This window comes from Colletotrichum gloeosporioides, assembly GCF_011800055.1.
Source record: "Colletotrichum gloeosporioides strain Lc1 chromosome Unknown consensus_50, whole genome shotgun sequence".
Taxonomy (NCBI): Eukaryota; Fungi; Ascomycota; class Sordariomycetes; order Glomerellales; family Glomerellaceae; genus Colletotrichum; species Colletotrichum gloeosporioides.
In genome coordinates this window covers 1,103,995-1,238,652 of record NW_025544695.1, presented here as the reverse complement: position 1 = coordinate 1,238,652, position 134,658 = coordinate 1,103,995, and the positions used below count along the sequence as shown (strand labels likewise).

At 55.3% G+C, this 134,658-nt stretch overlaps 37 protein-coding genes across 37 annotated transcripts; 21 read left to right on the top strand and 16 right to left on the bottom strand.

Moving 5' to 3' along the window:
• Positions 1-11,477: 11,477 nt before the first annotated feature.
• GCG54_00000841 (NADP-dependent malic enzyme) lies at positions 11,478-14,004 on the top strand (the record flags this gene model as incomplete). The annotated part of the gene is made up of 3 exons (XM_045400973.1): positions 11,478-11,817; positions 12,168-12,724; positions 12,778-14,004. The coding sequence occupies 3 exons, from the start codon at positions 11,478-11,480 to the stop codon at positions 14,002-14,004; spliced, it is 2,124 nt and encodes a 707-aa protein (XP_045263646.1).
• Positions 14,005-16,720: 2,716 nt separating this feature from the next.
• On the bottom strand, positions 16,721-19,711 carry GCG54_00000840 (uncharacterized protein; the record flags this gene model as incomplete). The annotated part of the gene is made up of 1 exon (XM_045400972.1): positions 16,721-19,711. One exon carries the CDS (start codon positions 19,709-19,711, stop codon positions 16,721-16,723), a length of 2,991 nt encoding a protein of 996 aa, XP_045263645.1.
• A 2,980-nt stretch (positions 19,712-22,691) lies between these two features.
• GCG54_00000839 (Thiol-specific monooxygenase) lies at positions 22,692-24,107 on the bottom strand (the record flags this gene model as incomplete). Its single annotated transcript, XM_045400971.1, has 1 exon — positions 22,692-24,107. The coding sequence occupies one exon, from the start codon at positions 24,105-24,107 to the stop codon at positions 22,692-22,694; it is 1,416 nt and encodes a 471-aa protein (XP_045263644.1).
• Positions 24,108-24,868: 761 nt separating this feature from the next.
• On the top strand, positions 24,869-29,510 carry GCG54_00000838 (uncharacterized protein; the record flags this gene model as incomplete). The annotated part of the gene is made up of 2 exons (XM_045400970.1): positions 24,869-25,249; positions 25,302-29,510. 2 exons carry the CDS (start codon positions 24,869-24,871, stop codon positions 29,508-29,510), a joined length of 4,590 nt encoding a protein of 1,529 aa, XP_045263643.1.
• Positions 29,511-37,365: 7,855 nt separating this feature from the next.
• Positions 37,366-41,347, top strand: GCG54_00000837 (Cutinase transcription factor 1 beta; the record flags this gene model as incomplete). The annotated part of the gene is made up of 4 exons (XM_045400969.1): positions 37,366-37,739; positions 38,055-38,410; positions 39,068-39,636; positions 39,743-41,347. The coding sequence occupies 4 exons, from the start codon at positions 37,366-37,368 to the stop codon at positions 41,345-41,347; spliced, it is 2,904 nt and encodes a 967-aa protein (XP_045263642.1).
• A 1,407-nt stretch (positions 41,348-42,754) lies between these two features.
• GCG54_00000836 (uncharacterized protein) lies at positions 42,755-45,211 on the top strand (the record flags this gene model as incomplete). Its single annotated transcript, XM_045400968.1, has 1 exon — positions 42,755-45,211. The coding sequence occupies one exon, from the start codon at positions 42,755-42,757 to the stop codon at positions 45,209-45,211; it is 2,457 nt and encodes an 818-aa protein (XP_045263641.1).
• A 1,415-nt stretch (positions 45,212-46,626) lies between these two features.
• Positions 46,627-47,980, top strand: GCG54_00000835 (L-saccharopine oxidase; the record flags this gene model as incomplete). The annotated part of the gene is made up of 2 exons (XM_045400967.1): positions 46,627-46,830; positions 46,886-47,980. 2 exons carry the CDS (start codon positions 46,627-46,629, stop codon positions 47,978-47,980), a joined length of 1,299 nt encoding a protein of 432 aa, XP_045263640.1.
• A 48-nt stretch (positions 47,981-48,028) lies between these two features.
• On the bottom strand, positions 48,029-49,614 carry GCG54_00000834 (uncharacterized protein; the record flags this gene model as incomplete). The annotated part of the gene is made up of 2 exons (XM_045400966.1): positions 48,029-49,140; positions 49,188-49,614. The coding sequence occupies 2 exons, from the start codon at positions 49,612-49,614 to the stop codon at positions 48,029-48,031; spliced, it is 1,539 nt and encodes a 512-aa protein (XP_045263639.1).
• Positions 49,615-50,312: 698 nt separating this feature from the next.
• On the top strand, positions 50,313-51,703 carry GCG54_00000833 (uncharacterized protein; the record flags this gene model as incomplete). The annotated part of the gene is made up of 7 exons (XM_045400965.1): positions 50,313-50,363; positions 50,447-50,473; positions 50,546-50,636; positions 50,711-50,942; positions 51,001-51,138; positions 51,192-51,608; positions 51,670-51,703. The coding sequence occupies 7 exons, from the start codon at positions 50,313-50,315 to the stop codon at positions 51,701-51,703; spliced, it is 990 nt and encodes a 329-aa protein (XP_045263638.1).
• A 762-nt stretch (positions 51,704-52,465) lies between these two features.
• GCG54_00000832 (uncharacterized protein) lies at positions 52,466-54,862 on the top strand (the record flags this gene model as incomplete). The annotated part of the gene is made up of 1 exon (XM_045400964.1): positions 52,466-54,862. One exon carries the CDS (start codon positions 52,466-52,468, stop codon positions 54,860-54,862), a length of 2,397 nt encoding a protein of 798 aa, XP_045263637.1.
• A 419-nt stretch (positions 54,863-55,281) lies between these two features.
• Positions 55,282-55,974, top strand: GCG54_00000831 (uncharacterized protein; the record flags this gene model as incomplete). The annotated part of the gene is made up of 1 exon (XM_045400963.1): positions 55,282-55,974. The coding sequence occupies one exon, from the start codon at positions 55,282-55,284 to the stop codon at positions 55,972-55,974; it is 693 nt and encodes a 230-aa protein (XP_045263636.1).
• Positions 55,975-56,865: 891 nt separating this feature from the next.
• Positions 56,866-59,202, top strand: GCG54_00000830 (Acetoacetyl-CoA synthetase; the record flags this gene model as incomplete). Its single annotated transcript, XM_045400962.1, has 5 exons — positions 56,866-56,976; positions 57,030-57,545; positions 57,655-58,311; positions 58,361-58,987; positions 59,044-59,202. The coding sequence occupies 5 exons, from the start codon at positions 56,866-56,868 to the stop codon at positions 59,200-59,202; spliced, it is 2,070 nt and encodes a 689-aa protein (XP_045263635.1).
• A 121-nt stretch (positions 59,203-59,323) lies between these two features.
• GCG54_00000829 (uncharacterized protein) lies at positions 59,324-59,926 on the bottom strand (the record flags this gene model as incomplete). Its single annotated transcript, XM_045400961.1, has 1 exon — positions 59,324-59,926. The coding sequence occupies one exon, from the start codon at positions 59,924-59,926 to the stop codon at positions 59,324-59,326; it is 603 nt and encodes a 200-aa protein (XP_045263634.1).
• A 608-nt stretch (positions 59,927-60,534) lies between these two features.
• On the bottom strand, positions 60,535-62,526 carry GCG54_00000828 (Anaphase-promoting complex subunit cut9; the record flags this gene model as incomplete). The annotated part of the gene is made up of 2 exons (XM_045400960.1): positions 60,535-62,306; positions 62,376-62,526. Coding segments are annotated over 2 exons (1,923 nt in total), but the record flags the coding sequence as incomplete, so codon positions are not given.
• A 1,984-nt stretch (positions 62,527-64,510) lies between these two features.
• On the top strand, positions 64,511-65,754 carry GCG54_00000827 (Eukaryotic translation initiation factor 4E type 2; the record flags this gene model as incomplete). The annotated part of the gene is made up of 3 exons (XM_045400959.1): positions 64,511-64,542; positions 64,681-65,523; positions 65,577-65,754. 3 exons carry the CDS (start codon positions 64,511-64,513, stop codon positions 65,752-65,754), a joined length of 1,053 nt encoding a protein of 350 aa, XP_045263632.1.
• Positions 65,755-66,533: 779 nt separating this feature from the next.
• Positions 66,534-68,189, bottom strand: GCG54_00000826 (putative mRNA-splicing protein ubp10; the record flags this gene model as incomplete). The annotated part of the gene is made up of 1 exon (XM_045400958.1): positions 66,534-68,189. The coding sequence occupies one exon, from the start codon at positions 68,187-68,189 to the stop codon at positions 66,534-66,536; it is 1,656 nt and encodes a 551-aa protein (XP_045263631.1).
• A 610-nt stretch (positions 68,190-68,799) lies between these two features.
• GCG54_00000825 (uncharacterized protein) lies at positions 68,800-72,073 on the top strand (the record flags this gene model as incomplete). The annotated part of the gene is made up of 5 exons (XM_045400957.1): positions 68,800-69,913; positions 69,963-70,113; positions 70,164-71,107; positions 71,699-71,845; positions 71,937-72,073. 5 exons carry the CDS (start codon positions 68,800-68,802, stop codon positions 72,071-72,073), a joined length of 2,493 nt encoding a protein of 830 aa, XP_045263630.1.
• A 517-nt stretch (positions 72,074-72,590) lies between these two features.
• GCG54_00000824 (putative U3 small nucleolar RNA-associated protein 13) lies at positions 72,591-75,404 on the bottom strand (the record flags this gene model as incomplete). Its single annotated transcript, XM_045400956.1, has 3 exons — positions 72,591-75,097; positions 75,147-75,174; positions 75,228-75,404. The coding sequence occupies 3 exons, from the start codon at positions 75,402-75,404 to the stop codon at positions 72,591-72,593; spliced, it is 2,712 nt and encodes a 903-aa protein (XP_045263629.1).
• Positions 75,405-75,777: 373 nt separating this feature from the next.
• On the top strand, positions 75,778-77,401 carry GCG54_00000823 (uncharacterized protein; the record flags this gene model as incomplete). The annotated part of the gene is made up of 2 exons (XM_045400955.1): positions 75,778-75,813; positions 75,866-77,401. 2 exons carry the CDS (start codon positions 75,778-75,780, stop codon positions 77,399-77,401), a joined length of 1,572 nt encoding a protein of 523 aa, XP_045263628.1.
• A 214-nt stretch (positions 77,402-77,615) lies between these two features.
• GCG54_00000822 (Centromere protein S) lies at positions 77,616-78,057 on the bottom strand (the record flags this gene model as incomplete). The annotated part of the gene is made up of 3 exons (XM_045400954.1): positions 77,616-77,794; positions 77,849-77,972; positions 78,025-78,057. 3 exons carry the CDS (start codon positions 78,055-78,057, stop codon positions 77,616-77,618), a joined length of 336 nt encoding a protein of 111 aa, XP_045263627.1.
• Positions 78,058-78,930: 873 nt separating this feature from the next.
• Positions 78,931-79,374, top strand: GCG54_00000821 (uncharacterized protein; the record flags this gene model as incomplete). The annotated part of the gene is made up of 1 exon (XM_045400953.1): positions 78,931-79,374. One exon carries the CDS (start codon positions 78,931-78,933, stop codon positions 79,372-79,374), a length of 444 nt encoding a protein of 147 aa, XP_045263626.1.
• Positions 79,375-80,330: 956 nt separating this feature from the next.
• GCG54_00000820 (uncharacterized protein) lies at positions 80,331-82,614 on the top strand (the record flags this gene model as incomplete). Its single annotated transcript, XM_045400952.1, has 5 exons — positions 80,331-80,555; positions 80,609-81,611; positions 81,667-81,919; positions 82,207-82,491; positions 82,554-82,614. 5 exons carry the CDS (start codon positions 80,331-80,333, stop codon positions 82,612-82,614), a joined length of 1,827 nt encoding a protein of 608 aa, XP_045263625.1.
• Positions 82,615-84,299: 1,685 nt separating this feature from the next.
• GCG54_00000819 (uncharacterized protein) lies at positions 84,300-85,468 on the bottom strand (the record flags this gene model as incomplete). The annotated part of the gene is made up of 2 exons (XM_045400951.1): positions 84,300-84,453; positions 84,510-85,468. The coding sequence occupies 2 exons, from the start codon at positions 85,466-85,468 to the stop codon at positions 84,300-84,302; spliced, it is 1,113 nt and encodes a 370-aa protein (XP_045263624.1).
• A 2,933-nt stretch (positions 85,469-88,401) lies between these two features.
• Positions 88,402-89,808, top strand: GCG54_00000818 (putative sugar phosphate/phosphate translocator; the record flags this gene model as incomplete). Its single annotated transcript, XM_045400950.1, has 4 exons — positions 88,402-88,469; positions 88,539-88,606; positions 88,744-89,375; positions 89,431-89,808. 4 exons carry the CDS (start codon positions 88,402-88,404, stop codon positions 89,806-89,808), a joined length of 1,146 nt encoding a protein of 381 aa, XP_045263623.1.
• Positions 89,809-90,439: 631 nt separating this feature from the next.
• On the top strand, positions 90,440-91,216 carry GCG54_00000817 (uncharacterized protein; the record flags this gene model as incomplete). Its single annotated transcript, XM_045400949.1, has 1 exon — positions 90,440-91,216. The coding sequence occupies one exon, from the start codon at positions 90,440-90,442 to the stop codon at positions 91,214-91,216; it is 777 nt and encodes a 258-aa protein (XP_045263622.1).
• A 203-nt stretch (positions 91,217-91,419) lies between these two features.
• Positions 91,420-93,612, bottom strand: GCG54_00000816 (Ubiquitin carboxyl-terminal hydrolase 1; the record flags this gene model as incomplete). Its single annotated transcript, XM_045400948.1, has 1 exon — positions 91,420-93,612. One exon carries the CDS (start codon positions 93,610-93,612, stop codon positions 91,420-91,422), a length of 2,193 nt encoding a protein of 730 aa, XP_045263621.1.
• Positions 93,613-94,150: 538 nt separating this feature from the next.
• On the top strand, positions 94,151-94,755 carry GCG54_00000815 (uncharacterized protein; the record flags this gene model as incomplete). Its single annotated transcript, XM_045400947.1, has 2 exons — positions 94,151-94,184; positions 94,235-94,755. 2 exons carry the CDS (start codon positions 94,151-94,153, stop codon positions 94,753-94,755), a joined length of 555 nt encoding a protein of 184 aa, XP_045263620.1.
• A 465-nt stretch (positions 94,756-95,220) lies between these two features.
• Positions 95,221-96,663, top strand: GCG54_00000814 (uncharacterized protein; the record flags this gene model as incomplete). Its single annotated transcript, XM_045400946.1, has 1 exon — positions 95,221-96,663. One exon carries the CDS (start codon positions 95,221-95,223, stop codon positions 96,661-96,663), a length of 1,443 nt encoding a protein of 480 aa, XP_045263619.1.
• A 127-nt stretch (positions 96,664-96,790) lies between these two features.
• Positions 96,791-100,615, bottom strand: GCG54_00000813 (DNA polymerase alpha subunit B; the record flags this gene model as incomplete). Its single annotated transcript, XM_045400945.1, has 6 exons — positions 96,791-96,958; positions 97,008-98,331; positions 98,387-98,886; positions 99,309-99,657; positions 99,711-100,249; positions 100,367-100,615. 6 exons carry the CDS (start codon positions 100,613-100,615, stop codon positions 96,791-96,793), a joined length of 3,129 nt encoding a protein of 1,042 aa, XP_045263618.1.
• Positions 100,616-104,281: 3,666 nt separating this feature from the next.
• On the bottom strand, positions 104,282-105,337 carry GCG54_00000812 (putative monooxygenase; the record flags this gene model as incomplete). Its single annotated transcript, XM_045400944.1, has 1 exon — positions 104,282-105,337. The coding sequence occupies one exon, from the start codon at positions 105,335-105,337 to the stop codon at positions 104,282-104,284; it is 1,056 nt and encodes a 351-aa protein (XP_045263617.1).
• A 718-nt stretch (positions 105,338-106,055) lies between these two features.
• On the bottom strand, positions 106,056-107,366 carry GCG54_00000811 (uncharacterized protein; the record flags this gene model as incomplete). Its single annotated transcript, XM_045400943.1, has 1 exon — positions 106,056-107,366. One exon carries the CDS (start codon positions 107,364-107,366, stop codon positions 106,056-106,058), a length of 1,311 nt encoding a protein of 436 aa, XP_045263616.1.
• Positions 107,367-108,522: 1,156 nt separating this feature from the next.
• Positions 108,523-110,469, bottom strand: GCG54_00000810 (uncharacterized protein; the record flags this gene model as incomplete). Its single annotated transcript, XM_045400942.1, has 6 exons — positions 108,523-108,717; positions 108,748-109,194; positions 109,251-109,494; positions 109,548-109,696; positions 109,753-110,024; positions 110,280-110,469. The coding sequence occupies 6 exons, from the start codon at positions 110,467-110,469 to the stop codon at positions 108,523-108,525; spliced, it is 1,497 nt and encodes a 498-aa protein (XP_045263615.1).
• Positions 110,470-111,268: 799 nt separating this feature from the next.
• GCG54_00000809 (Mitochondrial presequence protease) lies at positions 111,269-114,499 on the top strand (the record flags this gene model as incomplete). Its single annotated transcript, XM_045400941.1, has 2 exons — positions 111,269-111,723; positions 111,769-114,499. The coding sequence occupies 2 exons, from the start codon at positions 111,269-111,271 to the stop codon at positions 114,497-114,499; spliced, it is 3,186 nt and encodes a 1,061-aa protein (XP_045263614.1).
• A 3,782-nt stretch (positions 114,500-118,281) lies between these two features.
• Positions 118,282-119,655, top strand: GCG54_00000808 (Ornithine decarboxylase; the record flags this gene model as incomplete). Its single annotated transcript, XM_045400940.1, has 1 exon — positions 118,282-119,655. One exon carries the CDS (start codon positions 118,282-118,284, stop codon positions 119,653-119,655), a length of 1,374 nt encoding a protein of 457 aa, XP_045263613.1.
• A 1,139-nt stretch (positions 119,656-120,794) lies between these two features.
• GCG54_00000807 (putative inositol polyphosphate 5-phosphatase C9G1.10c) lies at positions 120,795-124,546 on the bottom strand (the record flags this gene model as incomplete). The annotated part of the gene is made up of 4 exons (XM_045400939.1): positions 120,795-120,873; positions 120,924-121,848; positions 121,897-124,447; positions 124,505-124,546. 4 exons carry the CDS (start codon positions 124,544-124,546, stop codon positions 120,795-120,797), a joined length of 3,597 nt encoding a protein of 1,198 aa, XP_045263612.1.
• A 1,926-nt stretch (positions 124,547-126,472) lies between these two features.
• Positions 126,473-129,791, top strand: GCG54_00000806 (uncharacterized protein; the record flags this gene model as incomplete). The annotated part of the gene is made up of 6 exons (XM_045400938.1): positions 126,473-126,481; positions 126,547-126,560; positions 126,631-126,656; positions 126,719-127,031; positions 127,734-127,983; positions 128,118-129,791. The coding sequence occupies 6 exons, from the start codon at positions 126,473-126,475 to the stop codon at positions 129,789-129,791; spliced, it is 2,286 nt and encodes a 761-aa protein (XP_045263611.1).
• A 933-nt stretch (positions 129,792-130,724) lies between these two features.
• GCG54_00000805 (Serine/threonine-protein phosphatase 2A) lies at positions 130,725-132,949 on the bottom strand (the record flags this gene model as incomplete). Its single annotated transcript, XM_045400937.1, is given in 5 exon segments — positions 130,725-131,085; positions 131,138-131,436; positions 131,453-132,442; positions 132,496-132,858; positions 132,926-132,949. 5 exon segments carry the CDS (start codon positions 132,947-132,949, stop codon positions 130,725-130,727), a joined length of 2,037 nt encoding a protein of 678 aa, XP_045263610.1.
• Between the last annotated feature and the right edge of the window lie 1,709 nt (positions 132,950-134,658).

The following is a 134,658-nucleotide window of genomic DNA, read 5'->3' as shown; positions in this document are numbered from 1 at the left end:
CGCAGGAATACAGACGCGCCACATGGTTAACCATCAGCCGCAAAGCTCTGACAGACGCCGACAGAACTCTCACAGTCGCCAGCTACGATGTCTGAACGCTCAAGGGCGCCGACCAGTAAAGGGACGAGTCATTTTAACCAGACAAAGCGGCAGTTCCTGCTCAACGCGCCCGACACATCGTTGGTGTCACGCAACCGGCCTCAAACCATCATCCGCCGACGCAGAGCTCGAGTGAGTGACGGTTTTCAATCGACCAAGCGCACATCAAGTCCCTATACAGGGCAGACCAAGGAGGCAAATTTATATCCTCACACAATGCACTTCTCACAGATTTGCTTGAAAGCATCTAAGAGAAGACACAGCAGGTCGTCATCACGACTTAAAAAATGTCAAAACATAGATATAAATGAAATCTAATAATAATTCATGAGAATCAAGACAGTCCCAATCCAGCTCTCAGGTCCCAAGGCTACCGCCGCTCACAACCTTGGGCCTGGCCGTATGATTTTGCGTGCCGTGTACCTTGTCGTCTCACAGCTTTGGGAACATGAGAACGTAGTCTTCTACTCTAGCAAGGCGCACATGTCACCGTTCTGTGCCAAACCATGGCATTCCGTTAAACTTATGAGCGTCTTCAAACGAGTTCAACCTCCATCAGGCGCGTCTCATTCAGTTCTGCGGGCATTCATTGAGTTTGTAGTTACGACGCAGCCCCCCCGCAAAAAGACTACGGCAAAATTCACCCCATACGCGGGCACAATTCTGGAAAGACTATACGGGCACTTTGACCTGTGCCCTCTACCGATTAAGGAAAACAGTACAGAAACCCCAAACGTTCCTGTTGGCAGGCAAACCCTAAAGTCGAACGCGCGCCCTGGCCGATCACATCGGGGCCGAACAGGTCACTGAGGCTCTCATGGCCTGGCGACAGCTTCGCTGAACCTTCCAGCGAGGTGAACGCCACCACACGAGAGATGACTCCTCAACCAAACTGCGGGCATTCATATCACACGTCACTTCAACTCATCCGTCCATAAGCCGACCTTCTGGATACCTGTCTGAGCTTAGATGATGTTTACTGAGGGTTCGCCCAGCCTTGTAACTGGAGGCGACGGTGCCTTGGTGAGTTTCAGTGTCAACGACTGTTATTAAATAGTCATCAGACTATACGCATCGACTGATGTGCCGTATGTTGATAAAAGGCGCGAACATTGGTGTTAATTCGGATTGGTGTTCGGATTCTGCTTCGCATAACAAGTCACTTTATCTGCACTATTCTTGGAAGGTTTAGTGAAACACGTTTTTGATACTGCTCGTGGGCAGATGTATTCTTCAAGTGGTTGGAAGCAATTTCGCGATGGTTCGTAACAGATCATGCCGCCCGTCATCACCTTGAGTAAGCATGTGTGATGGTTGTCTGTCAAGGTGTTCGTGAGGCCGGTTGCACATCAGATCTAGCTGTGGTTCTCTGGGTCTGAGACACGCCTCGATCGGAACGGAATAAGAGAGAGAACGCTCGCCGAAGAATTAATGGCCAGGCAGAGCAGTTTACTGTCCCATCTCACGGCGTCGGGTTTCTGTTTCAAAACCCCGTGCCAACAAGCTCAGATGTTATGAGATCGTCTTGTTAGCCAGACGAGTCGTGGTTGCTAGGCAAATACTGAGAGTATCTACTTCAAACCCTGCGTAGATGGACAGACTGGTCGTTTGCCGTCGTGATGGGCCATGTAATGATCGAGACTGACAGGACTCAAAGCCATCCCGGATCCAGAATGCCTCTCGTAGCAGAAGAGGCCTACGCCGAAATATTCAAGCTTTCAGGGAGAGTAATGATTTTCCCTCGGATGCACGAAGCTTCCAGAATGAAAGAAAATGACAAGTAGGATGCGACCAAAGCATGCCGGTGTCTGGATCTTCCTCTGCAGGATATGTGCCATTGGTCTCTTCTATCCTCGACAGACCAGTTCTTTACGGATAACGCTTTATTGAGCTGACCATTTGTGCTTGTCGATATTTCGTCATTGCTTCTCGAGAGTCGAGGCATGGGCAAGGGGTTTATCCCAATGACTTTTAGAAGAAGAAAAAGAACAACAGTCGTCGCTCGTACCTGGTTCATAGGATACCGACACAGCCAAGCAGGAGCTGTGGAGTTATCGCAAGATAGACATGACGAGAAACAGAACGTCTGTTCATGTTTGTCCAACTGGGAAACTGCAAAAATGTCTGGGAATCGTGAATTGGCGTACTGAACGATGGCGAGACGATGATAGGACGTGCTACCATTTCCAGGCTCTCGGACAGAGGCAGAAACGAGGGCGAGATAGATCATGCCACATTGTCCACGTTTAAGAAATATAAGATGGAGTCGTCATCATTGCGTGTTTGGCCTCTCACTACACAACCAACCGGCGAAGATCGAGCTGGATCGAACCACATACAAAACCAAAGCACCAGTCTTCTGATAAGATGGCCCCTAGGCGAACCACTGTTCTCTTCAAGATCTGCTACCCTCGATAGGTCCCCACGGTCATCCTGGGCGTCCAGCACCACGAAGTAGGCGATATAGACATTGACGGACTTTACCTTGGTGCGTGGACAGGGCGCGGCCTTGAGAAGCAGCTAAAAGATGTCCACGTGTAAAGTGGAACACCGCATATGAGAAACGACATGACCGGCTCATCCAACATTGAGGGACTCGTACGTGTATGGAAGCACGTCACCTAGCTTGCTCCTAGGAACGAAGCAGACCAACTTGGTGATCTCTCTGAACTGCAGCAAGTCTTCCAAGGCTCCATCTCATTCGTGCCAAATATCTCGGCAAACACAGATATGAAGGCCAGTCAATGTCAGAGGACAAGAGAACACCCGGAGGCAATGATACACGGTCCATGTGACTATCACAGCTCCCGCGCGGTCAGGTACGAGGTGGATGGCTTGACTACACCTATTGCGTTGTCACGTAGACTGCGAGGTTCGTGGGTGGAAATCCGTCCAAGTCAAAAGATACCGTTGTGGTCTTCACCGATCCCCAGAACACACCTGATTTCCGGACTTGTCCACGGGGGCAAGCCGAGTGGGAACCGGGTCATCGGAGGGGGAAACCGGCCCCAATGTACAGTTCAACCTCAGCCGGTAGAGGTTCCACCCGGCGCCGAGCACCGATTTACACCGGCAGCATCCGGGGTCTCACGGACTAAGACGCGTGGTCGCCGCGAGAACCAACGTGAGTTCAGGACCAAGTTTCCTGCCCGCGTCGAGCGTCGTCAGCTCAACCTTCTTCACATGGAGCCTGAAGGTCAAAGGAGGCATGATACACCGAAGACGACCGACAACAGCGAAAGTCGACGAAAGACTCCCGAGGCATCTCCCTTCCGAGCCCCTCATCTCGTCGGTCGGGAGACCCTCGGCAAGTTTCGATGTTGATACCCCCCCAAAAACTTCTCCAACCGCGAACCCGATCCCTGTCCTTGCAGCTGAGATGGTGTTGAGCTGGACCTCTCTCTTTCTCCAGCATTTGTTTGACTTCAAACTTGTGAGATGGGGAGGGGGATGTTCGGTTGTAGACGGTGATGCCAATAGTTTGATATTGGTACGCCGAACTTGATGTTCGTACCCCGGATGTTTCTTCTGGCCTGAAGGAGGGGGCGTGGCTTCATCGACAAGTCCAACCTCTTCCCCGCGAAAGCATGTTGGAGATATCTCCTCCAGGAGGGCAGTGGTGCTATCCCGCAGCACTCACCATGCCGTTCCAACCATGCGACTCGCATGATTGAACATAGCATGTGATGAGAGAACCTGAAGAAGAAGAAGCTCTCCGGCCCTGTCTGCAGAAACGGAAGGACCAATAGAGGCATATGCCGGAACGCGAAACAAAATACGAGGGAGCACTGGCTCGCTCGTGATGGGCTGATATCACAAGTTTCTTTAGTGACGACGGGCGCTTCGAACACAAACGGATGAGTTGTTCATCAGAAACATGGTGACTTCTTCACCTCGGGATGGCACCTCAACCTCCAGCGGCGTGTACGCCTCGGTTGTGCAAAGAAACGCCACATTTGCGAGCAGCACATGTAAGTCACTTTTGGGGTAAGCAAAGAGCTAAGCTGCAAAGCGAGGCAGTTGCAGCAAAGGCTGTCTTTTTTGCTCACTCTCTGGCGTCTTCTTGTCAGCAGGGCCGATATCGCTACAGCTTTCGGAGAGGGTTGACATCAGCTTCCGTGATATCAAATCATTCTCGATAGAAAGACATGCTGGATGGAACCCCAGACCTGCAATTCTCGGACTCGACTGCCAATTTTAGAATTGCAGACTCTGTGAGCCATGTGCAGGGTTTGCGAATTACTTGCCCTCAGGGTAGAACGGCTCGCAACTGAGGGGTCGAGAGGCCCTCGACACGCGGGCGTCTGTCAACCTCGATGCTCTCCGTCAAGACAAAAAAAAAACTACTCGTGAGGAGCTCCTCTTGCGAACCCGGGAAGAGTCGGGGAGACCGAGGAGGGGGCTCCGGGTCTACCCTACAGTTCGTGGGGCACATCGTCGTGGTGGTCAGGGTGCGGTGTGGGGGAACTGGAGTCTTGGACGAGGCTGTGGACGCACAAAACTCTAACCGTCACGATGGCGGACGACCTAGCATAGGAATCGACAATTTTCAATGGAGGTGCGGACTCGGGCAATGTCCGAAGTTCTTCCCCAGAGAAAGAGCTTGTCAGAGGCGCGGCCCAATCAGGAGCAGCAATCTGGACTTGATCTTGCATCTGGCAGTCTCTCGTTGGTGCCCGAGGATCGAAACTGGGGTAGCCGTAGGGAGGACACGCGGAGAGTGGTGGTGAAAAAATGGTTGGCGCGCGCCAGAGGGGGGGACCGGTTCCGAGTTACGGAGACCAACGGAGGTATACGGAAGACGTGACAGCTCCAGGGTTGCATCGTGCGGGGAGCGACGCCCCCGTCGTTAGCTCCATGCGGGGCCGGGGAGGGGCGGTTTGACGCTCTAGCTCCAAGCACCAGAGAGCCGCTGGTGGAGCGAGCTAGCGATACCGGTCTGGGTCGCGTTCCCACGCACTTGATGAGGAGGGTGAGGAGGCGGAGGAGCTGGAGGAGAAGGTGCGGGATGGCTGACCATTTGGCAACACGATATGCGTCCCGGCGTTTAACCGCTCCCGCTAGGACTCTGACCTCACGACGGCGAGACATGTTGGCTGAGTTTCTCCTGCAAGAGAAGAGGTGAAACACTCGGATTTTGTAAGCAATGTGTTTGCAAGCACCGAAATGTGCAGACGCTGAGAGCTATTAGGTAATGTTAGGTAATATATATTGAGTGCAAGACTCATGTGCTCAACCAGCTGAGCTGAACGGACAAACCTCAGAGGCATGGCCAGAGCGGTGAGTGAGAGCACGGTAGTCGACACAAAGTGTTGAGTCCCTGGTGGGAGGGGTTAAGGTTGACGCGTCTGATCGTTGCTGACAAGAAGCTTGGCGGTGGTATCCAGACGCCAAGTTTGCCAAGGCGAGGGCAGGATCGCGGACGTGAAGAAGGTTGTCTCAGCACGTGCGATAGTCTGGGGTGAATCAAGATAAGCCCAGGCGATTGCGACCGCAGTGTCTCGGAATCGTCTGAACCTCGCAATTGCTGCTTGGTAGTAGTTGAACTGATTTTTCTGACTTCTTGCGGGCCAAACTCGGGCTGTTTGTTGACGTGCACGGCGAAGTGAGGGCCAGAAGCTTTCATGGGAGTCGGAGCTGCCTGTACATGCGATGACAGAATTGCGCAAAAATCATATTGGCTTTCCTGGGGGAAGGGATCTGCTTGATTGCGTCTTTCAAGTTACGCCATCGGCGATCCAGCACCGATCAGAGACATGGAGATAAGAGGCGTTGGGAAGTCGGTATGGACCGTCGCCAGCAGGGAGAGAGCTTCAGATGGGTTCGAGATGGAAGCGCAAGGACTGGAGGGCGACCAGGGCGGGCACTTGAACGCCATGAACTGCGAAAAGTACCGTGGACATTTGGACGTTGGCGGCAGGCGCGTGCAACAAGGACGTTCATTTAACGTGGTTTCGTCTGAAGTTTCGATCTCAAGCCCCGTCAACGGCGAGCACCCGTATCGTCCAGTGAGATCCAGAGCGACAAGTGAGCATAACGTCTTCTGGGTGCTTCAAACCTTTCGAAACCGTGATTTTCCCAGCGGGTTCGTGTTTGAGACGGGTGGAGAGCGGGCGGGCGTTGTGTGTGAGTGTGTGCGAGTGTGTGAGGGTGAGGATGCTAGTGAGTGATGAGCATTGGACGCGTGGAAGTCCATGTTTCAATTGGCAGAGGATCCTCATCCGGACTGCGATGGGCGGGCTGGAAAACGGGGTGACAGATGGAGGTGAAGTCGGGAGGCAAGGAGGGAGCCCGGTCGGAGCAAGGCAGAGAGCCAGGCGGGCGAGCAGGGGTCGGGACCAGGGGGTCGGGGGTGACAGGGGGCTGAAAATTTTGGAGCCAGGCCTGGCAGTCGGTACCGGTGGGGTCCGCCGTCAGCGCGCGTGCGTTGTGGATCCGAATCGCTGTGGCTTGCCGCTAAGCGGGAATCCCTGTGGAGGCATCGGGCAAAGTCGGGAGGGCCTCAAGTTTGAGGCTTGTAGGGAGAGTCATGTTGCAGTCATGCTGCCCATGCAAATGTCTCGTGTGTCTTTCTCAGTGTATCCTCCGTACTTTGCAGTACCTGCTCACCTGCTGTTGTTTGCTGTTTCTGTCCCTTTCTTTTCCTTATCTTGATGAAGAGAGGGGGAGCTCGAGATTTGGGGGTTACGGTCCACCTCGCCCACGGGACAGTGGCAAGATGGTGGGCAGCAAACGCCGCCAAATCGGGTGTTCAACATGAGTTCCCCGAGGAATAAGCCCGAGAGGTATCGATATCCCATCTTCACCGTGACGTATCCTGGGCTTCCAGCAGGGCTGGGAAATCGTCTGACGAGCCGTTATCCCGTTATCCCGCAGGCAACGATGGGGGTCACAGTCGCAGTCGCAGTCGCATTTGTCGGTGGATGCTTTGGGTATCCGCCGCGAGGGCTTGGATTTCGCGAGCGTCGTCTATATTCTGGCTGGGCTTCTCCAAATTGTTCAGTCAAAAATTCCAGAAGACGTCCAAGAACATGCCAAGGGGGGGAAGTATCTGCAGGCACCACACACCGTCGCATTAGTGAGTAATACGCCATGCCCCAAGCAAACAGGGATCCCGATTCCGACGGCCGACCCGGGCCCAACAGGCCGCCGTGGACGTGGACGTGGACGGTGTGCAGCCCAGTCCTGAGTCTCCAACATTTGTTGCCCACAGACGACGGCTGGCCTTTGGAGGACAACGGTTCGGGACGCTGTGACAGAAACTAGCCTGAAGAGGGCAGCAGCCAACAGATCCCAACATCGTCATTGGCTGGGACTTGAAGGTTTGCGCTGCCTGCCCGGTATTGCCGTTTCAATAGCAGCCTTTGGGGATTGTTAAACTCTTGTTGCCGCTGGCTCTGCTGGGCTCGGACGTGTTGCTTTTTCCCTTGCAATAGTGCGACACACAAGATGAAAAGACCGGCGGCACGCAGAGATGCGGTGTTCGGGTGTGTCAGCCACGGACGAGGCTTCGTTCATCTGGTGTTTTGTGCCGAGAGTGGCATATTGCCAGATGTGGAATGCGACGTGCAAGGCATTGGTCAGGCAAGGCAGCTGCGAGTGTCGTGTGCGCACGGAGGTGAGGTGGGTGAGTGCGAGAGTGGTTCAGCCAAGTTGGGCTCCGACCCGGGGACCGTCGGACGGCGGATTCAAGAATCGAGGTTGAAGGAGTCCCGGACGGGGCTGCGCCAGGAACAGCTAGCGTCGGCGAGTTGTCCGGCCGGCGATGGAGAATGTACGAATATTCACGGTTGACGGAGTCACGAGTGAGTGGACTGTGGAACGCCTCACGAGGAAGACAAGAGTGGATTTGGAGCATGTCGTTTGTGGTGGAGAGAGAGAGGGAGAGCGAGAGTGGATGGTGAAGGTGTGAAGTGCAAAGTACCTTTTTTTTTTTCGGGGCCCGGATGCGGATGCAGATGCAGGTCGAGACAGGGTCGAGGGTGTCGAGGGCTGGAGGGACAGGACAGCGCAGGACATGCGCCTGCGAGATGCATGGCTGACGACTTTGGGAAGTGAAAGTGCCGACAGTCGACACATTTGGATGTTGCCTCCTGTCACTGCCCAAAGTTTGGGCCGACATCGCGCACTTCTCACCGGTTGGAGAAGGTGAGGGATCGGACGTCCCAACAAAACGCGGACCTACCTCCAGCACGGGGACTTGCTACTTAGTACTTACACAATGCATCGTAAGTAAACAAACGTTGACTACTAGTTGACCAACTGCCTTATGTCAGTTATGACCACCTGCATCTGTGTCTCCAAGGCAGAGAACGAACGAAGCTTGGTTGCAGCTGCCGTTGCCGTAAGTACGTAATGGAGACAGTTCAGCAGCTCGGGAGCTCAGGAGTCAGGACTGGAGCTATCCGTCCAGCGTCCGAGGCCGTTCCGACTTTTGCAAGAGTTGCAGCTTTTTTTCTTCGACTTGCTGCGCGGGATCTCACCGTGGCAGGAGAAATCGGTGGGACAGCAGGGGATCTGCAGGGGTCGAATAAAAGCGAGAAGGGGACAAAAAGAGAGAAAAAGATACGTACTCCACGGACTCTGAGCGACGAGTGGAAAGAATGTGGAGTGAGTCAAGCAGCAGGCAAACAATTGACGGGGCCAAGGGCCGATTAGCAGTCACGATGCCTCCTTTTTTTGTGCTGCTTCTTTCTTTTGATTCGTAGACAACCCGCGCAATTTACACAAACGGCGGCGGCCACCAGCGGCGCCGATCCGATGGCCGGAGCTGAGTCCCGACGATTATGACTCTTGAGTCTTTTTTTCTCGCTGGTGACTCTCTAGAAATAGCAAGGCCTCGTCTTCTAGTGGTGGTGGTGGTGGTGATGATGGTACATGGCATGGTCTTGGTTTTTGGTTTTATTTGCCGCCATCGTTTACCTGACGGGATATCATCAATCACAAACCCCGAATCAATTGAATCAACTTTCGATCAAACACGGAAACAAGCAAAACCCCATCAGGAGTCATTGCTCCACCGAAACAAGTATACGAACGCCAACGTCCAGGTACTGCGGTCTGGTCTGGTCTGGTCTGGTCTGCATCATCTGCATCTGGCATCTGCTCACGCACGCCGCATCGTATCGAATCGCCTCGCCTCGCCTCGCCTAGCCTGTCATCTGTACCAATACCCGCCGCGTCTTACGGACTTCCATCTCCATTCCACGGCCTGATTCCAGCTCCACCGGCCGGCGGCCAGTCTGCGAATCCGATCCCTTCCCCTTTCCCAGGTAGGCAGTCCCCCTTTTCACTTTTTCGCCTTCAATCTCACCTTGGTCACCGTGACCCCCAACAACCCCAACCTGCCCTGTGTTATGGCTTGCAAGTTGCACTTGGCTTAGCGCACCGCCACGTTGCATTTCGGTCTTCTGTCCAGCCTCCGGCCGGGCTCGTCAGCCTACTGGATAGTAATTGGCCTCCACTGGTTTCTATTCTGGCTTTGCTGTCGGTCCCCGTTGCTTCGTTAAATGGCATTCGTCGATGGACAACGCATCATCTACGCCATTGTGAGCTGAGGAAACGGGCCGCCCATCTATCCCAACACGCAAGCAAGCAAGCTAGCAAGCTTCGAGCTACGGGCACCTACAAACATCATCACCTGTGCTCTGCTACCAGCCTGACCATCAATGCAAACTCTCTGGGACTAAACGAAACTAATGGCCCGTTGACTAGTGGGTTGGAATCGCCTCCTTGCCGTCCACGGATACTATCCGTAGTTTCTGGACTAAACGTCGGCACCGGGAACACCGTCCCGGCGTCACCACATTCTCACATCGACCGTATCCCGTCACCTCACCGACGCCCCTCAGCATCACATCACCCCTGATCCACGCCCGGGCATCAACAATACGTATTCGACTGGAAGTACACGTACGAAGTACAAGCTCCAAAGTACCTCCGTGTTGAAGTTACCTTACCCCAAAAACTTTTCGCAAAATTATCCTTCTCCAAATTCAGCCAGAATTGGGCACCAAAGAAAACGGGAAAAAAAACACGACCAGCCATCAACCAGCGAGAAAAAAGAAATTGCCAATTCCTGGAATCGGGTCTGGCTTCCGTCTTCTCCCACCCTCCTCCACACCTTCTAAGTCTCCAGGGCTCCAACACCCCCCGTTCAAGACCACACCCACTCTAAAGGACTGGACCCCGGTCGGCCAGGACCCTCGTCACATCCCCCGTTCTTCCACCCCCTGGTCTCCCGGCCCCACGCCCACACACCCACGTCCCAAGCTGCATTGCTCTCCCGCGCTGCACAATCCGACGTCCGTCGCACACCACCCACACTTTCTTTGCGCTTACCTTAGCTTTCGAGACCCTGGGCCTGCTGCCTCTGTGTTCCCGAAGCTCACTCACTGTTAGTCTTCGTTCGTTTGCCTTGAGCAGCGGCGGGCTGTCTTGTCTCTCGGGGCTTGGGTAGCTTTTCCTGCTGCTGGAACAAGAAACCTTGGAAGCACATCATACTCTGCCGAGTAATTACCTCTGTACGGATTCCGTGCCTCCAACAGGTTCCTCGATTCGAGATCCCCAAGAGACACACCCCCTGTTGTCACTCCCTGCTTCTTCCGCCATCCCATCTCGTCAACACACGCCTGTCGCTTGTGCGTGCGACGTGCGCCCTCCCCCATCCCAATCCCGTCCATCCCATCACTTCCCAATTCTCGTTCCTCCTCCGCCCGTTTCCCGTCTATTACCTGGTATCCCGTACTAAGGCCCTCTCGGTCACCCTCAAAAGTACCCGGTACTTGTGGCTCTCTGCCGGCGGCGCCCCTCGCTGCCCGCCCTCGTCCCTGAAACTGCCTTGAAACCCCCTTCTCCCTCTCATTCTCAGATCCTTCATACACATGGGTCTAAGTCGAGGTACCTGGCTGGGCAAGCCTCCATCTAGAACCCGACCAGTTCACAAGGTTTTAAACCGACTTTTCCTCGTCGACGGCCCAGTTGCAGGGAACACGACGCCCTCCCCCTCTGTTGGTCCATCCAATGCGACTCTCGATTCTCCACGCTCTCACCATACTCTAAATTACTCTCCTGCGCCTTGCCCGAAGCCAGCAGCAACAACCGCCCTCTCTCCAACGCCTGCACCTGCACCTGCACCTGCTGCGATTCGTCGTCGCCATACCTCTTCTCCGAGAATTTGTCTGCCTCGTCAGATTCCTCCCACCTCCTCCCCTTCCGGCCGGTCCCATTACACCACTATCCATACTCCTCCTCATCCCTCCCGCCTGCTGCTTCGCCGCACTCTTCCAACAACTACTAATTGCCTCGTCCCGTCGCCCACTTCCGCCTCCTCTTTCTTCTCCGCATCACTCACTCCGACACATGCGCCGGTAATGTCAATGGCGTCGTATCCTTTCAGCTCATCTAGCTCATCAGACATCTCTACGCCCCGGTCCGCTTCGCCCTCGCCATCGTCCGTCGCCTCTGCCCGCTCTTCCCGCTCGTCTATATCTAACAAGCGCATGTCCATTTCCAGTCGCAGGATGACGGACTTCAACCCAATGTCTTCTGTTGACATCAACGCTATCGAGGAGAAGATGAGAATGGCTTCCCTTGACCAACACCGCGGTTACGCCCAGAACACCTTTGGCGAAGTCCAGCAATACCGCAACAACGAGCCTCTCCCCAGATCTCAGGCTGTTGGCTACCAGGTTCTCAAGGAGCCTCTCTGGAACAAAGGTGAGTTGGACTCGGAGAAGAAGAAGAAAATAAACAGCACACGATTCATCCATACCCTACCCTAGGGCAATGGGCAATCACTTCCTTCCCTCGCACCACACCTCCACTTACACCGTCATGCACGGGAGCTTCAACATACCACTCACTCACTGCCCGCACTGAACCTACTGCATCCGCGCACCTGCACCTCACTGCACCGCACTGGCTTCCCCAACATGCCGTATCCCTTCACTCTGCACTGCTGCTCTATATAGCTGCTCCCTTCATTTACCCTTCCCACTTTCTGCCCCTCTTCCTCTTGCCATTCACACCCTCGCAATAGCTCCCCCGCATGGCTTCCTCACTTTCAGGACGCTCTTGTCGTCTCCCCATCTCCTCTCTCCAATATCTTAAACCCCGCCGCCCTCTGCTCAACCCCAGGATATCTTCGTCCTCTATCCACAACTCCTCCAAGCTAACCGCCATGGTCGAATCAGGACTCGCCTTCACTCCCGAGGAGCGCATCAACAAGAACCTCACCGGTCTCATCCCTCACACCATGGAGAGCCTCCAGACGCAATGCGCGCGTGCGATGAAGATGATCAACACCCGATCCACGCCCGTTGACAAGTACCTTTACCTGTCATCTCTCAAGGCCCAGAACTTTGACCTGTTCTACCGCCTCCTCATGGACAACATTCGCGACCTCATGCCCTTGGTCTACACCCCCACCATTGGCGATGTCTGCCTGCAGTACTCCACCCTCTACACCCGCCCCGAGGCTCTGTACATCTCCATCAAGCAGCGCAAGTCCATTCGCACCATGCTCCGCAATTGGCCCTACCCCAACCCCGAGATTTGCGTCGTCACTGACGGCTCTCGTATCCTGGGTCTTGGTGACTTGGGTGTCAACGGCGTTGGTATTTCTGTAAGTTACAGCCAAACATTGAGCCAAGTGACAAACAACTAACAGTCTTCAAGATTGGAAAGCTCGCCCTCTACACCGGTGCCGCCGGTATCCACCCCGAGAACACCCTCCCCATTGTCCTCGACACCGGAACCAACAACGAGAACAACCTGAAGGACCCCTTCTACCTTGGCATCCGCTCCAAGCGTGTCTCCGTTGCCGAGCAGCAGGCCTTCATGGACGAGTTCATGGAGGCTGTCGCCGAAGTCTACCCCAACATGACCGTCCAGTTCGAGGACTTCGAGTCCGAGAAGGCCTTCAACTACCTTGACCGCTACCGCAACAAGTACCGCTGCTTCAACGACGACATCCAGGGAACTGGTGCCGTCGTCCTGGCCGGTTACATCAACGCCGTCGAGCTCTCTGGTGTCCCTCTTGAGGAGCAGCGCCTGGTCTTCATGGGAGCTGGCTCCGCCGGTGTCGGTGTTGCCAAGCAGCTTGTCGAGTACTACACCAAGCGTGGTCTCAGCGAGCAGGCCGCCAAGGACAAGTTCTGGCTGGTCGACACCAAGGGTCTCGTCACCAAGGACCGTGGTGACAAGCTTGCCGAGCACAAGAAATACTTTGCTCGTACCGACAACAACGGCCACCAGTTCCGCACTCTCGAGGAGGTCATCGCCTACGTCAAGCCCAGCGCCTTGGTCGGTCTCACTGCCACCTTCGGTGTTTTCACCGAGTCCGTTGTCCGCGCCCTCAAGGCTTCCGTCGATGCCGGAGGCCTCGGCCGCCGTCCCGTCCTCTTCCCCCTCAGCAACCCTCTCACCAAGGCCGAGTGCACTTTCGAGCAGGCCATCCAGTGGACCGACGGCACCGTCCTCTTCGCCTCTGGATCCCCCTTCAACCCCGTCACCGTCAAGTCCAAGGAGGGCGAGTCCATCACCTACCACCCCAACCAGGGCAACAACGTCTACGTCTTCCCCGGTCTTGGTCTCGGTGCCATTCTCGCCAAGGCCACCAAGGTCACTGACGACATGGTTTACACCTCTGCTGCCTCTCTTGCCGCCTCTCTGAACGCCGACGAGATCCACAAGGGTCTCATCTACCCCCGCATTGAGCGCGTGCGTGACGCCAGCTTGATCGTCGCCCGCGAGGTCATGAAGGCCGCCCGCAGAGCCGGTGTCTCCCAGCTCCCCGAGTCCCAGTGGGTCGAGTGGGAGGAGTGGGGTGATGTCGCCCTCAACGCCTGGATCAAGGAGCGCGTCTACGACCCCGTCAGCTTCTCCGAGAGGAGCCGTATCTAAACCGGAACCCAAACACTGCATCCAAGCAGAAACCGCGTGCGCTGATGGAAAACATTTTGAGTTGCATTTACGGACCGTAAAAGAGGGCTAGGACAGGATATCTGAGATGCTTTTCTCAGCGAGTTGAATTTTTGATTCCGGCGTTGGGGTAGGCATTTGGGGCCTTGCTTTCACCATCCCCCAAAATTGAGCGAAGGGATACACAACCATTTTCGTCGTCGTCACCGAAAAGGACGACAATGCTTTCTTCAGAAGAACGCCCCCTGCATGCCACCAGATACACCGAGCGCGTGGTCGCTTCGGACTTTTTTGATTCCCGGCATTTTTAGTTGAGCTGCCCCGTAGAGAGGGGAGAGGTGGTCAGGTCTCGCGTTAATACTTCCTAATGAGTCTCCGAGGCTGAATGGAAACGCGACATAGAAAATAGATTTCAATACCTCTGTCAATGTTTTGTCCGCGATGTGCCCCTATGTGATTACCAGTTTCACTAAGCTACAGAATTGTCAAACCAAGGGACAGCTTCAACACAGCTACAGCCAATACCTAGATGACCAGCTTGCACAGCTTTGTGAAGAAACCCAGACGACGTCAACCTGACCCCAAATCCTCGGGATGTCGTCCAGATCCCCAAAAGCGAGCTCTCCCCGCATGCAATGGGACCCCACATGAGCCAAAAGTCTCCCCCGTCCCCAAACGAATGGGCTCGCCCCAATAATTCCCAAAGCTGCCGTCTCCAACTTGGGGACAGCTGAACTGTGTTGGGGAAGCTCGGAACCTGTTGAGGAGGAAGGGAAACACCAAACACCAACCAACCGTGCTGCTTCTCCCATCCCAGCGACTAGACCGGACTAGGCAGAAGAGCGCATGCCACATTTCGTTTGCTTCTAGCAGCCGGCCGGGACCCCAAACTTACGCCGAACAAGTCGTAATCACCGACAATGGAAGAGAATTCGCTTTCACCCGCCCGCCCGCCTGACACCCCCCGAGACAACTTACGAGCAAAACCCGGGAGAGGCGGCATGCGCTAGAGAACCGGCGGCGGCGGCGTCTCAGAGACGCAACGTCTAGATGGGATAGAACATGCATAACACCGTGATGCAAAGTGAACAAGCTCGGGATAGATGTTTGCCAATCCAATCAACGTCATACGCCCAACGAACGTGGGCGTGAGCTGGATTGCTTGTTCCCTCGGCACCCCGGACTTTGGCTCCATAAGGTTGTCACTCGGCACCTCGGTAAGTCGGACGGAGCTCCAGCGGCGTTTCTCAGGTATCCATCCGGGATGCGACGTTCGTCTATTGTCCAGCTCAACAGCTCTCTCTATCTGTTTGTGACTGTAGAACGTGCAATGCCAATCAAGCCGGCACAGAAGGTTCATCGAGAAAGCATCGGATGAAGGAAAATCACAACAGTGAGAAGAAGCTTATAGTGACTTGACTGACTAGACAAAATGTTGAAAAATCCGGGAAACCGACCTCCACACCCGTGTCGGCGCCGGCTCGGGATTTCATCCACGGACGCCCTGTGCTGCAATGTCGAGTCCCCAGCGCCTCGGCATCGGTTCGTCCAACGCGCTCACGACGTTAGGTATCCGTAGGCAACACAAGCAAACTCCATCCCGTCTCAACACCACACCGCACCCCCCACCATCTCCATCGGCGCAACGCGGGGAAGAGTGGTACGCAGTATCCGTACCTTGACAGGGCCAGATAAGCTCCGGATCCGTAATGAACCAGAAACAGAAGCGACATGTGGATTGTGTGGGTGGTACGGGAGAAGAGCAGACGCAGACGCAGGATGCAAATCTCACAGGGATGAGATTCCCAAGGCTGCAGATGCTCATGCCCGTTTTCCTCCGCATGTTGGGGGCTGGGTTGGGGTGGGAGGGGGAGGGGGTGTGTGTACGGCAGAATTGGGGGCCAGGGGGGGAGGGACGGGAAGAGGGGGGGGGGGGGACCAACGTTCTCCCGCTGCACCCTCCTGTGTCTCTACCTCCTCGAGATAGGGGTCCCGGGCTGACTCCCCGCGCCGTCGGGGTACGGCGCCCGGTTGGCCGTCGGGGGGATGCGGATGTGGCTGCCGGCGCGTGGAGGCCGCTGTCCGGGGAATGATGTAGTCATACTCCAAAATCTGAGCTTCGTCGGTCTGCAGGACCTCATAGTCGTCTTCAATCTTCGTCATATTCACCGGAACATCGAAAGACCGCGGCACCCATGCCTGCGGCTTTTTATAGAAACAGCTATAAATATCACTTCCCGCTCTTCATCACCGGGGGCCATCATCGCTTTCATCGTAGGACTTGGTATGATTTGTTTTTGAACTGTCTGGCTCGCTCGGTTTGGCAATATGCACCGAGAATGCGAGGGGGTATTTTGTATGAATGACAAAGCAAGAAAACAGCGTGCTTTGAAGAGCAGGTAGGTGATGAGCGAGGGAAAGAAAAAGAAAAAAGCCAGGCTATGCCGTTGCAGTGAGGTTCCAACTTCGATATGATGTAATGAAATGTTCCGTCATGGTACGATTTGCCTCGTGAGGATGAACAACACGCTCCCAGAACTCCCTTTGCTCATGCGTAATGCATCTTAACCCCAAGTCTCTCTCCTGTTCCATCCTGTAACGAAATGATCCTGTCGACGGCCTCGCTCCAGCGGTAGTGTCGCCCATGCCCATACGCCTGTTCGTGTTTGATTGTTTGCACCGGTTGCAAAGACTGGACTCAGCCTTTACGGAAAAGCCGTTTCGTTCCCCCAACCTTGCCCATGTCGCCAAACTCGGAGGTCTTGCGCATCTCGCCGCTAGCGAGGCGAACCTTCTCCTTGACGCTCTCAACCCAGGCGCGATTTTCCTCACTCATCTCGACTCTCCGACCAGTCGGACCGGCAAGGCCCAGGAAGGAGCTGTCCTCTTCGGCCCAAGCGTGCGAGCTAGCCCTTGACCGATTGGAGTCTTCTGAAGACGGCGTGTATTTGTCTGGAATGGGCGGCACCGCTGGAGTCTGGGGGAGGTACATTGGGACAGATGTACTTGATGGGAGATCCGCCGCACCGAAAGATTTCCTAGCCTTTCGCACATGCAGCGGAGTCATCGGAGACATGTCCAAAGCGGAAGCCGGCCGGCTCGGAGGACTTGATGTTGGTCCCCGGCTGTGGCTCGTAGGCGGGCGGGGAATATCTCGAACCTCGACCTTGGCCTTGTCCGCACCTGTAGAACGACGACCATGGTGCGCCGCATACTCCTTCAGATACTCTCCAAGGTCAGCCCATCCACCACCAACACGGACCATGACACGCTCTCCATTCTCACCGACACAGCGAATGAACAACTTGATAGGAGCCTCTCCGGTAGATCGGGAAAGGTGGTAAACCTTGATGTCCTGTTGGCCCTGAGGGCGTCTCGGTCTGGGGTTCTTGGCGTAGGCAGGTGCAAGTGTCAAATACGGCGTGGGGGCTCGCGAAGAGGTCCGTGATGTCACGGACATGGCGGAAGCGGATCTTCTCATTGTTTCCCTGGATGGCTTCTTAAGCCGTCTCGCAGGCAAATCCGGTGGCGGAGGGTTCAGATTCACTTTTGGAGGACCCGAGGCCAGCTTGATGTTGGCCGGAATCGAGTCAAGAATGTCGCTGATTTGCTGCCGAAGATGATCGTCTGACCTGATATCTGACGGTGCTCTGGGCGGAGGGACGGTTGTAAAAGACGTGTCGAACTCGTCATCCAAGAAGGAAGACTCGAGAGGGAGCGCCGGCAGCAAGCCATCTCCATGTGGACCAACCATTGGGCTGGCGCTGTCCTCTCTGAAGCTGGGCCGGAACGGGGGTGAGCTGGGCGGACTGATGCTCATGAAACGTGTGGTGGCAGCTTGTTGACGGGCAGTCTCGACAGCCTTCTGACGCGGCTGACGCGGCAGAGGCGGCGAAGCTGAGACTTCAGGGGCGTCACTCGTGGCATCTGCCAGCAGACTGGTGTGACCATGAAGGACGGTGGATGATTGCGATGCATTGCTGCCGCGCCGACCAGGACGGATCAGTGGCGGCAGCTCCAGCTCATCTTCGCTCTCGGGTGTGTCTGACAGAATCTCGACACCCTCGTCATCGACCGAGGTCGGGTGCACGCCAGTGTTGTCCTCGTGGCTAGCTCTGATGATTGGCACGACTACTTCCTCCTTCGTCTTGCCTTCCCGAGAGCTGGATGTGTCACTCTTCTTGGTGTGCTCTTCATTGCGCATCTCGGTCAGAGGCATTCGCTTGGCTTTGGAGGCCTCAGCGGAGCCGTCAAGGCCAATCGTCGTTGTCGTTGAGTGCGCCTTCTTGTGTGCTTGTAGCTGGGAAGGAGACACCTCGGGGGCTTCTTCGTCGGAGCCCTCTGATTGTTCGGGGGTGGCATCAGCGTGGAATATGATGGATTTGCTCTCGCTCTTGTCGGTGACTGGTTCTGTCTTTGAAGGCTCACTCTTGATGGGGACAGGCAGAGTAACCGTCCTCGGGTCGTCTGCAACAACTGGCAGAGAGCTAGCATTGACTTGGGGTTTGCTTGCGGTCTTCTCAACAGTGTCTTCGGTGGATGTTTTCTGACCTCGCTTTTCAGATCCATTCGTGGATACCTCCGGCGGCTCTTTAATTGAGACCCTCGCCGGCTCAGTTAACGCGGTTGAGATAGAATCCTTCTGGCGCATGAGCTTGGCCCATTCTCCTTCCCGAATCTTTTGTTCGCCGACGGCAACCCATTCCGCGTAGTTCCGCTCAATTCTCTCCATCCGATCAAGCCAGTCATCTGGCAGGGTATCTTGCAATCCCTCCAAGCTGTCGAGCATGTAATCAAGGCTGCGCCCTGACTTTGTGATTTGCTTCTCCAGCACTGCTTTCACAACGGTGTAAGCTTGCTTGAGCTGAGACAATTCGTCGTTTTCAGACGCCTCTTCCACCGGTGGTGTGTTTGCTGGCGATGACAACACATCCCACGCGGATTCGAGGGCGAACTCTGCCTCTGCAATGCCAGCTAGCAAAGCAGGTATGCGACGAAGGACGGACAGTCTGATGTGCCAAACCTTCAGCAGGCGACAGAGTTTGGAAAGATTCGGCAGCGATTGGATGATGATTGCTGTAAGAAGAGCCGTCAAGTCATCCATGCGGTTGTACGAGAGCAAAGAAACAGAACGGGAATCTGTCGAGACTGGCGTTCCGGGTCTCGATAAAGGAATGATGTGGCTGTGCATGACGTGACTTTTGATATCCTCGATACGCAACTCGTCCATGTCGTGGGAAATGCCATCCACCCTGTCCTCGAAGCGTAGGACGTCGTCGGCAGGTAAGCTCCCCATATATTCGGCATCATCTCGGGAGGTCGTGGCGTTTCCTTGGTCTGAAGATTGCCGCCTCTGAGGGTCTGGCATCTCGAAGCCTGCGGAGCCGGAGGCTTCGGGCCAGGGCCAGTCGGACAGCTCCTCGAGCCATTCGTATATCTTGCGGCTCGCAACGGCAGCGCGCATAGCGAATTCCTGCTCGCTAACGGTGCAGTTGTCAAGGCACTGTTTCAATTCGGTGCTTGGTGATTGAAGCATCTCGACGGCGGTCATGGGGGTTAGGCGGTTCAACAATTCGTCGTTGGGTCGGTTTCGTGTGGGCGATTGCTCGTCGGAGAGGCGGTACTGGCGCCTCGGGGGGCGCAGCTGGTGGCCATGGCTAGGCGTGACGGGCTGGGGATGGTCGGTCATTGTGTTTGTTAGTATGAATTTGTTGTCGAACGTGCGATTGCGAGGTCGAGGGGAGCGGGCATGGCTCGCTTCTATGAGCCTGGGACGAAGAGTGCGTCGGTGAATATGGCCATATCGCGGATCATGGGCGGTGTTTGTAGACGGTTCTCATAATCGAGGAAGCCGAAATGACCAGGCCTTTCTTTCCCTTGCTTTCGAGCTCTGTTGTCCGGCGCACTTGGTCTCAGACGATCCGCGGCTTCGTAGGAGACAGGTTGTCGCACACACAAGGTGGGTTCTGGTTCCTTCGGGAGTACCTGTCGTTCGTTCGGGTAGTCGCAGGGTGTTTCCGACTGGCAGCCGTGTTGCTGGTGTGGCTTCGGTTGGAAAAAGGAACGGGAGTCGCGGCGCAGTGTCCGGGGGATGCAAGGGCGCGCAAGGTTGAGTAGGGTTGGTTGTTGCTGCTGAAGAATAAGAAATGGTGGGATGGATAAGGGTACTGCAGTAGGGACGGACAAGAGAGGCAGGCAACGTCGGATTGGTGAGGTAAAGAAAGAATGAGGGACTGGTGAGATTCGTATGGGATGGGTAGGTAGGATAGGGTCGGTAAGGTAGGTTATGAAAGAAGGAGTGAATGAAGTCGGGCAAGACGGATGTTTCGCGCCGGGTGAAGGAGAGCAAGCCAATGCACCCGCGACACGGCCTGGGACGGGGGGTTAAAGGGAAGAGGGAAATGTGAAGCAGGTGAAAGGGGAACAGAAAGAGGGTTTCGTGTTCCAGACAGAAAGAGGAGATTTATTAATTGGTATGGATTAATAGAAATGGAATATTGGGTGCTGGCGCATGTGAGGTGCGTTAGCTGGATGGGGACCAGGGACGTGGACGGACGCTGCATCCAAGAAGATGGATGCCCGGTCCAAGATGTGAAGGAGGATGGGGACGTGGACGGGGGTTGGAATGGGCTGCGAAAGTGCAAGTCAGGTACCCGAGGCAGGGAATGAATGGCCTTACCTACCTTGCCTTACCTAGGCGCAGCACCTTACGGATACGCACCCAGCAAGTGTCCCAGATCAGTGTGTGATGTGGTGTGGGTGACGCCTGGATTTGATCGGTTCGTGTGGAGATGCCCTCGGAATTAGCAGGCCTCCCAGCCCCCCGTCATGCAAGCGCTTGCGCCAGTCCGTCCCCGTTTTGCAGGCGTGGAAGAAGACCACTGGCCGCAGCTGTTCTGCAGTGATCCTCACTTGCCAGCGAAACCAACAAGGCTAAGAATACCACCACGACGGCGACTATCGAATCCGGGCCAAGGCAATTACGTGAGGCGAGAAAAGAGGCGAGGCGAGGTGCAGCGCATGCAATTCTGCAGCAGCAAAAGAGTCGGTCTGCCCTCAGTGCCCCGATGCCCTGATGCCCTGATGCCGGCTGCAGCGCATTCTGCATTCTGCATGGCCACTTATTACTTGGTTAATGCAGACGGTGACCGCATTTCGACGTCCTCTCCGTCCTCATCGCCCGCCCGCCCGCTGGGAATGTGATTATGTGATGGGTTGTCCCTGTCTGAGCTTGATGCAGTCCGTCTGCCAGCCTCCCACAGCCTAGACCAGCAAGAGGCCAATGTCTGGGATCCCTAGACAGCTGTCTTGGTATCACGGCCTTCTTAATTCAGTCAATGCCGCGCGCACATTGAAGTCGATGCATTGAGGTCGATGCTCATCCGCAGTCGCCCTTTTCCTTGACGCGCTTCCCCTGACCGCGTTCTCTCCACTGCACCAGGAAGAAGAGATGAGATGGCATGCACGACATTCGACGCTCGGATGTTGACACTGATCCTGTGGTCTTTTGACCTGCCAGACATGCGTGTTTGACACCGTGACATGGGCCAACGCTACCGCCCACCTTCACAGGCAAACAAGACGTCAAACCAAACATGGAGCTCTGATAGCTGTCAGGTAGCTTTGCAGCTAGTGCCGGTAGCTCAGCTCGTGGCGGCATGAGCTGGTTGGCTGGCGCAGAGAGACGACAACGCCAAAACTCAAGGCACCTCAGTTAGAGTCAGAGTCAGAGGGTGACGCCAACCAAAGACAAGAAGAAAAAAAAAAGAGGATCAGCCACTACGAACAAACCTAGCCCAACGCGCGCCAGCACCAGCCAATCCTCGCCCGCTTCCATCGCTTCCGGCGATCCTCATCCCCCCACTGCGGCGACCTTAGCTGCCCTGCTATTGCTCGCCCAGCAAAGGAGCTCAGAGCTCCCATGTCATTGGCCGTGCCGTGCAGCTCAACCCCGGAAGCCCTTCAAAACAATTGCAGCCCATCCCAGCAGCCTTGGAGCTTGCCCTGCTCGTCCTGTCTGAGCTCTGTGTGACGACCGACGACGAACGCATCGCTGCGTGCTTGACCTGCTTGCTGCTGAGTCGGACAATCACACACCATCCGACAAAGAACGGCGTCCGCGTTTGGCTCCCCGTCTCGTTCGTTGGTTCTGCTCATTTCCCTATGAAATATGTCCCCCCGCTGTTATTAAACATTCCTCGTCGCCTGCCGTTGGCTGGCCCGGAAACGCGCTCGGGACCATCTCGCCTGAGAGCTCCCTTGTCCCACTACCACAGATTCGGTTACCTCAACCCTGCTGCTTTTTAGATTGGAACACGAGGGGCCGCCCAGGGCCCTCTCGGCAAGCTCCAGTCTCGGCTTCTAAAAACGACTGCTGTCTTGTCATGGGTTTGACACCCATCCCATCATCCATCGTGGGGACGAGAGCTTGTCTCTTCCTTCCATACTGCGTATCGTCACTACAGTTACAGGCCATGTCCCGGAGGTGCCACCGTCTCACCATCAAGATCCGAAAGCTCCTCTTGCGCCACTTGTCTCGTGGGGGGATTCTCGAAATATCTCATTTTGTGAGAACAAACTAGTTCAACTTATGTTGGATATCGCGTGCTGAATCTAGATCTATCCACGATGCTTATGCACGATATGAAACCTACCTTGCACAAACAAATCTACAGCTTGGACGGCAGGAACTTCCACTTTCCCTTGCCCGGGTACACGAACCCAAGCTCTCCCAGTGTGGTTGCTGTTCCTCCTCGCTTTTCAAACTCTTGCTTTGCATAGTAGTAGATGCTCCGCTCCCAGAATTGTTCGTCTTCCCAATGTGGCGGCTCTTTGCCCAGGTTTATCGACTCTATCGCCCAATCGTGCAGCGAATTCAGAAAACGACCGTCGTCTCCATCATCGACGAGAACGTGAATGTTCTTGTCCCCGCGTTTCTTAAACAGCGCAAGTTCCCAGGCCACTTGATCTTCGACCGGCGGCATGCTCAGGTTATTTGACCAAACTGCCCCCAGCACAGCGGCTTGTGTTTCCGTGAGTGGCCACGGAACCGTCTTGACCAGCAGGCCGGCAAATGCCAGGGTCGGGTGGTCGATGAGGAAGAGGTGTTGGTAGAGACCTCTGACACCTTTGCCGGTTGACAAAAGATGCGGCTTCAGAATCTCAGGCAGGAATGGAAAGCTGAAGAAAAACCCAGTGCAGTAGATGACGGTGGAAATGTCTTCCTCCACTGTCCCGTCTTCGAAACGGACCGCCTTCTTCTCCGGTAGATATTCTGCTATCGCAGGCACTTCGACCACCCCGATATGGTCCACCTTGTCTGGTGGGGTCGGATGGTGTACTGACAAAAAGACCTTGTCGGCAAGCGGGCTGATTTGGCGGGCGATGTCGAGACCCGAGGGTCCGTTGCCGACTACGATGACCCTCTGGCCCGCAAACTGCTCCGGCACCCGGTAATTCTTGGAGTGCAGGATGGCTCGGGGATGAGCCTCGTGATAGGCTTTGATGCCCTTCACGTCCGGGATGTAGGGTACATCGTAGTGTCCGTTGGCTATGACCACGGCGTCGTACGTGTCGCTGAAAGTCCGGCCGGTGACGGTGCATGCCGCTTCCAGGTCCCACTTATCCCGGCCGTTCTCCTCCCGGAGGTCGAGTGCCTTGACCTGGTGAGAGAACCTGATGAGATGGCGGACGTCTTCGGCGTACTTTACGAGGTACTGGTAGATGGCCTGCCTGGACGGGAAGATCCATGCATCGTCCGGGAACGGCGTGTCCATGTATAGCATCGTCGTCTTGACGGTGTTGGCGTGGAGCGTCCCGTACATGGGCGTGGGGAACACGGGCGGCTCATCGGGATTGGGCCGGATCGGGGGGTCCTGGGGACAAAACGGATCCGTCTGGGGGACGTGGAGAGACGTCGTCGGATGCTCGCTGTAGTTCCAGACGCCGCCAACCTCGGCCTGCTGCTCAAAGACGACAATAGACTCAAAGCTTCCTTGCGCCTCGAGGTACCGGGCGGCAGCCAGGCCGGTGGGCCCGGCGCCGATGATGGCGATCTTCTTGACGTCGAACGGAACGGCGCTCATGTTTTGACGGTTTGCAAGGGGGCACAGACCTTGCCTGTCTTACAATAAAGCGATCACAATGGTCAGCGGCGTGTTTAAAAGCAACGCGACGACATATCATGCCCCACGAGGTCGGAGTGCGTTATATCGGCGGAGAATCACACAATCGGCTGGAATCGGACAGAGTGGTGGACCCCGGCGGATACGGAGATGCCCCTCGCTTGATATCGCATCCGGGTCGCGAAATACGCCTGTGCTCGTTGCAATTGGATGCTTTGACGTGTAGACACATTGCATGTATTCGTTCTTGCAAAACATGCCTATTCTGGCCCGGAAGAACGCTTCAGAAGTCAGATGTCAGCCATTGACAAGGTCCATCCAAGAGAGTCACATGACTCGCAGGGGGCACGGAAGCCAGCCCGGCGCCGCCGCTTGCGCTCCTCTTATCGATAAGAAACTCCCTGTTTGCCCGGCAAGTTCGCGACACCGCCTTCCCCTTCCGCCACGTGCCTGCTTGTGGGTCCTGACGCAGCGCTGGTGCAGCTCCTCCAACCGGGAGCTTCCCTTGTTGCTTTCTTCCACGGAGGTTCACGAAGCGATGCTGCACCACGAGGCCGACCTCAGTAACCAACTTCACCCACCTTCTTTCTGGCCTCGATAAACTGCAGATTCTTTTCGCAACCATTTCTTGTTGATGATTCCGTCTTCATTACTTCTTGTCTTGTTTTGACTCGCGCGTCACCCCGCGTCGCATATCCAGGTTTGACGAGCCTCATGACGCGATGTCTGAGGATCAGCTACCCTCGCAGCTCCAAGCTGCCGAGGGCACTCCCATCGCGCAATTGAGCCCCGAAATTCAGGATACCAAATCGCGCGTCGTCCGTGGCGTTGTGACAATCACCTGGCCGTACAGTATTATCAACCAAACAGTCGCTTTCCTCCTCGCCGAACCCGACTTCCGATTGCGCCGCGCCAAGGGACAGGTGCGCGTCGAATTCAGTGGATCAAGCGCAAAGTCCGTACAAGATGCTGGACTGGGTAGCGGTGATGAGGTGACGCTCAGCTTGGATGGTGTTGAGTTGGTTGTGGATGATTCCAAAACGCGCGTACCCGGTACAAGCCTAGGATGGCAATTGAAGTTCAAAGAGCGGCTTCTGCTCCAGGTACGCAGTGACGGTATTGCGCAGGCCTTCGCGTTACTCTAACGACTACCAGGCGAAAATCAGCGACTCGGAAGAAGTAAAACTCATCGACATCGATCATCCTGTCGCCCCCGAGCCAGCCGCCGAGCCCGAACCCGAACCCGATTCTGAACAGTTGCCCGCGTCGGTCCTCGATTCGTTCAAAGAACCCTCCAAGAGCCCAGAACCTCTTATTTCAACGCCTGTGCGGAGTGTTTCTGCGAAGCGATCGGCCGACCAGAGCCTAGGCATGGACGAGTATGCTTCGCCCGCATTCCTGAAGCGCGCGAGGATGTCGTACGGATCCCTGTTTGCAGACAGCCAGGACATATTCGAAGAAGATATCTCAGCGAAGGCTCGGGCAAAGAAACGGACCAAGACGGGTAGATACAGCGGAGTCTGGAGATATGCAAGTCAATCCCCAAGCCCTGAGCCGGAAGCCCGCGAAGACGACGGGGACGAGGAGGATGACACACCAATGGCGGACGAACAACCAGCAGCAGTCACGCCAGCAGCCACGCCCTCCCGACCGAAGATGGTTGACGGAGCTTGTCAAACCATGGAGCTGGACGCGAGTCCTCCCAGAGACGTCCAAGTCGCCGCAGAGGCTCGGCATGACCCTTCACAATTCTGGCAGACACCTTCTAAGTCCACTATGATTGACTCAGGCGTACAGTCAGATCTGAATCTGGGTATGCCATCGGATCTGCATGACAGCTTTGTGCAGACTGCACCAATACCGATGTTTACTTCCGCGCACGAGCACTACCCGCAGGCTTTTGATCAGCCACCTCTTGGTCCAGTGTTTAGCCACGAAATCCATCCATCAGGCATGGAGCCGCAGTACCATGCCGAAGAGTCATTTCACGAGCACTCGGACTCGTATCCGGAAGCAGGACTTGAGCACGGCGTTGAATCTCATGGGCAATATCCCACGTCGTTCCTCGAGGCGCACCATTTCGATCCACACCTCGCTGCCACAACTCAGCCTGCTTCAGAGACGATGCCAGCTTATGAGGAGCATCATACGTCACAGGGACATGTGGCTGAGCCTGAGCATCACACCGACTTTATTGACGGGATTACCGAACCGCAACAGGTGCCTTGGGGTATGACATCGGTGCAGCGCTCTAGGTCGCCGGCAAGGCCAGTAGACGGAGCTACACCAGGCTTCAAATCGGTCAATGCCGAGGCGAAGCCCGAAATTTCTACAGAAGAACAAGTTGGAACACAAGCCATCCCCAGCGATAGCTGGCGTGAGGACCACGAGCGCCAGACCGCCGAGCATCATGAAGATCCGGAAGGCAAGCAGGCCGCCCTTAGAGTCGAAGAAGATCAGGTTTCGGAGGATCACCACGGACCTGAGGAAGAGGTGGGCTCCAAGACAAATGCTGAGAGGCACTGGGAGGCAGTCGAACAGAAGGCGGAGGAAAAAGCAGCCGCTGCATTGGAGGACCCTCAAGAAAGCAGTGAGGGCAGCGACAGTGGCAGTAGTGACAGCGATGCCGAAGCTGAAAACGAAGAGGATGACGCCGGCGGGGACTACGACATTACCAACTACCGCAATCTCAGCAACAATCAAGATGATGACGATGGGTCAGATCTTGAGTCTGATTATGGCCGAGAAGACGAGGAAGAGATGTACGACAGCGATGTTCAGGCCAACGAAGACGATGAGGTGGATGAAGACGCTGAAGACGCCGAAAACGTCGGAGAGTACGACGAGTACGAAGAGGAAGATTATGACGAAGAGCAGGATGAGGAGAATCAACCTCCCGCCTCAAGGGCGGCCCCCCAAGTGATCAGCTTGTTGTCAGACTCAGAAGATGATGACGATGAGCCTCCACCTGCGGCTCCAGCAGCACACCCACAACAAGTGCCACAATATGATGGATCATCTGACCAGGAGGACGCGCCTGAGGACGAAGAGGAGAGCGACAAAGAGAATCTTCGTCAGAATCACCAAATTTCATCACCCGTGATATCCGACGAAGAGAGTGAAGGGGAGGACGAATCAGACCAAGAGCCGCATGTCGGTACTCCAACACCCAGGCCTCGCGAATCCAGAGGCGCACCCGAAATTTTGTCAGAAGTCAACACGTCTTCACCTCAAGCTGCCGTTAGCGACTCTGCAGACATGACGACGGCCACCGTCGGCGAGGACTTCGAGACCATGAGCCCTATTAAAATACCGCATATAGCAGAACATGCTAAGGATAGCAGTCCTCGACCGGTCTCCCGAGACGATTCCGAGATGCTGGAGGCGGAGCTTGAGCACGAGTTAGAGGAGGAAATTGCGGCCGAAGAAGCGCGCCACGACCAAGAGATAACGAATGAGCCAGTGGTCAAGACAGATGCAGCCGGCGAGACCCGAAGCGAAGAAACAACGGATCCCGCAGCCGTGAGCGAACCTACGAACGTCGAAGTGATCGAAGTCCAGGTGGAAACCACTGTTCAGACGGAAGAGGTCAGGGATGCACCCGAAGAAACGGGTGCTGCTGAGGTAGATCTGGAACCTGCCGACAGGGGTGCTGCTGAAGCGATGGACATTAACATGGCGGACGCAGACGAAAAGCCTGTCGACGAGGTCGCTAGAGGAGGACCTGAAGAGTCCGAGATGGACGTCGCAGAGGCCGATGAGTCTCTGCTAGACGAGGAGATGGACCAAGAGCAGCTCATCCAAAGTCAGCTCGAGGACGAGACCATGGCAGAAATCCACTCGCAGACGATCATCACACTAGAGGCCGAAGCAACTGAGCTCAACGAGACCTCGCGAATTGACGATGAGATGGACGAAGACGCTTCACACAGAGGCTCGCCGGAGTTGCAGGTGAAGGAGAAACTACAGGTCGAGGTCTCCACCGAGGTTCTTGTCGCTGCGTCGCCAAAAGATCAAGAATCACGCCAGCAACAGTCCGAAGACGCGATGGACGTAGACGAGGCCCGAACCGGGCAAGCTGAGATGGCCTCCCCACCTCCAACTCAGGCTCAATCGCAACTTGAGGAGGTTGTATCTGCCGAGACGCAAGATCCTCGAGCCAGTGAAGACCACGATGAGGATAATGATGTCTCGCTGGTTCAACTGCCAACACCCAGAGAAACGCAAGTGACGGGGTCATTTGTCTCCCAATCAGTGGTCGATACTCACGATACGGAAGAAATTGTGGCCGACAGACCTTCCCCAGATTCCACCAGCAAGAGGCGGGTAGAAGAGGAGACTCTAACGGCGACTGTGGAAAATCCGGAGAACCCTGGCGACGCAGCTTCACCTATCAACGAAGACGCATCTCAAATCCGAGACTCCTCGGCGCAACCGTCGGAAGCGCATTCATCTCTTATCGCCGAGGATCTCGCGGAGGAGATCAACACCGCCCAGCCAAATCCGAGGCGCGGGCGCGGACACCGAAGAAACAAGTCAGACAACAAGGATCTTGATCCTAGCGTCAAGCTGGCCCGTGCATCAATCGCATCGCGACGTTCGACGCGCCTATCAGATCGCACCACCCCTGACAGCACCCGTGTTACCTCCCGAGCGAGGTCGAATAGCCTCGCACTCAGAAGTGACTCGCCAGAAGATGAAGACGACGAAGGCGTGCAGCTCGCCAGGGCCGCGATCAAGTCACCATCGCGAGCAGCAGCGAAAGAGAAAGAGGCACCCGCAACCCCGGCAGGTGACGCCACCACCACCACCACCGCCTCGTTGAAGTCGCAGCTTACAAAGTCGCTACAAGACGTGCCCGACTGCATATCACTAAAGGTGCTCCGCAACCACCCGGGTAGGGCGGTGGATGTGCTGGCGATTGCGACGACAGAGCCCCCCGAGGCTAAGCGGGCCAAGGGTGGACCACGAGGCATCATGCTGGCGTTCAACATCACGGATCACTCCGTCGCGCCCACGCAGACGGTGCCTGTGCACATCTTCCGCCCGCACAGGGCGGCGCTGCCCGTCGTGCACCCGGGCGACGCGGTCCTCCTCCGGCACTTTAGCATCACGTCGATGACGGGCCGGGGGTTCGGGCTCCGGGCCAACGACGGCTCAAGCTGGGCGGTGTTTGAGCGCGACAGTCAGGATGACCTACCGCAGATCCGCGGGCCGCCGGTGGAGCTCTCGAAGCAGGAGACGTCGCATGCGGCTCTGCTCAAGCAATGGTACGGCGGGTTGGATGCGAAGGCGTTGGCCAAGTTGGACAAGGCCAACGACGCGACTCCCGCGGCAGACACGGGCAAGGAGGACGGCAAGTGAGATGATTCAGAAGGGGCGTGTGTTTACTCAAATGCGAGGAGGCCCCGTACGCAGTGAAGTAACCTACCTATCTTGGTTGATATGGCATGAACGGAATGGAGAGATATCACGATAGTGTAAATGCAAAAGTTGTTAAGCGTCGATTGGCTGTCTGTCTATCATGGGCTATGCGGGCGGGTTTCATGCAAAGTTGTACAATACTACTACACAACGCAGTACACGGAAGACAGGCAACAAAAAAAAACTGGCGACCGTACAACGGTCGAGCTAGTGTGTCATCGGGAGCCAAGCAAAGACGATCGTGGAGAAATCCCCATGGAGAAAAGGGTTAGGCAGTGGCAAAGCGGGCGGGCAGCAATCACTGACGGCGGGGAGGGGGGAGGAATAATAAAAAAGAGGCCACCCACAGGGAAAAAACCCCTCCTCCTGCTCCCCGTCCATTTGGCGCGCGTTTGTACTATGCAGTATGTGCGTGTGGATATATGTGTGCGAGAGGATGTGTTCGCGTCCGCTACAGTCTTGGTCCGCCCGTCTAAAGGTTCACACGCCCCCCCTTTGCAGAACGAGGGGAGCCATTGGAGATGCAGGCATTTTGTTGATTGTAAGCAGCGAGCGGAGACAGTCCGGCATCAAGCAGCGAGCGGGAAAGTCCCGTTATCTGGATGCTGCTGTTTTTTGACTTGTCAAACAGTAGCTGCTGCTAGCTAGAGTAAGGTAGCCCGCCCCCCCTCCACCCCCGCTCTCGCTCGCTCTCCCCCTCCCCCTCCCCCTGACTGGCACAACGATTTGCCTTGGTTTGGCGATGGGGAGGAGCCCCGTGGAGTTCGTGCCGGGGTGGATTGCAGCGTGTCGTCGCACCGGTTTGTTGGTGGAGTCGAGCTGCACAGCTTTGGTTAGGTAACAAAAGAGGGAGGTGGGTTCTTTTCCGTTCTGGTCTAATCTACTCCGCAGCAGTTTGGTTTGGTCTGGGACGGACAGCGCCGGCGTGCCAGACACGGATCAAACTCGTGAGTACACTTTGTACTGCTGCCGCTGGACTCGACTCTGCGGGCTGAAGGAGCTGCAAGCAAGGGCGAATTCGGCATGAGAATCGGAGAAGGTCGGCGACCCCACCACGCGGCGGACGGCGCAGCGTGTGGGGTTCACTTGCCTTCTCTTTTCGGAGCCGACTCCACATCGGCTGGCCTCGTCGTCATTGGACGGAAGGCTGCTTCGTTTCCCAATGGCGTTCTCCACTTGTGTGGGGGTGGTCGGTCCCACGGGAAAGCGATGGAAAGCGGAGACCCCTGGAGCCTGTCTTTGCCCTCTTTTTATTTACAACCCAACGTCTTCGTGTGCGTGTGCGTGTGCCTGCGCGCCAGGGCAAGCTTCTACGGGCGCAGGTTTTCTTTAGCGAGCAATGGTGAGGAAGCCTGCGGAGCCCAGATCTTAGGCCCGGTTGGTCTCCTTCGCCATGATGACCGTTGGAGGCACACGAAACTTTACGAGCGGCTCGCGAACAGGCAAAGCAAAAGAAGTTGATCGAAGACAATGATCTGGCTTAGTGCCGTTCGAATTCTTCACGATGCCCAGTCTTGGAGTTTGTCGTCTCAAGGGCTGTGAAGTCAAGGATTCAGGACTGACCGGCAATATTACCTATTTTAAGAGCGGTGAGTGAGGCTTAAAAGCAGGGCCGTAACTTCAGGCGGTGCGCCGTGGGCGGGCGACCAGTCGGGATGGACTGCCCGGCTGGGACGGAGGCGCTGTCTGGAACTCTATGGGATGGGAGAGCGGCATTCGTCATACCAAGGGCAGGCGCAGGCACGGCATGTTGTATCGGAGCAAAGGGAGTGCGTTTCGTTGGGTGTGGGTTGGCCGGGGCTCGGCTTCTGGGTCCCAGACTTCCCAGCTGAACCTGCGTATATTGGGACCTGCGACAAAGTGATTAATAGGGCCCGGCAAGGACACGACAACGCACAAGGCCGCCTGGTCACCAAGTACTTGGAAGTTAGACTCCGTTGAAGTCTTGAGTCGTCAAGGGTGCAACACGATGCCGATCTTGTTCTGATTGTGACGGGTGGTTTGGGCCTCTTCTTTTTGGGTTTGATGTTGATGCGTTACATCTGTTGGTCCCTTTTTTGCCCTCAAGGTTTGGACGAAGTCAGGATATGGCTTATTGAGATGGGTGGGCCGGGATGGAGGGACGGGAATTGCACGGTTGTACGTACTTCTCCCACCCGTCTGTTGTGGCTGTTGTTGACCCATCGATTGACATTTCCGTCCGCAGGCACACCTGCAGGTGCCGTTGAGTCGGCGCCAGGGTACTCTTCGGCCGGGAGAAGGTTTCGACTGTACGCAGGGGTCAGCCGCTGACCAAACAAGACTCAAGACTCTGCGCCCTCCGATGGTCTGGGCTGCTTTGGGTTTGATATTCGACCAGTGTTTCCCTTTCATCCAAACTGCGTTCGCTCTCGTTGTGTGCGGTGTGCGGTGTGCCAAAAGTGTGCTTAGTGATGGGCCGCCTCGTCTTGTCGCATTGCCCTTGGGACTTGAAAACAGGATCGTGATCGTGTCCCGTGTGGATGTGTGGTGTCAAGGGCTGAAGGAATCAAGGTGAGAGAGGAGCAGGGGTGATCCTCTGCCTAGTCCCGACTATTGCCGAATCCAGCTGGGCGAATGGAGATATTTCAAGGTGTGGAACGCGGCTTGATTGGCTGTTAGCAGGTGCAGGGGCTTCGATTTGATTGCGGGAGCGATTGAATCGGGAATTGTGCATGTTGTCCTTCGGACTAAAGGCCACGAGTGGCAGGCTCATCGATTCGTCACCGGCCGGGGGAGACGACGACGAGACGAAACCCTGATGGATGGATTATGGGCGCCTGAGCGAGCGAGAGCGACGGCGACGGCGACAGCGACACGGGCGTGCATCTATTTTCTGTGCTGTATTGTGCTGTGCAGTGCTGCGTTGCGCGTTGTGCGTTGAAGCGCAGGAGGTAAGAAGCCGATTCAAGACCGCGAACCCACTGCTGCGATCGGCTTTGACGTGTGGTCGCATTGAAGTGGTGGTGACAATTTTACTTGTACCAAGTATTGTGTGACGGATCATGGATGAGTGATTCCTCTTGTTGTGGACTCCCACAACCATGAGACACCAGCCCTGACTGACTGACTGACCGACTGAATGATAATCCCATGTCCCCGACCTGACCCTGAATTGCAGGCTCAAAAGAGTCAAGGTGGAAAAACAAAAGACCTTAAACCGTCTTCGGACACGGTCCGTGGATGGACGGCGGACACGGTCCAGGATGGTCGCGACGTGCAAAGTAGCGGGTGACTAAGTGCAGTCGCAATTGACCCAATAGCACGGGTGCAGTTTGAGATGAGGTGTGAAAATTGCAGAGAGGCTCGTGATGCTTTAAAGTTGGGGGGCCACTGGGGGTGGAAAATGAGGGTTACGATAGGCTAAGGATTATGTAGCCAGTTGTGGTTGGATGCCCGCCCGCGCCTTGAGACCCGGACGGCGACGCCCACACCGGCCCCCCGGGGCTGACTTGACTCGAGAGCCCCTGACTCGCGAGGCTGGCACGCACTGGACCCGTGTGAGGTAGGGACCTGAGGTAAGGAACTCAAGGTTCTGCCGCGCTTCTGTTGCTGATGCAAGTCATGGTGAAGCCTGGAGCTTGCACGGGACTGAGTGCGCTGGGCTGGTGAGCAGTAAATTCTTTAGCACATCGTGTGGTAATAACTCGTTAGTGGTGGATCGGACTGAAGGTGTGAAGACGGTGCCCTGGTGAGTGGTGAGTGGTGAGGTGGCCCAGCCTAGCCCAGCCTCTGGGGGTGTCAGCCAACGAGTTCGCTGCAAGGTGTCATTGGACGTCTCCGCAATGTGATGCGAGAGGATGGGGGGGCAAGGGCCTTGGGTTTGGGTTCAAGTGGAGGCTGCGGAGGAGAGATTCGTGACTGGACGAGCCCGATGAATGGTTGTTGATTCTGCTGGTTCGTTTCCCAAAAGCCAAGTCTTGTGTGTCTTTTCTTTTCCGGGCGCAAGGTACCTCGCTTGACACATGGCGGCGATGGATACCATATCGCAGCATCCATCGAGTCCCGGCGCAGGAGAGTCGAGACAGACGCGGATACGGGCCACGGTACGCGCGGAGGGGCAGTAGCCGGGGGCCAGCCTCCAGGTCAAAGGTACGGTGAAGGGATTCGAGGTTTGCGGTGAAGAATTAGACTGGTCTGGTGTTCTGCTGGTGCCCTAGCCGCCAGTCCAGTGCGTGGAACAGCTGTGTTGCGACTTGCCGCCGGTCTGGAGAAATTCTAGGCTGGGTTGTTGGCGGCATGGGCAGGGAGCTAGCGTCGATGCGGCAAAGCGGTCTTGGGCCGCATCAGACGTGGTTGAAATGATGGTATCATGGAGAGACGAAGACGACAAGCAACAAAGAGGCCGCCCTCTAGGCTGGTGGTCCGGCGTCTGTTGTTCCAGACGGGAGGCACCATTGGTTGCTGACTTGATCAGATAGAGAAACAAGTGCGGTGGGCTCCCCGTCAAAGAGGAAGAGGGGCCGGGATGATCGAGGGGGGCAGGATCGGCCGGGGTGCACGCGTGCAGGTGCGGTGCGGTGCAGACGGGCTGGCTGGGAAAATCAGGGAATGCCTCATGTGCCAGGCCACAAACCGCAAGCCCGCTGATGTTCAAGTGTCCTTGACTCCTTGGGCTCTTTATTGCGGCGTGGGAGGCCGAGGAGGGGCAACGGCAAGTCCACTGCAACTTGGCAAGGGGCTTGCCGATTGTCATGATGAAACTTCATTGACTGTCGACTCCTCCTCTTCCAGGCAACGCCTACCTTCCATGACGGTGATGAGATCCCGCGGCCGGCAGTCACGGTGTGGCTTCCTTCCTCGAGTGACAGCCCATTACAGAACTCTACTGGCGTAAATGGCGGTTATGTCTGGCGCCTGCTCGGTGAGGGTACAATTCACCAAGGCATCCTTCGCCGTGTCTTGCCTCCCATGTACGAAGAGCCCCTCCAGCCTCAGCTCCAGCTCCAGCTCCAACACCGGCACCCATGATGCCCTGATGCAATGAACCAAAGAAACAGGCATCTCCACATTGGACGATGCAGACGCGGGCGCCCCTCATGTTCAACCCCTCACCCTTCCATCAGTCATCGAGACCCCAACCCAATGATCCAAGCTTGGCTGGCTGAAGGGGGCAGGGATGGTGGCAGTTGCATTACGACATGTTCACTTCACATAGGATATCCGTACTCGGTATGGGCTTCACATGCGACGACGCGACCGCTGCTGCCGTCACGATGTCTGGTGATGTGCACGTCGCGGAGCAGATGAGGTCAGACTGCGTCCTTAAAATGACAGAAACTTGGGAGAGTTTTGTGAGTGCGTGGTTTATAAAACGGAAGCCGCGGATTGGCCCGACCGCCCGGATGGATGGAAGTGTGGATGGGTGGACGGGATGGCCTCTGGACATATGGGATGGAACACACAGGATACAGGTACAGTCGGGTGGCGGAGGAAGAGGCGCAAACACCAGGGCCAAGGCCTGAGGAAAAGCAAAAGCTGGTGCCCATGAGCTGACCTTGAAGAATGCGCATCATCAAGCAAAGCCTGGAATCCTGCGGCCAAGACGAAGGTGAATGTGAGTGTGTAACGGATGTACAGATCTTGACAGACCAGGTACCTTATCTCGAGGCGACGCTTCTTGGCCAATCCGCGGACGGCCCAAGTCCAACAACAGCAAGATGCAGCCTGCGTCTCGTGGTCTCTGTGCTCGCTTCGGAGCAGTGCGAGGGTCAGCAGACGGGCACATGAGTTAATGTCCATTTGGATGCCAACGACAACTTTGACAGCTTCGAAGGGTCAGGGCGTGCAGCGGCGAATCGTAAACGGCCGCTGGGACACAGTCAGGTCGACAGTACTGCGCAGTAATTAGGAAACAAACCGTGAGGGCGGGAAGGGCAAAATAAACAACAGTCGAGCTGCGGCGGCGGCGTCTGAGAAATCTGTAATTTGCGTTGCGGCATGCCTTGTCCGCATTCAATCATTCATTGCACATCGTGACCATATCCAACATACACGGCCTCCAAGTATGCGGCGCCTCCAGCACCTATCCAGGTACCTTTGAGCATGAGTACCACGTTGCCGCCCTACAAGTCGCAGTCGGCAGTACGTCGAGACATAGTACCTTTGCTGAGGTAAACGATACCTAAGGTGACGACTGGCGAGTGGTCACTTCACCTTCCTTCAAGGCGGCATAGGGTCCCACTCGGCGTAGTCAGACACCTGTGACTGTCTTGGTCTTGACTGTCTGCTGCTGTCCGTCTCATCCAGGATCCCTGCCGGCGCCCACGTCGTGTCCAGTCCCAGTCCCATACTTTACCTGACTAACCCATCCACATTTTCTCCATTCTTGCACCTCATTTACGTTAGCTTCGTTTCCCCATAATTCGGATACGTATCGATTCTGGGCCCCCCTGCACTGCCAATGAAAAGGCACAGAGTGTGACTTTCCATTCTGCATTACCTTATGGGTGTGTGATGCGTGTGTGTGTGCTTTCTAGGAAGTGTGAGGTGTGCTGTGTGTGGTTCTTTTCTTTGCTCCTGGTTCCGCAGTCGATTGCCAGTCCTGGGTCTGCTTTAATTATTACCCTACCCTTACCTCAGTGCCGCGGAAAGGTACCTGACCTCACACTGGGTGGTGGTGGTGACTGGACAGATTCTTCAACTGTTTCCCTGGCCTTTCCGGGTGCAGCAAGGTGCAGCAGCACTTCATACCTACTATGTACTCACTGCGACAGGCGACAGGGAGTGTGCTGCCTCTCCTGCTTCCCTGGCCTCGCCTTCGTTTCCCGTCCCTCGCCCGCTCGGCCTAGCGTTCACTTCGCCGTGTCGTGGGCCCCAGTCTTGTCAATGGATCGGAGTGTGAAAGGGCCAAAAAAGAGGAGGAGGGGGGGAGGGGCCGGGGCCGGGGGGGCGTGCCTCGTGGGAATTCCAGACGAAAGAAAGAGAGTCCGTTCCTAGTGTCAAGCTCCGTCGTCTGCGCCTGAGTCCTTGCCCAGCATCTGTACCAAGTCCCGTCCATCCATCTGCGCCTGCTTCTGTTTTTGTTGCAAAAAGATTGATCCTATCTGATTCATATAATACCTCCTCCTTCCCTCCTCGCACCCTACAACCCCACATTCCCGCTTCTCCCCTTCCACTTGACCGTAGCTCCGGCTCTCCTTAACAATTCGAGGTTGAGGCAACATTAGTCTCACCCATACCTGCAATCTACATTGCACCAACACAACACAACACTGCACTGCTCCGCCACTTGCAAGACAAGATCAAGAACATCACGAGACAACTTAGACGCCAGAGACACACCCAGGGCCACTCATCCGCCCCAGCATTCCCCGCGGCTTCAATAGCACTGCACCTGCCAATCTCTAGTACCAACCTTGGAAACATTCAATGCTCATCCTAACGCGCCAACGTTCCACCTCGTTACTTTGCCGTTTACGTTATTGTTCTTCCAGAAGAGCTTCTGCCGCCCCATCATCCAGACCGCTGCAGACGCAGACCTCGCCTTTGACGCCTGGATTCCGCATACACGACGAAGCTCTGACGTCTTCGAGTCACCTCCAATCCTATTAAACGACTCGGCCCAGCCGGACCACGCGACCTGAACAACCATCCAGGGCCCCATTTTTGACCTCCGTCGACCCGAACCGCCTGGAATTGAACTTCTTAGGAAAACCACCACCCGTCGCGAACACAGCCGCACAGTTTTGACGGCTTCCACATTCTGACTACAGGGCCAATTGGCATTGGAATTGTGAGCAGTCTCTAACAGGGGAGGCTGCCCGATTATCTCACGATGGCGACCGAAACGACGACAATCACCGCCCCCACGGCCGCTCCCGAGGCGACGCCCACCACCGAACCAGTTCCCGATCTATCGGCCTTGACCGCGGCCGTCGACGATGAGCCGGCGCCCCCGACTGACGCGAAGAACGACGAGTCCAGCGCCGAGACGTCGTCAGAGCACGAGCAGGGCAAGAAGCGCTCCTCGTCGACCGCGGACCTCAAGGATGGAGCGCCGCCGGCCAAGATCACGAAGCGCAGAGCTGCCCGCGCGTGCGTGAGCTGCAGAGCGCGCAAGGTGCGCTGCGACGTCGTCGAGGGCGCGCCTTGTGGCAACTGCAGGTGGGACAACGTCGAGTGCGTTGTCCAGGAGAGCCGCCGACGAAAGTGAGTTAGCCTTTCCCCGACCTTCAGTCTGCTTCCTGCATCACCAATTTCCATTCTGTCATGGCATCCGATGAGTCCGGTCAGGGGCACCCCGCCAGCTTCGCATGAAGGTGCATTCGCGTGTCGGGCCTCTACGGGGTGACGACCTCATCTGGGGGTTCTTGGCGCTTGTAAGCGGGTTGGGCGGGAAGATGCGGGACGTTATTTCCCCCTGGGGAAGCTGGCACTGGATTCTGGAGAAAGGAGGCGGACGGGAAGCACAGATTGGAGCGAGGTAAATTCAAAGGACCCCTGCTAACTGATGGCGTGTTGTAGGAAGAATCTCTTGACTGCCAGCACGGCGGGGCACCATGTTGTGGGAGCCGAGGCTCAACTGCGCTCCAAGGGCGCGAACCCAATCAACATCCACAGCAGCGCGGAATTGCGCCGACCCAGCAATGCCTCGGTGGCTTCGGTCAACGGATCAATTGCAGCGAATCCCGTTGCTGCTGCCGCCGCCGGTGTGAGCATGGGTGCGACACCCGGCATTGGCGCCGGGGCTGGAGTTGGAGCTGGAGTTGGACTTGGAGGAGCTGCCGTCGGAGCTGGAATTGGACCAGGTGTGCTTGGGGGTCTCTCGGTAACCGGCGGCTCTTCTGACGGACTTGAGGGCCACGTTCCTCACATGATCTGTAAGTCGACTCTCTTGCGCCTTGTCTGTTTCTGCCTCCTGTCACTTTGTTCCTTTCCGTCCTGGAACATTCTTAGCGTCTTATTCCCTCCAAGCTGCTATGCTTTGCACCGCCGCCGCATGACCCCCAACCCCTGTCAATTCCCGTCTTTCATGTTCGTGTTTGTGCTTTTTTTGGTCGCTCAGACCTTTCCCAATTTTTTTCCCTCTGCCTCGTGCGGTTCCTGGTTTTGTCCATCGCTCCCAGATCCGGGGCTCGGACTGGGGGAGGGGACGACGGAGGGGGGGGCAGTCCAGTGTGGAGGGGCGGTCTTGGACTTTTTTTACCCCGTGACCTGGGCCTTCACGTCAGGACTTTCTCCGCCTTCCCCCCGTCTCCTTCTCCCACCCTCCTCCTCCTCCAGTCATGTATGTCTTGTTTCGTTCCATCTACACCCCCCCCCNCCCCCCCCCCCCCCCCCCCCCCCCCCCAGTGTCACCCTCCGCCGTCCCCGGCTCCGTCCCTCCACGCTTTAGCCTCTTACATGTAATCCACATTCACATGCCAGTCGCACTTTTCCATCCTACCTCAATCCTGGCAATCATCATCATCATCATATCAAATCTTACCAATGCGGTCAAGACCAAAACTGACCACGGGACCTTGTGTGAAATCTAGATCAACGATCGGGCTACCGTCATGACAGCGCAGCTCTGCTCACCAAGCTACAGTCCGCTGCCGCCGCGGCGTCAGCAGATTCCAACTCTCGCCGTTTGCTGTCCAACCTGCTTGCCCAGGCCTCCCTTTTTGGAGGTATCAGCGGTGGTGCTGGTGGTGGTGGTGTTGCTGGTGGCGATGGCAGAACGAGTCAATTCCTCGCATCTCTCGAGGAGCCTGACCTCCACGCCCAGCTTCCGGCCTTCGTGAAACCACTTCCCGCCAAGATCGCCCAAGAGGATGTCACCTACCTCCACGCCAAGGGGGCCTTGACTCTGCCTGCTCTTCCGTTGCAGAACGCCCTTCTGCAGGCCTATGTCGAATACGTTCATCCGTACATGCCCCTGCTGGAGCTGTACGATTTCCTCGCCACCATCAACGCTCACGATGGCCTGAATGGTCAGATCAGTCTGTTCTTGTACCAAGCTGTCATGTTTGCCGCCACTGCCTTTGTCGACATGAAGGTTCTCCGTGAGGCTGGCTACCCAACCAGGAAGGCCGCAAGGAAGGCCTTCTTTCAAAAGACGAGGGTGAGTGGACCCCTTCTCTGAACCTCCGTCCCTTTGACACCGCGCTAGCGGGACAGGGGTCCCACGCCTTCCCAATCTTCACATGCTAAACGTTGTCTTGTTGCAGCTCCTCTACGACTTCGACTACGAGTCGGATCGCCTCGTCCTCGTCCAGGCTCTTCTCTTGATGACGTACTGGTACGAGACTCCCGACGACCAAAAGGACACATGGCACTGGATGGGTGTTGCAATCTCGCTGGCCCACACCATTGGCCTCCACCGCGATCCGGCTGCTACCAGCATGCCGCCTCGCAAGCAGAAACTGTGGAAGCGCATCTGGTGGTCTTGTTTCATGCGGGACCGCCTCATTGCTCTGGGCATGCGCCGACCCACTCGCATCAAGGACGAAGACTTCGACGTGCCGATGCTTCAGGAGGCCGACTTCGAGCTCGAGGTCCTGCCTGAGGACAACACGGTCATCCCCACCGAGTGCACCCTGCTTCGCGATGTAGCCATGCAGAAGGAGCTTGCCGCTCTCTGCATTTCCAAGGCCCAGCTTTGCATCTGCATAAGCCACATGCTCAAGGCGCAGTATTCTGTCCTAATCAGGGACAAGATGCGCCCAGAGAACACTGTCAACAGCACCATGATGTTGTTCCCCAACAAGAAGTTGGACAACGTGGAAAGCGTGACTTCGGTCGACTTGGAGCTCATGGCCTGGGCGGAAACTCTCCCCCCTATCTGCCAGTATAGGCCCCTGACCCCGTTGGACGTCAAAAACGGCCGCTCAACTGTTGCCGTCCAGCGCACACTGCTTCACATGGTCTACTTCACCACAATCTCAGCTCTGCACCGTCCGCAGTTCTTGCCATCTTCTCCGGTCCACGCCCCGACGACTTCTCGTCAAGTGCAAGAAATGTCTCGGCTGCGAGTGCGGGACGCAGCAATGCATGTCACCCGCATGGCGGCTGAGCTTCACCAGTTGCGTCTCGAGAAGTATCTGCCTACCACCGGTGTGACGGTCATTCTGCCAGCCATGATTATCCATCTTCTGGAAATGAAGAACCCTGTGTCCCAATCCAGGGATCGCGCCACTCGTGGCTTCCGCCAGTGCATGCGTGTAATGGAGAAGTTGCGCGAGATCTACGCCGCCGCCGACTACGCCACGGGCTTTCTCGATGCTGCCCTGCGCAAGGCTGCTATTGACATAAACCTTCAGCAGCCAACCGCAGCCATGACGGCGCAGAACCTCAAGCTTGCCGATCCCACCTTTGGAGCGCAGACTCCTCCGCCTGACAACCTGCCCTACATGACTTCTGGCGAGACCATGTTCGCTGCGAAGCCTAACCCGCAGCGTGACTTCCTCCCCCAGACCATCAATGCGGCCGCCCTGGACTTGTCAGCCACTAGCCCGCCGCATACCGAGAATGAATCTGCCATGGGCGGCTTGACCCCAAGTGCCAGTGGAAGCTCCGAGGAGCCTGGCCCACTTGACCTGGAATTCCTCCAAAATCAGGAGGAAATTGACTGGAATGCCGTGACCGGCACCGAGTTTGATGTCGACCAGTGGCTTCAGTTCCCGCCCGAGGGCGTGAACAACTCTGACGAAGGCTTCATGGCCAACGTCTTTGGCGAGGACAGCATGAACGACGCTATGAACTGGGCCGCGACTGGCATCGACACAACGACGAAAGAAGGCGATGGTGCTGCTGAAATTGCCACCTTCGCCTAAGTCGATATTCTGATTTGCATTCTCGGTTCAACACATTTCGCATATAGACTCCTTTGGGAGCATAGTTCGAGTTATTCACGATGATTCTATGGTTGGATGCATTTGCGACACACGGAGTCGGGGATAGAGCAAGAAAAAAAGGAGGCTCGATTTTCCGGGAAGGTTCATGTCACGAAATATTTGGCGTTGGCGGCCGGGATGGACTGGTAGGCTGGGCTCATCGGAGTAGGGGGCTTTTGGTATACCCTCATGCGGCGCCTGGCATCTTTGGTGTTTTGTTTTCCATGACTTTCAATTGTCGATAATGATGTTTAAATTCAATGAGAGGACGATCACAATGAAAATTGGTTCCGGTGAATTGTTTTGTTTCCGAAGCGGCCCGGACAAGGGCCGATCCGGTTTTCGGTGTTTAGTGGGACATCTGTCGGAGTTCGGTGCAAGTGGGGTTCAGTGCTCCGATGGTGCCCTCCACCCCCGAAACTTACTGCTCCGGCCCGTGAGGTGTTCGAACGGCCGTTCAACCCAATCCAAGTCTTATTGTTCTTGTCTTGACCAACTTATAATTCATTTCGCTGTCTTCCCAGTTTCTGCGTGGTCCGCTCTACGCGACTATTTCTGCTGGCGGGGTTTCTTCCGCCGCAGTGGGTCTTCACACCCGAGCTTATGACCAACAGGCAGCCATATAAATCCTTCGCAACTCAGGTGATTGCACACTCGTGGTTGCATCCGCCCAACAAGAGGCAAAGGGCTGAGCGGGCGAAGCACAGCAAGTCGACATCATCACTTCGCTTCGAAGATCGACCATGCTCTGATAGCGAACACGCGGAGTTAATTCTGGTCGCTGTTGCAAATATCCCAAGGCTGTGTCGTCCAGCCCAACACCAAGAACATGAACACAAGACAAACGTCGCACTAAAGTTTGGCACCCGCGCTAGCTTGTCAGGGTTGGATTCCTTCGAGGTCTACAAACGGAGCCTCGTAAAAGAGAAATAGGAAGGTGATTTCCGCGCGGCACGATTATTGGTGCTGAGGTGCATGAGCTTCCGCCCCCATGTAGCCTGCCCTAACTGAAGTTCCCTCAGCCTTCTTTCTTTTTTATCAGCTCTGGGCGGGGGCATTGCTTACACCGCGATGAAAGCTCAGTTTCTTGCAGACGCAAAAGAGCAGCCTGGCCACGGAATCCCTGCTCAATATATGCGGTCTAGGTTTTTGGTGTCTGCCTAGCATCCCTCTCCTCACGATGCCGGCCACGATGAGTGAGGCTGCGTGGATCAGCCGATTTTCGACCGCGTACCCGCCCCGGGGAACGCCAAGGAGCAATCCGTCCAGAGGATTTATCTGAGCTTGTTCGTCCGGTCTCTCGGAGGGATAACGTGAGATCTCAGTTCTGTGTGACAGATATCCAACATGGACAACAAGTCGGACCACATCTACGAGCTGAGTTACCGCTCGCCAACGACGCCGTCGTTGATGTCGCCGGACGCGGTATCCGTCAGCACCACCAACAGACCCCTCCTGTCCGAATACTCGTTCTACGAAGCCTCAGACGACAAATACTTCGACCGCAAGTCTCGACGGCCGTGGCATGTCCCCGTCGGAGACCCAGGCAACGATGCCCCGAAGCGAGTCATCCAGAGGACCGCGCCCCGGCTCTTGACTGCGTGGCTCCCCCACGCGCCAGCGATTGCCGTCACTTGCGTGCTCATATGGATGAGCCACTCGCAGATCTTCTGGTACCCCGAGACCGGCCCCGATCTGCCCATCATCGGCCGGTTCGGGAACAAGCACACGGTCATCTCCAACGTCCTCCAGTTCGCGTCCAAGCTGCACGAATTGATGGTCGTGGCTTCGCTCGCCGCCATCGCTCTGTCGATGTTCCGTCGCAGGCTTGTTGGCGACGGCGTCCGTCTCGGGTTCCTGACCGGCGGGTACCGCCTGGGCGACTTGGCGTACCTGACAAGCGGTGCGTTCTGGGGCCTCGGGCGTGTTGGCACGGCGGAGGTCATACTCGTCGCCTTTGTCGTGTTCGGCACAATCATGTCGACGATTATCGGCCCTGCGTCCGCCATTCTGTTCGTACCGAATCTCGGATGGTACAACGTCCCCGCAGCATTCGACAACGTCAAGATGCCTCTGATATACACGCTCGAGGCCGACAAAGCATGGCCCCAAGTTTTGGACAGCAGTCTTCACCACTTTGACGAGAAGCAGGATTGCCTCACGACCGAGAGCATCTTCCAGCCGTACTGCTACGCCGGCGGCTTCTCGGACATCTGGAACTGGCTGGGAGGCTTCCGTTACACCGATCTGGACAACAACCTCACGTTCTCGTCTGAGCTCGGCCGTCGGCTCGAGCTTCACGAAAACAGCTCCGTGGCGCTGTTCACCACGCCGCCAGCCTTCGTCATGAACTCCCTTGGGCTGTTTACCACCTATATCCACAAGTCCGATAGCATGGGGATTCTTCATGACACGCAACGCTACAAGCTCACGACGAAGACGCCGATGAAGCAGCCGTTCATGCAAGGCAGGTGCGCGGCGTACGACAAGGATGAGCTGTTGAAGAATGGCACGGAGGCCGTTTTCCCAATGAGCTCCATCAACTGCTACGGGGACGCAGACTGCCTCTCCCTGAAGCGGAACCCGCCCATTGTGCAGCGCGACTACTGGAACGTCACGGGACACTCGACGTCTGAGACGTTCAACCTGAGATACCCTGCTGCGCCGAGCGTCAAGTCCGTCGTCACGGTGGCGGGGACCATGCCGTATGCTTCAAAGGACATGGAGCAAAAGACGTGGGTGTACGCCTGCGCGTTCCTCGGGCGATGGGTCCCCTCGGAATTCAGCGTCGATCCCGAGTCGAACAACATCATGGACTCCAACGTCAGCTCCCCCGACGTCATGAACAAGCTGTTCCACGAGGACGAGTCCAACCGCGCGAGCGTCATGCAGATCGACAAGTCCTGGCTGGCGGGCACGAGCCCCCTGTTCAACATGACGACGAGCGTCTTCATGACGGACACGAACGAACACCAAAACACCCTCTTCGAGACGTCGCCCCTGCGCATGATGATGAGCCGCTTCCTCCTCCGCCACGAGCGCGCAGACGGCACCTACGTGCGCTACTTCGACACCATCGACGACAGCAAGAACCCGCAGGTCGGCAAGTCCGACACCGAGTCCTTCCTCGCCAAGCTCTACGGCGTCTTCCTCACGGACGCCATCGCGCGCATCTCCGCCAACAAGGAGACCCGCCTCGTCTTCAAGGAGGAGCCGGACAACCTGACGTGGGTCGACCTCGCGGTCCAAAACGGCCTGTGGTCCGGCGCGCACAGCTACGTCAGCGTGGACGACAACGCGACGTACCCGACGCGCGAGATCTACAACGGCAACTTCGCCGAGTCGGAGCTCGAGCAGACGGTGGAGCAGTACATCCAGCACTTCCGCGACGACTGGGTGCAGATCGACCTGGACGCCGAGCGGCACGGCTACGGGTCGGGCCAGTTCTCCAAGACGCTCGAGTTCGCGCTCGTGATGATGTACATCTACCTCGGCGTCGTGGGCGTCTACGGCGGCGTGGTGCTCGTCTCGCAGGCGCTCGACTGGGTAGGGTGTGCCGTGGGCGACCGCCGGCTCGACCTGCGCGGCGTGACGGCGTGGTCGGATCTGCAGGACCTGGTGCTCCTGGCGCTGCGGTCGGCGCCGCCGCCGGACGGGGACTTGACGCATGTGGGCGCCGGCGTGGGGTCGAATAGCGTGTGGAAGAAGGTGGTCAAGGTCAGGGTCGAGGAGAGCGCGCTGCAGCTGGTGTTGCATGACCACGAGGGTCTGTTGCCGCCGCAGAAGGGGGAGAAGTACTCGTGAGGAGGGGATGTGGTTGATGATGATTTTTGAGGGCCGAGTGTGTGAAACATATACAATACCCAAGTTTTTTGCTCTATAGTTACTTTCATTTCATACACAATCTACATTCAAGTATATGAATACAATACAAGCCTTGAAAGTTTATTACCCATGAGCCTACAAAACCAAGCAGGGCGGAATAATCAAGTCGTCACTAAGCCACATACTCTTTCTTGTAAGCACATAGGACCCAAGCCATGAAGACAAAAATCCAGAGTCTGCGTGGTCAAACCCTCACCCGGGCAACCCATGTCCAATGTCGTTCCACAAGCAGCTACTACAGGTCACCGTGACCCGTTGCATATCCGGCATCAACCCACGCGCATTAGTACACAGCCGACCTAAACAGGAAACCAGCGTAATCAGGGTCACTTTCGTAAGAAGTATCCTGAGGAAGCTGTGTTACCGATGCTATGGGTCAGAGATCCACCACGATGCGGGGAAAACACGAGACCAGGTTAGCTTAAGCGCCGCGCTGTGCCGGGTGTCGACCGGGATCCACCACGGGGCCGAGACCCCCATCCCGAAAATAGAGCCGGGATTTTACTCGAGATGGCAAAATCTTCCGGTGTCTTGCTCTTGTCCGACAGAACGATGATGCGTACGTTTACGAAACATTGCTGGCGTCTTTTTATCTTTGGCTTGCCAAGTCCACAGCAACTCCTTTGTACGCCCTCGTCACCATCAACCCCGTCAGGCCAGTTCGGCGAATTCGCCGAGATCACCGGTTGGACGCCCGGGAATACTTCCTTTAGTCCAGTCACCATCCCCTCGAGAGTTGACTCAAGAGCATTCGACCCTTACATCTCCGGTTTGTTCTAGCCAGTGGGATAACACCAAACATAGCACACCCCACCCTTCCCCATCGCCCTGATCCACCGGCCACGCTGATCGAGACCCCAAATACGCCTTTTTTGGTGTCACCAACCCCGCCGTGGCAGCGGATTTGCGCTGCAAAGAGCCCGAAAACAAGTTTTCGGGGCATTTTCCCACGCGTGGGCCAAGACATTTCATCAAATGTGCCCGGCATCGAAGAAGAATGGGAGTCGCCTACGCTAGCCCGCACGAAGACGATGTCACGACAGATCATGCCGGCTTGGTATCGTGCGTCCCGGAGATCGTTGGCCGCAGATGTGACCGGGTGATGCAAAGTCCCTGCAGGTGTGATTGGAGAGATGGGAAACCGGGGCGTTCTTGCCCGGTTGAAGTTTGTTCGATATGACAGACTTGACCGGTGTGCCAACAACACTAGGGGGCGACGGAAAAGAAGAGGGGCAGGTTCATTACGGTGTTGTATAGATAGATTACAATTGTCAGGAAATCCCGGAGAGTCTTTCCGGGTATATTGAAAGTTCTCTCCATCACATACAGATACCATGGACAAGTCGATGCCCATCGTCATCATCGGCGCCGGCGCGTTCGGGCTTTCCACCGCGTTGCACCTCCTCAACGCCCACTATTCCAACATTCTGGTCGTCGACAGGGCCGAAGACGTCCCGTCGCGGTTCTCCGCTGCGTCCGACATCAACAAGATTGTGCGCGCAGACTACGAGGACGTCTTCTACACCAAGCTGGCTCTCGTGAGAAGTCCTCTTTCCCATCGCAAGACCGCCCAAGAAGCTCACAGCTCTGCAGGAAGCATTTGAAGGATGGAAGACGCCCTTGTTTGGCCCTTACTACCATCAGACCGGCTACATCGTCGCCACCTCCGGCAGCGCACCCCCAAAAGCTGTCGATGTCCTTGAGAAGTCCTTGTCCTCGGTGCAGTCCAGGCCCGAGTTCGACAACGAGATAGACCTATTACACAGCGCGGACGACTTCAGAAAGTTCGCATGGCAGTTCTCTGGGCCCATGAACGGCTTCAAGGGATACCACAACAGGCTTGCCGGGTACGGCCATTCAGGCAACACCCTAAAGGCCGTTCACCGCCATTGCGCAGCTAGAGGGGTCCGGTTTCTCCTTGGAGATGCCGGAAACGTCACCGACCTGCTCTACGATGCTTCCGGGAGATGCACCGGAGTGCGAACCGCCGACGGCGCGGCACACGCGGCGGCGAAGACGGTCTGCGCACTCGGCGCCTACGGCGCTTCGCTGATCCCGGGGCTCGCCAAGTTCACCGTCGCCCGTTGCTGGTCCGTGGCGCATGTGCAGCTGACCGAGGACGAGGCCGACTTCCTCCGCGGGATCCCCGTGACGAACGTCCGCGACCTGGGCTTCTTCTTCGAGCCCGACCCGGCGACGCGACTGCTCAAGCTCTGCCCGCTCGGCGCCGGTTTCACAAACACCGTCGACGGCAGGTCGACGCCGACCAACTTCCCGTCCGCGAGATCCCAGGACTTTATCCCGCCCGAAGACGAACACAAGTTGCGGACTCTGCTGCGGGAAACCCTGCCGTGGCTGGCTGATCGGCCCTTTGTCGACCGCAAGTTCTGCTGGTTCTCAGACACGCAGAACTCAGAGTACTGCATCGACTTCGCGCCCGGGACCTCGCGGTCTCTGGTCGTCCTCTCGGGGGACTCTGGGCACGGGTTCAAGATGATGCCGGTGTTTGGAAAATGGGTTAGGCAACTTCTGGAGACCGGCCGACAAGAGCTGCCGCGTTGGAAGTGGCGGACGCCGAGTGGCGAGAGCGATGACTGGGGCAACTCAGTGAGTTGGCGAGTCGGCACCGTGAGGGAGATGAAGGACCTGATTGCCGAGAACGAGGCCGCTTCGAAGGCTCGACTATGATGTTTCACTCGTGTGTATATTGCTTTTCCCTTGTTCAAAGCCATGATATCACGACAGAGACAGCTTCCATCCGAACTTGCCAATGATATTCTGCCAGTCATGTTGCACAGTTGCGGCCAAACCGTCGTTGAGGTCCCGGAAGTTGTAGATCGTCGCCATGACTTCAGTGACGGTCGATATGTTGCTGATGGGCCACTTATCGTCGAGAAGATTCAGCATGTCGAGCACAGCTTTGCGATGCTCGTCAATGCAGCTGGCGCATCCCGCGATGAACAGCGGCCACATCGGGAATGACCGCCGCGGCAGATCTTCGCGGATGACCTCTGCGAGACAATCTATCAACGGCTGCAGCAAGGTCGACATTGACGGAAACCGGATCGGGGCGTGGTACACCTTGAGGTGCAAGTATATCAGCGTGGCGAGTCTGAAACATTCCGCGCTTTTCAAGAGATAATCCTCCGTTGCGTGGAACTCCAACTCCCGAATGCGTTTCTCCAAAGAAGGGCCATCTTCAGATGTTGCTGTTGACTGCTGCTCGTTGGTCGCCGTCAAACTGATGAGGTCGATCAGCTCAACCAACTCAGTCGAGCAGCCAGTCTGGGGGTGGACAGTCTGTCGGCTCTCCGGCCTCAGAGAGATTCTGTTGAGAGCCTCGATTGCATCGCCGCACTGATCTGACTTGGAGCAATTTGTTTTTGCATCATTCCGGCCAGGCTCTCTGTTTTCCGTCGTCTTCATCAAGATGTATCGGAATCGGAAGTATTGCAGAGCTAAAGCTGCACAATTGGCGCTGACACAACCAGGATGGTTTTCCATGATCGCCAATGCACCGCGGAGATGGAGCAGCCAGTCCGGCCCAGAACCTGCCGAGATCTCCAACGAGGCCTGAAGCACACACGTCAAGACATTCTCCTCGGCATTTGTCTCCGCCATGATGCTGGACCTGAGCTGGCTCAGAGCCCTCCCCTTGTATCGGATGGCGCTGTTGCCATAATCGACTCCGTCGTGAGCGCCTCTGCGATCCCATTCGGCAGCGCTTAGAGCAAGGACCGTCGATAGAAGCGGGCCGTCATTGCTGAGAAGGATAGGCATGACAGACGACTTGAAGATGTTGCTTTCGGTGTCCACGTAGACTTTGCTGTTGCTGATGACTTCAAAGTCTGCTAGTGGATTAGAACGCATCCAATGACAAACGAAGGCAATTGACGATGTGACTTGCAATACTGTACCAGTTTCGACTCCGTGTTCGACATGGGTCGCCATGACGGATTGGGTTTGAGAGGCAAATCATTCAGCGACGGAGCCGACTGCTGCTGGCATTGCCGACCTGCGGTTATTCGCCGCACCGGATTCTCGATGTACTGCTGGCAAATGAAAGCAAGCTCATCTCGCGCGATATTTACGAAAGAATTATTGGCGGCCGTCTTGAGAGGAAGGATGGGGTGTTGTCCTCGCCATGGCCCGCTCCAAGGTTCTGTGAACTTCAACTCTGAGGTCGGGTCCAGGCTTGGATAGACGCAGGCAACACCGTCTTTTTTACACTTGCCGCACTCGGGTTTGTACTTGTCGCATCTTTTCTTTCTTTGCCGGCAGTGATAGCACCCATCCCGGGTCCGGGATCCGTTACTTGCCATGGCTGCGATGTGGAGTTGCGAGTGTGGATTCCGTCGCGCGTACGCTGGCTGTCTTGTGTGGGCTTGGGTTCGTGAATTCGGGGTGTGTTGAGAACCACGAAATGCGGCGATCTCCCAACTCGTTGGACCAAGATATGGGGGTCTGTTGGAAGTCGGGCCATGTTGGTGGCAACTTGGACCAACTCGAGAAAAGAAACGACTCCTCTCTCCGGCAGCTTGCAGGAGAAGCCCCGGTCTGTTACTGGCTGGCCAAGATAAGAATGCAGGAAGCCTCCGCGAGGGAACAAACGCGGGGGAACTAACCGGTCTGATCGGTTATGTAAGCCGATCCCTCTCAATAATTGGAAGAGAGACAAGGATCTCTATTCTCATTCTTCAATTTCGCTTGGTGGCTTTGTTGCCTCCATCGTCCACTGACCATTGAGTGTGCACCGTGGTCGTTGTCAAGGTCAAAATGGACTATGCTTTTGTTTGGAAGCTAAGGAGCTGTTAAACTCGCAGAATGCGGTGAAAGCAGCATACAGGACCCGCTGTGGCCGGGTATCCTGGGCCAGTTGGGTCGTATTCCCCAACTGACGAAGTTTGCGAAAGCGAGGAGACACCCTCATCTAGTATTGAGGGGTTCGCCTCTCGAACTTAACAAACAACACCACTGCCATCATTCTTGATGTTCGGAGTTATCAGACTCATACCTCGAGATGGCTGAGACGAATATTCAAGCAGAAGTGCCTCCTGAGGCCGACGTGACTGTGCGTACTGGGTGACATTCGCGACATCGGAGTTGCGGAGTTCTGACTCGGATATGGCGGAGAGAAGCTGATCTTCGGAATAGGGTGACACGGATTCATCCCTCGGACAGGTATGTGTTCATGAACGCCGCCATGGTCAACGGTGAGCTTTGTAGAGGTTAACTCACACATTCTCTTTCCAGGATGACTTCTCTGCGACCACAAGTCTCCGTAGTTCAATCATAGACTATCGAGTCGAAAATGGGAGAACTTACCACAGGTACAAAGAAGGCAGTAAGTCGATGTTCAACTCTCTTTTTCAAGAGGAATATGAGCCTTGGAAGTGAAATACTGACATGCGTTGACAGAATACTTTGGACCCAACGATGAGGACGAGTCGAATAGACTGGACCTCCAACACCACCTGTTCCTTCTTACATTCGATAACAGGTTGGGATATGCTCCCCCAAATGACCCTGACTGGAAGGGTCGCGTGCTTGATGTCGGAACCGGCACCGGGATCTGGGCGATCGACTTTGGGGATGAGCACCCAGACGCCGAGGTCTTAGGATTCGACCTTTCGGCAACCCAGCCCGAGTTGTGAGCTTCATTTCACATGTACGTATTAGAACTTATACGAAGTTGACTCAGTGAATAGTGTACCGCCCAACGTCTATTTTGAGGTGGATGACTTGGATAATGAATGGATTTATTCCAGACCATTCGACTACATCCACATCAGAGGAATGTCAGGTAGCGTTCGAAACTGGCCTGAACTTCTAAAGAAGTGTTTTGAGTGAGCACTACTCTGGACCTCCAAGTCTGGGCTTTCTTCTCATCCGTGCTTAGGAATCTGAGGCCAGGAGGTTACATCGAGCTCCAAGAGGCAGAATCCAATATTTTCAGCGCCGACGGCACATGCGAGCGCGGTGCATTCTATAAAAGTCTCTCCTACGTTGCATCCGCTCTTGAAGTCTTTGGCTGTCCGTTCATTCCGCTGGATACTCTGACATCGTTATTGCCAGAGGCTGGCTTCGTGGAAGTGTCCGACCGCCGCTTCATCTGGCCCCTCAATACGTGGCCCCGGGATCCTTACTTGAAAGAACTCGGCTCGTGGTCTCGCGAGAACCTCGCAAGTAACACGGCTGGCATGATAATGGCGCCCATGACGCGCGTGCATGGTTGGCGGCAGGAAGAGGTTCAGGTTTTTGCCGCTGAGGTCAGGAGGGACCTTAGTGATCGAGGAAATCATGGATATTGGCCGATGTAAGTGCTGCATCCCACGATATCAAACATTTGTTATATCAAGATACTAAAACATCAAAAGTCGGGCCATATGGGCCAAGAAACCGTCGGAATAGAAATGGAGTCCTATGCATCCTCCGTATTAATTCAAAGTGGTCTGCCCTGCGCTTCTCTTTAACGATTCAGTGTAGTCGGTGCGACTACGAGGCACGTTGAGTTATTCGCCGAAATTCGGATATCTCAGAGTGCCGGGACTGTGGTGATAGGTCGATCAGCGAACAGGATCGCCCGACAGTGCCATGCCTTGCCCGGGTCGAGGCCGAGCATGCGGTAAATATGGGGCATTATCACGGGGACCCACTCATATCCGGCACCGCTTACCGGAGGAGAGCATTGCCCGACGTCTCGAAACCACTTTCTGTGGCAAGTGGACAGGTGTGGCTAAGCTCAAATGTCGAGGAGGCTGCAGTTATTCTGATTACATTGAATTCACTTTGCTCATCAGCTGAGCTGGAAAGATCAAGTGGCATGTGGTAAAAGACCTTTGAGCTATCATTGACCCAATTTAATGAGACACCATTCCTTTTTGTGTTTCTACTTGCCAACTTGTTTAGTTCGCAATCTGTTGGGGAATATTATTTATGAAAACCACGCTCGGGCCTCCATTCTACCGAATCACACATTGATGTTGAACATTCCCGAGGCTTGAAGTATCCCCGGAGTTGTAGCACAGCTAGGTTCACTCCATATGTCGGATGGTGAACTCACATTGTCCGATCCCGCACCCCGCTTTACAACCTTGAAAAGTAGACGACCCACCTCCCGTTCTTTCCTTCGCATTTACTCAAACTCTTACTCTCACCTTACTCGGCATCACAATGGAGGACTTCTCAGATATTGCTGCATCGTTGGGCATGGACCCTGGTTCATTGCCCAAAGCCGAACTCATCAAACCCGCAGAGGTACGCGCACTGGCGGCGCCGATGGCGGAAGAAGTGTTGCAGCAATGGGACCTCCTCCGGAAGATCGTGGAGAGACACGAGGCAACCATCCAGAACCGGTGGATAAAGAAGTCCAAGTCCAAACGCCGAGGTGTCCTCCTGGCTGCTTGGCCTGGCATGTCCGAGTACCACAGGCCGGACTTTGCTGCTTTTAGGAAGAAAAGGTCTGGCGAGCAAGCTCGTGAAGCCTGTCTGTGGCCGCATATCAACTTGGAAGACCTCAGCAAAACGGAACCTCTTCTTCTACTGATCAATTCTCGCGGCCGAAACACGCCTGATGTATTCGCCATGAACGACGTGGAAGAGTCTCGCTTCGGGCAGGTCAGCAGAACCATGGACATGCCCCGTTTTCTCAACTTGTACTCAATGCTGTTCCTCGGAAGATGCACCCCTCAAACATATGGTACCCTTGTTTCATGGGACGATGAGCCTGATGCTAGCACCTGGAACTTTAGACGTACAGCGGTCCACCCGGGAGAAGGTCTCTGGATCCTGGAATTCCAATCACGCCTTTACCGATTTCTCGTGGACGTCTGCAAGAGCATTCTTCACGACATCTCCCCCGAAGAGCTCATAGACCCAGCAATGGCCATCCCGCCTGAACCACCTTTGGTTACTGGCAATTCCAACGACTCCATCGCTGCATCACTAGCAGTCACTCGGCTTGAAGGTCCTTACCGAGTTCCTGCCCGTCTCGATATTGCTGGCCTCCACAGTATCATCAAGTCGAAGCTAGCGGAGGCCGAAGACCATATCTGGGCTTTGCGAGAAGACCCCGATTATTTCAGCGTGACCGTCAGAGATTGGAAGGAGCACCGACAAGAGATGATGCAGGACACCGACGGCAGGCCACACCCCATCCACGCGCACGCTCCGGACGTCTTCTGGCAGCGGCTGATTGGAAACATGATATCCAGCGCCATGTTTCCCGTGGAAGTGTACAGATCCTTGGCGGAGAAGATTGAACATCTCATCGATCTGAAAGACCGGAAATACCGCCACAGAAATTTCAAGCCCGACGAGAGTCTGCCTCACGACTACGCGATGGCATTCTGCAAGTTGAAACACTTTCTACAAATGTTTCGACCCGGCCCGATTTCCAACTTGAAGATGGGATGGCCTGCATCGCCACCAATGCGTCCTTGGTTCCGTCGTGTGCCACCACCAGACCCAACGACTACAGTCATTCAGGTCACATCAGTCGGCGATCGCAGCAAAGACGCAACAGTCGCGGAGCTCTTTTGGATTATCGACACTCTCTTTGACGAGAAGCAGTTGTTCCTGACTGGTCTACCCACACTGTTGGACGAGCTGGAACGAGTAACGAGGAAGGACAGGGCTGCTTCGCAGATGATTTCTGGATGGGTCGCAGCGCAAATTGCGGATCTCTCGGTGTTATCAGAGTGCGAAAGACAACTGGATCTGTTCCAACCATGGGCAGCATCATTCGAAAGTGACATTGCCGAGAACCAAACAGAAATCGACAGGGACTTCCATGAGTTGGTGCGTCGCCTGGTCCCTATCAACGACCTGAAGATCAGCCTGGCGACGGCAAGAATGGGCATTCCAGACGGGGATAAGTTCAAGTATCCCGTGGAGAGGAAGAGAAACAAGCAGAACATCGACCAGATGCGTGCGGCGGAACGTGCCCTCGATACCTTCTGGGCCGATATCCAGCAGAGCTTGTGTGGAAGAGACGGTATCTCATCTCGGCTGCGCAACATTCTCCAACGAAGCGTCCAGAGGACCCAAGAATGGGTTGAGACGGCCAAGGCGAAGGCGCCTGCCGCACCGGGCCAAGACCCAAGTCTAGCTGCGCCGTTTGGCGGTTTGTCGATGCAAGACACGCCGAAGGAAAAGCCCTCACCTCAACCAAAGACCAAACTGAAGACGAAGGGAGCAGTTCCGGTTGCCGCAACGACCACTGTCCGAGATCAGGAGCAACCACAGGCTGCGAAGAGACCTCTATTCAAGGTGGACAAACGGGCTCTCAAAGTTTTCAACACACTATTTTTCAACCCGTTGACGTCTTCTTCCCCTGGAGAGATTCCCTGGACGGAGTTCCTCCATGCCATGCAGAGTGTTGGGTTCCACATGGAGAAGCTGTATGGATCGGCGTGGAAGTTTACGCCAACAAAGCTCGATGTTGAGACCAGCATCCAATTTCATGAGCCTCACCCGAGTTCGAAGCTGCCGTTTGTTTTTGCCAGGCGCATTGGCAGACGTCTTAACAGGGAGTACGGATGGGAGGGGGACATGTTTGTCTCTTTATAGTGATCTACTTATGTGTGAGCTTAGTGCAGGTTGCCATGTCTGCAGCTCGAACGCCGTTGCTGTGCATTTGGAAGAGTATGGAGAGCTCATGAAAAAGACCACATTGACGAATTTGGGGTGCCTTTGACTTTTTTTGTACTCCGGGATGAATTGCAAGGCAACACGTCTTTGAGGCGGGTGCCTACACCCGCACTTGATGTGGACAGTGAGCCCGTTTGTATTTGCCGTTCAATTCCTTCCCATTCGATCGGTTCCCTCCCGCCATACGCTTTCTGACCGTTTACTACCCCTTCTTCACCTGCTTCTCTTCTTCTCTTCTCAACCGCTAAGAACCCCCTCAACTCGCCAAACATTCTTCCTCGCAACACAACCGCGTCCAAACATTCCGACTCGCGAAGTATCTCTAGATGTCGCCCGCGATGCCCACCGAGAGAGACAGCACCCAAAAGCCATCTGCCGGTGCCGGCAAGCCCGACTGGACCGCCGTGCAGAGTAAGGTCATGGATATCGAGATCGTCAATGACCTTCCTGCTTCTGAGCCTGCCGAAAATCCATCTCCTCAGCAAGACGATCGCCCAGCTCCTCGCCGAGTCAACCAATCGACTTCCCAAGACGTTGTAGCTACGCGTCAAGCTCCGCGTCCTCACCCAACTGGATCGACCCGTGCTGGCATTGCCACCTACCATGAGGACGCCATCCACGCCAACCGTCTTTACGGAATCCAGGGCAACATGTTCGACTTCAACAACGAGGTAATCCAACCTCTCATCAATCTCTTTGCACCAAGGCAGAAATGCATGCTGCGACACAACGATGCATGGACGGTACTCGAGTTCATAGGACCCCCGGATGCTGTCACATATGCCCAAGGGCGTGCGTTAAGCCGTGCTACAAATGGCACCAACAAGGATGATACAACTGCTATCCATGGCTTGCGAATTTACTGCTTCCAAGAATCGACTAGTTCCGGCCGGCCGCAAAGTATTCATCCGGTCATGGTCTCCCTCTTTCGCATTTATAGCCAGGATCCCAACGCCGAGAACGACTTCTTGCGAGATCCCATCGATAACCACGAGTGGAAGGATTACGTCTTTTATGACAGAAGGTTCTGAGAGATTTTGAACTTCCAGAGCCCTAAACTTACCAGGTAAGATCCGTCTCTTATTTACACACGTCTGTGGGATATTTTCAAATGCTAATAGCTTCCTGGGATCATCTAGACAACGCAGAAGAGTCTGTTCAGGTCCGCGGCAATCTATATGATCATAGCATGATGGTTTTCTTGGTAATTGGCAAGGCTGGAAGATTTACGGATGATTGCAGGCTGAGGCAGTGCCTCACATGACTTGTGGTGAATTTCGATTCCACCCTCTTTGTACCCTCTGAGACAGGTTGTTCGGTCTAGCCATCCAAGAGAATTTGTGCATATGCACCAAAACTATTTCGACACCGCACATTGAGAAATGAATATGATGGCCCAAACGTGATACTGCCGCTTGAGACTTGTCCATTGGAATGTGGCGTCCGACATATGGCCCGATCCTACATTGATCGATGTGAAGTCGGCTTGCTTAGGCACTTCGTAACGCCATTCCCTATGAAGCCAGCAGGGTCAATGACAAGTGTGTGAATACAAGCTGTAACATCTCCTTGAACAGAAAAATCAACGCAACTTTTGTCGTTCGCCCCCGGCTGACAGAATGGGGCCGTGATCGACCGGCCCGGAAAGCCCCTCTCGGCTCGTTGGCTCGGGCCGTCCGCCAACCCCGCACTCCCGGTGGTGTAGACCGAGGCAAGCCAACAGGGCGTTGGGGAAGCGCCGTCACCCAAAAAGCACCTATTACCCCAAACTCCCAGCCTCTCCTCATACAGTCTCATTAGAGCTGCCCCCTTCATCTCAGTCACCCATCTCACAGCACAAAGGCAGCTGAACCCTCCAGCTTGGTGCTCATAATCTGTCACATTTCTCATTCGGTAACTCCAGCCAAGTGCTGATCTACGTCATGGCCACCGATGCGTTACCGCGTAAGCTCTGGGAGCATCCCGACCCCAAGGGTACGGAGATGTACCAATTCTTGGAATCCGTCAATATCCATTTCGGACTCAAGCTCAAGGTCCTTGCCTCTGATTCCTTGCATCGTGATACCTTCGACTTACACGGTAACAGACGTTCGATGACCTCCACAACTGGACGGTCGCGCACCGCTCCAAATTCTACGGCCATCTCTTCAACTACGCCAACCTCATCTACGAAGGCCGACCAAGTTCGGTCGTCGATGAGTCCCTGCCTATAGACGCCATTCCCAAGTGGTTCCCTGGCGTTCGTCTCAATTGGGCCGAGAACATTCTCTACTCTCGCGGCCCTACAGACGCGCCCGACCACCACGGTGTTGTGGGCAAGGAAGATGAGAAGCACGCCGTGACCGAGGTCCGGGAGGGCAACACAGGCGACGTCCGAAATCTCAGCTGGGGCGACTTTCGCAGGGATGCAGGGCGTCTGGCTGCTGCCATGAAGGCGCGGGGAGTCAATGAGGGTGACCGTATCGTTCTTGTCGGAGCTAACTCCATCGAAACGCTGTTGGTTTTCACGGCTGCTACTTGGCTAGGTGCCATCTTTAGCAGTTCATCGACGGATATGGGTGTCAAGGGCATCCTACAGCGGACCACGCAGGTTGACCCCAAGGTGAGGATTACGGTCCCTACTACCTGTTTCTGTGCTGACTTTCGTGTGGTTCATCTTCTTTGACGATGCCACGGTTTACAACGGCAAAACCGTCGATCTCCGGGAAAAGATAGCTGAGACGGTCTCCGGGATGAAATCATGCCCGTCATTCGCCGGTCTCGTTTCCATCCCTCGTTTCTCCAAACCTTACGACGTCTCATCTATTCCCAAGACGGAGCTATGGGACGACTTCTTCAAGTCCGCAAGCTCTTCTCAGCCCCCGGAATTCGTTCGGATCCCCTTCCACGCCCCCTTTCTCATTTACTACTCCTCGGGTACCACAGGTATCCCAAAGGCGATCGTGCACACCGTCGGTGGCGTTATCCTTAACATTGTCAAGGAAGGTCGCTTACACGAGTCCATGTCGTCGGAATCGGTGTGCCTGCAGTACACCACGACCGGCTGGATCATGTACCTGGCAAACGTCGCAGCTCTTCTCAACGGTGCCCGTGTTGTAATGTACGACGGCTCGCCATTCGTGCCGGATCTCACATCATTCATTCGCATTCTCGGGGAGCAGCGTGTCACAAAGCTTGGTATCAGCCCTAGGTGGATGTTTGAAGTTGCGAAGAACAAGATCAGCCCACGGGAGGTCACTGACCTGAGCGCGCTGCGTATCGTGACGAGCACAGGCATGGTCCTCTCCAATCAACTATTCGAATGGTTCTACGACGCCGGCTTTCCGAAGCATGTCCACCTGGCCAACATCTCAGGTGGTACCGACATTGTAAGCCACATTCGGAGCACCCATATTCTCCCATATTAACTGACAATAGGCCGGTTGCTTTGGCATGGAGAACCCCTTGACGCCTGTCTACGTCGGCGGCACCCAGGGCCCCTCGCTCGGCGTCCCCATCGAAATCTTCGACGCACAGCTCCCCAACGGTCCCGGCAAACCCGTCCCACACGGGGAGCCGGGCGAACTCGTTGCTACCGCCGCATTCCCCAACATCCCCTGCTTCCTCTGGGGCGATTCGACCTCTCCCTCCTCGTCCGCATCTAGCTTCTGTTCCGCGCCACCGGGGACGAAATACCACTCCGCCTACTTTGCTCGATTCGACCACGTCTGGGCCCACGGAGACTTCTGCCAGGTGCACCCGAAGACGGGCAACATTGCATTCCTCGGCCGCGCAGATGGCGTGCTGAACCCCAGCGGAATTCGGTTCGGGAGCGCCGAGATTTATGCCGTCATTGAGCGCAACTTCTCGAACAAGGTGGTGGACAGTCTATGCGTCGGACAGAGGAGGCCGAGTGATGATGATGAGAGTGTTATGCTGTTCTTGATGATGCGCCCGGGAGAGAAGTTTGATAAGAAGCTGGTGGGCGAGGTCAAGGATGCTATCAGGAGGGAGCTGACCAAGAGGCATGTGCCGAAATACGTCTTTGAGACGCCTGAGATTCCGGTAAGTTCTGAATGCTTATTTCGAGTGCAATAGGATGGAAACTGACCATTTTTCAGACAACAGTGAACCTGAAAAAGGTCGAACTGCCCGTGAAGCAGATCGTGTCTGGCTCACACGTCAAGCCCAGCGGCACCCTATTGAACCCCCAGAGTCTAGACTTTTACTATCAGTTCGCAAAGGTGGAGGAGGTGCTCGTAGGAAAGGAGAAGTTGTAAGATTTTGTGTTAAACAGAAGGAAAGATGGGTATTATTCTTCTAGACTAGAAAGACCTACTACAGACGTAGACCTCTCCATAAACTTTTAACCTCCCCCTTTTTCATAACCACGACACCCCCTCATACCCTCCCGAACTCAACCTTCTCAGCCGGAACATACTCCGGAAACTTGCCAGCGTGCATTCCGTACCTCCAGACCATGTATCCAACCGTCCCCGCGACGCTTCCTAGCCCGGCCGCACCAGCAGCCGCTCTCAGCCCGCCGACTCCCTTGGCTCCCGCCAGCCGCCACGCCCCAAGCGCGACAACCCCCGCCGCGGCACCTCCATACGTCCAGTCATCCGTCTCCAACTGCCCCGGGTTCTCGAGCAATCTCCACGCGCGGTCGCGCCACTCAATGTCTTCGCGCCCTTGCATCCTCCCTGCGAGGGCCAGGCCCATAAGCCCCAGGCCGACGGCGGAGGCTGTGCCTGTCTTGCGGAGGAGACGCGGCAGACCTTTTTGCAGTGTAGTAGACGCTGCTGCTGCTGCTGATGGCGATGTTGTGGTAGCGGCTGGCTTGGCGGCGCCGCGGAGGCGGGAGTACAGGCTCCCGGCGGACACGGCGCCGAGACCCACTATCGCGCCGGTGGTGTAGCCCCGGGTGAGGACATGGACGCCTAGGATCGTGTGGGAGAGGGGCTGCTCTTCTGCGTAAGCCGTGTGCGGGAAGTAGCGGGACATGATTCCTTCGTAAACGGTTCTTCTGTGTAATGGGATGTGGGAGCAAAGCGAAGCTCTAGAAAATGGGACTTTGGTACAATTGTTGGGAGCTTGCTACGATGTCGATTAGAGACTATAACGTTCAAGACCCAGCATTGAATCTCCGAATGGCTTGGCGGGCCGCCTCTTTATATGTTGTCCCTATCATGCCACCGACAGACTTCTCCGTAATCAGTTGGTGCCATTCAGCTCACTGGGTGCAGTCGGCGGTCGAGACACCAATTCCCCCGAACATGTCAGCCCGGCTTGTTTGTCCGCGTCCTAACCCCAGAGAATCTGCGCTAGCGACTCCGAATGCGAACAGCGGGCGTTCGACGGACAAGTCGGAGCAATTGTATTAATCAGTTAAGCGACGGAGAATGCACTATCATTCGCGTGGGCCAACAGTCGTATCACCTAGCTCCCACCTGTCACTTGCATCGCGATCCTTGAGTTAAGTTTGTCATTAAGCGTTATTTGTACTGCACACTTTGGGCTCATTTGATGATACGCCATGTATGCCCTAATCCTGCAGCAGACGCCGTGTGGTTTCGCGCCATCCAAAAAACATTATGGTGGCTTGGGGATGCTTAGTCGTCATCAGTCATCTCCATCATGCTCTCGCCCTTTTCGTCGTCGTCGTCCATCAGCATCGCCCTCGCTCTGCTGACCTTTGCTTTTCCTTTCGCGTCGCGTCTTCTGCCCGCTCGCTGTGCTAGGCGATCTCGACCTGCAACCTTTGCTATATCCAGTTCGTTTTCGAAAGCTTCTAGGTCGTCGCCATCTGCCACGTCGATGATTGATGTTTCTTCTAGAGCCTTGCTAAGGAGCTCCGTAGCGATGCCGTCTTGCGGGTTGATGGCGAGCGCCTCGTGTAATGGAATGACCGCCTTTTCAGGACGGCCTTCTTCGAGGTAGATGAGGCCCTTCGCGCAGAAAATGGCTGGGTCCTTGCCTCCCTGGCGTAGAACCTCGTCGAATTCGACGTGGGCCTCCTTCCAAAGGCGCAAACGGCGATATGCATGTGCTAAGTTTGTTCTCGGCGACAGCCATGCTTGAGGGTCCGAATCAATTTCTGCTGCGATCTTGAGGGCTGCTCTGAAAAATTGGACAGCCTCCTGTGGCTTATCCTGGTGGTATTTGACGATGCCCATCTCGTTGAGCAAGAGTGGATCCGTCTTGCATAATCCATATGCCGTCTTTAGGAACTCTTCTGCTAGTGTCATGTTGTTGAGAGCGTGGTTCTGCATGCCGAGGAAGACTTGTGGGAGATGAGTACCCATGAACAACCTCGCAGCTGTTGAATATGCCGAGATGGCCTGATCATGCTCTCCCTCAGCCGCAAAGGTGTGAGCAAAACCAATCCATGCCGGTCCAAAATGTGCGTCCATCATGCTAGCTTTGCTGAAGTATCGCCTGGCTTCGGCGATTTTGTCAATAGAAAAATAGTATATGCCCACAGCCAGCCAGGAACAAGGCTCTTCTGGGTGGGTATCTGCGAGGTCGTGGGAAATCAGGAACAATGCATTCTTCATCTTGAGTTGGTATAAGCAAGCCAAGTGTAGTGGGTGGATGCTGAAGTTGTACTTGTCATCCTGCAGGATGGAGTCGGTGATGGCGAGAGCGTCGCGGTAGCGACATTGTGTGAAGAGCAGGTCGGCTTTGGCGAGCAGTAGATCGGGGTTATCAGCAAGGTGGTAGTGTGTCGACAGCGTGTCGCATGCCGCGGTGAACGCTGAAGGCTCTCTGTATTTGGACAGCCGTGTTGTGTAGAGCATCTTGGTGAACTCTGCGGCTTCCTGTGACGAAGATACATCTCCAGAGACGCTGATGGAATCGAAGTCGAGTGACTCGAGGAACTGCCACTCCTCGTCAGGAGACAGTAGAGAGTTGTTCATGAGCTGCTGGAAGGCCTCGAAGCACTGAACGTCTATCTTGACCGCGTCCTTGTAGCACTCCTTTGCCCGGTCGAAGGCGTTTTGCTTGGCGTAACAGATGCCTCGGAGGTAGCACATGGCGGCTTCATATTTCCGGTTTGTGGCCTCTTCCTCTGCCTCTTCGCGAAGCTGTCTGTCTCTGGAGCTGCCCTTCGCATGAGCCCCTATCGCCCTGCCCAAGGGGGCCGTGTTCTGTGCCTTTCGCTTGTTACTCGCATTTGAGATGAGATGGGTTGGGTTTCGGTCGCCGAGTACAGACAATGCCTCCTCAAACCTCGATTGCTTGACTAGGCAGTGTGCAGCCAGGTATCGACAGGAGACGTTGCGGGAAACGAGGTCTTGTTTGGCGAGAAAGGTCTGCGCACGGGTATAATTGCCAGTTGCGAAGTGTACTTGGGCTAACCAAAAGGCGTCCTTCTCGTCATCTGGTGGTAGAAAAAAGTCAGAAAAGCTCATATGGAAGACATTGAATCAAGAGCTAAGGGCTGACGTACTGGTCAGGGCCAGCAACTTGTCGCCGATAAAGATGGCGGAGTCGTATTGGGCTTTGTTTAGGGCATCCTGCCTCCATTCCCGAAGGAACTTTTCCATGGTCGCGAGGCAACGCGGTTCAAGCCAGGAGACCCGAAAAGACAATCGGGATGGCTAATTCGGGAGCATGACCGAGAGACAGCGGCGGAGAGGGGCGGTGGGCTCGGTGAGGTCGACGTTGGACCGTTGAGATGCCGATCAGAGGTGTCGCGAATTGCGGTGGTGAGGTAAGCGCGGTCTGGCGTGTCGTGGAGCTGGGCTTTCTTTTCTTTGGATGACGCGCCGGGGATTGGAGGGACCAGGACGTGAATGCACTGTGCACTGTTGCTGCCCAGGGGTGTGGATCCAGTAAATGGCGGGGTAGGCCAACCAGACGACGTTTTTCCCAGGCACACCACGTGGGCGCGAAGTGGTCAAGTACCTGCCTACCTCTATCTGGTGGCTTTCACCATTGGTGTTTCGAGTTGCACCATGTTCGCCGTTATCCATCAGGCAGACGGTGATCTTATTGCATTGAATATGGCATTCGAGAAAGCGGCAGTCACGTCGAGGTGGGATGAACCGGGCAGCCGAGGTCAACGTGGCTCGGTTTAAGGTAAGGAACGGAACGGACGCACGCCTGTCGCAATGACTTCTTCTATTCCAGGGCTGGCTGGCGTGTGCTTAGACACTGAAAATATCCGCAAAGCACCTGCCGCTGCGCCCAACCTCGAGAAAGCTTGAGGTTAGTGTCCCTGATCTGTCAGCCTCCGGCGCCGATGCTCGCGCTCTCTTCAGGCATGGGCTGTATGCAGTATGTCATGACTCTGGGAAAGGCATTCAAACCTGCTAGGTAGCTTTTCGTGGTGGTGGCATGTGTTTCAGGCCATGCATCTCGAGTCCCCATCCGACCGTTGGACCTGGCCTCTGACAGACAGGACAACGACTTGGGGCCATCTCAAGTGCTGTTGCAGACGCATCTGACACTTTGGCCGCATAACAACGAGCCGAATGGTCTGATGGATACCTCCCATGTACCGACGGAGTACCTTTTCCATGGGAAAGAGACAGATTAGTGAGTAACTGCACGTAATGGACGGTGTGGATTGACTGCGGCAGCAGCACCCACTACATAATGCCAACAGCAGGACGGGGAAGCTCCAAGCTCGTGTTAGGTAAAAAGTATGCGCATAGGAGGACAGCCCCGGACGCCAATCCGATAAATGCAGATGGCGAAAAATGGACAGCAGACAGCACCTACCTACCTTACCTTAGGTACCCTGAGAAGACCAAGACCCGTCGGGCTTCCAGGTCAAAAAGCTGTGCTGTCGCGCCCAACGCAATGGTTGGCGGGCGGCATGGGCGTCACCAGCCCCGGGCCCCAGGGGACGGGATTCGCTGTGACCTCACTGTGGTGCGCCGTTCCAGCTTGCCCGCCTCCTCCATCGCGACTTCTGATTGGCTTAGATGCCAGTGGTGGAGTCATCAGGGGTGAGCCAAGCGAGGCGCTATCGCTCTATCCGCCATCGATAGCAAGGTGACGACTAAGGTCAAGAAAGGATGGACACTGATGCCCCATTATGATTTTTTTTTTTTTCTCTTCAAGCTGTTCATTGTTCTCCATCAGTTGATAATTCGCCCTCCTCTTCGTCTCACAAACATCGCTCCAAAACACGCACCTTACCGATCTCGCATTTTCCTCCACCGTCTGTAATACCCCCAGAATACTACACCTGCACGAGATACCAACAAACACACCCCGTCTTCCATCTTTGCTCCGCCTCTGCCTCGGATACCACCTACCTACCCTACCTACACTGACCCGGCCTCTTCCTAATCGAAGCTCGCTCGTTTCTCTCTCCCACCTTCGAGTCTCCAGTGCTGTCCTCCCGCCGCGAAACTGCCCCTGCAGGCCCTCCTCTCAACCGCCCGCCCGCTCGCCCGCCCGCCGCCGCCGCCATCCCGACCACCATCGCATCCTATTTTCATCCGTCTGTCCCAGCCGCCACAACTGCGACCAGAATTGTAAACCGAGGTGCCGCCGCCCTTGAAGTTTTTGAGGGATCGAATTTCCGATAGAAGTGTTTTTCATCTAGAAAAGTCTTCGAAAGCAGTCCCCATGGATAACAACCTATGGACCCGCCGCACAAAGTAAGTACACGGTACTAGTGCAGTTGCCTCTTTTTTTCCCCTTCACGGTCGACCTCGATATGCACTTTCTATTTTGATGCCACCCCGGTCGCTGCGCTGTGCATATTTCAGATCGCTAACATTGCGACCCGCGTGCAGCTCAGGCAAGCTTTCCCTCTCGACATCGGGCAATGGCAGTCCCGCACCGGGCGGTGACGCCAACCGTAACGGCTCCTTCGCCAAACGATTCGGCGGCGACTCGTCCTCACACGGCGGCAAATCAAATCCCTTCAACAGCGTAACGACCCCCGGCGGCATGGCTTCTCCGACTGCCTCTAACGCCTTCGGCCTGGGCTCCGGCGCTTTCGCTTCCTTCGGGTCTGCGAAGACGCCGAAATCCCCCGGCAACCCTTTCGACATGGCTATGGGCAAGATTGGCGCCAAGGCTGTCGGCGCGTCGTCGCATGATCCCTTGGGTAAGCCGTCCATGGCCTCCATCGCCGAGAATGCGGCGGGGAAGAAGGCGGTGGGCTCGCAACCAGCCTCAACTCGGACATCATCTGAGACCCTCCGCGTCCATCAGCTCAAGTACGAGTGGGTGACGTGGTGTCGGCCGCCCCAGCCAAAGGGCCAGCCGTACCAGGAGTACGCCAAGTCACTGACTCCCATGATCCACTGTAACAGCGTGGAGGAGTTCTGGGTTGGCTATCCGCACCTCAAGCGACCTTCGGAGCTGTCGGTGGGCTGGGAATACCACTTTTTCAAGAGGGGTGTCCGTCCCATCTGGGAGGATGACGAGAACAGGAGCGGTGGCAAGTGGGTGCTGCGCCTGAAGAAGGGCATCGTTGACCGGTACTGGGAGGACACCGTGTTTGCGCTGCTTGGCGAGGCTTTCACCGACTGCAGTGACGAGATTTGTGGAGGTGTGGTTAGCGTTCGCAACGGCGAGGACATCATCAGCATCTGGACGCGCTCGACCGGTGGACGTGTGCTGAGAATTCGGTAAGTGGACCTGCGTCGGCCCCGCTGAATGATGGTCACTAACATGAAAACAGTGAGACGTGGAAGAGCTACCTTAAGTGCCCTCCCAACACGATTTTCGAGTTCAAGTCCCACGACGAGAGCATCCAGCACAGGGCAGCCATCGAAGAGTCGCGCCGCGAGAAGCAGCACGACAAGCGATCCAACGCCATGAAGCAGTCCAGCGAAGAGCAGAAGCAGCCCACTTCCTGAGCCACCAAAACACACCTCCCAAGAACCCCGACACATGCCCTCCCAACCCTCTTCAACGGGCATCATGCCGGGGGAAACGCCGGCACGAGTTCAAATCCTTTCTTGCATTTTTTTTCCAGGCCATCTTTGATGTTTATTTGTACACTATCAGATTCCGTTTTCCGGGTCTTCATAGCATTCGGGTCGAAAGTCCGACGAAAACAACACCTTGTTGGGATAGGGATACCGAGTGGAGGAGAAGGGACGAAGAGAAAGCGAGGACAGGTCGCAAGAGGGCATGATGACTGCTGTTCGTTTTTTATCCAACATAGCAGGCTAGGGGGGAACGAAAGTGCTTCTCGAATTTATTGTCGGACCTCGGAGACGGGGGAAACGATACGATTCAAGGGGCGCAAAAAATGGGCAGCGGTCAACGTTTAGCGGTCACGTTGTTTTATGGATTGCACACAAGCGGTTACTTGGGGGATTGGCTAAACCCATCTTATCATCTTTGGGAGGTGTACACTACTGCTGCGTCGGGCGCAAGCACCGGCACGAGCTGGCTGCGCGGTTCGGAAAGGGGCCTGGACCGGATAGTCTCAATGACTACGAAATGAGCGTCAAATGATTTTTCTGGCATTCGCCGTTTTGCCGTGAATGTTCAAGTATCACGGCAACGTACCTACTAACGATATAAACCAAGCTCCTTGCGCTGGAAAAAGGTACAGATTCTAAAAACGCGCACTCTCTCTTCCGCGTTAATTCTTCATTTTACTTCATACACAATGTAGTTTGGAATTCTACGCCCTGCCCTTGCCCTTTGGCGTCCGCCTCCTCTCCCAAACCTGCAGATACGTCTCGCCGAGGTACAACAGCTCACTCTGCACCTTCTCCACAAACAGATCCTGGCAAGAAACCCACTCGTCGCGGCCCTTGTCCCGCAGCTGCACCTTCCACGTCTTGCGCTCCTCCCCGCTGTCCGCCACGTCCTCCTTCGCGCGGACGGCCTCGTGCACAACGTTGGCGACGAGGTCGTAGATGATGGGCTCGCCGGGCGGCCACTCGCCGGGGTTCGGCTCGACGTACGGGCTGACGTCGAGGCCGTTGGGGTCGAAGGTGACGATGGTCGGGTTGCGCTCTGAGACGAATTTGTTCTGGCTGAAGCGCTTGACGTGGAAGACGAGGTATGGTGGTAATGGGTGAAGGAGGCGGTAGCGCTTGCGTTGGGCCAGGTGTTCCTGGGCCTGTATGCCATCGTATTTTGAGAGGATGGTGGTTAGAGGGACCTGGGGGATGATGTTCTTTTCTAATTCGTCCTGGAAGAGCGGCGCAGCGGGCAAGTCAAGCGTCAGGAACATGAATCGTGTTGATGTTACTGACACGGCAGCGTCCTCGAAGCGTAGGCGGTCACCGGCGTCGGCGCGCGCGGTAATGGCTTGCGACTCGACCTTGAGCTTGCCTTGGAAGATGCGCTGCACGACGGAGCTGCCTGGCTTGGTCTTGGAGCCGCCGAGTCCGAGGTGAAGGTTGTTGAGGAACCATGAGAGGAACTCGACGGGGTCTGATTGCGCCGTCAGAGTGAAGCGCTTGCTCGAGAGGAGGGAGATCTCTTGGAGCAGCTCGTGAGGGGAGACATGAGCCTTAAACGCGCGCGGGTTCCAGATCTTGCGGACGAGGATTCCAAAGCGTTTCGCCAGCTCAGAACGTGATGATAGGTCTTCCAGCAAACAAAAGTTGCGCAGCGGCGCGACGTGTGACAGCGCTTGCACGATGACGTTGAGGTAGTCGTTTTCCTTCAGGTTGTTCATGCCCACGAACCCAGGGGCGTATTCCTTGCCAGCCAGCGTGAATGACGCGCGCAGCGGCGTGCGATCGAGCGCGGCGACTTCCTGCTTCGTATACCGTGGGTCCGAGACGAACTTGATATCGTCGAGTGACTTGGACTTGACTTCGTAGCCCTCGGGCAGGACGTAGACCTTTTGCGTCTGCATGTTGATGAAGACGTGGTGGTTCTCGTCGAGCGCGTGGAAGTAGGCGTGCGACTTGGGTCCGCGACCCTGGTAGTAGCGGCCGCATACGAGGCAGGCGTAGACGTTGATGTTGGATAAGCTGACGGAGCAGAGCTTCTCGAAGTCGAAGTCGAGGACGTTACGGTCTATCGTGTCGAGGTAGAGGTCGTCGTAGCCGTCTGTCGGGGCGGATTGGCGGATGGGGGCTTGTATGGGTGCCTCACCGTCCAGATCGCTTTCATCGTCGCCATCGCCTTGTCTCCCTTCCGGCTCTGCACTGCCGTTTGTCGGTGTTGCTGCCTCCTCCCTCTCTGCGATGTGCCCGTTTTGCTCGATTGGTTCGTTGGATACTAGGGAGTCGACTGTTCTCGAGCGTTTCGAGGCAGGCGAGGCGATACCTGCGATCTCGTCGAGGGACTCTTCTGCATGACGTTTCCTGTAAGCCATGCTGTGTCGTGGGGGTATATAAAGGTTTCGGGATTGTTGTCGGCAGTTTTCGCAGGCAGTGTACGAATATGTGACGCTGGGACAAGGCGCGGATGGATCAACGATGCGGCCCCCATTGCGTGCCTTTCCAGGCTCAAAAAAGTCGCCCGTCTCTCGGGTGATATGCTCACGCCCCACTTTTGCAACCACGCCCAGAGCTTCCGAGTTTTCTACCTACCTTGCCTTGATGTGCTGGGGTGACACCAGATATTTTCTTTCGACATCATCAAAAGTTCAAACTCATATTGATGCCTCCTTGTCAGAATGGATGCTCTAGCAATGGAATCAAGTCAGAGATCCATCTCCGTGTTCATGCCGCCGACTTGGGCTGCAAGAGCAAGTCATGCCAGTAGATAATGCAGCTGAGTGGCGTATGCGGACGTTGTAGTTGCCGGTCCAATTACACGAACAGGTCGCAGATGCAGCAAAAGCACAGCCTGGTCTATGCTAAGCCGGAATGACCTAATAGGCGCCCTCATTCTAGAGCATGTCGGTTCTCTCCTCCCGGGCGTCTCTCGAGAATATTTTCGCAGAACGCATGGCACTACAAAGCGATTGATGGCAATCGAAAATGGCAAGCTCACGGCCCAGTCGCCGCGAAGACTTTACCGTGGCATTGATTTGTGCCATTCCCATCGAATTTGATGCCGTCGCGCTGGCTTTCGATGAAATTTGGCCAGGAAACCAATTCGGCAAGGCACCCGGCGACTACAATTCATACACTCTGGGTCGAATGGGCAGTCAGAATGCCGTGCTCGTTCTGCTGCATAAGATGGGCAAGACGAGCGCGGCAAGTGCGACGACCAGTCTTCGACATAGCTTTCCATCTGTCAATCTAGCCTTCCTTTGCGGCGTTTGCGGCGGAGTGCCCAGTCCAAGCCCCGACGTCGAGATTCTACTAGGAGACGTGATCATCAGTGAGAGCGTCGTTCAGTATGACTACGGCCGTCAGTATCCCTCAAATTTGGTCCACAAAAACACTGCCAGTGATGTGTTGGGGATGCCCGTCAAAGAAATCCGAGCATTTCTCACTCGTCTGAAGACGGATTTCGGGCGCGACGAACTGCGCAATCAAATCTCTAATGCGATGGCACAAGTCCAGCGGAAGACTGTGGAAAATGACCCTTGCTCGAAGTATGTTCATCCTGGTATCGAGCAAGATGTTCTTTTCCAAGCGGACTACCTTCACAGACATCGGCACCAGCAGAACTGCAGCTGCAGTCAGGATAGCGTTTGCGACGAAGCCATCAAAGCGTCCTGCGCGGATTTGCAGTGTGATCCAGAAGCTCACTTACCCAGAAAGCGTCTCGATGCCCAGAACCGAAGAAAACGCGGGCAAGATTCTATCTCGGACCTTTTGAAATCACCGCCACGAGTATTTGTCGGCACAGTGGGCTCAGGAGATACCGTAATGAAATCCGGGAAACACCGCGATCGAATGGCGCAGCAACATGGTATTATTGCCTTCGAGATGGAGGGCGCCGGCGTATGGGACGAGATTCCCTGCATAATTGTCAAGTCGGTCTGCGACTATGCCGACAGTCACAAGAACAAAGAATGGCAGGGCTTTGCATCTGTGGCGGCTGCTTCCGCAACCAAGGCGATTTTCAACATGTACAACTTCGCTGCAGTACCAACAGCCACGACACATGTCTCCCAAGCTTCAGAGACACCAAGTCCAGCTTGTGAGTGGCTGAGTGGCTTTATCAAGACCTTCGACTAACCGCGATATAGTCATTGTCCCCTACACTGAAAATCCAGATTTTGTTGGCCGCTCAGAAATCCTCGAACGGGTGAAAGATCTTTTTGGTCACAGCGATACTTATCATCGCCCTGGCAGCAAGCCACGCTCTAGAGTCGCCCTTCATGGTCTTGGTGGAGTCGGGTATAGAGCCCTCCTGGTCATTTTCCTGTCTTTATGCTAAATGCTCTCAGAAAAACACAAATCGCTCTGGCCTACTGTTACTGGTTCAAGGAGAGGTTTCAAGACGCTTCCATCTTTTGGATCCATGCGAGTAACGTCGAACGATTCCAGAAGGCGTTCAGTGATATTGCTCGAGAATGTGAAATTCCTGGACATAACGACAAAGGAGTTGATATCTTTAAAATCGTCAAAGGATGGCTGGAGAATAGGCGGCGAGGCCGATGGCTCCTCGTAATCGATAATGCCGACGACACGGAGGTCTTCCTCCCCTCAAACCCCACCGCCGAAGCCGGTCCTCGAACAACCAGCTTAGGACATTCCATACCCGAATGTTCCCATGGATCAGTCCTCATCACCACAAGAAATAAGCAGGCAGGCCTGAAGCTTACTCGGGGAAACCCGCCGCCTATTGAGATTCAAAGGATGACTGACACAGAAACTACTCAGCTATTGCGCACACTGCTTGGAGATGAAAGTGTGACGCCTGCAGAAGCGTCACTTCTATCATCACGTCTTGAACATCTACCCCTAGCTCTTTCGCAGGCAGCATCTTTTATCCTTGAGAACTCAACATCTATCAAGGCTTATGTCGGGCTCCTGGACAAAAGCGACTCCAGTATGATCGACCGCCTGAGCGAGCCATTTGAAGCAGTCGGACGAGATACTGAGACCCCTCATGCATTGACAGCCACATGGGCCATCTCTTTCAAGCACATTGAGCAACAGAAACGTATGGCAAGCAACGTGTTGTATTTGATGAGCTTCTTTGACCGTCAGGCTATACCAAAGCAATTTGTCTGGGATTACTGCAATGAAAAGCTACGGAAAGCGTCATCCTCCGACGATGGCTCAGACCTGGCTGAAGATTCCAAAAAACATTTTCAAGTTGACACTGATTTGGAGGTCACCCAAGCCCTAGGGGTTCTCCAGGCATTTTCCCTCATCTCCAAGGCTGGTGATGACTTATTCGACATGCACAGACTAGTGCAACTTGTCACTCGAAAACAGCTTGCTGACGGGGGTTCAATGTCCGAATTTGCGACAAACGCACTCCAAATAGTGTGCAAAGTGTTTCCACAGGGGAAACACGAAAACCGAGTAGTATGTCTCCAACTGCTACCGCATGCGCTGGCTGTTTTAGGGCACGCGGAAGTTACTAGAGAGAAGCCACTTAAAGAGGACGCCTGGCTTTCACGTGATGTCGGTCAATTTTTTCGTTATCGAGGGCATTACCAAACGTCAAAATCGTTTCATCTCCGTTCCATAAACTTGCACAGCAAAGTTTTTGGGCCAGAGGACAAACGGACAACAGCAGCTATGTGCTATTTGACAAACGTATACTACTCTATAGGTCGATGGGAGGAAGCCCTTGAACTAGCATTGAAGGTGCTAGAAGTTGACCAAAGACTGAGATCAGAAGACACCGAATTGATACTAGGTGACAAAAGAATGGTAGCGACTGCTCTTAATGCTCTGGGACGCCATCAGGAGGCAGAACCGCTTTGCTTAGAGGTTTTTTCGAAGAGAAAGGAGACACTTGGGGCAGAGAACCCTGATACGCTACGGGCTGTCCACGAAATTGTCGACGTATACCGTCGGACTGGTCGATTAGAAGAGGCACAAGAGCTCTGCACAAGTCTCGTTGAGCTCACAAGCAAGGTCAGAGGCGAAGAGCATCCTACCACGCTGAGTCGTATGTCAGTGCTTTCCAGCATACATCAGAAGCTAAGAAATTATGACGACGCCGAGAAAGTGGCCTTGAAGGTTGCAGAAATACGAACAAGGATTCTCGGAGAAAATCATCCTCGGACTACTTCTGTTCTCGGGAGGCTTCGGAGCATATACCATGATATGGGTCGCGTCGAAGAAGAGAAAAGGCTGTGCCGAAGGCTATCGGAAGCCCAAGAAGGGTCTTAAGTGAATAAACTTGCACGCGAAGTGCATATACTAGCAAGACTATAGAGAGGGCTTTCACAGAATCGTTGTCTCTGAACTCCACTCAATGAACCCGCTATTTGCCTACTAAGGATACTAGGTCTTGCATATGTCCTGCTAAACCCTTTTGGAGTTGTTCTAAACGCAAGTATATTTTAGTATGCTGGCACGCGTGCTCGGTTTACAAACGCTAGAAACAAAAAAAGAGAGGTTTCACCTAAAGCGACAGTGCAGGAAGATCAGTAAGGCAAGACTCATTCGATTTCACAGATCTTATCAAGACCAGATCGCAATAGCGGCATCACTCAGGGAAAGTCTAGGGTTCAGACAACATCTTGGCCTAGCTGTAGTATATAGCGGAATTTGCGAGACGTAGGAGGCTGGAGGCACTCAAAACCAGTGCGAGTCCCGATGCTAAACCCTTTCATTCGTATAGGTAAATATGCATAAAAGACGAATATGTCTAGTATTCTACTACCTTGCCTTATAATTACTGTAGTTGATCAGGATGCCATAATGGCGTCTCTCTCTACATCCATGGCGTCGTCCATGGCAACATCCTCTATCGCGGGCGCAAGACTGTCCATCTCGCGCAGGGTATATTCCACCAGATAACTCTCGTCCACAAGCTCGTCCATCCTCCTGTAGTGTCGCTCCGTGTATACCTTGAGGGCGTTAAGCACCTCCTTCAAACTCTTCTGTCCGCGAGCCCCCTTCACTGAAAGGTTAGAGAACTTGGACGCAGGGTAGCTGCGCACCAGGGCCCACAGGATGCGCTGAGCAACAGCAGCTGTCCTGGCGTTCGTGTTCCAGTCACGCAACCTCAGGAGAAGGGTAAAGATCTGCTCATCGGAGAGAGTAGCAAGCACCTTGTCGACAGCCTTCAAGCCACAGAGACTGCCCTGATCGGGGGTGGCAGAGTTCACAACAGAGGTGAACAGGCTCAGCAGGCGACCGGGGTGGTTAAGCTGGAGGGCAAGAACAATAGCATCACGGTAAGAACCGGCATGGATGTGATTTTCAAGTTCTTGCTCCTGCTCAACCAGCTTCTGAGCGGCTTCCGTAGCGGCAGCCTGGGACTCAGCCGTGGTATCCTTCCAGAAGGTGACGATGGAGTCACCGTCACCAGAAACAATTGTGTTGTCACTGGAGTTGACGGCCAGCGCCCAGATACGGTCCTCGTGGTTGTCAAGCGTTGCCTCGGCTTCGCCAGAGTTGGCATCCCAGACCTTGACCAGGCCGTCGCTACCCGCACTAGCGAACTGGAGCTGTTTCTTGCCCTTGCCCTCGAGCTTCGGCATGTTCAGCCAGACAACCTTCAAAACACTGTTAGAGTGACCCTCAAATGTCCTGATGCAGGTGTAGTTGGTCAAACTCCAGAGCTTCACCGTCTTGTCGGCACTACCCGTCAAGACGACACCCTTTCCAGCAACCTGGCCCTCGTCTCCCTGAATGGCGGGGCACTGGGCAGGAGCAAACTTGATGGACCACACACCTCTGCGGTGGCCGCGCAGAATACCCTGGACTTCGCCCTCGGCCACGGACCAAATCTTGACCATCTTGTCTTGAGATGAAGAGGCAAAGAGTTGACCGGAAGGATGGACATCCATAGCGTTGATATCCTTGTCGTGCGCCTTTCTGGTGAAGACAGCACGGCCGCCCTTCTTCCCTTGCTGAGCTTCCCTCGGGATATCCCACTTCTTCACAGTCTGATCTTGAGAGCCAGTCAAGAGGAATGGCGGGGGATGGCTCAAGGGATCCTTGAACTGTGCTGATGACTCCTGTGGGGGCTGCTTGGGCAGAGCAACTGCGCCAATTGACTCGGTGTGACCCGTGAAGGTAGCATAACATGTGAAAGAGTTGTTCTCGGGGTCGATGCGCCAGAGACGAGCAGTGTTGTCCTTCGCACCCGTTGCAACCCAGTATCCCGACCAGTCAATATCCAAGGAGACGATAATGTCATCGTGACCCTTCAGTAAAGCCAGGTCTTGACCAAAGTATGTGGAGTCCTCTGTGGTAGCGTTGGCGTCGGAGTCCTTGACGGAGACGATGCGGATGTCTTCGGCATTTGTAGCGAGGGCGAGGAGCGAGCGGTCGGGGAGCAGGTAGGTGAGATCGATGATCGAGTCGTGGGTGCCGGAAATACGCCTGAATGGTTCGAGCAAGGAGCCCTCAACGTCATCCTTCTCGGGCACCTTGTAGAGTGCAAGCGTATGGTCCACTTGTACGCACAGCACAAAAGGAAGCTCGGGGTGAGAAACAGCGCTCACAATGCCCTCCGCCTCAGCCTTCGCAGGCTGCTCCTTCGTCAACTCGCGTCCCGTGTCAGTATCCCAGATACGGAGGCAGCCCTTGGCGCCCGCGGAGTAAGTCAGACGACCGCCGTCAACAAAACCAACAGCCTCAATAAGCTCCAAGCAAGGCACGATCTTCCGAATCTTCCAAGACCTCGCATCCCACCAGATGATCGTCTTGTCTCTGCCTGCCGATACGATGGCGTTCTGTTCGGGGGAGTAGTCCAGGCCTTGGACGTTGGAAACGTGGGAGTCGAGGTTTGCAACAGCGGCGCGTTTGTAGAGATCCCAGACTCGAACCTTTCCATCTTGGCTACCGGACACCAACCGCCAATTTGTCGTCGTAGAGTTGTCGTCCTGCTCCTCGACCTGCTTCGACTTCTTCCCTTTCTTGCCAACCTTCTCAACTTCAAGGTCGTTCGAACGAGCAGCAACCTCGAAGAAATGAAGAGCGGAAACGAGAACACTTGGTCCGCGGAAGGTGTGGGTAACGTAGCCTCCGACAATGTCCCAGACCTTAATTGCTCCATCCGTTCCTCCGGTCGCAAGAAGCGTGCTGGTTCGGTCGACAGCGAGAACGACGACAGGGGTTCCGTGTGGCTTGAGGGATCTCGTCAACTTCGCTTCGATCGTTCCGTCTTCGGTGGTCTTCAGAGCGTAAATCTTCATGGACAAAGATCGGGAGCAGGTGATGAGGTGAGACCCGGAGGGCGTCACTAGATTCAGCGTTAGAGATTGCTCAATGATGCTGGTATGCATACGTACAGGTCAAAGTCGAGATTTGTTCGCCATCCTAGGAGTGCATGGTCAGCATCGCGTCAATTGAGTGCGGTCTGGGGCGCATACGCCTTCGATCTTTGCAAGATGCTTTCCGTTAGAGGGGTTGGTCAAGATCACGTCCTCCCCAAGTGGTGTGGCCAAAATCTTGGCGCCATTGTCCAATGCAACAGAGCCTCCAGTGAAGATAGGCCGAATGACCTTTTCCGGTTCGAAAGTGGTCTTGAACGGTTGTTTGCTCGCCATGATGTTGGTTGTAGAAGCAACACGAACAATCGCGATAAGCATTGCCGGGCGAAAAGTCCAGAAATTTTTCTTTCTGTTGGCGGGATGCGCTTATCGATAGCGGTATCTAATCCGAGCCCCACTTCGTGCTCCAGGAGCTACCCCCGGCACCATTCGACAGCGACAGCGACAGCTGCTTCACTGAAGCACATCCCGGCGCATTCTCTCAAACGCATTATAGCTGCTGACATCTGAAAAGCAGCCACAAGGCCACTTTTTGCCCTCAAGTTGACAGCAACGGTCTTGCCAGGGACTTTGAAGCAGCGACAGTGAGACGACCAATTCAAGTCAACCACATTGTCGCACATATGTTGGAGCGCATCTGTGCCCGAAGATGACGAGACAAGGCCCGTTGACGGCTCAAGCCTTGGTAAGCACCTCCGCAACCCACCAGGGCCACCGCAGCTGATAGGTTTACTCAGGGCCGGTCGCCATACGACGATGTTGTTGAGGGTGAAGGCGAAGCCGATCCTCGGGCGCCAGAGCAACAATACGACAACCGCGGCCGACCGATCAATCCCGAAACCAAGCGTATGAACCGGGACATGGTCCGATCTCATAACGAGGTCATGCAGGTCATAGGAGTTGCGGAGCCTGACAACACACCCTCTGCGGCAGAGGTTGATTCAGTGCGACGATACTTCAACTATGAAGATGCCGTGGGCACTCGGCTCCTTCGCTTTGGGCGAGCACTGGAGATCGGAGGAGTTTGGGGCATCAACGGTATGCGACTGCGCATTCTTCTGTATAAGCGCTATGCAGACATTTCATTCTTCGAACTGCTCCAGAACGAAATCGGCAATCGCTCGCTCGCAAGTGCCCTCGGTACTGGTTTACCAACCTTCCTGGGTGGTCACGTCTTCAAAATGGCTACTTACTACCTCTATCCCTTCCCAAGGAAGAATAGGTGGTTAAACATGGGTCTATCCTACATCCGAGTACACCTCCAGCTCTACGTGTTTCTCCAACGCCTAGACATCATACCATCCAGCAGATGGTTCCCGTCACTGAGCTTCTTCATCCCGGGATCGCCTTCTTCGCCTATTGCAGCGCCAGAACCGCCAAAGGACTTCAGCGTCGAGTCGTTAGCACAGTATGCTTGCGCCTGGTGCATCAACGCTGTTCCCTTTGTCTCGTTTGTTGTTTGGGGACAAATCTGGACCGAAGTGACTGGTCATCTGTGGCAAGAGTTCTACGGAAGGCTGCCAAACACAGTGCATCATCGCAAGCCTCCCCCACCTCCCCCACCACCGGCGCCGATCCCCGAGATACCGGACCCAGAGCCGGAAATCGAACAGCCCCAAGACGAAGCTATTCCGGAGGTGCCAATTGAGGCACTTGGCGGGGTTCCCCAAGAGCCCAATGACGGTGCCCCAGTTCAGGCAGTCCGCCGACAAAGCACATTCTCAGCAAGAGGAGACGAGTACGGTAGCGATGATGACGAGGATGGAGGCGTCAGTGCAACACTCATCAGCTTCGATGTTGAAGCTACTGACTCCACCGATGCGCCTCCAGGCCTCTGGTCCGCAGAGCTTCGACCAAGTACAGGACCAGATAGCGCCTACGGCCACGCCTCCGTGCAGTACATGGACACCATGCTGACTAGGCTCCCTGCATGCCTCGCATCAGACATTTTCACAGTCATCTCTGGTTACGTGCTCGTGTCTCCGTATGAGGCTCTTTCACTCAGACTAGTCGCAAGGTCTTACAGGTCCAGGATGGGGCTTCCTTTTGATGATATCCACGAGATCAATATCTTCAGTGGTATGACATTGAAGGGCATCACCAACTTTTTGGGGTTGGAGTTCCTGCACCTGGTAATTGCTGGCGAACTTTGGACGATCATCACGTCCCTTGCCCAGTGGTTTCACCTCACTGAAGAAGAGTGGAAATTACTAAACGAGTTAGACGAGGCCGAAGCAGCCGAGGAACGAAGAAGACAACAAGAACAGTCCTAACATGGACCAGGGGTTGATGTTTTTATTGAGGCATGTAAGAGTAAAATGGCGTATTTGGCGTTAAGCACGTGCGGGATTACGAGATACCTCATCACTTGAATGGAAAAAGTGGCAAAGCATGTCTCTGTTTCGTTGCTGAATTCATTAATCTTGGGTATCATAAATGCTACGACGTCTTTCATGGTGGGAATGCGAACACCGCCAGCCTATGGGATTACCTCCTCTCCTTGCCCTTGCCCTTCTTGTGCTTGTCGGCTTTCTTTTGCTCAACAAATTCCTTCACAAGGTCCAACAAGTCGGGGTTCTTCCTTGCCAGAAGCACCACGTCCTCTGTCTGCACTGTCGACCTCCTGGCATGTCGACTGAAGTTTTCGAGGTCAATGGCGACGGACTCTGCGGGTAATTTAGCCCGGAAAGCACATAGGCATATACTTGCATATCTCTTACCTATTTGGGACCAAACCATCTCAGTCAATGCACCGATGAACTGCGGTGTAGCGTTGCAGTTCTGCTTCAGCGACTCCTCATCGACGATTTTGCCAACGGCGAACCAGAGTGCGGCCTTAAGGCGCTGAATGACGGATTAGACCAGAATTAAGCCCCCAGCTGTGGAATCCGCTTACCTCACGCTGCTCTTCGTCCATTGATTCGGCCATCGTGAGTGCGATAGACGTGAGGTGCGTTGAAGTCCGTACCACTTTACGCGACAGACGCGTCTCCAGTCCCTGCGATGCTCTGTTTGCCCGATGAAAGTAGAATGACAGCCGAGAAGCTAAGTTTTGGCGCGTCAAATCAGCAGCGAGATTGCACGAATTGCGTGAGCTGATGGTTGGGCGCTCAACCTTGAAGGTCAAGTTGATAAACCAAGCTGCGTGAACACTGAAGATAATCACATGATCTCGCGTTTGATGACTAAGCGTCGCTCTGGGTGGCTGGGCAGGTGCTTCCTCGCGGGAACCTTCTTCCAAATTATTGTTATGTTGTAATCATATCCTATAGATTTCACAAGTATCAATCCATACTAGAGATCTTTCTGAGTTCAGATGAATAGCCAACTTGTTTCGCGGCTTCTTGTCCTGTTCTAGTGGTATTCCCTCTGCGTGTACCTTGAGGTTTTCCAATGCGAAGAAACGCGCTGTGACATCACTGGCGAACCCCCTGTAGGACCCTTGGAAGTCGCTGCACCAGTGTGAGCTTCCAGCGTTTCTCCAATGCCGTGCCCACCAATTGGCCGGAGCTAGCGGGTTCTTCCACGTGGGGCCTTTGGAGCAATTTTGACGCCGTGCGGGCCGACTCTCAACGTCGCGACATTTTTCTCTAGCCGCGATTCCTCATCCGCATCAATTCTCCTTTTATTATTCCCTCAAGGCCGCCACCTCATCCGGCTGACCCGACTCAACTATCTGCAACGATCACATATAACGCACGACTTTCTCTCAACTCGCAAAGCGCAAACCGACTCGGCGGGCTTTCCTCCACACGACCGTTGCCTCTTAATCCCCCCCACTTTGCGACACCAAACCGTCAAAATGGCCGGCATCTTCGACCTTGTGTCCACCGTCTGGACGCGCTTCAGCACCAACCTGCGCGGCAGTCTTGAGGGCATGACGCCCGAGAAGTGGATCCGCCTCGTTATCATCGTCGGCGCATACTGCCTCGTCCGTCCCTACCTCATGAAGCTGGCTGGCGGCAAGCAGATGAAGGAGCACGAGGCTCCCATCGAGGACCTCAACGCCCCCAAGGCGCAGGTCCAGCCCAACACCCTGCGCGGCCAGGTCGAGATTCCCGAGAACAGCGACGACGATGACGATGACGCTCCCAGCTCTACGACGGCGACCGACTGGGGCAAGAAGGCGCGCAGGAGGCAGCGCGACGTCCTCAAGAAGATGATTGACGCCGAGGAGAAGAGACTAGCTGAGCTGCAGGAGGATGATGAAGATAAGGATATCGAGGAGTTCCTGGTCAAGGAGTAAAAGACTGGGGAATATGAAAGCAAAGGCGCGGCTTTTTTGATGGCGTTCGCTTGGTTGGTCGTCTAGCATCATTAATATATATCTACCGGTGCTTTTCTGGCTACCCTCTTGTCTCGTTTTGCAAGTTGTTCTTGCGGATGAGGCTGATGTTCTTCACTGATTGACGGGGTCTCGAGGAGTGCATCTACGAGTTTGATGTACCATACAAGTGCGCCACTGTACAGGTTATGCTGTTTTCAGAGAGGTACTTAAATTGAAGATGTAATGGTTCAAGATTTGTTGAAGTGTCCAGAATACTTCCATCAAAACTAGGTTAGTTGTGAGTTTACTCGCAAGGTACGTTGCTGCTGCTCGTTGAACCAAAAAGTCCGAAGATCTACTTAAGCCGTGTCGATGCACACTCAAAACGCACAGTTATGTATGACTTTAGTCTGTGATGTTAGTCCGTGGCGCTGCCACCTCATAATCATAGAGAACTCTGGACCATACAAAGATTCAATACATGTTTGCTTACCTCCAAGCACCGAAGTCGCCAAGTGTGAAATGAAGCCGCCTGCATTTGTAGCGCTCGGACCACAATCCGGTCTGAACAGGGATAGAGGTGCCACTAAAGTTTGTGACCCCCTTGTCTGCTCCACCGACCGAACTGCTTGCACTGTTGGACTTTGAGAAATCAGCATCTGGGGCGCTTTCTGAACGCGTCTCTAGAAGCAAGGGTTTCGAGCTCTTTCTTCCTCCAAATCATTCGCTCCACAACCTGCGCATCAGGTTGTTGCCGTCGCCAAAGGGGATAGACGAAAGCCTTTGCGACAGACAGCTCATGTGGCTCGCGGTGCAGGCAAACCCACCGATCGATTGCGAAGCGCGCAAACGACACTGTTCTGCGACACCAACGACACCCCCGACCGGCGGCGCGAATATCAATACCTACGTCCACTGACTGGGGTCACAGCAGAATGGCGACGTCGGCGCTACCTGCCGTCATGGCATCTGGGTCTGGCGATGCTGCCGCAGGTGCGACAATCGCCAACGATGCCCCGGCTCCCAGGAAGTACAAAGCCTCCGATCTTCCTCTGCCGTCTGCCACCCGAGCTGCCATCGATTCACTGGCGCACAGCTTCAAGAAGAAGGGAGGCTACGACGCAATTCGTAAAGAAGTGTGGGACAAGTTCGCTGCCAGCGTAAGCCTGCACTCTCATTTGGCCATCGGCTTTCCTGCTAACGGACGATTCAGGACTACGAGGAACAAGTTACGAAAGCCATCCTCGAGGTCGCCGAACACGAGGTTCAACGAAACCCCCACCAACTTCTCACACTCGACCGCGGAAAGGCTGCTGCCCTTATTGATGGCGCTCTCGAGCGATCTGGCGTTTACCAAAAGGCTGAGCAAGTCATTACGCAGCTCATCGATAAGAAGGCGATTGAGGAGCGAATGCGCCAGCTTCGTCGAGCCGACATTGGCGAGGAAGAAGCGACCGCGGAGCAGCAGCGAGGCGCCAAAACAGACGAGGAATACCATGCAGATACTATGGGCAGAAGAGCTGAGCGGGAGAGAGTACGCGAAGAGCTAAGGCAGAAGGAGCTAGCTATCGAGGAAGAGAAGCGAAAGATCGCTCGAGAGGAGCGAAAGAAGGTCGAAAAGGAGCGCGAAAAGGCGGAGGAGCAGCGCAAGGCAGAACGAGACGCCCGCAGAGCCGCTAGGGAAAAGGCTCAGGCTGAGCGAGACGCCGAACGAGACGAGCGCCGCAGACAAAGAGACAGGGAGCGAAGTCGAGACCGGAACCGCGACAGGAGTCGAAGCCGCAGCCGTCGAAGAGACCGCGACCGCGATCGCGAACGTGACCGTGAACGTGATGCCGAGCGCGAGCGTGAGCGGCAAGAGGAAAGGGAACGGAGACGGAAACAGCGAGAAGAGGAGACTGAGAAGGCCAAGAAGAACCTCACCCAGGAAGATATGAAGAGGCTCGAAGAGGAAGCCCTTTTGGATCTCTTGCGCGAAAGCACCCACGGCGCAGCGAAGCAACCCGAGATGGAAATTGATGAGGCGCTGGCTCCCCCGCCTAGAAAGCTGGCACCAGCGTCTGCTATCATGCCTATCAAGAAGGTTTCTTCGCGCGATTCGCCAAAAGTCTCGGAATCCAAAAAGCCCTCTGATCCGGTGGCAAAGAAAGAAGCAAGAGATGGCAGTGTTGCTGCCGCGCCAAAGGTTGGGCCGACAGAGACACGGACCAGAAGCCGTAGGCGGTCGAGAGATGGCGGAAAGGATCGTGAACATGATCGTGACGATGACAGGCGTCGCACGAGAGATGATGACGACCGCCGCAGACGTGATCGTCGTTCCAGGTCACCCCGCCGGGATCGTTCTCGCGACAGACGTGACAGATCTCGCTCCCGGTCAAGACCTAGGCGCGATAGGAGTCGATCTCGGATACGCACAGAGAGGCGAGATAGGACTCGTTCTCCTTCCCGTACCAGAACTCGACGCGATCGGAGCCGTTCTCGCACAAGACACGACCGTCGCGACAGGAGCCGTTCCCGATCTCGCGTTAGGGACCGCAGCCGGGATCGGCGCAATGACAGACGGGACAGAAGTCGCTCCCGAACTAGGACAGAGCGCCGTGAAAGGAGTCGCTCACGCACTCGGGTGGAGAGGAGGGATAGAAGCCGTTCTCGCTTGAGATCCGACAGGCGCGAACGGTCTCGCTCAAGATCTCGACCACGCACGGCAAGACGAGACCGCAGCAGATCTCCCATGGGCGAGAGGCGCGAGTCTGCTCGTCAGGATCGCAGTCGTTCTCGCACCAGAAGAGATCGTTCTCCTGATCGGGCTAGGGACCGAGAGAAGGAGCGGGACCGCGACCGCAAGAGTAGGTCACGGTCGCGTCCCACTTCTTCAGCAGTCAGGTCAGCCTCCAAACTGGACAAGGAACAGGAGGTTAGAGAGACAACAAAAATGGACGAGGTTCGGAAGCGGGAGAAGGAAGCCAAGGCATACTTGGCCGCACAGCGCGAGGCTCGTGAGAAGGGCATGCCCGTCCCAGGAATCGACGACAAGAGGAGTACAGGAGAGCGGTCTCCAGAAGCCAAACGGAAGCGAGATCTGGACGAGATCGATCGGTACGTGCCTCCCGGTAGAGACAGGGAGCGGCCGCACGATCTGTCGCGTGATGATCGTGAAGACCGCCGCCGCAGCCGGTCGCGGAGCAGAAGTCGGGCCAAGGATCGCGACAGAGAGCGTGATCGAGACAGAGATCGAAGAGATAGAGACCGTGATCGCGACCGCGACCGCGAGAGAGACCGTGATAGGGACAGGTCCAGAGATCGCCGGGATCGGGACAGGGATAGAGACCGTGACCGTGACAGAGATCGCGATCGGGACCGCCGTAGCCGGAGAGATAGGAGCCTCTCATCACGCCGGGACCGGAGGGATCGGAGCCGCAGTCGAAGAAGGAGCAGAAGCCGCTAGAAGCCGCTGGTTCCTCTTCCTGTGGCTGAATACCCCACGGACTTCAAAGGAAATCAACAGGCAAAACGCAGCTTCTCGCGGTATCTGAACGGTTAGGCTGGGAAAAGGGGGCGTTCTAAAGGGCTGTACTAAGGATTCATAATTTCATACCAGCTATGGCAAAGTAGCAACTGTACAAGTATAAAACACATGGTACTATTGAAGATGCTTTCCACAATGCTTCGTCGTCCTACGTTTACAGGTAAGTTACCTAGGTAGTTTGAACGGTCCCGACGCCGAAAGCTGGCCGGCCCCACTTCATGATTCGGGCTTGGGCCGGGTGCCGGTGCAGGATGATCGGGCGGCTACGGCGCACGATAGGGCTTAACGAACGGCGGGGAATCCCGGTCCTCGAACAGCCGAGTCCATGATGCGATGATTTCTCTCGCTTAATCATCGCCCAGGGCTTCAAGTACAGAGAGAAATGCACCCTCCTTGCTCGAAGGCAGGGTACCCAAACCTTGGTCCCAGATGACAGCGCCTAACGCGAGTCAAGGAAAGGCCCTTCAGTGTCGGAGGCATGGACTTTAAAGACGTCCGCTGGAATCCGAGTATTTGCTGCGCGTTACCTGGGACGCCGTTGGTGTACGCCGTCTTGGCTGTGATTATTCAAGGTTCTCCCGCCGGTATTGCGGTAATCTCCCCAGCCTCAGCCCATTCGTCGACTTGAAACCCGTAGGGCAGGTCACCGTTGCGACAGTCTCGGATCTGTAAAGTTAGATAAGGATTGCAATAGAGTATTCCAGGGCCACCCTTTTTGAAGTTTTTTTTCTCTTTACTTTTCTTCGTAGCTACAAGTAAATGATGGAGAAACCCACCTTCTCTGATTCGCTCTGTGGTTCGCTGTCTTGGCTTCATTTGGGTTACCTTTTTCACTGCTAATTTGACTTGATGGTGATGGTCACTTTGTTCAACTAAAGTTTGATCGAGGTGCGCGAGTTTGATGGAGGGGAGGAGGGGCTCTGCTGGAATTAGGCACGCCGAGTCATGGGAGTGCCTGATATGGGACGTGGAGGTGGGGGGCCTTTCCGAGTTGCTGAATGGGCGTCACGTCTCAGGAAGTTGCCGGCGGTTCCGTCTGGGGAAACTTTATTTTGGCCTCTCGGACGTCTCCTGCTGCTGCTTTGGTTCTTTTCGGTGCGATGGGAGCGAAACCGAGTGTAACGATACCCGTTGGGCTTACTCAGTGTAGTAGTGGATGGGAGTTTTACAGAAGTTGTGATGGTGACATAGATTGCCTCACTGGGACTGCAGTGTAATTGATATTTCAAAAATAATGGTTAATAAAAAATCCCTTCTATCGCAATCCTTGCCTGCCCGCATATCAATGATGCGCCCGAACGCCTGTCATCCCGTCTTTCCTGGGTCCCCTTCCAGTATCAGATCACTCTACAATCACAAGCCCAACACTGCTGTCAGCTCAGTCCATTAGACTGGTCTGATAGTCCCTGAAGTTTGCGTTGGGCGGATCGCGGTCAACCAGATACTTGAACTTGTCGGGGTATCGCTTGATGTAGTCCGGGATGTCATGGTTCACCTCAATGCGGTCAAAGTTGGAGTCGCCTCTGCCAAAGCTGTGCCAGTGTCGTTAATAACGTGCTCTGAAGGATGCCTTGACAGGAGAACTTACATATCATGACCCAACCGAGCCACTTTGACGATCCATTGCGGGTCCTTGAACTCGGGCTTGTTGAATTCGGAGTGCGAGAACGAGTTGATCTTCTGCGCCATCTCTTCAGTGGTGCTGAAGCAGTAACTGCAGTGCCACCCGCCCTGGTTGAAGTGATGATCGTTGGCGTTTGAACGCAGATCGTCCGGCAGGACGGTATCCTTGCCGCGGAACAGCGTTGCCTGCGGATGGTTCCAGTCGTTTCTCGAGAGCCACTGGTACGAGTAATAGTAAATCTTGGAGTGAATCGTAACCCGGGTCGGCACCTCGCAGTTGCGCAGCGCGCGGAGGACCTCGGGCTTGGGGATCTCGTCGACGTCGGAAACAAGAAGGATGTCGTCCTCGGAGGCCGCCTGCTCGCCCGTCAGGCCGGGGATGACCTGCTCGTACATGGCGTTCCGGCTCAGCTTCTCACGGTCCCAGGTCGAGCCGTCCTTCATGGCCTCGAGGTCCATGGTGCGCACGATCATCTTGTCGTGCCAGGGCTTGAAGAGGTCCCAGTTGTCCTTGACGTACAGCGGCTTGGGGTGGTCCGTGAAGGTCTTGTCGGACTCGAGGATCACAAAGTAGTCAACGTACGGCGCCATCTGGCCGAGGCGCAGCTCGAGCATCTCGATCTCGGTGTTGACGAGGAGGAGGTCGTAGATCTTGCGCTTGCGGACGAAGTCCTCGGGCATGGACTTGAGGCGGTAGTGGTCGCAGTACTCCTCCGCCTTCTCGGGCGAGAGGATCTCGGTTTTGGCGAGACCCGTGCTGGTGTCGATGCCATCGCTGGGCGGCGAGCTGTACTGGGAGGCGATCTTGCGCACCCTGTCTGCCACTTCCGAGGGGGCGTTCACTCGCCAAACGAACCAGATGAAGACCGCTGAGGCAAGAAAGGCCAGATACTTGATCTGGTGAGACGAAGCGGATGCCTTCATGACAGGCAAGGTGTGTTATAACAATATAATGTGGTAAAAGAGTGAAAGAAACGCCCGAACGCTGCTCAATCCAGGTGAGCTTCGGTATGAAAGAAGGAATGACCGACGCCGGATGAAGAGGATGTGAGGGGAAGAGACACACGCGTACCAGCCAAATATGAGGTAAAATACATGGGCCGATGAGGGGTGTGGCCTGAAGTACTTGAACTCTGAAGGGTTCGATGGGGGCCGTGGGCTCACAGCAGACTTCTACAACGAGTTGGTCCACGCTCCCAACTCGAGCTATGCATATACGTCGATTTCAACCCCAATAGATAACAGCTCGTCGCATTCTTGGCTGTGCAAGATCAGCATGCAGCTGAGATTCAGCTACCCCGTCGTTGCGAGCCTTGTGCGTGACGGCGATAGAGTGATGGCGTCGTAAGTCGGCATCGGGAACAGCGACATGTCCTTTGGCTTGTCATTAATGCCAGTAAACTCAAAATTATTCTTGGGTACCTACTCATGCATGCCGCTCCTTGTATCGTGTGATACCTGACCTATCTGCCCGGTTCCGTTCCGTGGTGTCTCGACGTTCCTCCTGATGGCAGTTAGTTGGCTGCTCGAGTAACAATCCTTGCAGTCTCTCGACTCACCAAGACAACTTGGTCAACTCTTGGCGATGTGCCTCACCATCGCGTTTGTTCAGTGATTTAGTCGCCTCACTTCAACCGCCGAGATGGACACTCAGGTCCTTAGAATAGGCATCTCGTGCCGACGACGGCTGCCCCCACACACTCGTCGCACGAAAGTGGCAGGTCAATTTGGCGGTTTTCCATGGTGGTTGACAGAAGCCAGAGCCGTTGTTGGCTGTCAGCGTGGGAAGACACACGAGAAACCTCAGGTTGTTGGTTGTCGGCCGTGGGAGATGGGGGCGGTTTCAGGGGCGGCGTCTCAAATGTAAGGTCACCAACGCAGTCGTTATCTGGACGGCAATATGAATAAGCTTCTTCTCTTCACATGGGCGACATTCCTTTTTAGAGGGGAAAAGACCCTATATTGCTGCCCTGAAATGCAACTATGATTCGGACCCCAAGAGAGAGTCCGAGGCTCGTCACAAGGGACGGGATGCAGTCAACCAACAACGCCGCAACTCACCCTCGCTGCAAGTGAAATAAATTCATTGCCTACAAGTATCAATTTCGCTCCCTCGCAAACGGAGAAGCGCGCAGCCATGCAAAATACACAGCAGCACAGGCGAAGAGCAATCCCCACCGGTCCATTTCGGGCTAGTTGCAGCCTCCAACCCCTGTCCGCAGAGCTTAAATTAAATAAAAACATGACACCGAGACCCCAGCAGCCTTCGCAGCAGCAAGCAATTCAGCGGCAAGCCGGGTCTCTCGGCGCGCGCGCGCTATTGTTGGTCGTTTGAAGTCCGGGGTCCTGGCAACCTGGGTGTTGCGGCACAGGCTCTGGCCTAGCACCAGCTCATCAATACGATGCAATCGCGGGGCCCGGTCAAACAAACTTTCTTTGGTTGATGAACGGGGAAACTGTGTGTCCCCTTTTCCCCCTGCCTGTGCGATCGCAGCACTGAGTCTGTCTCTGGCAGTGTGTCTTGTGCTTGTGTGCAATGTCTCGTTCGCCTGCCGGAACTCACTCACTCACCACCCAAAGCTCCGGGCAACTTTCTTTTCTCCAAGTACAACCATACCTTTCTTCTTACCTTGCCCTCGGATCTCACTCAGATCGTCGCCAGGGCTGAACTGGACCGTCGCTCCGCTGTCAACCCCGTCTTGACTTCCCTTCCTCGTCCGAACACCTCCCGTCTCTAGAGTTGCCTTCCTCTAAAGTCGCATTCGAACCGTCAGTGACATCCACCACCACCGCTGGGTCTGAGTCGCACATGGCATCCCCTTGTACGACTTCAGTCGACGATCAGGACGAAACTGACATTGGACATACCCAGGCTGACGCAGCAGACTCCCAAAGAAGACGGCGGATGTCTCGTTACCATCGTTGCCTGATTGATTGATTGATGACTCTTGAACGGCAGTGTCAGCTCGCCTACAGACCACTCGCCGAAACGGGATACTTGCTGCATCGTGGACTGGTTCCTCCAACGACGACTTGCAGCTTGCCGAGCTGGTCTACCTTTAAAGAAGGCCAAGACACGGGGGTTTAACAGCGAAGGCCTCCTTTTGTGTTAGTCGCCGTCGCTCCCTCCACGTGCCCGCCGCCGCCCGACGTTAGCGTCTCCTCTCCCAAAAAGAGGTCCCCAAGTCCCCTTTACCCCTCAGTCAGCCCAGCCCTTCTTTCAGGTGCCCGTCAGCCCGCTGTCCAGAGAGGTACCGCCTGCATTGCCTTGTACCCAAGTGCCTGGAGACAAGTACTGCCGGTACCTAACACGAGAAAGGAGCCTGGGAAAGGGGGGCTCATTCGGGTTCCTGCGCCGCAGAAGCTCCAGCACCAGACGGCGCGACACCAACAGGCTCCAACCAACGCTTGAGGACTTGGAGTAGAAGTACCTAAGCTTACCTTGCCTTACCTTACCTTAAGCCTTCCACTTCTTGTCTCTCCTCCTCCTCCGGCCTGTCGCCAGCTTCCCTTACCCTACCTCACCCTTTCGTCCTCACTCCTTGCTCGTCCTCCATTCCTTCCCACTCCCTCTCAACGCGGCTCATTGTGAACCTCACAGCTGCCACCACCCACCATCCTTTTCTCTCCTTTCCAACCTTTTTTCTCTGGTGGTGTTCGAATCGTTACGCCCGCTCTTTTCGCCATCTTTTCTGGGCAATCCGATCCCCCGACTCGCTCCGGCCCACATCCGCCGTCTCCGTCGCCGCATCTCACCCACCTCCGACCCCCGACAACACCGATCGCCAACCCTCTTGGCCTTTCTTGGACACAGCATCCCGCTCTCTTGTAGTTGAAGTCTCTCAAACGCAGCCATCATGACCACTCTCCCGACAACGGAGAAGCCTATGGCCTCCAAGGCCGCTCACCCGGCCTTCTTCATCGCGTATGTTTAGACACCCTCACCGTCGCCTTCAACAACGCAGTCTTGGCAACTCATCTAACCGCCGCGTAGGAGTTGGATCTTCTTCTCAAATCTGACCATTCTCTTCAACAAATGGCTGCTTGACACGGCAGGCTTTAGTGAGTTTAACGCGTCTTTCTTGACTTAAACATGAGCTAACCGCGACGTAGAATATCGTATGTAACTCTCATCGCCAAGTGAACACCTCGTCACTCTTGGCACGCGCTTCTCATCCGGACTCACTAACATCATGTAGCTGTCATTCTCACCTTCTGGCATCTGGTCTTTTCAACTCTTGCAACCCAGGTGCTGGCGCGCACCACAAGCCTCCTCGATGGCCGCCACAAGGTCAAGATGACCGGTCGCGTCTACCTACGCGCCATCGTCCCCATCGGTCTGCTGTACTCAGGCTCCCTCGTCTGCTCCAACCTCGTCTACCTTTACCTATCTGTCTCATTCATTCAGATGCTCAAGGCTGGCGCACCCGTCGCCGTTCTCATCATCAGCTGGATCTGGGGCGTCGCGGAACCCTCGATGAAGACATTTTACAACGTCCTTCTCATCGTAGCCGGTGTGGCCCTCGCCTCGTTCGGCGAGATCGAGTTCTCTTGGATCGGCTTCATCTTCCAAATGGGCGGCATCGTTTTTGAGGGCATTCGCCTCGTCATGATTCAGGTTCTGCTGAAGGGTGACGAGAGCGCGCAGAAGATGGACCCCCTTGTCAGTCTGTACTACTACGCCCCGGTCTGCGCTGTCATGAACTTCTTCGTTGCCTGGGCCAGCGAGTTCAGCAAGTTCAACGTTGAGGATCTGCACAGGACGGGCGTCAGCATGCTCCTCCTCAACGCCGCGGTCGCCTTCATGCTCAACGTCTCCAGTGTGTTCCTCGTAAGTTTCGCACAGCCTCGAATCCCACAACTCGTATCGCTAACAGGCCCCACAGATCGGCAAGACCTCAGGCCTGGTCATGACCCTCACCGGCATCCTCAAGAACATCCTTCTCATCATCGCCTCCGTCCTCATCTGGAAGACCAGCATCACCTTCATGCAGTTCGTCGGCTACTCGGTCGCGCTCTTCGGCCTCGTGATTTACTCGACCGGATGGGAACAGCTCAAGACCTCGGGCCAGGGCGCCTTTGCCAAGGTTCGTGGGGTCTGGAACTCTCAGACTCTTGACGAGGGCCGGCTGTCCCCTCTTGTCCGCCGCGCAATTTTCTTCGCCCTGCTTGTCTTCATCACTCTGCTGCTCGTCATCGGCTTCGCATACAAGGGCTCGGCGGCGCCGGCGGACTGGTTGAGCAACGTCTCTTCTAGCCGATAAAGTATCTTTCTGGATTATTCTGTACAAAGCGGGGAGTTTTGGAAATACCTATGCATCAAAAGACTTGTGGATCCATTGTGGAAAGAGAAAAAAAGAACTGAAAACGAAAAATATTTTAAGGTGTTGATGACGGATGGTCGGTGTTTCATGGCGCTCCTCCGGGTTTTATTAGGGCGCCTGAGTGTCGAGGAGGATTGTATACCATGAGCAGGCATTGCGTAGATATAGCCTTTGGGAAATACATGACCATAAACGATGTATATTCTGTACTTTTCCCGCCGTGCGGGACGGTGGATTCGAACATGCAGACAGCGTTCACAGTTCCAGCAAAAGGACTGTTGCCATCCTATCGCGGACCGCGAAACTCTGCAAGCCAAGGCTTACTAACGCCGCGTTCCAACACAAACGTCATGTCATTACCCTCATTCGCCTCCTCACTCTAAATGGCGCAAAGAAGCAAATGTAATGTAATGTAAGCGCCATCTGGACCGAAAGCTTGATCGCACTTCCTACCGACGTTATTCAACTTGAGTAAATGCAAAATCTTACTCAGCCGGACAGGCAAACTTGTCAAACTCAACCACTCAGCTACAAGTCCTCCCAGCAAACAGACCCTGGTCAACCACACACAATGACCTTCACGGAGGACCTCATCGCCTCAGACCCGGAAGGCTACCGCCTCGCCACGCAGTCCTCCTTCCTCACCGCCGCCGCCGCCGGCACGTGCTCAAAGACGCACCTGGGCTACTGGCTCTCCAACGACAGGCTGTACATCCATTCCTACATCCGGGGCGCCGGCCGGCTGCTCAGCACCGTCCACCTACCGGATCTCGTTCCCGACGACCTGACGACGACTCAAAAACTAATCATCTGGCTCACCAACGCTCTGGTCAATATCAACCGCGAGCTGGGTTTCTTCTTTAAAACGGCGGCCGAATACAGCCTCGAGCTCGACCTGCCCGCCAAGGACGGCGTTGTCGAGCCGACCGCCAAGCTCGAGGGGCTGCACCGGTTCGAGAAGCTTTTCGCAAGCTTCGAGACCGGGGAGGAGGTCCTGCCGTGGCTCGAGGGCGCGGTGCTGTTCTACGCGACGGAGAAGTGCTACCTGGACGCGTGGACGGGCGTGAAGGATGCGCTGGAGGCGGGTAAGGACGGCAGCGACGATGCGGATGGCGGGGCGCTGAGGAACGCCTTCATCCCCAACTGGACGAATGACGACTTCTGGCAGTTTGTGAATGCGATGAGGGTGACCATCGAACATGGCGTCGCAGAGGCTGTGGACGCGGGGAAGGCGAGCGAAGAGGAGTTGAAGAAGCGCGCGCTGGCGGTTTGGAACCAGGTCCTGCTCGCTGAGAAGGAATTCTGGCCCGACATGACGAAAGAATATCTTGGAGAGACAGAATCATAGGTAATCAAGTTCAGTGTGTGAGTCCAACACTTTGTGTCATTACCAAACGAATTAAAACAATCATTAAGCTCGACTTTGACCAAGGAGGCCCCCTTTCCAGCCGCACCACGTTTGTATGGTATTACCGCGGACCCAACGCCATCGCTATGCTTTGATTAAACAGAACCACGTTTCATTCTTCTCCTTCCAAATAGCCGTGTCAACTAAACCGCGATTACTCGAGGCGACCGGTCGGGGTTGTTGTTACCATCTCCCACGTTACTGCTCTCGTCTTGCGGGAGAGGAACGGCCGACATGGTGCCAACTTCTGGCGGTTCAGCCGTTACGACAAGACTCTCGGAAGGAGCATCATTTTCCTCGTCATCCGTCTCAGATACTTCTGTCACCGTGCAAGTGAACGCAGCCTTCTCTACTTTGGGTGTCTCGTCGTCGTCTACAGCGATGTCGGTGCTTGCAGGAATCGCTGCCTCCAATTCAGCGACCTCGGATGTTGGAAAAATGTTGGGGTCGACGCAGTCGTAGAACAGCATGAACACGTTGTGTTGATCCAACAACTCTTCCTCGTCAATCTTTCTGACGCTTTCGTCGCTTAGGCGCCACCAATCCATCTCCACATCGGCCACATCATCCTCGGAGGTAGGCTTTTGGACAGGAGAGCTCGCACCGTCACTGTCGTCCTCGCCTTGATCTTTGGTCTCGCCAGCCGAAGGAGGCGCATTGCGGGGAAACTTTCGGTAGCAGACGTAGTGGCCGTTCTCGTGCCGACCATAATGTGTGACGACGGCGCGAAGGTCGTATATGGGTCCAGTGATGTACGACTTGCGCTTGTCACCTGCGATCATAGACGCTCTTGGGTCAAGTAGCCATTGCTCCTCGTCAGACGCATCGCTGAGAGCTGGAGATGCTGATCCGTCCGCTGGCTTGCCCGTCGTTGGCTTGGGGGCGCTACCCAAACACCATGGGCCAAGGTCCAGTGTTAATGGGAAGCGAATTCCTGCAGAGTTCTTGTACATCATGCCGGTGTTTTCGTCAAAAACGGATCTGTTCATGTGTACAGCAAGACTTTGAGGCGGGCGCGCAATCACTGCTTGCTTCGTCTTCGTCGAAGACACCTTGAAATTGGCCGGGAACTTGCACTTCTCTGTGAGTGTCTTGTCCTCAAAGTCGTCCTCTTCCAAAGCTTCTTCCACGGCTGCCAATCGCGACCTCGGCTCCTTCAACTTTTCTTCACTCGTAGTTCCCGCGGCTCTGTCGAGGAGTACCGTTAACAGTCTTTTGGCCTTCAGCAAAGTGCACTTGCCGCACTCAACACCTTCGATAGACTCGATATGCGCATACGCGTCCAGTAGTTCGTAGAGATCGTGGTCGTTGCCGTCCGTATTCAAGCTCAGCGTAAGACAATTGAATGGAATCATGGAGAGGCCGTCGGAGTGGCCGCACTCTACGCATGCAACTCGCTGCGCCGTCAGGCCTTCCAGGGGGTTGCGCAAAGATTTCGATGCGGAGCTGATCTTGGAAATAGTGGACAGGCTCTGGTAACCGCTATCATCGCTGTGTTGGCTCGTAGCGGTGTCGTCGTTGGCGCAATCCGACTCGAACCCAGACAGCTTCTGCGTCGCTTTCGCGACCTTGGCAATCTCCTTGTCGACCTCGTCGAGAAGTTTTGAAAAGTACTCCTGCGCGTCCTGTTGTTGCCAAGTGCTCATGTTCTTGAGAGAGCCCGGCGTCCATAACGTCTTTCCGTAGTTTCGAGCGCTGTTCAAATCTTCGATAAGGTTGCGTAACGTATCGACTGCCTCAACTTTCTGTCGATCGAGTTCGGGGTCTTGGACGGGGTCGGCGAGGTATTTAGGTAGTGTTTTCAACGAAGCGAGGCCTTGAAGAATACTGTTTTGGTAGCAAGAGTTGTCGAGATTTCCCAGTCCTGGAGGATGATCGCTGAAGCCCTTAAAACTCATCATGGCGCCAGACATGGAAGACAGGCCTCTGATGCCGGCCTGGGAGACCGTTCCCATGATGCCTCCCTCTCTGTCCATGCCAAGTATCTTTCGGAGGAGTTCGCTCTTCGCGGCATGTGTTCTTGCCTGGTTCTGAAGCATCGGTTGGGGAAATAGTGGTGGATGCAGCCAGCCTTCGAGAAGGGTCAAGGCGTCGTATGGCGTAAGCCAAACAATGATGTCCCAGAGGGTCTGACCGGCGCGGGAGAGCAGGGTGGTCGGAAGAGCAGATGCGCCGAAGATGGAGTAAAGCGCAGTGAAGACGAGTGCCAAAAGGGAGACCACGACGCTCGGCTCGTTCAGCCTGGTCCAGAAGCTCTGGTTGCTATAGTGTTGGTATTGCCGGTAAGGATCAGGTCCGTCGTAGAGATCCTTATATCTCGAGCCCTGCGAATTCATACTGCTAAGGGTTTGGCGGGAGTGTGTTTGTTGCTAATAAGGTAGTTGGCGTGACAAGAAACGAAACGAGCAGCTTTAAGCAAGCTTGAGCGACACAGAGACCAAAAAGCCGGGTGCTGCCATGTCGGGGATGATTAATCGCAGGGGTTGACTAGGGGGGCGATGAGTCGCGAATTAGGAAGTGGTGGGCGCAGCTTGTGTGATCAAAGAAAGTAAAGGCTCAGGAATGTCTAGATTTCTGCACGGTTAGACGGTTGGTTGGAGAGAGAGAGGGAGGTGTCCGCACAGTTCCACGGGTCGTTAAGCAGAGGCGATGAGCGGGACCAAGGGTTCCACCAGGGGCAAACTCTCTGACAAGGATTGGTCGGTGCGTAACGTGCTGAGATGCAAGGCTTGTGATTGTCCCCGCTCTTATCGAGATAGGATAAGAATTTCTGGTCCGATAAGGAATTTTCTTGATATCCCCCACAATGAACCCGACCGCTGATGCTACACCTACCTGCATCACCAGAACGAAACGAAACAATCTGTCGCAAAGATGGCAAAGCCGAGCGTTTCTAAGAAGAGCAGACGTAAGAAACATTCTCTGTGCTTGCAGCGACGGGTCTAACTTTGCAACCAGAACCCTCAAAGCACTCGAGAGCTGCGAGGCGCGCGACAGATGTCGACATCGACACCGACAAGTCTCTCAAGAATGTCAAACCCCCCTCAGAAGCGGTCGATCGGCCGTCAGTCCTGGCCGCCAAACACAACTCGGGTGTTTCCAAGAGGACGAGCCACCGCAAGTCGCAGCTAAGCGCCAAGGCCAAGAAGAGGAACGAGAGGGCCATGGACCGCGCCGAGGCCATCATGGACAGGACCGCCAACAAGGTTGAGAAGAGCAAGAAATCGTCGCGTCTGATCCAGGAGCGCAGCAAAGATTGGGACAACGTCAACAAGAACAGTTTTGTCCGAAAGAAGTTCCCCGACGAGGAGGATCTGGACAAGGAGGAGAGGAAACAGAGAAAGCAGGTCGTCGCTGAGAAGGAATGGGAGACAGACGAGGAGATGGATGGTGCTGATGAGGGGGATGCGCCAGCCGTCGACGCTGTGCAGGCGCCACCGCCGCCGCAAAACGACGACTTCGACGAGGAGATTCTCTAGTTTTGCCGTTACTCGCTTCACATCGGATTGCTCCAAAAGAGGGGTCTTGTTGGACTGCGCCTCTGGCAGGGCTATGAGACTTATGATAGATACCCTAATGATGTTGGTTCAGATCATCCAATGACTAGTCCTAAGCGTCTGCACGATATCGAGATCATAACCGTGCTTGAAGGGTTCAGATCTTAGCTGCACCGATTTCGTCCCAGTGCTCGCATTTGAAGTCTACCTTATTAAGGTAGTAAGTACACCACCCGGTGGTGTCATCGCTGCAGCGCTGAGCTCCACCAAAAGCCACTAAACTTACAGGGCCCCCAGCAGGGAAACGCTTCTGCAGGTCCGTCCCGTCCCCAGCCTCTCGGTCCAATGCAGCCCAGGGTGCTGCTCCCATCAAAGCAACCCGACTCGAAGATCGATTTTTCAACGTCACCTCTTCAACCTCATCCTTCCATCTAACCATCAGCCAGCATGCCGCCCAAGCGCATGACAGCGAACCCCGTCAAGCCGGCGCGCTACCGCGCCGGCAAGCCCGCGGCACCGGAAGCCGACTCTTCAGACTCGGACGCCAGCGACGACGAGACCGAGACCGCGCCCAAGAGCAAAACCATCCCGCCGCCCCCCAAAGCCGCGAGCGCAGCCAAAATCGCCAGCAATCTCGGCAAGGTCAACCTCGACGAGCGCAGGCGCCAGGCACAGGAGCTGGAGGATCGTAGGATAGCACGAGAAAAGGCCGAACGTCTCGCCGCCGAGGAAGGCTTTGTGACGGAAGAGGAAGAGGAGGCAGAAGGCGGCGATGACGATGAGGAGGAGGAAGAGAGCTCGAGCGAAGAGGAGAGCAGCAGCGAGGAAGAAGCGCCCCGCCGCCTCATGATCCGACCAAAGTTCATCCCCAAGAACCAACGCGACGCGGCCAAGGACCCGTCAGGCGCAGCAGCCAAGGACGAAGAAGCGCGTTACGCAGAGGAGGAGGCGCGCCGCAAAGCGGCTGCCGACGCGCTGGTCGAGGAGCAGATCAAGAAGGACCTCGCCGCGCGCGCGGCGGGCAAGAAACACTGGGACGATGAGGAGGCCGAGGGCTCTGACGTGGACACGACGGACGATCTGGATCCGGAGGCAGAACTCGCCGCCTGGAAGATTCGTGAGCTTAAGCGCATCAAGCGCGAGCGCGATCGCATTGCGGAGCAGGAGGCCGAGTACGCGGAGCGTGAGCGCCGGCAGAACCTCACGCAGGAGGAGCGCGACGCCGAGGACGCTGCGAAGATCGCCAAGCAACAGGAGGAGAAGGACGGCCGTGGCAAAATGTCGTACCTTCAAAAGTACTATCACAAGGGTGCCTTTTACAGCGAAGAGGCGAAGGCCTATGGGCTGGACAAGCGTGATCTCATGGGCATGCGGATCGCGGATGATATCAAGGATCGGAGTGCGCTGCCTGAGTACCTGCAGAAGCGTGACATGACGAAGCTTGGCAGGAAGGGCGCGACGAAGTACAAGGATCTCAAGAGCGAGGACACGGGACGGTGGGGAGAGTTTGACGACCATCGTGGTCGCGACAGGAGAGGTTTCGACAGATACGGCGTGGACGAGCGCTTCCAGCCGGATGCTGATCGCAGTGGACAGGGGGCCAACGCTATACCACTGGGTGATCGCAAGACGCCTGGCAGGCCGGGTGGTCCGGATGGCCACAGAGGGGACCGTTCTCGGGATGAGGACAGATATCGGGATCGTGGCAGCGATCGCAGGGATAGAGATGACGATAGGTATCGTTCCCGGGATGATTACCGTCGCAGGGACAGGTCGAGATCGAGATCGCCGCGGCGAGACTCACGAGATGACTACAGGGATCGGAGGAAACGAAGCCCTTCCCGCGAGAGATATGACAGCGACAAGCGGCGGCGCGTGGATTCGAGCTAAGGCCGTCCCTCAAATTGTATCAGAGTGTATCCTAACCAGGCTCACCAAGGAGCGATGCTGAATATACCCGAACTCCTAATAAACCCTTGCCGCCTTCGTACATGTAGAAGCATCATTCATGTCATGCTCAGATTTTCTTGACCTCCACACGCGCGCGATCAAAGATACCATGGCTTACCATGGTTTCTGATGATGTGTCGACCTTTGGTGGGAACAGCGTCAAGCGCGCATACGTGCCTGCGCCTCGCCTTTTGGACAGATAGCCTGGGTTGATTACGAGCACGCTCTCGACGACCTAGGAAACGTTAGCAAAAGGCACGGAAGTGTGCAGGGGTATGGCATACCTTTGCGAACGGCGGGAGGAAACTGGGGACAATCAAAACATCAGGGCGAACGTTTACCATCTCGCCGAGCTTAAGGTAGCTGAGATCCAGCATGGCGCCTGGTGGCATGCCCTCCTCTGTGCCTGTCTTGGGCAATTTTTTACGGTCTGTGGGTGGGAAGAGCGGGAAGAAGTGCCTCTGCTCGAGTAGATGCCGGGAAAGTCTTGAGAGGGGGTTGGTGTCTGATGGGCGTGCTGCAAGTTCCTCGTGCTTCAGCTGCCAGAGAATATCCTGGGAAGAAATGCCCATGACCATTTCGTTCATTGACAAGGTCATGGGGTTGGTGACGATTCTTGCTGTCTTTGGAAGGCCAAGGTCCTTCTTCAAGACAGAGTCTTGAGGCCATGAGACGTGCTTGTCGATGACATCTCGCACCGAGGGGATCAGGAGAATGGTGATACTAGGGTTCGCCGAGACGAGACGGTTAAGTGCAGGGGAGAAAAGGTACTTGAAGACAGTGGACATCGTGGCGGTGTCTGGGTCGATGACGGCTTCCTCGGGAAGGTCGAAGTCGCCAATGGCAATCAGAGGATGTTCACTGTCAATGAACGGTCCAGTGAGAACCAGAGCATCGGCATACGTATCGGCCGCCTGGTCGCAGAGGGCATGCAGAGGCTCGAAATCGAGGTTATCATCTGCGGTGTAGGGCCCGGAAGCGTAGATGATGTTGAGCGGTGCAGGGTCCGAGTCGGTGTCCATGGCGTCTGGGTCTCCTCGCAGCTTTTCACGGTGTGCAGCCAATGTAGCAGGCGTCGAGGCGGCATTGGGAAGGAGGGGCACTTCAAGAACTTCCTCGACGAGGAATTCATTGCCGGAGGTGTTGATACCCTTCAATGCCACGATCTGACCAGGGAAAAAGCTGAAGCCCTTCTTGACACTGCGCATGTTCAACGAGACTCGTTGACCGCCACCCATCCGCCTCGAGAGCTCCAGTACCAGCGACGCTGCGTTCAGCTTTCCCTCCGGCGCATCGGACGCAATGCGACCGACAGCAATTACAGCCGTAGTGCTCTGAGATGCCGCATTACCAAACTCCGAAAGATCAAGCTTGTGGTACTCTTGGACGATACCCATGAACTCGTCTATCCTGTCGTCGAGAATCTCTGACGCTTCAGACAGCTTCATAGCAAGGGGCTTGTACGCAAGCTTCTTTTGGTCTGATGCGGCCGTCAACTTGATGCGGGGTTCGGAATAAGGGCAGATTGGGACTTCGGGGGCGTTGAGGTGGTCGTTTAGCACTTCAATCGTATCGCCGGCATTCTGTCTGTCGTTGAAGGAACTCGGGCTGCAGGAACTTGTTAGCTCTTGCTGATTGCGGTCCTCCTGAAGCTCCCACTTACGACTGCATAGAACTGAGTTGGTCCTCCATCTTCGACGACCCCTTGTAGTCCGGAGAACTAGACGGAATCTCTGCCTTGATCCTTGACATGGTTGGTGTCTCCTTCTTCCGCAAACTGCTCGGCTTGTTCAACCTCCCAGACGACGGCGTGCTGGGCACCAAGCCATCCAGCATGCCGAACACATCCCCGCCTCTCGCCCTAGGGGTACCGTGTGCGCGCTTCTCGGTCTTGATGTGTGTCTGTTGTTTGTTGGCCCTCTCCAATGCGTCCTGGAGATATTTCTTGAAGTTGCGCATAGGGCTTATCTGGGGGTTCATGGCGTCTATGTCCATCTTGATGCAGTACGACTCCCATTTGTAGAAGAGGTCCTCGGCGGAAAGCTCATGCAAGCGCATGATGGACTGCAGTTCAGACAGGACATCGGGCTCGAGGCCCTTGTCCCCAGTGGTGAAGAGCTGCTTGAGCTCGGCTTCGGCCATGGCGTTGGTTGTGATCGTGCACTGCTGTTCCCGGTGTTTGCTTGTCAATTGGCGAGCTTCTGGAGGAAAGACGGACAATCTTGGGCGACGCGTTGAGCGCGTCGCTCGTAAGGATAGCGCGTAAAGTGCATGGTGCGGGGCACATACAGTGCGCAACTACTCTCTGCACGGTCGTGGAGCCCCTACCCCAGTGTTATGTTGATTCAATTATTTACACCACGGTCACTTGCACCAATCCAATGCTGAACTTTCAGGGTTTTCTTTTTCAGAATCTGTGATCTTATTGGCCGTTCTTGATGTCAATAGCTATGCTAAGAAAATAAATGAAGGCATCTCCATTCCAAAGCAACTCTCATAAGCCATAGGGCGCAATGTTCTAGTGAAGTCCACACCCATTCCTCCGTTGTAAGGCATCCATCCAATTACCAGACTGGGTTTCGTACCCGAAGCTCTTGACGCTCTGCTTCCTGCTTCGCCATGAGATCCTCCGTAGCTTTCTTAGCCTGCTGAGGACCGAATTTGATGATGGCCTCAGTACTGACTTCGTACCGGATGGTATTATCCTCGTTCTTGCCGACGACATCGGCCATGCCTCCAGTGAGCTGGTCAAGGTAGACCCGGTAGTTCTCCGAGTACCGAATTTGGCAGCGGTTCGTCTCCGACTCGGAGTGAGCAGTCAAGGAAGACGCATCTTTGAACCACCGCAGGCAACCGGGGCACTGGAGCTTCGTAATGTTGTGCGAACCGGCCTTGAGGTGGCTGATCAACGTGGCTGCGGAACCGAAGTTCTTCCTGTTTCCCGTCAGTATTTACCTCGCCGTGTGCAGCAAGAGCAAATTTCTTACGAGCAAGATCCATGGGGGCACTTGAACTTGCGAGTGTACGGGTTGTGGTACTTCATGACGTCGAAGTTGGGGTGCTGAGGGTTGTGAACATCTTGGACCTTCGAGGCTCCTTGGGAACTTCCCAGACTCTCTGTCTTTGGAGTACTTGGGGCCGTAAGGTTCGTCGAAGCAACAGAGTCCTCTTGAGCAGAGCTTCCTTGGGTAGAGCTTCCCTGGATAGAGGCTCCGTCGGCCTCCTGAATCGCAGGGAAATCTTCGGGTCTGAAGAAAGACGGGTGTGCCATCTGCGGCTTGGAGATGTTGCTCATAGCCGACTGTTGAACACTCGGATGGAGCCTCGGAAAATAGTCGCCGAACTGCGAACCGCTCCGCTTCTCGAGCTCATGAGCGAAAGTGAGCTTCTCGGCTCTGTTTCTGTCCACGTCCGAACGGCGGATCTCAGGGCACTCGTCGTGCTCCAAGTGCTTCATGAATCCAGCCAGACGTGTGAAGCGGCTGCCACATCCGGGGCAAATGATGTTCTGCTCATGAGGATGGGACTATGGTTTCACATTAGTCGGCACTTCAACAACATGGAGTTCTTGGTGGCCGCAACACCTTCCATAGGAGAAGTGCTGTTGGTCTTTTGGGGCAGAACCAGGGGCAATTGGGCTTACCTCGATCATGTGCTGTTTCTGGGCGTCCATGGTCCTGAACTCCATGGCACAGACGGTGCAGTGGGCGTGGGTGCCTCGAATTTGCATAGCCCACAGCTTATGCTTGATCAGAGACGCCTCATCGTCGAAGAGCTCATTGCAGGTACGGCACAGGATCGCCTTGTGAGGCGGTACCTTGAGCTTCTGCTTCGTGCCACCGATCGTGGCTGCCTGGGATACGGATCTGATCGAGGCACTGCTGACAGACATCTTGGGCAATCAGGAGGTTGATGGGCAAGCTGGTGAGTGTGCGTCGTTGGTGATAATGAATCTTGAGACGATGTGAAGATCGAAAATGGGTCTCAAAGTCGTAGGGCAGGTGGCTCCGCGGTAACGCAGTTGGAGAACAACAGTTGCCTGGTGGCAAGAATCTGAAAGTGAAGTAAACCTGGCTGTAATAAAGAGTAAAATCCCGATCTTGAAAATGCTCTGAGAGTAGATGACCAGTGACGCGGATTATTTGTGTTGGAAGGGGGAAGTTATGGGAGGAAGAGGACAGGAGCGTTTTGATGCGGTGGTGCCCAAAGTAACGGATATTCGAGGCAGGCAGCAGAAGAAGTTTAGGAAGGCAGAGCTCACCTGAGGGAAGGAAGTTGAGAGGCGCTGCTTTCTGCGGTAGGCACCTGCCGATATTTGGGAGGCAAGAGCAACCGGTGCGTGCGAGTTGTGAAGGAGGCAAGAAGCTACACACCTTGTGGAAGGGAAATTTGTCTTGCTGGTGTTCTCGGGAACCGAGCGGATTGGAAATATTCTCGGATGGGGCCTTCCCAGGTTGGCGAGTGAATGGGTATATTCGGTACCCTGAAGACAAAACAGTGAGTTTCAAAAAGGCTGGCAGCTGTCGATTATTGATTAATGGGTGCCTTAGAAATCGACATTGCTGTCATGTCGGTGGGGTTAAAAGACACAACGTGTGGTTGATAGACTGGCTTCTCGTCTCTCTGTTTTGATTTCTCGTCCCAGTAATGCTGAAATGAGGTCGGCGTAGAAAAGCACAGCCAGAAAGAGCACAAGGGCAATCATGATCCAATCTCAGGGTACTTCTTCAGTGGTTACAAAATATGCTCTACTTCCAAATAATAACAACAATCACTCTTTCTCATTAACTTGATATCTTGCTAAGCAAGGTTCATTCCTGTACAAACGGCTACCTAGTTTGCTGCTGAGAAGGCCGCAAGTTTAACCACCCTTCAACAGGTTAAAACAAGCTCACACGGATTCATGCAGTTCTACAGCTGCGTCTTTGTAATGTTCACAAACAGAACTTCAACAAGGAAGCTCCAGAGACCAGAAGTCTACAGGAGACTGAGACAACTGGTAGTTCAGCGACCAACAGTAAGTAAGCAGCATATTTCTTCGCGGCGTAAGCGACCCAACCAGCTGGAAGCACGACGTGAGGTGAGGTCATATGCGAGCCAAGACGCCTGTCAGATTTCAAAATACTCTCCGCAGAGACGTTTGAGTATACTTTCGGGGCTTCAATTTCGCCCGGAAGGGATTGTAAGCGAGATGTTGTGCCGGTTCATCGCAGTAGCTCGTCATTTCGATTCGATGACGGTCAAGCTTGTCGAAACTCTAGACCCTAATGTTCCTGATCAGACCAAGAAGACGCAAGAAACCTCGCCATTCCAACTGAAGGCCATCTTCCAACTCACGTGAAGCGATCTGCCCGTGGGGGCTGGGAAGAAAGACATGAGAAAACCTTGTGCCCCTCGGTCCTCAGAATGTCTCGACGTGAAGATCACGCAAAGCCAATGTCTCATTCGCCCCGATATATCAGGACGTCGTTCGCATGGCTGCCAGGTTGGTATGGTCATGATGCTAGACTTGTCTCGGTTCATAGGGATCTAGGCGTTCGATGGCCTATTAGAAACCAACGTCCATTCCCAGCCATCCATTCCCGTTTCCTTGATTATGCACGTTCCGACCCCCTGACATCAGTCATCCGTAACGTCAACACCCCGCTGTCTCAGACACCCTGACGTCTAGCTGGTAATTATGTCGAGAAAATGAACGGCCGCTACAGTTCCATGGCAGCGATGCATAGCACTCTGCCTGGGTGGGGTGTGGGCATCGAGCCTCAAAAGGCCGATCTGCCGCATTTACAGCGGAAAGTCCTCGCAGTCCTGATGAATTTTCATGCCAAGGACCGACTGGGACAAGAGAAACACATCCGGCGCTAGATGCGCAAGCTTCCAGAGTACTCATCAAGCCTTGATAATCTATCAAAGACCGCCCCAGCCTCCCACGATGGTTTGAATCATAGGCCCTTCCACGGGACGGAAATTGACGAGACGGCATAGTGAGACACTGCAACGCCGCCATCGCCGACATCATACAAAAAGTCCAAGATTCAGCTCGCCCCGATCTCCAGGTGTCTTCCAAATCTACCTTATTCAGAAAGTATCGGGGATAAAAAAAAAGTTGCTTCCGATTTGCTACGTCTCCGACTTCGCGCCGACGTCTTTCAACACCGAGAACAAAGAGAAACCTCCGTACTAGAACCGCCGTGGCGTGCGTGCTGACGATTTCTTTCCGAATCGGATCGCGTTGCCCTTTCAACAGTTGAGAGGGAGGCCCCATCTAGACCTGAATCTGCAAAGGCCTGGACGTTTGGTCTTCGTCCCGCTCGCGCCGGCAGGACCGTCTCCTCGGGTCGTCAGCCACATCGAGAACAACTCGGCGCTTGTACTCGCCGAATCACCTCGTCTTACCATCGGAAGAATACTAAAAAGTCTTCGTTGCCCTGACTGCGAAGTTTCTGAAGCCGACGGGTCCTGCTTTTTCTTCTCTTTAGTGGAACCAAGGAGAGAAAACGGAGATCATCACAAGGCGTTGCCCACCAACCGCATCTACTCCCACTTACAAGCTACCTTCGGAACAGTTCCGCTTTGAGACTATCCACGAGTCTCTGATCCTACTTCTATACTTCTGATTGTTAGATCCTTTCTCGAATAGAGAAAAAAAGAACCTTCACGATGTCTTCCACATTCTCCCACAAACTCAAGAGCGAGGCAATGGCTTGCCAGAAGACCGAGATGCCGCTCCCTCTCATCCCCCTCGTCTTCGTCGCACACTTCGCTCACACCGTGGTCACCGTCCTCACAAAGGAAGCCCGGCGTAAATCGGCCGCCATCGCAAACCAATTCGACTCCCTCCGCCTGCAGGTCCGCGGGCCTGAGCACTCCTTCGCCCCCTTCTCGAGGCTGCCCCCCGAGCTCCGCCTCAAGATCTGGAACCTCGCCATCGAGCCGCGTACGCTCACGGCGACGCACGCGCCCAACCCGACGCTTCTGTCGGTCAACTGCGAGGCGAGACACGAGGCGTTGAGGAGATATAATCTGGTCAGACTGAACACCTGGGGAGACCGCAGGATCTACATCGACTTCCAGCGCGACAGCATCGCCGTGGTCGAGGGAAAGGGCGGCGGCGGTTTTCCTGTTCGCGGAGCGAGACACGTTGTCGTTGTCTGCGAAGAGCCGTTCCAGAACCCCGCTTCATGGCTCAAGTGCCGGTACCGCTCGGGTCTGGACTCCGTCACGCTTGTTCTCGGCGGTGCGACGAGATCAGATCTGGTGCCGTTCCCTGAGATTCATCTGCTTGGTACACCAAAGGATACGCAAGGCCGGCTCGGATTCTCTGATGAGGAGGTTGACAGGATAGAGGGTGAGCTCAGAGACCTAGCTCAAGGGTGGGGAAGCACTGAAGTCCGCGTCGGAGAATTCGTATAAAGGAGAAGTAACGGAGGAACATGTTCGAACTAGGGAGGCGTACTGTTTACTGAGAGCGACCAGAATACCCCTTTTCTTTTGTCACAATCTCCTCCTCTTCTCATAGAATACTCATTATCACACAATATACAGAACAGTCCTAATCTCACAGCCTGCTACGCTCGTTGCCCAAGTAGGCGCCACCAAGCTTCAACATGTCAACCGCCTCCTTAACCATCTCATCAACGATCTCACCCGCTGGCTGGATCTTCTCAATAGCGCCGGCCACTTGCCCCATCAGATGTGGCGGATCAACGTCGTTGCCCTCGTTGAAGTCGAATTCAATAGGCACGATACCCTGATCGCAAAGCTGCCTGATCCGATCCGGCTGCGAATGCCATTTGCGAATATACTCATTCGTCTTCATGCGCAATGGCCTTCCAGAGAGTACGAGAGTGCGTTCCGTTCCCTCGAACCCACACTTGACGACTTCTTCCTTGTGCTCCTCACTACACCCAGCCTCAACAGATGCCACAAAACGTGTGCCAACCCACACGCCAACAGCGCCCTGCATCAACGAGCTCGCAAGTGACCGGCCATTGTAAATACCACCCGCTGCAACAACCATCGCCGGGGCGCCATTCAGCATCTTGGGCTTGTACCTCCTCGCAACGTCCACGACGGCAGGGATGAGCACCGAGTTAGCCACATCGCCCGTGTGTCCACCACCCTCGCCGCCCTGCGCGCAGATGATATCGACGCCTAGATCCAGTGCCTTCACAGCATGCTTCGGGTGGCCGACCATATTCATGACGTAAATGCCCGCGTTGTGCAGCTTGTCAATGACATGCTTGGGCGGCACGCCAACGGCGCTGACGAAGAGACGAGCGCCCGACTCAATGGTGATGTCGATGAGCTCGTCGAGCTTGCCGCCCGTGTAATCGTGATTGGTCTTGCGGGCGTTGCCGCCGACTTGCGGCAGGGCGAGATCGACGCCGAAGGGGAGGTCTGGAGACTTGAAGTTCTCCTTCATCTCGGCGACAATCTCGCGCAGCTGGTCCGGGGTGTACTGGAAACCGCCGATGACGCCGAGGCCGCCCGCGTTGGAAACGGCAGCGGCGAGGGGCCCGCCGGACGTGCGTGCCATGCCGGCGAGGAGGATGGGATGCTTGATCCCTAGAAGGGTGGTTATGGGCGTGGTGATTGGGCCTGAAGGTGCCATCTTATTTTGTGTAGCTGGGTGAATCCGATCTGCTGCAAATGAGATGTAGAGAGGATCAAGCAAAGTGAAGAAGTACTGATTAGATAAAGTAGGGTATGGTCTAGTGTAGGAAAATCAAGGGATGAGAAATATGAACCAAGAAGAAAGCAAGATCGAGAGATCGAGAAAGATCGAGAAATTTGGAACTTCAATACATCACTTGATATGCGGTTGGAGAGCAAGCTACCTAGGTAATCCGGGGAAATCATACCGGGAGGTGAGTGTGTGGGGTTGGGAGCTCTGTTGCGGGGAAACACACCGAGGCAATTGCCTTCTTGGGACAGCAGCTCGCCCAAGTAGGCCCCGGCTACGAGTGGTATGAAACCATGCGCCACAGGTGCATGTGAGCTGGCCACCTTCTAAAAAGCAGCCCGGAGTCCGATTGCTGGCCCAGATACCTTGGGATCCGGTGTGGCTAAGAGGCTTAAGTGTGGCTTCAGTCCGCAAGATTGCTTCTTCAGAAGACACCACGATGCGAGGCGATTAATAATAGTAAACTGTACTCCCATGATCATGCTCCTCTATTGAAATGCTCATATCCCGCAAGGACGTTGGTATCGTAAATGACATGACTATCGTCGGCTGCACCGACTATTAAAACACCAGCGGAAATCAGCGCTTGGGGTCGAACTGTATCTCGACGTCCATGGACATGACCCCATACGTTTCCGTCTGTGAGCTACCTGAAGCTCGGTAACCGTGCGGGAACGAATTCCTCGGTTGGTATAAACTGTCCTGCTTGCGTCGTAGACCGGATTACCGGCGCTTCGTTACTGTTCGTTACTTCGACCGTCGGTTTGGGTGGCGACGCCTCCTGACTCGGAGCCTCTGACGCATATCCCACTTCGACGGTTTTCACCTCCGAGATGCCCTCGGAAGAAACCACTTCGGACCCGCTATCATGCAGGCCGCGTTCTGATGCAAGCTGCGATGCAGCACGCCGCTTGCGTTCAACTTCTTCGTCCTCTTCTCGCTGAATGCGCTCTTCCTCCCGCTGAAGATCCTCCATCGACGGGGCACGAGGCGTATCTAGGGTGTCGGGTATACTAGTCGAGTCTCTTCGTGGCCCTGGGCCGAGAAATGAGTGGTTCGAGTCGATTGTCGCTCTCGAAACCGTCCGCGATATCGGGCGTCCGTCTGCACGGCGCTTGCCCTTGCTGGCCTTCGTTCTGCTGCTGCTTCGGTCGTCTCGGACCTTGTCTAACACCATGAACTCGTCATCCAACGGCACAGCATCTTCTTCGCCTTCGCCATCACTGGGGAACAGGTCGCCCCTTGACCGATACGAGTCCGACGTGTCCCCCGACCCTGTCGTCCCGCTCCGATTTCTAGTCTTGGCGAAGCGACTTTGATAGATGTCGTCGTCTGAGTCGTCGTTTACAAGAAGAGGCTCTGCCTCGCCCATGCCCATCTCGTCATGCTGTCGGGGATGATCTTGCAGATCGGCCGCGCTGGGCTTGTATCGGAGCGTCTTGCCCAACTTCCACGGTAGCTTGCCCAAGAAGCCGATGGGCTGTGTACTGGGGATGATTGTTGGATCGGATTCCGACACTTTGGTGCTTCTGCCTCGTGTACCGTAGCTCATTCCTCGCTTTCTTTTTGGTTGGTCTTGCACCTCGCCGCCGGCGTGCTTTCGTTGGGACCCTGTGCCTGCTAGCAGGCGATCCCAGTCATCATTGCTCCAACCACCCAGGAAGCCGCCATCCTGATCCTCGGCGTACCAGTCGTCATAAAAGTCGAAACTATATTCTGCCCGTCCTCCCGCGCGATCTCGCTCTCGCCGGCGTCTGGCCCGCTCTTCTCGGTCGCCTAGACAGGGAGTGGCGCACTGTTCTAATGAGCTGGCGAGGGCGGCAAGGCAGGGATTGATGTAGTGATGCTGGAAACTCCAGATACCGGCGGCGGCATTCTCCGTCACCTCTCCAGCATTGTGGGAGATCTGGTTCCAGCGCTGGCGCAGTCGCGGGTCTTCGAGGAAATGCGTCGCCATGATGATGATGGCTGCAGGGCGTGTGAAGATGACGTCGCGGGCATAAGAAGGGAAGGCGTTTTGCGACCGCGGCCTCGACTGAGCTTGGTTGTTTCTGTAGCGTCGAGGCCTTGAGGGTTGGAACCGACGTAGAGAAAGGAAGTTGTCCGAAATAAAATCCAACGGGTGGAGGAGAAAGCAATCAATGATTGAAGGGATCCATGGAACGTGGGTAAGGCGAGTAATGTTGGTTTCAAGTGCGCCGAAAACAAAACGCAGCCAACCTCAGCTGTCAAAAGTTGGGCCCAACATTCCGCTGGCCGCAGTGCTTCCTTCTCCCTTTGGTGGCCCCAGGTCGCTTCGCTACAAGGCATAGGACGGACGGGTGCGCAAGCAGGGTGCGGGTGCGGGTGCAGTGCGTTGCGGGTGCAGCAAGGTGCTAGTCGACTTCAGATTACGCAGTAGGTATCAACGGGAGGAAATGGCACGTGCGCGCACCCTGCTTATCTCACCTCACTGTTTTGTTTTGGTTTACTTGCAGTTTCCTGTGGCTGGGTGCGGAACACTGAGCACTTTCTCCTCAGAGCGTCCGGTCAGGTCAGCCACCGAGTCACAGTGGTGCATCAAACCAGCGGGCATTTGGGCACCTCTTGTGGTTCACTTCAGGCATGGATGGTTGCTGGGTGGATCCGGGGAAATTGCGAGACTTCCGTTGGGGTGTTGGCCAGCTGTGGCTTAGTCTCGTGGACCCCTGGAACTCGACGTCACCCATCGCAGATTGATGAGAATCGGCATTTTTCAATGCACAATTCCGACCCCATTTTTCTTTCCTCTCTTCGCAAGGACTCACTGCGTACGTGCGGACATGTAGTCAAACAGCAAACATGAAGTAACCTGATGTTGCTCCAACTTTCTTCTGTGGGTTCTCACTTCAACACCAGCAGAGTTTGATGGGCCAAAACTCAATCCAATAGAGACGTGAACGGCTTTTTGTGGAGATTTCGCTTGTATTCAGAACCGCTCAGCATAGACAGAACAAGGTGCGATATAACAAGAGTACACCAGTTCAAACAAAACTCCCAATCTCTGAAATCATTCAGCGATACACTTCTTCACCGCCGCGCCTGCTGTGGCCTTTCGGCGCACTCCAGCAAAGTGTCAACACCAGCCTCTGTGCCTAACTCCTGAAGAAGGATGAGACAAGCATGCTGATCTTTGATCGACAGGCGCGCCAAAAACGTGTAGAGAAACGGGCTGGCTCCTTGCGGTCTTCCTGCCCGTCCGCATGTACCTCTGAGTCCTTGAGAACAAGGTCGCTGTCCGAAAGAGTGTCTCCCGTTGTGCCGTCCTCTGACTTCCTCCGTCCGGATTCCTAATGACCGTTCGTTGTAGCTTGAGGTACTGGCGGCCGCTCTGGGCCAAACGGCCTGGGTGGTTCCGGCTCTGCGGGCTGAGGTTCCTCCTCCGTGTCGTCGTCGAACTCGCTAGGGTCTTCTTCGCCCTCCTCCTCATCTGAGTAGTCGCTTCCGTCGCCGTCCATGTGGCCGTTGCTGTCAGAATAGCAGCTTTCCAAAGTAGCTGCCATTCCTGGTGGAACCTTGCGACCCTGCTGCTGCATCTGTTCAATGATGCTCCTAAGCTTCTCCGCCCTGTTTGTCGCTTCTATCGCTTTCTTAGACAATTGCTCGCGCTCCTCCGCCATACGAATAATGTTAGCGTTGGTGGCCTCGTGCTTGCGCTTCATCGTCTCGTTCTCCCTTTCCAAACGCTTAGTCTTCTTCGACATGTCCTCCATCTCCTTCCTAAACGTTAAAAACAGGTCATTGCTGTTGTTCAGCGTGTCCTCAACCTTGATGTGTCAGTAAGAAAGCTGGTACGACGAATTCCAGCCAAACATGCCCGTACCTGCTTAAACTTATCAACATAGACGTTGAGCTGGTTTCTGAGCTCGGTCTCCGTCTTGGTGAAAGTTTGGACCTGGGCCTGGAGATTCCGCGCCCTGGTTGCCTCGGCTTCGGCAAGTTTCTTCTCGCGCTCGTAGCGAGCCATGTTGTATTGCACCTCGAGCTCCTTCGTGCGCATTGCGGAGTGAAAGTGCAGCTCTCGCAGCTCGTACTGCTCGATGAACGATTTGAACCGGTTACGAAACCTTCCTAGTGTCAGCAAGGAGTTTGAGCGTAGGATAAATCTTCGATAACTTACAGGGTATCGACGCTCATGTCGACCACCTGCTTCCGAGGATGGTCCTTCTCTTCCTGAATGTTTTCCAACTTAGCCAGCAGGGCCGCATGCTTCTCGTCGTATGCCGTGCTATTGTGCTTTAAGTTGTCTTGAAGGGTTTTGTTCTCGTTCTAGGACAAGGTCAGCGTGAGCCTCCTCAGCCTCGTTGACGAGAGGTGCTGCAGACCTTGTACTTGTTGTTGTCCCGTTGCAGCTCACGACAGAGTTTCTCGAGCTTTTCCTTCAGACCAACGGTCTTGCTGAGTTCGGTTCGATTGGCGTCCTTTTCCTTTTGCAGAGTATCACCCCGCTTCTTGTTCTTTTGATTCTCTCGTTCTACGCGCCGCATTTCCGCTAACAGTTCGCTAGACCTCCGGGTAAGATGGTCAATCTTCTGCATATCTCCCATCTTCGCAACTTGTTGAGCCAGATCACGATTTGCGCGCTTCACCTCTCGTTCTGCATGCCGAAAGTCAGCTACCGATACGATGCCAGCTTATTGATGTAGACCCGGAAACGAGCATGCGACTCTACAGGAAGATGGAGAAGGGCCGTATCGTTCTCGAAGAATAGCAGCCGGCGCATGCTTGGCACCAGCCCGCACTTCCTCGCGGGTTGGGGCTCGAGAGGGGTGCTGTGAGGCTGACTCTCACGCGACATACATGGCCCGGTCCGTCCGGCATGGGAAAACAACGAGTGGGAGGTGTTACGCACCAATCTCAGCTTCTTGGTCCTTCTCCCCAGCAGATTCCTGCTCCAACTGCGAGATACGCTGCGCGAGCAGTTTTGCAGACTCGTTGGAATCAACCGCCTTTTTTTGCTTCCCCTTCTTCAAGCCAGCAGCGGGCGCGTGGCCGTGGGCGTCTTGACCGTTGGACATGGCGGCGTCTGCCTGGCTGGGCATGCCTCGGTAAGCAGGAGAGGGGCAGTTGTGTCGTCGTTGTGGGCGGGCTGGTCGTGACGAAGACCTGGTCTTCGCATTTGTGTTCGATCGATCGAGCGGGTGCGGTTGCGGGTGCGGGTCGGCGTCGGCGTCGCAAAAATAAGCGGGTGCAAAGTTGGCCCAAGTTCTTCTTCCCCCTCGGCGGACTGGCTACAGCAATGAAACGGCGGTACGTTATGTTACGTGCTGCCAGTGGGTGTCGATGCCTTCATTGAGCCCCTTCGCAGAATTTTGGGCGTTGGACGGAATGACTGGCTAGAACGATACGGACCTAGGTAGTGGCGTGGCCTGCGGCTGGGTCCTGGTGTTCAGGCGTGCGCATTAGAAATGCCACTGTACTCGAGAAAAACGGGTGGAGGAGTAGTGCTGCAGGGCCCCTCGACTGCATACCCCAACAGAGAAGTGCGTGTGGTTTGTGCGTGGGCCGTTTCCCTCTTATAGCGTCAAGTCTTCCCCGCAGCTCGTTGTTTTGCCTTACATAGATATAAGCAGGCTGTGTTTTGTTGCCTAAAGGTCCTGCAGGTAGGAAGAATGCTCAAGAGAATACTGTTGATTTCCAGTGACGATAACTGGTTGAAATGTCGTCAGTACCAATCCCCCGGGTTTCGCGATTGTCGTACACCGTGGAAGGGAGGAGAATGAGACGCTGATGGAGAAGACCGGATAATTGCGTTGAAGGTGGTTTGATGCATATCGACCCCACAACGATGACGCTTAGTGCCTGGGTACCTATTGGCCAAAAAAATTCCATAGCAGTGGCATGCTCGGAGCATCTGCGAATCGCCTCCCGGTCCACAATAGAACGAGTATTACTAGGCCCGGTTCACGCGCCCAGACGTCCGTTTCTGTATCGTCTTGTCAGCTCTGTGATTCTCTTCCCTATAGGCCGGTTTCCTTCGAGTATTCGGCCAGGACGACGACGACAGAGATGTTGCGCAACGCCGTTAACACGGCGAAAAAGGCCGTCACTGAGCTTTCCCAGTACCCCAAGCCTGGTGACAAGCTTCACGGCTTCACCCTCGTGCGCACCAAGCATGTGCCCGAACTGGAGTTGACGGCACTTCACCTCCAGCACGACAAGACCGGCGCTGATTACCTGCACATTGCCCGCGACGACAGCAACAATGTCTTTTCCATCGGCTTCAAGACAAACCCTCCTGACGACACTGGTGTGCCCCATATCTTGGAGCACACCACATTGTGCGGCAGCCAGAGGTAAGCTCTCCGTGCCATAGGAAGGTGTTTCGCTAACATGATTAGGTATCCCATTCGCGATCCCTTCTTCAAGATGCTGCCTCGCACCCTGTCCAACTTCATGAACGCCTTCACAGCATCCGATCACACATTCTACCCCTTTGCGACGACGAACGCGCAGGACTTCAAGAACCTGATGTCGGTGTACATGGATGCAACTCTGCATCCTCTATTGAAGGAGTCCGACTACACTCAGGAGGGCTGGCGTATTGGGCCCGAGAACCCTCAAGCGGCGAATGGCGAGGAAAGTGACCTTGTCTTCAAGGGCGTCGTCTACAACGAGATGAAGGGCCAAATGTCCGACGCTGGCTACTTGTTCTACATTCGTTTCCAGGACCATATCTTCCCTGATATCAACAACTCCGGTGGCGATCCCCAAAAGATCACCGACTTGACGTACGAGCAGCTGCGAAAGTTCCATGCTGAACACTACCACCCCAGCAACGCAAAGCTGTTCACCTATGGAGACATGCCTTTGGCTGATCATCTTCAGGAGGTCAATGCACAGCTCAGCGCGTTCGAGAGGATACAGGAGGATGCGACAATTCACCAGCCTATCAGCCTAACCTCTGGCCCTAGGGAGGTCACGGTTCACGGCCCCCTCGATCCTCTGGTGGACCCCGACAGACAGTTCAAGACGTCTGTCTCATGGATTATGGGAGACACCACCGACGTTGTTGAGTCTTTCTCTCTGGCGTTGCTCTCCACTCTTCTCATGGACGGATACGGATCGCCTCTGTACCGCGGCTTGATCGAGGCTGGTTTGGGCACTGATTTCAGTCCCAATGCCGGCTACGATAGCTCGGCGAAGTTGGGAATATTCTCAGTCGGTCTGACGGGTGTTCAGGAGGCTGATGTACCTAAGCTCAAGGCGGAGTTGCAGCGCATCCTTCGTGAGACCCGTGAAAAGGGGTTCGACAGGACCAAGATTGACGGATCTCTCCATCAACTGGAGCTGGCTTTGAAGCACAAGACCGCCAACTTCGGCATGTCCATGCTTCATAGGCTCAAGCCCAAGTGGTTCACCGGTGTCGATCCCTTCGACTCTCTTGCGTGGAACGATACCATCTCCGCATTTGAGGCCAAGCTTGCGAAGGGTGGCTACTTGGAGAGCTTGATTGACAAGTACTTGTTGAATGACAACACCCTGTCTTTCACCATGGCGCCGTCAACCACCTTCAGCGAGGACCTAGCACGCGAAGAGAAGGAGAGGTTGGCTTCCAAGATCCAGCAGGCGTCCCAAGAAGCCGGCGGCGATGCTGCAGCTCGCAAGAAGTTTGAGGAGCGCGAGCTCAACCTTTTGGTCGAGCAAGGCAAGTCAAATACGGAGGACCTAAGCTGCCTTCCCACAGTCCATGTCAAGGACATTCCTCGCAGCAAGGAGCCCGTGGTTGTGCGCGATGAGGCGGCCAACGGTGTCAAGATTCAGTGGCGAGAGGCTCCTACAAATGGCTTGACGTACTTCCGAGCCATCAACACGCTCGAAAACCTTCCTGATGAACTAAGAGAGTTGATCCCGCTGTTCTCCGATAGCATCATGCGACTCGGCACGAGGGATATGTCTATGGAGCAACTCGAGGATTTGATCAAGTTGAAGACCGGCGGTGTGTCTGTAGGCTACCACTCTACACCTTCGCCAACCGACTTCCATCAAGCTAGCGAAGGTTTGATCTTCACTGGCATGGCCCTGGACAGAAATGTGCCTGTCATGTTCGACATATTGCGCAAGCTTGTGCAGGATACGGATTTCGATAGCCCAGAGGCCGCCCAACGCATCAGGCAATTGCTTCAAGCATCCGCCGACGGCGTTGTTAACGATATTGCCTCATCTGGACACCAGTACGCCCGCGGCTTTGCGGAGGCCGGGCTCACCCGGAGCGCGTGGCTCAGGCAGCAGATCGGCGGTCTCTCTCAGGTTAAGCTTGTGACATCGCTTGCCAACCGGCCTGAATCAGACGGTCTGGTGGATGTCATTGACAAGCTCAAACAGATCCAGAAAATCGCGCTCTCTGGAGGAAACTTCCGCACAGCATTGACTTGCGGGTCCGAGAGCACGGGCGCCAACTTGAGTGCCCTTACTAGCTTCATGTCAACACTCTCCGAAGACCAGCCTTCGCTGTCACCTTCTAAGCCTGCTTCGCTGCAGAGGAACATCAAGTCATTCTTCCCGTTGCCGTACCAGGTGTACTATGGTTCTCTGGCGGTTCCCACCGTTTCCTACACGTCGCCGGACGGTGCACCATTACAGATCCTGGCGCAGCTACTCACCCACAAGCACCTCCATCATGAAATTCGCGAGAAGGGCGGTGCATACGGGGGCGGAGCTTACTCCCGCGGCCTGGACGGCCTTTTCGGCTTCTACTCCTACCGCGATCCTAACCCCCAGAACACCTTGTCGATCATGCGCAACGCTGGCCAGTGGGCGAGGGACAAGGAGTGGACGGATCGCGACCTCGAAGAGGCCAAAATTTCGGTGTTCCAAGGTGTGGACGCTCCGCAATCGGTTAACTCCGAGGGCATGGGTCGCTTCTTGTCTGGCATCACAGAAGAGATGAAGCAGAAGCGCCGCGAGCAGCTTCTTGACGTCTCCAAAGACCAAGTGCGCGACGTTGCGCAGCAGTACATCGTTGAGGCTCTGAAGAAGGAGGAGGAACGGGTTGCCTTCTTGGGTGAGAAGCGCCCTTGGGTTGACGGCACTTGGTCTATCAACGAGATGGATATTAACGGCGCGAAGTAAGAAGGGTTGTCGACACCGCTTTTGTGGCACCTTTTCTGTGTCTTCAATGTCGTCGTCGTGGGACAGAGGCCACGGCACCCATGATGCCGCACGATATCATGACTTAGACTTGGCATTGACTCGAAAGAGAGCTGCCTGTGTACAATGACGACCGCGGAGGGCACATCGCCACCAGTCGTATCTGTAACTATATGTGCTGCACATAACCTGTGTAATTATACCCAACTCTTGAATGACTGAACTAACCGAGGGTCACCGTGAGCCAATGTCCTACCTGTAAAGTACGCGTTCAGATACGATACGTCTTCCTGCTACCTCAATGGCTTGGAGACCACTAGACGACGCAAGATCAAGAAAGATGGGCCTGGGGATCGCGAGGTTCTGCCCGCAATAACCGGCCCAGCTCGTTCTATCAGAACCGACATCCTCAGCATTGGGTCGTCGGACTAAAGCGCAGAGTACATGCCAAAGAGTGAAGTTGGCGATATCGGTGGATGAGATGTAGCAACCAATCAGATGGAGCCAATTAGTGCATAAGAATTGAACGGAAACACGCCGGATGAGTGACAGAACAAAAAGGCGCAAACATTGGACGAAAAATGGCGGCGCGAGTGCCCCGCATACGTCACTCCCAGGGGCGGCGCCACAATTCAAGGCACTGAGGCGCGAAGTGGTGGACATGGGAGACTTTGTACACACTGTAAGTCACGGTGGCACTGCGGCTCACGAAGAGGGCCTAGCCAAGGAGGGCTTGTGCCATCGCCAACACCACCACCAGGCCGAGAACCGAGTGGGCTGGTGTTTTGAGGAGGCAGCCCAGCAGGTACCCTTTGCATATTACTCACCTGCCGTCTTGGAGGACACAGCCGAGGGTGGGAGGGAAGAGCAATGCCGCGAGTACGCGCCATTAGAAGGGGGCAAAGGGTAAGACAAGTGAGATGCACATGCCTCTGGGCGATGCGTGCCGGTTGGTCTGGTCTGGTCTGGTGGTGCTCTGCTTTCTTTCTTTGCATTGAGCGGCCGTTTGGCCAGACGAATTTCCGCGCCCATGTCAGCGAAATGTGACGAGAGCTAGGCCAGAGCAGCACGCGGAGCACGCAAAGCTCACCCCGTCCCGTTTGAGCTGGGTGCGTGAGAGTTGCATGGAATCAGGCTAATTATGGTAGCCGTCCGAGTGGACATGCGTGAGGGAATTTATCGGGATCCCGTGTGATGAGCCAGGACAAGCGAAGAGGCACTGCTGCTGCTGGCTGGCGGGCGGGCGGCGGTCTGGAGTTTGAAAGCCTGAAGACTGGAGACCCCTCGTTACCTCACGCTACAAACCTCGAATCCCGGGGGGCCAGAGCAAGGTACGGATGAGACGTTTCCTCGCGAGGCAACGGGCGAGAGACAGAGTCGTGCTGACCGAAACTTGTGTCGTCGACGATGAAGCGAACGGCAACGGCTGAGTCGGTCTCAACGCGGACCGTTAGGGTTTACTAGCTCGTTGCTTCTCCAGAAAATGCCCTGTCCCATCTGCCAAGTCCAAGTCTGGCGCGCTGTGCCTGTTTGACCGTCTCTGATCTTCGGCGCATGTCTTTCTCGCATGCAGGGCCAACACCGCAGCGCATCATTGGCAGCCTCCAGTCTCCGGGAGCACTGAGCATCACCGATCTTGCTGACACATCGGCAATTCTCAGACCGCAATTTTGCACCGCGAATCTACTTCTAGAAGCCGGCCAGGTACCACCACCTTATGGCCTGTCGCTGTCTTGTCTTGCCTGCCTAGGGACAGAATCATTCGGCACCCCTCTTATTCCAACTTCCCATGTGCTCTGCTCCATCATCCGCTACTGTCAACTTCTGCAACTAGCAGGCGTCTCTTGTGCTAGCTTCACCCGTTGTGGACAATGTGGACAACGGTGATGCACTTAATGGAGTTTCAAGCAGTCCATGTCATTTGCAAATAGTGGTGACGACTTGGAATGGTAACGACGCAGAGTATGCGGGTGGTTCGTAATGGTGGATGAATGCGTGTCAACCAAGACAAAGCCGGCAGGTGTTCGTTTTGCATCAAAATATACTTACATACGACGTAGTCGTAACGAGAGGAGCAATAACAATCATGCCCAAATGGAAATGTGTCTTCCCTTCGGCCCACCCGAGCCCAGGGCAGAGCACAGGAGGCCGGTACCATCTTTTAAGCTTCAGGTACTTTACTTGCTGTAATTGTTGCGCCTATTCTTCAGCGTGAGGTCATGTACGGAGTACATCCGATCACCCATGCATCTCAGACACCGGAACCTGCAGAACAAGGTACGCGGCCCGATGTACCACATGTACATGTCTCTCCCACGGGAGCGTCTCTCTCCACCACTGGTGGAGGTGGAAGGCCTCAACTTGGAGGTTGGCTTTTTTTGTGGTCGGCAGCGGGTTCAACGGGATATTGAAACTGGGTACGCCGGGTACTTGACCGAAGACTCAGCAGGCGAGCATCATTGTATGGAGCCGGGCTGAACCTTGGCTCCTGAGGAAAGCTTGCGGTCTGTAGAGAGAGAGAAGAGAGCAGACGCCGGACGGGTCAGGTTCCAAGCGCAGTGATGAGTGAGTGATGTGGCTGTAGCCGCAGCTGTTGCTGGAAGTCAATGCTCCTTGACAAGGGGGAAAATTTTGAACAAGAATTGTGGGCAGCTGCGTTTGTGTGTGTGTGTGGTGTGGCCAGCCAGCCAGTCGCCGCTCCACTAATAAGGTACCCAAAAGGACTTCTGGAGAAAGAAGACGAAACCTACCCTCAGAGCCCGTCGCAATAAAAAGCCTTTACGGACCCCCCCGCCACAAACTTGGTCCTCCAACACCAAACCAAAGGTTCACCGTCAACCAAATTGCTCGCCAGCTCCCGCTCTTCGCAAAACACCGCAACTGTTAACCAGCTACCTGGACCCGAGCATCGCCTCTCCGTCCAGTTTCAACAACTTGGTGAGTTCCGTCTTTTTTTCCCCTTCGAAACGGAAGACATTTGCGCAACTTGCCTTGACCTTGCACGTCTCTCGCGTGTCACATGGCATCGTCATCGTGTGTCTTCACACACAACAACACAAGCTGAGCCATTGCTGCTCCCTACCCCTCACCACCACCACCCAGCAAAGCTTGCGACAGAAAATCACTCTCCTAATTCATGCCATTTACCATTTCACTTCCTCATCTCCGTCTCATTGTCGATAACGCCATCAAGAAGACCCTCATAGTGAAGAAGCTCCTCGCTAACCATACCGCCTCTCCAGATCTTGTATAAAGATCACCCCTTCCCACCGCCGACTTAGCCTTTGGTCAACTCAAAGGCACAACAGCCCAGCACGGCTTCCCTGGCCGTGAGCTTCGTCAGTGACCAAGATTTCAGCCTCCGAAAGACCCGCCACATCGTCAACGCCATCCCGCCACCCGCTGCTGAAGTCGCCTAAGCAGAAGCTCGAGTTCTTTCTCTTCGACGCTTTGCTTCACCAGACGCCTTTTCTCTCCCCCAACCAGCTGCCGCATAGGACGGGTTTAGCGCCTCTTCCTCTCGCCGAGGGGGAGTCGAGGAGACCTCGTCAGATCACTGAGGGTTCTGTCTGCTACCGCTTTCGACCACCCTAGAACTCTCTTGCCGATTCTAGGTTCAACTTCTTCTTACAAAAAAACCACCTTCGACAACACAAACAACTGTCGAAAGAGAGGAGTCCGATAGTATCGAGACAACAACCCACCGACTTTCCACAAATCTCATCCACCCACACCAACAAAACACCCTATCAACCGCTTGGGATATGGTTATGGCAACAGCCGCGATCGAGCATTTTGCCCCAGCTACTATCAATTTTGCTAGTACCTACCACCAACCCGTCTTAAAGACGTCGCATTATGTCGAACACGCCCATCACAACAAACCCAATGGCGTGATCAACCCCAAGCAGCTGATTGGCGATGCTCTCCGCCAGCGCGTCGAGAGCATCGACCATGAGATTTGTGAGCCCGGCGACGAAGACACCTTCTTCGTCGGTGATCTAGGCGAGGTCTACCGCCAGCACATGCGCTGGAAGCTCAACCTGCCCCGCGTCAAGCCTTTCTACGCCGTCAAGTGCAACCCGGACCCCAAGGTCCTCCAGCTCCTCGCTGCCCTCGGCACCGGCTTCGACTGCGCCTCAAAGACCGAGATCGACCAGGTCCTCAACATGGGCACCGTCGCCCCTGAGCGCATCATCTACGCCCAGCCCTGCAAGACCAACTCGTACGTCCGTTACGTCAAGGCCATGGGCGTCAAGCAGATGACCTTTGACAACGCCGACGAGCTGCGCAAGGTCGCCAAGCTCTTCCCCGAGGCAGAGCTCTACCTGCGCATCATGACCGACGACGAGTCCAGCCTGTGCCGCCTCAGCATGAAGTTCGGCGCCGCCAAGGAGGACACCAACGAGCTCCTCGCCACCGCCAAGGACCTCGGCCTCAACGTCGTCGGCGTGAGCTTCCACGTCGGCTCCGGCGCCTCCGATCCCATGGCCTTCTACAAGGCCGTCTACGACGCCTACGAGGTCTTTGAGCAGGGCCGCGCCTACGGCTTCGACATGAAGACGCTCGACATCGGCGGCGGCTTCTGCGGCGACACCTTCGAGGACATGGCCGCCGTCCTGCGCGGCGCCCTCGACGAGTACTTCCCGGCCTCCAGCAACGTCAACATCATCGCCGAGCCGGGCCGCTACTACGTCTCCGCCGCCTTCACCATCGCCTGCAACATCATCGCCCGCCGCACCGTCGACGAGCCCTCCTTGAACGAGAAGCGGTACATGCTCTACGTCAACGACGGCCTCTACGGCAACTTCTCCAGCATCATGTTCGACCACCAGCACCCCGTCGCCAAGGTCCTGCGCGCCGGCCCCGCCACCGTCTACGACTGCCCCTCCGCCAACGCCTGCCCCGACGGCGAGGGCGTCCGCTACTCCGTCTGGGGCCCCACCTGCGACGGCATCGACCGCATCACCGAGACCATCTCCTTTGAGCACGAGCTCGACGTCGGCGACTGGCTGTACTTTGAGGACATGGGTGCCTACACAAAGTGCTCCGCCACCCGCTTCAACGGCTTCACCGACGACCACGACGTCATCTACGTCTGCAGCGAGCCCGGTGCCAAGGCTCTCCTCGAGATCTGAGCAAGAAGCGCGCAGACCCAAAAAGTCATTTCTATTTCTTCAAAGCTACTGCCCACGGCGGCGAATAAGAAACGAACAAAAAAGATTTGGACGGCGAAAAGCAAAGGGAAAAAAACATAGACGGCACGAGTTGAGATTTTTCAGATTTTTTTGTCACAGACCTAACAAGAAAAACATGGCCCAACAGCACGCAATGCTAGAATTGTAGTCATTCACTTCCCAACGACATGGTGCGAGTCCTTCACACTTTGAGAGAGAGATATGGTTTATAGACTTGAAAGCCCCTGAGAAAGGGGTTAATACATATTTTGATTGGGGCCATATAAGTGTCAACGGATACTCGAGTGACTTTCACTGTGCTTGCATGAACCACACCACCACCCACACCAGGCAAGTTGATCGATCTAGAGAGCTCTGTAAATCGTAAATCAACGAGCGAACGGCTGGGCGACGTGGGTAACGGGAACATTTTCGCCGCCAGCCATGCAGCATCTACGTCAGTCAAGCGCAAAATGCAAGGCACAGTCGTATTGGCTTGCCGTGACTCGCGCGCGCATCGGGCGGTGCTGCAGGGGCGGTAAGAGAGGAGACGCATCCTGCATGGCCTTGCATTCCCTAGCACATGCCAGTTGCCTAGATATGCACCTCTTCACCGTTCTCAATGCAATTTTGCTCTCTACAAGATGTAGTTGCATTCATGGGTGTCTCTCTCTCTCTCTTTCTTTTCTCCTATTATCCTTCCAGATCGTCGTTGGTCCCTCTACTCGGTGACCAGCACACGTTGTTCGTTCGTCAAAAAAAAAAAAAAAAGCATACAACCCAGATGCCTCCATAGAAGGCTAGAAATGTTTTGGGGGGCTGGATAGGTGTATGTCTTCCTCCCCCTTGCGTCGTGGGTAAACGAATCCCAATATCTTTCTCTGTCTAAACTGCGCCATTCAAATGCCAATTCGTTGTTGGACGTTCAAAACGTGTGTCATGCTATCCGTCTTCGTAACCTTTTGCCTGCCCCCGGTCGTAAAACCCCTCCATTCGTAACTCGCATCCAGAGAGTTGTCCATCAACCATGCCTACCGCATATCAATCATGTAGCCTGCGGTTGAAAGCTGTGGTCCGTAGTGAAATTTGCAAGGGTGTATTCATGCCTCGCTCTGCGGGTTGAGAATGCTTTGAGCAGTGGCGGCGTCGTAACCAATAACAGTCGTCAGATAGGATATCCTACGTCTATTAGCAAAGCGTCTGTTATCGGCGGGAAAACAGGGACCCACTTGTCATCATTGAGTTCGCGCAGTCGCAGGTCTTCAAACCTCGACACGCAATCTACCCACGCCATGGCTCGCGCCTTTGGCTGGACCTTCTTAACCGTGAACTTGAATCGTCCGGTGACAGGTCTATGATCGGATACGCGGACCTCGTGGCGCTTGTAGTCAATTTGCTTTATCCTGCCTCCTCCGCGGTACAGTAATCGATCGCACCAGGCTGGCGAGCGCTTCTTCTCACTAGTGTCGTAGTTGTCTGTGCCGACATCATACTTGTACGTAGGTGCAAAGGTGATTGGCATCTCGTCAAATGCGCGGAGCTTGAAGGCTGGGTTCCGTCTCTTTGCTACAAGGAGCTGATCTCGCTCGAGTAGCTTGGCCAAGTTATTTTGTTTAACAGCAATAACCACAGTATCGCGCGACATCGTGTCGATGCGGTAGTTGAGATCACCGTTCAGGAGGCAGAGCTCATGATCCAAGATCATAGTGCCGTCTCCACCACCAACGAAGCTGTCCAGACGCATATTAGGGTCTCGCTCAGGGGGGAGAATTTGCGCTTCGAGAATGGCCGCCACATCGTTGTGACGACTGTTGGCCTGTGATTGACCCGCTGCCAAATGACAATTGATGAAGCAAAGTGAGGAGTCGTCGACCATAAAACGGACAACAATGGCACCTTTGTTGCCGTGGAGGCCGCCCATGCCACGCTTGACCTCCGATGCGCTCAAGTTTCGAACGCGATCTCTAAGCGTCGACTTGACAAAAATGCAGGTGAACAGACCAACAAGAGTGGCAGTGTGCAGCAGGTGGTATAGACAATCATGCGGCATGTAATCATCGAGGCTTTTCAGCAAGAAGTCTCTCCAGTCGCGGTATTGATGGCTCATTCGCTCCTGGTCTGATCCCTCTTTCTTCTTGACCTTCAAGAAACGTTCTGGGAAATGTTAACAAAGTTTCGTCGAACGGCAAGGTTCTGACTTACTGGCTGTGGCGGTTTTGTCCTCCAAGTCAACTAGCTCCTGGAACCCGAAAACCAGGATATCGGGTGAGCTATTTGCTTGTAACAGACTCTTGATGAATTCCGCGTCCTCTTCAGCGTATCGAAGACTGTGAGGCGTAGATGCACCGGCGTTCCAGGTCATACATAGCACCTTGAGATCTTGGAACTCGCAGTACTGGGTGTCCATGCCCTTCATTTCCGTCTCGTGCCAGTCATCCTGCAGCAGGCCGTCCCAAGTGCGAAGCACGTTGTCTGCACCGAGAGATATTACCTGGTGACGATCCATTCGGTAAGCGCTGGAAGCGTCCGAAACGAGCTTCACAACTGGGTTCTTGTCGTGGGCCTGCCAGTCTTTCTTGACAGACCACGGTGTTGTCGCCATGTCGTAAACACAGACTTTACCTGTGTTGAATCCCGCCCACAAATAATCACCAACACCTGCGATGGAGTTGATCTTCCAAGAGCTCAGGTTGATAATCCCGAGACAAGCGAAGTCTTGCGTATTGTAAATCGAAACCTTGCCATCCGCATGACCAAAGAAGGCCTTGCCAGGTTGCGACCGGACTTGGCATCCGGAGGTAACTTCTCCAGCGGTATCCTGCATCATAGGCCTCACAAGAACTTGGAACTGGGTCTGCCCATCTGTACTGGGAGCAAACACCCGAATTTCCTTCCCAGTCGCATGCCACAGCTCGTCCCCAATTATCATCGAGAACGTGTGGCCTTTCGGTAGTCGGAATGCTTGGTGTGAGTTATTCGTCAAATTTGGCGTGCTGGTCTCATCCGGACCCCAAACGAGAAGTCCGCCCGTCTCATCCAGTGTCCACAGTTCGTTGAAGTGGCGGTAAATTTTGATGACTTCATGACGGCCATGGGCACTCGGCTTATTTGCAATCACACTTTGCGTCGCAATGTCGGCCTCCATTAGCTCGCCAAAGTTGTTACCAATCCATAGGCGTTCGCCTTCCTCATCCACATTATTACCAGGTTTGAACGCCACTGCTGTGGCCTTGATGCCCTCGCCGTGGGCAAAGCTCATAAGGAGTTCACCATCCCGCAAACTCCAAACTCGGGTCAAGTGGCCAGTGGTGCAAACCAGGTCGCCGCAAACGTCGAATGTTCTGGGATCGTACTTGGTCTGGATTTCGTGCATACCTTGCTTGATATAGGGGGGTCTCCGGTTGACGTTGGAAGGATCCGGGAAGGACTGGCTCGAGCCGTTGACATCAACCTTTGAATGATTGCTCGATGGGATGAGAGCAGTCGTCGTCTCGGCTGGCGGCGGCGGCGGCGATGGGTGTTGCACGGGTTGAGGAGGGTGCGAGATGGGAGGTTGTGGTGGCGGCGGGCGAGGCGTGGTCCTCTCTGATGTTCTGTCAGTCACCGTATTGGCACGTCCAGGCAACCGGGTAGGTGGCGGAAGATGGGTTGTGGGGGTCGAAACAATACGTTTGGGCGGTGGTTGAGCCTCGGAGACTGGATTTGTGTTGACACCAGGCCTTGGGGGTCGTGGGGGCGGCTTCATGGTCATAGAAAGGGGCCGTGGTGGTGGCTCGGCGGTCGTATGCGGTCTCGCGGGGAGCGCTGGTACGGAAGGACGGGTCTCGCCAGTAATTTGAGGCGTGATTTGGCCCTTTACAAATCCATTCGTTTCCTGGTCCCGCTGGTTTCTCTTCGTCATGATCGAGTGATGTACAGGCGGAGGTGCAAATCCAACATCCAGTGTCCTTCCCCGTTGCTGTTGAGGCGGCGGATCCGAATGCGTGGCAGGCGCCTTTGGCCTCGTAGGAAGCACCGGGGGTGCCGGTTCGGGGCTACTAGGCGGGCTGCTGAACGGAGAGGTCTCCGGCTTCAGCTTGTGTCTATTGGCGGTTACAACATGATCAGCGAAAAACGAGGGCCTCGGCTGAGACTGCATTGACGGCTTTTCAGCACGGTTGATAGGCGGCGGGACGGCGGGTCTGTTGTCTCTGCGAATCTCGCCAGACCTTCTCGGGGGCGGGGGAGAGGGCGGTTGGGAGGCCGACAGCCTTGGGCTGCGCCGATTCGGTTCGAGAGAGGGGGTATGGGGCCGACTCGGGATCTTGAACTGCCGCGCGGTAGTGGGAGTTGTCGGAGTTGATGCGCCGGACTCAGCGTTCAAGAAAGCCGGGGTCTCGGCAGGCGCGAATCTGGAAACAGAGTTCTTCGGAGGAGATTGAGGAGGCTCTACCATGACGGAGGGGGCTTTCACGGGCTCCGGCTTCAAAGTGGGAGGTATGCCCAGGGAGCGGCCCGGCGATCGAGGGACAGGCTCGTGCAGCGGAGGAGGAAGAGACGGTGTCGAGATGCTGCCACGTTCTCTCGGTCTCGGGGGTATCGGAAGGCTTTCGGTAGACTTGGCTGCATCTCGAAGGAACTCAGGCTTCGGGCCCGGTGAGATTGTTCGAGGCGGAGAAGGGCCCGACGGAAGGACAGGCGCGGGGGCAGGTGCAGGCGCAGGTTCGCCCTTGTTCATGTTCTCGAACTTGGCTCTTAGGGAGGAGACGGGTTTCTGCCAGCCATGTCAGTCACAAAGTCAGAGGGGGTCTTGTCGGCTTGGGGAACGAACAAGTGATGAGCCATCAGGCCCGTTTTGATCGGGGGGAGGCATGATGACAGTTGAGCTGGACGGCGGGGCTCAGGGTGCTGATACCCATTACACCCACGTCTTCAAACGAATCTTCATGAGCCCATCAACGGCGGGCTAGGACAAGGCGAGTCTGGCGGTCTTAATTCGTCAAGGGATGGTGTCGACGTTGTCGGACGGGGATTGAGGATCGTGAGGGTATGTCAGCGAAGACGATAGTTTGATGCGCGTGGCTGTTCGGAGGGATTCTGAGAAGTGGGATGGACGGCCGTGCAAGAGGGCTGGGGAGCATAATGATGCTGGGCGGACGTTTCGAAGCTACCTCGACGTGCAGGCGGGCATGGCCATAGATGTATGGTCAGAATCGCAGTGGATCAGGAGCAGACGCGAGAGGGTACGGAGGGCAGAATGTTTTTTTTTTCCTGTTGTGGTGGTGGTGGTTGAGTCGAGGTAGCGGCAGTAGTATCCGTGGTAAAGTTATGATTGACAACGAAGTGGCATTGCAAAGGCCCCTTGGAGCAATAAGATTCCCAGCCGTTTTGCTGGGACGGCACCGTGGTGGACTGTGGATGGAGTAAGGTAGTGTGTGCGGGTTGGGGTGTGGTGCGGTGCACCTTGCTCGCAGGCAACCGGCTGGCCTACCTCTCTGTACCTTACCGTCAGGTACAACCGCGCAGGTACCTATTTACCGATGGATGGATGTGCCTACCTACCTACCTACATACGGATACAATACAACACGCACGCTCGAGTGGCTTCTGCGCGGGTGCCGGGAGGTACGTGGTGGCATGTACGTAAGGTTTGAGGGACCTTTGGAGACGTCGCCATCCAAACACCGCCCTCAATTACGACGGCGACGTCAGGTACACTACGTACGCCGTGCCCGCTGTCCTATCTAGGGTAGCAATATCCATAATGACATATGGCCCTGCCAAGCCGAGTCTCCGTCCCTCTTTGGGCTGTCGTCTGCCACAGCCCTCCAGCTCCTCCCAGCCCTCGGCGAGTACTAATATGCAGTACTAACAAGGGTCGTCCAGAGCCACCTGCGGGCCCTATTCGACTTTGCTTTCCAAGAGATGTCAGGTAATTTGAGCGCTCATACGGATAGTACTTGGACAAGGTACCTCCGCGCCAAGTACCTGACCTTGCTGGGTTCCAGTAATTGCGAGAAGGTTGGGGGAGGGGGATGGAATTGGGGGAGAGGATGCATGCTTCCCGGGGTTCACTGGCTTGGTTCCTGAGTGAATCTGCCCAAGACCAGACCCGAAGTAGGTACTTCGTACATGCTGCACACACTGCATAGGCACCAAGTACCGTACACCCAATGGACGGGCATGGGGAGACAGGACCTGGACGCTAATTGTTCCGAAATTAGGCCTACCCGCTGAACACCCGCCAGACTGCCTGATCTGCCGCTCGCTGTAAACACTGCGGCCCCTGTACATCACTGCCCTCCTCCTTCGGCCCAGCTGTCCATCCGCCATCCTCTTTCTACCTAGCTTCTCTCCCCCTTCAACGTTGGTGAGGCACGACTGTTCGTAGGGTGCTTACCTAATGTGACTACGTGCTGCTTCCAAGAAGAGCACGTACCTTGTGGCTCAACCGCCTCAAGCCGGCTAAACTCGATTGGGAGCAACGACCACCTCACACTGCAGTCGTCTTCCTGTGCTCTGGCTCGGGGTCCACAAATCGCGTGCACGGCTCCAGGCCAAGCAATCGGGGAGCTCCATTATCAGACCATCCCACTTTACCACAGTGCGTGCTGACTGTTGGACAACTGCTCCGATTGACCAGGTTTAGATCTTCCATTCAAACAACTCCGAACGGCGCAACTTTTTTTTCCCTCTCTCGCTCGCTGCCTCCCATTGCGTTCGAGACAAGCCTGCCAACCCTTCAGCCCTGCGACAAGATCTGTCCAGTTGATCGTCCACCCCATATTCTGCCGCAAACATGAACACCGTAAGTTGCAGCCTATCCGTCGCACATGGTTTCAAGTCTCTGGCTAACATCATGCCTGATCCCAGGTCAAATCGTTCTGGTACGCTTGACTCGTCGCAAACCATCTCTCGTCGTCCGTCACGCTGACCTTCTCACTCTGTGTTTTGCAGGCTTGGATGGGGCTCTCTCTGTGTTGGTACGTGGTCATTTGAGCATGCCTTGGCCTTCGTACCGTAGCTAACACGCCAACTTATGTAGCCGGCGGAACGGCCTACTACTTCGCCAAGCAGAGCATCAACGCCGACCGCGCAGCCCGCTTTGAAGAGCAGCGCAAGCGTAAGCAGATGGCCCAGTCCATGGAATACGGCGACAACGTCCCCAGCCAGCCCGGTTCCGCATCCACTATGGGCGGAGAGCCGCGCACCGATGCCGCCGGCTCGCCGAGCCAGGAGTCCAGCTCCGATCCCGCCCCGACCCGCCATGCCCCGACCACGGAACAACAAAGAATATTGGAGAAGAGCAAATACGAGAGTAGTACGCCGTTCAAGAGTCCAAAGGGAGATCGCTTTTCGTAATGGCGCGAAACGTTTGGCGGTGGAAGCAGCCCGATCGAACCCGAGTCTGTGTAGTATAATTAACACCCCGGTCGGTTATGGCCGCGCCTTGTATCATTGAGCACGACACGGAAGAATTTACGCCTCTCTACCAATTCACCTCTGGACTATTGTATTTTGAAGGGAGGCCACGGCGGTCGTTTCTGTATATTTAGCAACAGCGTCTTTTGGACGTGGCCATGATAGGCAGATTGTCAATGAATCATTGGACACTAGCCCTACGTCAGCGGTGGTTCTGTCCAACACCAACACAAGCGAGAGGCCTCAGCTGCACGAACAGCTTCAAACCAGCAAAACCGCTCCGTCAATTGGGTGAATAAGTAGATACTTGCCCCTCGATGGCCTGTCGCAATAGTACGCCTCCATGATCCCTCCGCAATCACGGCGCACGCTCCGGCCGCAGACGATACCGCATCTTGGCTTCAAGGGTAGCCGGAGGGCTGCCCGCTAAGATAGTGACCTCGTGGCAATCCGCACTGGGCGGCCTGGGTCCCCCAGCACCTTTGCGGAAGAAGCCGCGCTGAACCCCGACGTCTAGCCGACTCAATCCACCAGCTGGATCTAAGCCACAGTTTTACGCCCTGCGGCGGCGCATTCAGCTTTGTGTTCCTGGCTGGCATGAAGCTTTCAGCTCTTTTCTGACAGCTCCTACTTCGTAGCTTCAACTTCAACATCCCCAACACCACCACTCACCCCCTCACAACAACACGTTCGCTGCTCACCTACCTGCGCGCCGGCAGGCATGCGAATCAAAGCGCAATGGCAACACCCGAGCTGGCAATAGCAAAGGCCTCCTTCAGCGCCCTTCTCTTCCGCAAAGAGCCCGTCTCCCTCACGAGGCCGGAGATCGAGACGTTCCACACCCTACTTCACGATGCGATACACCAGTGCTCGCCCGCCCACGTTCAGGTTTGATGCCCTCTTGAAACGGCCTCTCTCTCCGCGCCATTTTCTTCTCTTCTACGTGTTTCTTGCCACAAACATAGCCGTTTCCGTCGTGTCTACATGTCGCAGGTCAACTAAACTCCTGCTGCCTCCTCTAGAAATGCAAGCGATGGATCCTGAAGAATCTGGCGCCCTCGCCGGCGCGCGTCGCCGCTCTTGGCAAATACCTGGCCGCCCTCTCCAAATCCTTCCCAGGCGATGATGCTACCGCCGCCGCCGCCGCCGCCGCTGGTGCTGCGAAGAACAAGACGAAGCCCTCCTCCAGGCGCAAGCGTCTGCACATTCTCTACATCCTCAACGACGTTCTCTACCACGCCGTCGTGCGGGACAGAGACACACGCCTCGCGACGGACCTCCAGCCCAGCCTCCCGCCGCTCTTTCACGCTGCCGCCAGCTTCCGTAACTGCCCGAAACACATGCGCAAGCTGGACGATCTCCTGTCGCTCTGGGACCAGCAAAAGTACTTCTCGACGCACACGATCGCAGACTTGAGGGAGACGGTGAAGGAAGCCCCCCATGGCGGTAAAGTCACCAAGGCTGCCGAGAGCGAGAGCGCGAACGACCAGACAGGGTCGAACCTCGCTGTCAAACCTGCAAAGGACGCGCCCTACATGATTCCCTCGATGCACGGAGACCCTAACACGCCTTGGTTCGACCTTCCAGCTGCTAACTGGCTCCCGCACCTTGAGCCAAACTCTACGAAGCCCATGAACCCCAGCATGATCAAGCCGCTCCGGCTCGCGCCAGGCCCCGCGGACAAGGCTCTCGCCAAGGCCGTCAAGGACCTTCTCGCGGACGTCGAGAGACTATACTCCAAGTCGGCGGCTACCCAGCAACCAGACCAGCAGTCCACAGACCTGAGCGAGATGGGCGAGCGCGTCATCCTCGACGAGATCACGGGCGAGGTCATTGGGGGAGAGACATACTACGGCTGGTCGCGCAACTTCTGCGAGAAGATGAAGCGGCGCAAGGGAAAGCCAGGAGGCGACAGACGCAGCCGTGGCCGATCCAGCTCGCGAAGCCGCTCCCGCAGCTTTTCTCCTGGCCGGTCGAGTAGAAGCGACTCGCCCCCCGCGTTCAAGAGGCGCAGGCTCTCGCCGGATTCTAGAAGCCGGAGCCCCAGCCGCAGCCGAAGCCCCAGCCGCGATCGGCGCCAGAGCCCTCCACGCAAGGGCCGTTACGACTCCAGAGACTACAGCCGATCAAGGTCAAGGTCACGTTCCCGGTCGCGGAGCCCCTACAGATCACGATCCCGATCTCGTGAGCGAGTAGGTGGGAGAAGAGGCCGCGGCGACTCGAGCAGGTCACCACTTCCAGCCCACGGCCGCGGCCGGTACAACGACGAGTCTGGCCAGGGCTACAACCAGCCGCAGCCGCCGCCGCCTCCTCCCCCTAATCACCACAGTCCTCCCGCCTTCCAACCGTACCCCCCACCTCCTCCAAACGCGGCCGGGGGGTTCGGACACTTCCCACCACCCCCTCCGCCGCCTCAAGGCTTCCAAGGAGCATGGCCACCTCCTCCTCCACCTACTCATCCTCCCACTGTAGGCTATATGAGCGGGCCTCCGCAGAATTGGGGTGCTCCGCCACCTGGTGCCGGTCTACCGCCGCCTCCACCACACATGGGCGGATGGGTGGCACCCGCTCCTCCGCCGCCGCCGCCGCAACAACACAACCTATACCAGCAACAGCCGCAGTATGGACGCGGCGGTGGTGGGTACAGAGGTCGCGGCAGGGGAGGCTATAACAGAGGCAGAGGAGGCGGGTGGTAAAGTTCCCTCTGCTCTTGGACAACTGTAGATTAGACCAGTAGTAGTAAGGCAATGTATAATGTCAATCACGAAGCCGCTCGTCCAACCTCCATCAGCGTACCCAAGTCTAAATGTGACGTCTGACGTCTGTACTCATTCATCGTCTAAGGTAGAAACCAAGGAGGAAAACCCTCATTCCTCACGCCCACTCTGGCGCAACTTTCTTGTCAAGTTCATCCGAGAGAGCCGCAGAAAGAAAAAAGGAGCTTGTCTCCCGAGTTTCGCCTCTGTACGCCGGGGCACCCCGTCTTTCTTCCACCCACTCTTGCCTGTCCCCCGTCACCCTCTTCCGACAAAATACGTTTTTGTGTCCTCCCGCGTAGAAAAAAGTAAAGAAGAGTCCCGCGTTTCTTTTCACCTCGACAGCTAAACAGCGGACGGGCGGCTCAATGCCAGTAGTCAAAAAGTCCCGCTCAGGTCTGAGTCTTTGCCGAGGAGAAAGGAAACATAAAAGTGACATCATGAAAATTAAGTATGTTCCGAGGGCAGCGAAGCCCCATCCCTACTAGAGCTTGTGGTCCACTCTCTCCTGACCCGAAGCGTACCCGGCGGTTATCCTCTGAATTCCTAAGCGCATGCATGATGTTCCCGTTTGGAGTCCTTCAACCCGTTGAAGGCAAATCATTCGGTGATAATGTCAAGGTAGGTCATGACTCCTCAGTCGCCTCGGCTTTCTCCTCGCCGTTTTGTTCCTGGGCCTATATCGGACACTGGTCAATCAAACATTCCAACAAGCATTGAAATTCGGCAATTAGAGCGGGATGCAAGACAATATCGAGGAACAGGATAGGGTGAGTTTTGTAAAAATAGCAAAACAAAGTTTCAAAGGGTATTGAGAATCCTCAAGCGCAGGTTGACAACCAGACAGAGGCGGGTAATGGCAACAGGGTAACATCATTTTTCGCTTCGGGTTGATCCTACCGAGTCTTGTTGCTCATGCCGACGTTCCCTGCGGTCGCCATCTTGCAGCTTGAGAGAGTCTAATCGCTTCTGATTGTCTTCGGTTCCGTCGACTTCATCAACGCGAGAAAGGGAGCCAGCGTGTGCTCTACCTGATGTCGGAGCGCCCGCACCGTTGGCTGACCGTCTCTGGTTGGCCTGGTCGGTGATTGACGCCCACTTTCTTTCACGGAGGGCCTCTCTGGCTGCGGCGCTGTTTTGCTGCTCGGTATAATCGTGGGAGCAGTCGTCGAACAATTGAGGGTTGATCTCCATGAACAGCTTCATGGCGTTATAAACCATGCCGTGAATCGTACTGCAGAAATTAGTTAGTACTAGTCGCGCTTGCACTCTGTAATAATACTCACCGGTTCCAGTGTCCCTTGGAGTTCTCGTATAGAGGCGCAAACATGATGGGCAGGATAATCTCAACGTTGTCACTGACCAAGTTGCAGAAGTACTCATTGTTCCAGAAGTAAAGAGCACGCTCAGCAACCTGGAAATGGGGGCTAGCAACCGACTTGGCCAGCTGGTGGAAAAGAGGCTCCTGAACCTTGGCGAATTCAGCCGGGTCCATGACTTCGAAAATGTCTTCGACCTCGTTAAGGAACATAACCTCTTTTGTGCTGTTGACCTTGGGCCAGTAGCGGAGCAGTCCGAGGACAACCTGGTTCGGTTAGCACAAAACTATGCGAAGCCTCGGATCCAAAACTTGCCTCCTCTGTGAGAGATGCATCTTTCTCAAGGAACTGGACAATGCAGTACGCCAGCTGAGGGTGGTACATGCTGAGACTCTTCACCTTGTGCAAAGGTATCAATACCCGCGTCAAGAAGGTCTTATGCTCCTCCTTCAGCGGCAGAGCGAAACCGTTGATGATAGAGCCCAGAATTTCCAACAATTCAGCAATACCGTTGAACCTCTCCGTTTCGTATGTGAACTGGAAGAATACGTTGTTGATGGAGCGACGGATGAACGATCTCAGGTTCAGGAACTTGCCATAGATACGGTGAAGCGTCGTCTTGAGGAAATCTCTCTCGCGCGGGTCCTCCGAGTCAAAGAGCTCCAGCAGCTGCAGCACGAAGCTATGGTCAATGTACGCCTTGGCAATGTTGGTGTTGAAGTCCTGGCTTTCGATAAAGCGCAGGAAGAACTCGTAGACAACCTGAATGTGCGGCCAAGCAACCTCCAAGACGGGTTCGTCCTCCTCCGGATCGAAAGCTTCTCCTTGGGGGTTCATCGGGGGCGGGATGGGTCGGAAGAGATTCTTGGCGAACATTTCGACAACTCTAGGGTACATTGGCTCCGTAATGACTTGACGGTTATTAGCGACGTAGTCGAGCAGTTCGTGGAGGGCGAGTCGCTTGATCTCCTTGGATTTCATGTCACCACTGGCATCATTGAAGTCAAAAATGACGTTGCACTGGTCAATCTTCTGCATGAAGAGCTCTTGGCGTCGGTTGGGGGGAACTTCGTGGAATCCAGGCAGCTTCTCCAGCTCGCGGTGAGCAGAGATATCGAATCTCGACGAGTGCTGTCGCTTGGGTGTTCTGAGGCCCTCGGGCACGTCCTTGGGCGTCTGGTGGAGGCGATCGAACATGAGCGACTTGGTGCCCGCTTTCGGAGGCGCGAGATCGTGTGGCATGGTTTCGGCAGCACCAGGGGGCGGGACGTGCTGGAGATAGATTAGCAACAGCTTTGAATGAGCAGTGCCGGTTGAGAACTTACAGGAGCGCTGGGGCTGATGATGACGGTTGGCGGTAGGGTGCCATGACGAGCTGGAGAACCTCCACCGTTAGCACTTTGGGCCGCTCCCGTGGAGCCAAAGCGATCCGGGGCAGCACCTTGCTGGTTGCTCAATGGCGACGGCTGGTTCGGTTCTCCGCCGTGGGCGCCGGTGTTGTTAGGCGGCAGCGGCTTATTGCGGGAATCGGAGAGGTTTGTCGTCGAGGATGAAGGAGTCGGGTTAGGCGACTGGTTTGCATCGCGGCCTGAGCCGACCGACGAGGGGGATGCAGTCCCATCTTTGGAATCCTTGTTCTTCTTGGGCTTATTGGGGTCTTTGTCTTTGCCGCGCGAGAGCTGGGCATGCTGGGACGTCAATAGGGTGTCCAGTATGATGATGAGACTCAGGGGCCGGGTAGCAACGGTGACTTACCACCCTCTGGCTGAAGCGCTTCATTTTGGACGTCACGATGAAGTCCCTCTCGGTGGGGCGACAGAATCGCCCGACTCTTCAGCTAATGTAGCGAGCAGCAGTGAATCGCAGTGGACGGAGGTCCAAGGCAGAGAAGGATATATGCTGCGGGCGCAGGATGGTCGGCGTCGGTAGTGGTAAGCAGGGGTGATTTTGGAATCGGCCGGATCGAGTCAATTGTTTGACGTCGAAATGGAATGCAAAGACGAAGGAATCGAAGGGCTATCGCAGCCTCGGTCTCGAGATGGCTTCGATGATGCGCGGCGAACGGAGCGTGCGTGGGTCTCAGCTAAGGGCGAGTTTGGGGTTGTAGCAAGCGCGTCGGCAGATCGATGTCGACGAGACGATGAAGGAGGGCGGTCGCTCGCGAAAGGGCTGGGGTTGGGTTGTCAGGATAGCGTCGCTTCGTGATGGGCAGACAAGGGGAAGCAGCTAGGGGAGCGGATTGGAGAGAGAGATCGTTGCGACGAGGTTATGCCCCATCAAAAAAACGGCGGAAGAAGAAATGATCGGGCAGCGAAAGGAAGAAAGCCAGATGTTCTGGACAAGAAGCGACGAAGTTGGGGGATGCTCTGGATCGTCGGTAAAGCTGAAGTTGTTTGCGGGGCCCAGGTGTGAAGTGTGAGACGACGACGCGGGACCAGCAGCCGGTCTCCCCTAACGTGCTAGCGGCGGCGGTGAAATATTAAGGTAAGGTCGACGAGGCACGGTACGGCAAGGCACGGTATGGTATGGCCAGAGGGTTGTCCGGCCCAGAGCACGTCGCCCAGCAGAGGACTCGACAGCTGGAGACGGACGGTCCAGTGATGCGCGGCGGCCAGCCAGGAACAGGCCTCGACGCCGGGGGTCGGCTGGTTGGTTGGGGGGCGGGCTGGTGGCCAGAGATGATGGACAGGGTGAGAGCAATACCTTACAGATTGACGCCCGAAAGCAAGACGAGAGAGAGGAGGCGTCGATGCAGATGTAAGAATACTCGAGCGGTCAAGTCAATGGACGAGAGTTGTAGATTGGAGAGTGTTGTCAAAGGTAAGGTAGGTAGTAGGTACGCAGTCGCCGGAGGCGAGTTGGAGAGGTGAGAGACGCACAACAACACCCACAAACACACACCACACCACACCACAACTGTCAACACCTCAGCTACCGTACCCAAGGAGTTAGGTAGGTAAGGCGCCTACCTAGGTAAGGTCCAGTATGACGAGGTGGTTGAGTGGAGAGGTCGAGGCTGTGAAGAGGTTCCTTCCAAGGAAGGTTCTGCATCAACACTGGTCAAGCCCGGGACAGGTGCTCCAACCTCCAGGAGGGATCCCAACTGCAGGAGCGGACCCGACAGCAGCACACCGGTGGGAGCTGCTGAAGTGTGCCTTGAAGTGGGCGGGTGTGGAACGACAGTGGGCTCTGTAACGCCCATCTTTCATGGCTCGACAGGAGGACACAACACCTACAATTTACAGGGCACTCGCTGCAAGTCGATCAAGCAGCTGCCAGCACCTCAACCCGGACACTAGCAGTGCGGTGAGGCAAGGTACGGCACGCAGTACCTCAACAGCAAGCAGCACGCGGGCAGGCAACGGGAGCCAAGGAGGGACGGATGGGGAAAGGGGGTGTTGACGGATGGCACCTCGCTGACTGGCACTGGCACGGCCACTGGTTCTGGCACTTGCATTGCACCTCTGGAAGGGACCTGACTGCGACCG